Source organism: Astyanax mexicanus, chromosome 5 (assembly GCF_023375975.1).
Source record: "Astyanax mexicanus isolate ESR-SI-001 chromosome 5, AstMex3_surface, whole genome shotgun sequence".
Taxonomy (NCBI): domain Eukaryota; kingdom Metazoa; phylum Chordata; class Actinopteri; order Characiformes; family Acestrorhamphidae; genus Astyanax; species Astyanax mexicanus.
This window is the reverse complement of record NC_064412.1, coordinates 2,581,918-2,726,096: the sequence shown is the minus strand read 5'-3', so window position 1 is coordinate 2,726,096 and position 144,179 is coordinate 2,581,918. Positions and strand designations below refer to the sequence as shown.

Sequence of the window (144,179 nt, the reverse complement as noted above, 5' to 3'; positions counted from 1 at the left end):
AGAATAAGTAAACTGAACTTCAGTCAATCCTTTATTTTAAAAACTTTACTTCATTTATTTTTACTGAATCAATCCTTTCTTTTAGTAAACTTTACTTAATTTATTTTTACTGAATCAATCCTTTCTTTTAGTAAACTTTACTTCATTTATTTTTACTGAATCAATCCTTTCTTTTATTAAACTTTACTTCATTTATTTTTACTGAATCAATCCTTTCTTTTAGTAAACTTTACTTCATTTATTTTACTGAATCAATCCTTTCTTTTAGTAAACTTTACTTCATTTATTTTACTGAGTCAATCCTTTCTTTTATTAAACTTTACTTCATTTATTTTTACTGAATCAATCCTTTCTTTTAGTAAACTTTACTTCATTTATTTTACTGAATCAATCCTTTCTTTTAGTAAACTTTACTTCATTTATTTTACTGAATCAATCCTTTCTTTTAGTAAACTTTACTTCATTTATTTTTACTGAATCAATCCTTTCTTTTAGTAAACTTTACTTCATTTATTTTTACTGAATCAATCCTTTCTTTTAGTAAACTTTACTTCATTTATTTTTACTGAATCAATCCTTTCTTTTAGTAAACTTTACTTCATTTATTTTTACTGATTCAATCCTTTCTTTTAGTAAACTTTACTTCATTTATTTTTACTGAATCAATCCTTTCTTTTAGTAAACTTTACTTTTTTTTTTACAGACCAAGTCTCACTGTCTCGACACATGGACGACATGTAATATATTCTTTTTAGTATAGTAAATACTAGTATACTTTAGTATACTATAAAGAATGTATAACATGCCATCCATGTGTTGAGACAGTGTAATATGTGTGTTTTAACTAAAAATATTAAAATTTCAGAAATTATAATATATTATGCATCATAAATTATTTGAGTAATATTGTATAAATTAAGTAATTGTAATTAGGTAATACTGTATGCAGAAATGAAGTAAAGTTTACTAAAAGAAAGGATTGACTGAAGTTCAGTTCACTTATTTACTCTGTGTAACTCTATTTAAGTCTTGAAACCGAGTTGAAGTTACTTAAAATTATCTGAAATTAAATTTACTTAAAAAAAGCAAATGCAGAAAGTTGCAAAACTTTTTTAAAGTAAATTTTATGCATCATTTTTTTCAGTGAACCTTCCTCCTGAAGAGCTTCCATACACCTCCATCCCAAACCTGAAGACCTCCGCATACTTCCTGTTTAATAAAGTTTATTAATAAAGTCACATTCAATAGTATTGACATCCATTACTCTGTAGGTAGAATAGAGTATAGATACTAGAGTTTAAAATACTCAAGCTTTTTACTCTTTAAGTAAAAGTGTTTAAAAAGTACTGGTTTCAAAACTACTTAAAGTATAAAAGTAAAAGTAATGTAAGGGGTAAAAATAAAAACATTTAAACAAAAGCTTAGGCCACGCCCACAGAGTTCTATAGTGCACTATGCTCCCTACCCAAAACACATTTTTCTAAAATAGCTCTGGAAAAAAAAGAGAGTGCTTAAAAAACCTCTGGAATAAAATCAAGAGGAAGATGGATGATCACAAACCATCAAACCACCAAACTGAACTGCTTGAATTTTTTACACCAGGAGTAAAGCAGCATAAAGTTATCCAAAAGCAGTGTGTAAGACTGGTGGAGGAGAACATGATGCCAAGATGCATGAAAAAAAACTGTGATTAAAAACCAACCAGGATTATTCCACCAAATATTGATTTCTGAACTCTTAAAACTTTATGAATATGAACTTGTTTTCTTTGCATTATTTGAGGTCTGAAAGCTCTGCATCTTTTAAGAATGGAATAGACTAAAACAACAATGTTCATTTTACTCAAACATAAACCTATAAAGAGCTAAATCAGAGAAACTGATTCAGAAACTGAAGTGCTCTCTTAACCCTCCTGTTATGTTCATTTGTCAGGAACAGCAATGAAGTTCCAGGGTCATTTTGAACCGATGCATGTTTAATTATCCAAAAAATGCCTGAAACCCCAAAAAATCCTTACAAGCAGTGTAAATATTTTATTTCTAACTTAATTACTAAATATTATATCAGTATTTAGTGCAATAGTGTTCTTTTCTCTAACAGGTAATGCTTCAATTCGGATAATTCACTCGTTTTTCTATAAAAAAAAAAATACATGTTCAAACTTTTTTAATGTTTCACTACTTTTACTATTACTTTTGAAAGACCAACATATAAAACAATAGTTTTACATTAAACATTGAAACATAACATTACAATTCAGTTTTAGATTTAGTTTTTGCAGGGGGTGGCTGTTGCAAATATGTGAGATGAACCATTTTCATATTATATGTTGATTACATTAATTACGGCAAGCAGAAGAAGTTTCATAGTGAAAAAATACTTTTTAACTATTTTTCCTAGAGAGAGATTTATCCTGGAGAGATTTATCTGGATAGGGGTTTTATTGAATGATGAGAAGCCGGAATAAAAACGAGCTGAAATGAAAAGTTTACTAAAAGAAAGGATTGATTGAGTAAAAATAAATGAAGTAAAGTTTACTAAAAGAAAGGATTGATTCAGTAAAAATAAATGAAGTAAAGTTTACTAAAAGAAAGGATTGATTCAGTAAAAATAAATGAAGTAAAGTTTACTAAAAGAAAGGATTGATTCAGTAAAAATAAATGAAGTAAAGTTTACTAAAAGAAAGGATTGATTCAGTAAAATAAATGAGGTAAAGTTTACTAAAAGAAAGGATTGATTCAGTAAAAATAAATGAAGTAAAGTTTACTAAAAGAAAGGATTGAGTCAGTAAAAATAAATGAAGTAAAGTTTACTAAAAGAAAGGATTGATTCAGTAAAAATAAATGAAGTAAAGTTTACTGAAAGAAAGGATTAATTCAGTAAAAATAAATGAAGTAAAGTTTACTAAAAGAAAGGATTGATTCAGTAAAATAAATGAAGTAAAGTTTACTAAAAGAAAGGATTGATTCAGTAAAAATAAATGAAGTAAAGTTTACTAAAAGAAAGGATTGATTCAGTAAAATAAATGAAGTAAAGTTTACTAAAAGAAAGGATTGATTCAGTAAAATAAATGAAGTAAAGTTTACTAAAAGAAAGGATTGATTCAGTAAAAATAAATGAAGTAAAGTTTACTAAAAGAAAGGATTGATTCAGTAAAAATAAATGAAGTAAAGTTTACTAAAAGAAAGGATTGACTTAAGTTCAGTTCTCTTATTTACTCTGTGTAACATTTAAGTCTTGAAATCGAGTTGAAGTTACTTAAATTTATCTGAAATTAAATTTATTTTAAAAAAGCAAATGCAGAAAGTTGCAAAACTTTTTTAAGTAAATTTTATCAGATTCACTCTATCTGGATGGAGAGATTTATCTGGATAGGGGTTTTACTGAACGACGAGAAGCCAGAATTAAAACCAGCTGAAATGAAATAGGAGTAAAGAGACTTTTTTTTAATTTAAGGAACAAAAAGTTCAGATAATTGTGTGAAAATATAAAATAATTACTCTAGTAAAGTATAGATAACCTACATTTATTCTTAAGTAATGTAGGCTGTTTGCTTTTTTGCAATTACACCACGTTTTTCATTGAAACCCACAAGAAGCATGCTGAGGTCTTTATTTACCCGTTTCAACTGATTAAACACTCTTGTATTAGTAATTTAAGATAATTAGTATTTATTAGGTCTGTAAATTTTAACGCTAATCAGTTAAATTTAGTTTATATATAAGAAGGTGGATTACTTTTTATTTATGCTGCTGGTACGTCTCCTCTTTCCAGGTTGTAGAGTGTGGAATATGGAGCTAGACTCTATTGTTATTTGTTATTTCTTCCGTTAAAGCTTTCCATTAAACTCAGTAACTTGTTACATTAAAATATTCTCATTTACAAAGCTTTCATCAAAACTACACTGATATATTATAATATATGCGTGATATAAGAAGGTAGATTATTTTTTATCTATGCTGTAGTTCAGGCTCAGCTCAGCTGCTGTCACGTCTCCTCTTTTTCCAGGCTGTTGAGTGTGGAATATGGAGCTAGACTCTATTTTTTATTTCCTTCATTAAACTATTATTTCCTTTCTATTAAACTCAGTAACTTATTACATTAAAATATTCTCATTAACAAAGATATAATCAAAACTACACTGATATATTATAATACAGTAAAATAAAAACAGACTCTATACAAAACTATCTCCCTCCCAAAAAACTTGGGGAAATATCAGTATTTACATTTTTAAAAAGTGATTAAAATACAAAATATATTATTTTAAAAGCGACTGACACCCCTAAAACCTATAAATATAATTTAATTCCGCCTAACACTAATCTAACACTGATTCTTTTACATACACCTAAATACCATAGTTAAAAGCTTAGTTTAAGATTACTTTTAAGAAGAAGAAAAGTACAATTAATCAGGATTAATAATACATAGCAGAATTATGTTGTGATTAATCAGATTAATGCTTTTTTTATTTAGTAATTATTAATTGGATGGATTAGGTGGGATTGATTGATGGTCTGCTGGAAGGTAGTTCTTCAGGAGCAGGGTTAAAGACCCTGAAGGTATAGAAGGATTTTTTTAAGGATGCAGTAGAACTAAGAACAATTGATTTTTAGCTTTTAAAATTTGTATATGTTTTTGTTTTCTATGTAAATCTGTCATGTGCATCATTTTTAATTATACATACAGTGTTCTCATTGTTTAATTTTAGAATTTTACAGTACAAAACCACAAAGCAAGAAGAATGTCAGGCTCTACACACTTCTAAAAATAAAGGTTTTTAAAAGGATCTTGGCTTGAAATTACAATTCAGAGTTATGTGGTGGTCCATCATGTTTAAAAAAGCCATTTAAAAGTCAAACCATTTAAAAATGTCCCCATCTTTAAATGGGAAATTTTTCTTTGTGTTTAACTGAATTAGTAAATACATTAAATAATTTAGTCAAGTCAAGTCAAGTAGTTTTATTGTCAATGCTGCATATGTACAGGACATACATAGAATTGAAATTACGTTACTCTCCTTCCCAATTTTACAGCAAGTACAGATAATGTATAATAAAGAAAAATAAAGAAAAAGGGGAGACACTATGTGTACAATACAGCAGCAGGGACACAGACATACATGAGACAGAACAAGGTGCAGTAGTGGTGGGGGTGAAATAGATATATAAATAGAAATAAAAAGAAATAAATATATAATCTAAATCTAAATGAGTGGGAGACACTATATGTACAATACAACAAAAATACAATAGACATTTGTGAGACAGAAGATAATAGTGCAATATTAATGGTGATTAAGATCAAGTGACAATATAAATAGAACCCGTATAACAGTAGTGCAATGTTGTATCTAGCTTAAGGCTGGTAAAGTTCTTAAAGTTCCCAGTTCTTGGGGAATTAAAGTGTGTATGACAGTGCAGCGTAACAGTAGTGCAGGTATTGGGTGTGTAGTGCAGGTCCTTTTACAAAAGTTACAGTACTGTGTGTGTTCTAGTGCAGAGTTTCAGTACTGTGTTGGTGGGAGGATGTGGGGTCAGGATGATGAGAGTGTGTGTGCTGTGGGCAGGATTGGGATGGGGGGTAGTGCGGGAAGAGAGTTCAGCATCCTCACAGCCTGATGGATGGGGCTGTCTCGCAGTCTGCTGGTCCTAGACCCGAGACTCCGCAGTCTTCTCCCTGATGGCAGCAGGCTGAAGAAGCTGTGTAGTGGGTGGGAGGGATCTCCTGCCAGACGGAGGGCTTTCCGCGTGAGGCGGGAGCTGTACAGGTCCTGAAGGGAGGGGAGAGAGGTGCCAACGATCTTCTCAGCTGCTCTCACGATGCGCTGGAGGGTCCTGCGGCAGGATGCTGTGCAGGCCCCGTACCACACGGTGAAACAGCTGGTCAGGATGCTCTCGATGGCCCCTCTGTAGAAAGTGGTCATGATGGGGGTGGGGGTTCCAGCTCTTCTCAGCTTGCGGAGAAAGTAGAGACGCTGGTTTGCCTTCCTGGCCAGTGATGCTGAGTTGGTGCTCCAGGAGAGGTCCTCTGTGACGTGCACACCCAGGAACTTGGTGCTGCTCACCCTCTCCACAGCAGTTCCGTTGATGGACAGAGGAGTGTGCAGTGTGTGAGTTCTCCTGAGGTCCACAACAATCTCCTTAGTCTTCTCTGTGTTCAGAGAGAGATTGTTGTGTTTGCACCAGGAGGCCAGGCGGCTCACCTCGCTCCTGTAGTGTGACTCATCGTTGTTGCTGATGAGACCCATCACCGTCGTGTCATCCGCAAACTTGACGAAGAGGTTGGAGGTGTGTTCTGGTGTGCAGTCGTGGGTCAGCAGAGTGAACAGGAGGGGGCTCAGCACACATCCTTGGGGAGCCCCTGTGTTCAGTGTGGTGATGCTGGATGTGTTGCTGCCAACCCGCACTGCCTGTGGTCTACCAGTCAGGAAGTCCAACAGCCAGTTGCACAGGGAAGTGCTCAGCCCCAGACTGTCCAGTTTGTGTATGAGCTGTTGGGGGATGATTGTGTTGAATGCTGAACTGAAGTCAACAAACAGCATTCTGACGTAGGTGTCTTTCTTGTCCAGGTGTGTGAGGGCTGAGTGGAGAACAGTGGAGATGGCATCATCGGTCGAGCGATTTGACCGATATGCAAACTGGTAGGGGTCCAGGGAGGAGGGGAGTGAAGACTTGATATGGTGCATGACTAGTCGTTCGAAGCACTTCATGAGGATGGGGGTGAGTGCAACCGGACGATAGTCGTTGAGACAGGATGGCGATGCCTTCTTAGGGACAGGGATGATGGTGGTGGCTTTGAAGCATGTGGGAACCACCGCCTGACTCAGAGAGGTGTTGTAGATGTCCGTATAAACCTCTGCGAGTTCCCAGGCACAGTCCTTCAGCACACGACCAGGAATGTTGTCAGGTCCAGGAGATTTTCGAGCATTGATCCTGCTGAATGCTCTCCTCACACTGTCTTGGGAGAGCGTTAGCACCTGGTCACCAGGAGGAAGGATGGATTTCTGGGCGGGTGTGTTGTTGAGTGGCTCGAACCTTGCGAAGAATCCATTCAGGTCGTTCAGCAGAGATGTGTCGCTGTTGCAGGTCTGTGGATGGGGTTTGTAGCCTGTGATAGACTGAATCCCTTGCCACAGGTTCCGTGTGTCTCTGCTGTCGCTGAAGCGTTGGGATATCTTCTTGGAGTACTGCCTCTTAGCTTTCCTGATGCCGCGGGACAGGTTGGCCCTGGCTGTCCTCAGGCCTGCCTGGTCTCCAGCTGTGAAGGCTGCATTTCTAGCCTTCAGGAGCTTGTGGACCTCTCCTGTCAGCCATGGCTTCTGATTAGCCCGAACAGTGATGGTCTTGAGGTCGGTTACATCATCAATGCACTTGGTGATGTAGGCAGAGACAGTTTCTGTGTACTCCTGAATGTCCGTGGAGTTGTTGTGGGTGGCAGCCTCTCTAAACATGTTCCAGTCTGTTGTGCTGAAACAGTCCTGAAGTGCCTCTGAGGAACCCTCTGGCCACACTCGTACCTGCTTCAGAACTGGTTTGGAGACTTTAACCAGTGGTCTGTAAGCTGGCATTAGCATAATGGTGAGGTGGTCAGACGCTCCGAGGTGGGGGAGGGGGGAGGCTCTGTAAGCCCCTCTTTTTGTAGTAAAGACCTGGTCCAAAGTGTTGTTTCCCCTGGTTGGAAAGTCCAGAAAACACACTCTTTGGGTCTGCATGGTTGAAATCTCCAGCCAGAATGAGAAAAGCATCTGGGTGTGCTGTCTGCTGCTCACTGATGTACTGGTACAGTTCATTCAGTGCTTCACTCCTCACGCTGTTGTTGGAGGTCGGAGGGATGTAAACAGCAGCGATCAGCACGGCGGAGAAATCTCTCGGTAGATAGAACGGACGGCATTTGATAATCATCAGTTCCACTACCGGTGAGCAGTGTTTACAGACCACAACAACGTTCCGACACCAAGCATCGCTGATGTAAACACAGAGTCCGCCGCCGCGGCTCTTACCTCCGTCAGTTAGCGCGCGGTCCGCCCGATAGCATGTTAGCCTCTCCAGCTGAACGGCATGGTCCGGGACGCTGTTGTTGAGCCAAGTTTCCGTGAACATATAAACACAACAGTCTCTCACGGTCTTCTGAGTTGACTGAAGTAAGCGGATGTAGTCCAGTTTATTGTCCAACGATCTTACATTCGCCAAAAGCATGGTGGGGATAGCTGGCTTGTGTGGGCTAGCTGCTAGCCTCGCTCGGATACCTCCCCGCTTACCGCGCTTCTGCCGTCTCTCCCGCCGCCTGTGGCGCTTCCATTGTGGGCGAGCTGCAGCGGTGGGGGTCGGTGGGGGTGCGGGTGTCCGGAGCACGCCGCAGGCTCGCAGCTCTTCTCGGAGATCGCGGTTTAAATCCAAAAGTGAGTTTCTACCGGCTTCCAGCGGAAACTCACGGCTGTAGGTGCGTTTCAGGACGTGAACGCACGACAAAGACGTACAAAAACAGGACAAAAAAACACGAAAGCGCTGTATCCTCGGGAGAGCGAGAAGCCGCAGCGTGTGCACGCGCCGCCATCTTTCCTTTATACCAAACCATTAGACTCATCATGTTTTAAAAATGCCGTTTAAAACTCAAACCATTAAAAAATGTCCCCAAAAAATGGTCCAGTTTAGGTGAGAAGCATTTTATATATATATATATATATATATATATATATATATATATATATATATATATATATATATATATATATATATATACATATATATGTGTATATATGTATATATATATATATATATATATATATATATATATATATATATATATATATATATATATATATATATATATTCCTGTAGGGAGGTTTAAGTGAATTAGATTTTTTAACAAATAAAAAAATAAAAAAGACAAATAGCTCTTCGAAATTTCAAGCTTGTGTAATGAATAGGGATGTTACACTTTTTTTGATAAATAAAAATATCCAGCTAAAAATAGCCAATAAAAAAACTTTAATAATTTGTACTGAAACCATGAACAATTATTTTAACAATTTGTTTAAATCATATTACAGTGTTTCCTGTAGGATTTCTTTAAGCAGTGGTGGCACTTTACTGGATTCCAAGACATGAAATTAAGCAATAATACATCAAGAGTTAGCTTAAAGCTAAAAACAGGTAGAATCCGGTCTGTCATTAACTTAGTGAGTAATCCAGCTCAGAAAAACAGTTAGTTAGTAAGGCAGATAAACCTCTGGTAAGTTTGCATCCTTCTTTTTTTAAATTAAAAGCCTTCTGCAGATTGTAATGTTATGACATTTTATCAAAAATAAAAACATTTAGCTTTGCAGGGTCAGTTTTACAACATGTATACATAGTAGAAACAATTTACAATATATATATTTTGGCTGTTTAACTTATGCAATGGTGAAAATGGTGAAAAATTAACAAAAACTTGTGAAGAACTGCATTTGGAATTCCTTATTCGGTCTTCAACCGAATATTTTGTTTTTTTTGTTTTTATTTTCAGACAAAAAACATAATTTTAATGCATCCCTATTAACAAACTATTGCCTTTATTATTACCTTGAAGAAGGGGTATATAGTCCTGATTTTTACTCCCTTTTCTATTAATATCATGTCAAAAGACATCATAAACATACTCATAACACATTATAATGCATTATAGAACAATTATAGATATTACATTACATTACATAACATTTGGCAGACGCTTTTGTCCAAAGCGACTTACAATAGTCAAGTACAATGTAAAATAAGTTTAAAGGTAAAACATCTTTGGATAGGGATAAAAGGAGGTCAAAGGGGAATAATAGGATAGAGGAGTGAAGGAGGGGAAGAAGGAAATGAGGTTAGAAGTAGTTAGTGTGTTAGAGGTGTTAAGAGAGTAAGTTCTCTTTGAAGAGCTCTGTCTTCAGGAGTTTATTAAAGATAGTGAGAGATTCTCCTGATCTGGTAGTGGAAGGTAGTTTGTTCCACCATTGGGGAACTCTGTATGAGAACAGTCTGGATTGCTTTGTGTGAATGTTTGGCAAAGCGAGGCGACGTTCATTGGAGGAGCGCAGCGGCCGGGAGGTAGCGTAAGCCTTCAGGAGCGAGTGCAGGTAGGAAGGAGCCTGTTCTGTCATCACCTTGTAGGCGATTGTAAGAGCTTTGAATTTGATGCGAGCATCAACTGGTAGCCAATGGAGCTCAATGAGCAGCGGGGTGACATGTGCCCGTTTTGGCTGGTTGAAGACCAGACGTGCTGCTGCGTTCTGGATCATCTGGAGTGGTTTTACTACACAGGCCGGGAGGCCAGTTAGCAGGGCATTGCAGTAGTCGAGGCGTGAGATGACGACCGCTTGCACCAGGAGTTGGGTGGCCTGTTGCGTCAAGAACGGTCTAATTTTTCGGATGTTATAGAGCGCAAAGCGGCAGGACCGAGCAACTGAGGCCACATGGTGCGTGAAGGAGAGTTGGTCATCAACCAGAACACCCAGGTTCCTAGCAACCTTTGTCGGTGAGAGAGAGAGAGAGTCGATACTTATAGAGAAGTTGTGTTGAAAAGATGGTTTTGCTGGTATAACCAGAAGTTCAGTCTTTGAGAGATTTAATTGAAGGTGATGCTCCTTCATCCATGAGGATATGTCAGAGAGACACTGCGATATCCGTGCGGAGATTGAGTGATCTTCAGGTGAGAACGACAGGTATAGCTGGGTGTCATCCGCAAAGCAATGGTAGGAAAATCCGTGTGAGCGGACAACCTGACCAAGAGAGGTGGTGTATATGGAGAAGAGAAGGGGTCCCAGTACCGAACCTTGGGGAACCCCAGTGGATAAGGAGCGGGCTGAGGACAGCTGTCCTTGCCAAGACACCTTGAACGAGCGCCCAGTGAGGTATGATCTAAACCATGACAGCACATTGTCTGCGATCCCCATGTTTGAGAGTATAGTTAGGAGGAAGTCATGGTTGACTGTGTCAAATGCGGCCGAGAGGTCCAGCAGAATGAGCACTGAGGACTGACCTGCAGCTCTGGCAGTTTTCAACGCTTCAGTAACAGACAACAGAGCCGTCTCGGTAGAGTGTCCTTTTTTGAACCCAGATTGGTTCTGGTCCAGGAGGTCATTCTGGGAGAGGAAGCCAGAGACCTGATTTAGAACTGCTCTTTCTAGTGTTTTAGAGAGAAAGGGTAGCAGTGAGACCGGTCTGTAGTTGTCAACCTGGGCGGGGTTGAGAGAAGGCTTTTTAAGCAGTGGTGTCACATGTGCTTGTTTGAAAGCAGTCGGGAATACACCAGAAGTTAAAGAGGCATTGATCGTGTGAGTGATAGCCGGAATGATTGCAGGTGCGATAGTTTGCAGTAGGTTTGAAGGAATTGGGTCAAGCGGACACGTAGTAGGACGGCTACGTGTTAGGAGAGCCAGTGTCTCGTTCTCAGTGAGAGGAGTGAACGAGGAGAAAGCAACGCCTTCGGTGGAGGGACACCGGGCAGTAGAGGATGTAGTAGGACTGCTACATTGTGCATCAGTAAACTGGTTGCTGATGGCCGCCACTTTGCCAGTAAAGAATGAGGCAAGTGTTTCAGCAGTAAGGCATGTAGCCGGAGGAGGAGGAGGAGGGTTGAGTAGTGATTTAAAAGTAGCAAATAGTTTCCGGGAGTCTGTGAGAGAGCAGAATTTATTGTGATAAATATCAGCTTTAGCAGTAGTGAGGTTGGCTGAAAAAGAAGCCAGGAGCAATTGGTAATTTTTTAGATCTGCTTGTTTTTTGTTTTTTTGCCATTTTCTTTCGGCAGCTCGGAGTTTGGAGCGTAGTTCCCTGAGTGTGTCATTTTTAAGCCATGGCTGCGGGTTGTTTGAGCTAATGGCTCGAGATGTAAGAGGACAGAGGTTGTCCAAACAGGAGCTTAGTGTGGAGCAGAGTGTATCGGTGGCATCATTTACATTGAGTGATGAAAATGAGCCTGGTGGAGGCATATTGTCAGTCACCAGCGAGGAGTACTGGTCTGCTGAGAGATCTCGAAGATTTCGGCGGAACGAGACCATAGTAGGAGTAGCTGTGGGTTTATTTGAAATATGAACATTGAGTTTCATAAAGTAGTGATCTGAGACGTGCAAAGGAGTGACAGTTAGAGAGTCGGTGTCACGGTTACGAGTGAAGATCAGGTCTAGATGTTTGCCAGCTTTATGTGTTGGAGGGCTGGGGACCTGCTCCAGTTCGAAAGACTGCATGAGGGATAGGAAGTCTGTGAAGCTGGTACTGTCATGGTGGATGTTCATATCCCCTAGAATGAGCATGGGACAATCTTGCTCAGGGATAGAAGACAGTAGCATGTCAAGTTCATGCGTGAATTCGCCCATTTGTCCAGGAGGACGGTAGAGAACAATAATGGCAAGTTTTGCTGGAGTATTAACCAGTGTGGCATGATACTCAAATGTATTGAATGTGTTTGCAGGTAGTAGTGGAGTATGTTTTAAGCCATTAGCGATTCATAGGCCCGTTCCACCTCCTCGTCCAGAGAGACGAGAAGTGTGGGAGAAGGAATAATAATTGGAAAGAGCCGCCGGAGTAGCAGTATTTTCAGGTTTGATCCAAGTTTCAGTCAGTGCCAGCAGTTGTAAGGCCAGATGATTTGCATAAGAGGCGATAAAGTCTGCTTTATTAACAGCCGACTGGCAGTTCCATAGCCCAACAGAGAATGAGGTAGTAGTGGGCGTGATTTGTTTTAGTGGACGCAGGTTAGTATGATCCTGGCACCTGTTTGTGTTTTTACGCCTTCTGTGCGTGCCGGAAATGACTGAGATGTGTTGGGAGCACATTTTAGGAGGCAGTAGGACGGGCTGCCTTGTCGGTGGCCTTGCTCGGTGGACTCGCGCAGGTAGACTCGCAGGTCTTTACCTGCGTTGGTCTTCACACGAGAGGGTCTTCACACAACAGCTGACGCCTTCGGCTGACGCCTCGGCGAGTGTGAGTGACGAAATAGGACTCTAGATTGCGCACAGCTGCGGACGATATAGGAAATCAGCGCCACCAGACTGTCTTTTAAAGCCGTGAGAAACGCCCTCGAGGTCCGCAAACAGAGAAAGTGTGAAAGAGGGGGTTTGCCACGCCCCGCTCAAGTGAGAATCGCCCAACCTTGTCCGAAAAAAGCGCGCTGAAAAGCGCGTTTGCTGTTGCTGCTACAGCGTATCTGAAGTGAAAGTAAAGTAAAAAAGTAAAAGAGCAGTCTGGTGTAGCTTGAAGTTCCTGCTAGCCCTGCTAGTGTGCCCTTGTCTTATTTAGGAAATCAGCGCCACCAGACTGTCTTTTAAAGCCGTGAGTAACGCCCCCGAGGTCCGCAAACAGAGAAAGTGTGAAAGAGGGGGTTTATAAATATTATATAAGTTTATGACTTTATATCCATGTTTATTATGCATAATGAATTGGTCGTAAGATTTTATATGTCAATACAGAGAACCAAGAACAACAAAAAATATTTAAGAGTTCAGAAATCAATATTTGGTGGAATAACTCTGGTTGGTTTTTAGTCACAGTTTTTTTCATGCATCTTGGCATCATGTTCTCCTCCACCAGTCTTACACACTGCTTTTGGATAACTTTATGCTGCTTTACTCCTGGTGCAAAAATTCAAGCAGTTCAGTTTGGTGGTTTGATGGTTTGTGATCATCCATCTTCCTCTTGATTATATTCCAGACTCATAACTCATCACTCATCCTTAAATCAGCATTTAAGGAGGTGTTATTTTAATGGTAAAAGTATGTACTTTTTTAATATTAAGAATACTTTTCTTTTACAAGGGGTATGTATTATAATCACAATTTTATGCATAATGCATAATAAAAATGGCCGTACGCAGGTATACATTTGTTTGTATAAGTGTTTACATAATATGTATTAGCAAGTTTATTATGCTTTATAAAAGTATTATAACATGTTTTTTGAGTATGTTTATAGTGTCTAATAGACATACTATTTATAGAAAGTGTTACCAGAGGTGGTTAACACCATGTTATACTGTAAATTACACTGTATATTAATGCCATATGTGTTGAAATTAATATAATATAATCTTACATGACTTCTCTTTAAACAGAAAAGCACTTTAAACATCCGTCACACGTTACAGTAAAACCATTCATGCTTTAATCACTGTTGCTGCATCAACGCTGTTGTAACACGTCAAAGAAACAATGTCAGGGTTTTAAACCGCCTACAGAACCGCAGTGCCAAACCTCAGCAACCACCTGCCCCCCCCCCTGACGCCTCGAGACCTGTTCCAACACAGCAGCAGCTCCTGCAGATCAGCAGCTTTAAAATATAGATAATAATGTGATAATCAGATAATGTGCTTTTATATTAATAACCCTGGAAGAGTGATCTAAGCTGTAAGAAGTGAGTTTAACATGAGTTATCATCATCCGTCATGTCATTAGACATCATAAACACACTTATAACACCTTATAATGCATTAAAGAACTATTATATATATGGTTATACATATTTATATAATCCATTGCTTTTACTACAGAACCCCTGAATAACTCTACTTTGTTTAGAGGTATATTTTCTTTTTTATCACCTTTATTTTTACTCACTTTCTACTAATTTTAGGGCATTAGACGTTATAAACCGCTCATAACACATTATAATGCTAGAAAAGTGCATTTCCTTTGGTTGTGCAGCTAGAAAAGCTCCCACCGCTCACTATGGAGGTTGCTTTGGTGTTGCTAAGTGGTTGCTAGGCTAAGGTGTTGCCAGGTGGTTGCTGAGGTGATTGCTGATGTGCTGCCTGGTGGTTCTGGAAGCTTCTGGAACTAGAAGTGATTTTAACATGAGTGATCATCATCCGCTGTCATCAGAACCTGTATACATTTTATTTTATTACTGTAAAACAGATTAAAGTCATCTGAAACTTACATTAAAATGAACAAAAACATCTAAAGAACTGCATTTGAAATTCGCTATTTAGTCTTCAACCAAATATTTAGTTTGTTTGCTTTCATTTTCAGACAAAAACATAATTTAAATGCATCCCTATTAACAATCCATTGCCTTTATTAGAGAACCCTCAAAGAACTTGAAGAAAGGGGTATATAGTCCATATTATCACCCTGATTTTTACCCCCTTTTCTATTGATGTCATGTCATTAGACATCATAAACACACATATAACACCTTGTAATGCATTAAAGAACTATCATATATATGGTTATACATATTTATATAATCCATTGCTGTTACTACAGAACCCTTGAAGAACTCTACTTTGTTTAGAGGTATATTTTCTATTTTATCACCTTTACTTTTACTCACTTTCTATTAATTTCATGTCATTAGATGTTATAACCCGCTCATAACACATTATAATGCTTTTATACATATTTATATAAATATGTGACACTATATCTATGTTTATTATGCATTATGAATTGTTTATAACATTTTATAAGTCAATACAAAGACCCAAGAACAACAAAGTTGCTTTAAGAAGCATTTTAGAACTAGAAAAGTGCATTTCTTTTGGTTGTGTAGCTAAAAAAGCTCCCACCGCCCGCTATGGAGGTTGCTAAGGTGTTGCCAGGTAGTTGCTGAGGTAATTGCTGATGTGTTGCCTGGTGGTTGCTATGCTGTTGTTAAGTGGCTGCTAGTTGGTTGGTTTGGAGTTGCAATGGTGTCCATGGTGGTTGCTAAGCTGTGTGAGATCTGCAGCACAACAGCTTTAAAATACAGATAATGTGGTTTTATATTAATAATTATCACTGTAAAATAGATTAAAGACATTTGACACTTACATTATAGTCTAAACAGTACTAAATATTAACAATGTAGCAAAGAAAGGCTTTAAAAAACGCTTTAAAATAACAACACAGAGTCAAACTCACAAATTTATCTATCTTTAACTTGAATTAGTTTATATTTATATGTCTTCGATTTGTCAGAAGATGGATGATCACAAGCCCTAAAGCCAAACTGAACTGCTTGAATTTTTGCACCAGGAGTAAAGCAGCATAAAGTTATCCAAAAGCAGTGTGTAAGACTGGTGGAGGAGAACATGATGTCAAGATGCATGAAAAAAAAAACTGTGATTAAAAACCAACCAGGGTTATTCCACCAAATATTGATTTCTGAACTCTTAAAACTTTATGAATATGAACTTGTTTTTGTTATTTCAGCCATTTCTCATTTTCTGCAAATAAATGCTCTAAATGACTAAAATGAATATTTTTATTTGGAATTTGGGAGAAATGTTGTCTGTAGTTTATAGAATAAAACAACAATGTTCATTTTACTCAAACATAAACCTATAAATAGCAAAATCATATGAAAAAGAAAAGAAACTGATTTAGAAACTGAAGTGGTTTCTTCTTTTTTTTTCCAGAGCTGTATTGTATTTGTCTAATAACTTAAGTCGTCAGTATTTACTGTAAAATTTAATCACATATTTGACCCTCATTTATTATTTTACCCTCATTTTTGTATTGATTAGTTTATATGATGCGTGTAAAGTAGTACAAACACTGGATTGTTAATGTCTGATATGTAGAGACAGGATTTATTGTGTTTTCAAAATTAAATTATGTCTTTTTTTATCAAATTTGTCAGTATTTACTGCAAAATTTAATCACACATTCGATATATATATGTTATAATTGCTGAATCATGTAGGCAATGACTAACTAGAAATATTTTTCCTATTTACAGTGAATTTGTAAGTTATTTACAAGTTATTTTGCTGTTATTTTGACGATGATGCCAAAAAACTAATATTTTGTCCTACTGTACCCTGATTATAAGGGTCAAACTGACTAATTTACCCATCTTCAACTTTAACTTTATTTTTAAACTTAATTTTTATTATAATTTCACCCATTTTTTTATTAATTAGTTTATTTAGTGCATATAAAGTAGTAAAATTTATGATATTTAAACCCTGAATATATTGTCTTTTAAAAATTAAATTATGTATTTTTTTATTAAATTTATCAGTATTTACTGCAAAGTTTAATCAAACATTCGACATATATAAGTTATAATTGCTGAATCATATAGGCAATGACTAACTAACAATATTTACCCTTTTCTTCAGTATTTCATAAGTTATTTGTTTAAAAGATATCAATTTTTAGCTCAGAATTGACGATGACGCCAAAAAATGAAAGCTTTTTTTCCCCACTGTACCCCGGTTACGAGGTTTATTGTGTTGTCAAGCTACTGTAATGTCATAAATGTGCTGTGATGCTTGATAAGGACAAATGAATATAAATATATATATTTTTACTTAAATTATTGCAATTTCAATCATGTAGAATCATGTTCAGAATTCATACAGTCTTATTTTTTTGTGTAGAAACTGGGGTAAAACTAAGCTACCTGTAATTTCTTTTTGTTGTAGGATATTTTATTTTACAAGATCATATCTGTACTTAATTGTCTAAGTATTTCTGTAATATTATTATGAGTAAGATGACAGATATGAAACTGAAGTGCATTGTTATATTGTGTATTTTTGTTTATATAATGTTTTTAAAAAATGACAGTAAATTCACACACAAGCACATCTTAATTTTTTATTAAAATGTAGTTTAATAAAAATCTGCATGCTTAAAATGAATATGAGCAATATGTACGAAACAGAAAAATACAAAAACTGATATAGACAATAAACAGATCATTGTACACATGCTCATTTTTTAGCATAGGGTATAATTGGTAACACTTTCTATGAATGTTGTGTCTACTAGACTCTACACACATATTTATAACACGTTATAATGCATTCATAAAGCATTATAAACATGGTTATACATATTTATAAAAATGTATAACACATTATAGACATGTTTAGTATGCATTATGAATTGTGGCCATCATGAGCTTAGCTAAGCATGCAATGTTGCTATGGTGTTCACGGTGGTTGCTAAGGTGTTGCTAAGTGGTCGCTAGGTGTTTTCTAAGGTGTTGCTAGGATCTATGTGTTGGTTGCTATGTTGTTTCGAAGTGGTTGCTAGGTGGTTGCATTATATAATTAAAACTTTAACCACTCATAAATTATGAATTATTTATAATAAATACTATAATAGCTTATATTAATTTATAATGTATTATAATGTGTCGTTGTACACACTAAGTAAAGTGGCAGATGTTTATTAGGAGAATAACAGTGTAAATAGTGAAAGATACTGTATATATTTTACCCCAGATGTGTAACAATATATTTTAAGCACAGCTTAAAAACATAATTCATAATGCATAATAAACATAATGTTTAAACTATATTGTGTTATACATGTTTAAAAATATGTATGACCATGCTTATAATGTCTTATGAATGTATTACAATTAACAATGTAGCAAAAAAGGCCTTAAAAATGCTTTAAGAGAACAACACAGAGTTAAAATTGTTGATTTACCCTAATTGTTTTTTATGATTAGTTATATAGTGTGTATAAAGTAGTAAAAACACTGAATGATTAATTTCTGATTTGCATGCACTGTAATATATTGTCTTTTTTAACTAAATTAGGTCTTTTTTTAAATAATTCATCAGTATTTACATAACTTAATGCTGTAATGTGTTATACGTGTTTATAAATATGTATAACCATGTTTATAATGCTTTACGAATGTTTTATAATGTGTTATAAGTATGTTTGTAAAGTCTAATAGACAAGACATTCATAGAAAATATGAAACCGATATAGTATTTCAGTTTATTATTTTTTTGTTTATTTCAATTATTTTTTTATTAGAGGTCTCTGTTTAGTTTAGTCAAGAATAGTATATTTATACTGTATGTCTAGTAGTATTTACATTTCAAAAACATTTTTGTAAAAGTTTACAGCATTTAATACTTTGGATTACATTTTAGAATAAAAGTATTCTATATTGAAACCCATAACCTGTGCACATTGTTCTTGTTACTGTTTTTTTTTTTTCAGTATAAGAGACAAAAAATCATACAGTGTTAAAAACATAAAACAGCAAATAGTTCAAAATAATGTTTCACACTTTCAAAAAGAGTCTCTGACTATTTTTGACCAATTGAACACTGTAAGATCATTGATTGGCCTTTTTCAGGCTCTGCTGAATGTTTTCATTTTTACCCTGAATTATTTTATCCTCTATAGCTAATGTACCTCATCATTTGTAAGTTTCTTTAGATAAAAGCTTCTTCTAAATGTGATGTAATTTAATATGATGTACAGTGGTGTACAAAAGTGTTTGCCTGTGCAATGCGTCACAGGTATCTGTGTTACACAACAGCGAGCAAGTGGTGCTGCAGCATGGAAGCTAGTAAGCAGCTATTTCACATGATCACTCTAAAAACGCAGCTTTTATATAAAACTAACAACAAAAAACAATGCACTAGGCTTTTTCTTCCAAAGCCCTCCATTGTTATTTGTGCTACGTGTCAAAACTACTGTGAAATCTTTTTTTTTTCTCATGTAAACTGCATGAGCCACCGTGACACACGTCGCTGTGTTTCTCAAGCTTACAAGACATTTATGAGATTTATGATCTTATAAAGATCAAAAGAGAACTAAACTTTTACAGCACCTTTAAATGATGAGAACTTTTGCTGAGAGTAAAGTTAGATTCAGAGTTTGCGAGTTTGAGCAGCTACTCCTTCGACCCAGAGCTCAGCTCGTCACACCACTTCTCGTACGCGCTGTAGAGAGTGTTGTCACAGGTGTCGTTAAATATCTCTGAAAAACAAAAAGCGAACGAAAGGAGATTAATAAAGAAAAAATACGAAATCCAGTAGAACAGCCGTTCTCAAAATGTGAAACATTTTGTGCATGCATAAAAAAATTAAGAACTAAAAACTATTTACCTTTTATTCTTATTATTAATGTACTTTTCTCTAAGGTAGATTCTTCTACTTGCCAGGCTGTTATTGTACCGTATTTTTGGACTATAAGGTGCACCTGGTAACAGTTTCTATGAATATCATCTCTGTAAGACTTTATAAACATACCAATAACAGAGTATAATGCATTTATAAGGCAAAGTAAACAAGATTATACATATGTATAAAATGCAAAACATTCATAACACATTATAATGCATTAATACGGCATTATAAACAGGGCTATAAATATTTATATGCATAATGCATAACCCATTATAGCCATGTTTATAATGCATTATAAGCTGAAAATCTGTTACTTTACTTAGAGCACACAAAGATGCATAACCCATCATAGCCATGTTTATAATGCATTATAAGCTGAAAATCTGTTACTTTACTTAGAGCACACAAAGATGTATAACCCATCATAGCCATGTTTATTGTGCATCATGAATTGTGATCATAATGCATTAATAGCTGTGTTTATAAAGCCCCAGTTTTAGATTGAATTACGACTAAAAAAAACTGCCAACACATCCTCAATAATACTCAAAATAATTATTTTGAACCACTCATTTATTATTCTTGTCTTGATTATGATATAAGTAAAAGTTTCTTATAATGTATTATAACAGGTCTTTGTGTGCTCCAAGTAAAGTAACAGACTTTCAATGTGGGACTACATTATTAATGATAGATATAATGTATACTATTTTAACATAATGTACATGTTATAAGCACAGCTGATAATGCATTATGATCACAATTCATAATGCATAATAAACATGGCTATAATGGGCTATGCATTTTTACAAATATTTACAGCCATGCCTGTAATGTCTTAGGAATGCATTATAATATGTTATGCATGTGATTACAGAGACTAATAGAAATGACATTCATAGAAAGTGTTACTGCGCACTTAAAATTATTGGTAACACTTTCTTTGAATGTCATCTCTATAAGACTCTAAAAACATACTCAAAACACATTATAATGCATTTATAAGGCATTATAAACATGGCTATACATATTTATAAAAATGTATAATTCATTATAGCCATGTTTATTATGCATCATGAACTGTGATTATAATGCATTAATAGCTGTGTTTATAACATGTTATACATCAATACCAAGAAACTCAGTCCCAGCTTACAGACTGTATCATGACTAAAAAAGCTTCCAACTTATAAACACACCCTCAATAATCCTATAAATATATTTTAACCACTTATAAATTATACTTGTCTTGAATATAATATTAATTATAGTCAATTATAATGTTTTATAACAGGTCTTTGTGCACTCTAAGTAAAGTGCCAGACTTTCATTGTAGGACTAGATTATTAATGATAGAGGTATTCTATTTTAACATATATTTTATAAGCACAGCTTAGTATGTATTATGATCACAGGTCATAATGCTTAACAAACATGGCTATAAGGGGTTATGCATTTGTATAAACATTTAAAGCCATGTTTATAATGCCTTATGAATGCATTATAATATGTTATGAATGTGGTTATAGCGTCTAATAAAGAAGACATTCGTAGAAAGTGTTACCAAATTATTTTGCATAAACATTTCTCAGGTATGAATTCTACCAGTCAGGTATTAAGGAGCAGTAAAGCCACTCAGCTGAAGTACAGAGTTATGAGGGTAAGTTTTTAGTGAAGTTTCTCCAGCACTCAGGCTGGAGCAGCAGCATTAGCATTAGCCGCTAAGCGCAGTGCTAGCTCTTTCACCATTCAGAGGCGAGTATATTCGACTGTAGTCTGCGTGTTTACCATGTTAAAACAAGCTATGTGGGACAAACTGCTAGCTGATAGCACCCTAGGTTACCAGAACACTTAGGGTTCCTCAGTCTACCTACCTTCCGCTAGCGCTGTGGTTAGCGGCTAATGCTAATGCTGCTGCACCCAGCCTTAGTGCTGGAGAAACTTCTCTGAAAACTCACCCTTAGACGAAATATTAGAAATCTAGGTTTACTGTAAATAAACGGAAGAACTTTACTCACCAAAATAAACAGGAGTTTTCAGGAGTTTGACTTTAAAAAATATTTTTTTTTACTAAGAATTACTTTTTTTTTTACTTAGGTGCTTCCTCTTACCTTCCTACTGTTATTTCTCTTTGGCACATACTAACAGCTTTACTGAAAAAATGTAAATGATTACACTACTGAATCTTTTACACTATTATCACATCTCATTATAGTAGATAATCATGTTCTTAGCTGTAAATAATATGCATATTGTATATCACTGTAATCATGTGCATATTGCAAATTCCTGACCAATTTAATATTTAAATATTTAGTCAATTATTTTTTGTTTTATTGCATTTTTCAATTTTTTCTTTTCATGTTTTCTTACTGCACTAATAAATAAACTCTTTGAATATTGAATGTTTGAGCTGCTAATACGACACCAGGCTCTGTAAATTTGGTAATGTGATTAATTTGAGTTAATGCATTAAAATGTACAGCATTAATGTACCTGCTCTCCCGAGGCCGGTGGGTAAAGGCATGCGCACCAGGCCTCCAGAGTGCTGCAGCCGATCAGACAGAGCTTTCTGCAGCAGAGCGAAGGTGAAGTCCTGATGCCACACAGGCAGCTCTAATCTCAGCATGCAGTTTATAATCCTGAGCTTCTCCACCTCCGTCAGGAGACCCCGTTCACACGACACGTACACCATATAAGCCATGTCGATATTCACCGCCTCACCGTGCAGCAGGCAAGGCAGGACTTTCTGCAGATATGAGAGAAATACAGATAGAGTTACCATAATATTCAATATATATATATACAACAGAAGAACAAACAGCTCTGAAACCACTTAAAAATGTTGAGTTTCTTTGATTTTACCAAACTGAAAACCTCTGGAATATAATCAAGAGGAAGATGGATGATCACAAACCATCAAACCACCAAACTGAACTGCTTGAATTTTTGCACCAGGAGTAAAGCAGCATAAAGTTATCCAAAAGCAGTGTGTAAGACTGGTGGAGGAGGAGAACATGATGCCAAGATGCATGAAAAAAATGTGATTAAAAACCACCAGGGTTATTCCACCAAATATTGATTTCTGAATTGATTTTCTGCATTATTTGAGGTCTGAAAGCTCTGCATCTTTTTTTGTTTTTTTTTCAGCCATTTCTCATTTTCTGTAAATTTTTTTTATTTGTTTGTGACTCTTACTGTAAAGTTCTACACATTTTATGCATTTTATCTAAATATTTTGTCATATGTTTTATTCACTTTTTAGAGTTCATTTACTCTAATCACTATTTTTCATGTGATCAGGCAGTGATCAGAACGCCTCATTCATCAACTAGCATCTTCTTATCTATAAAATAGCTTATCTATCTTCCTGTCTGGTTGTTTGCTGGGCTTCAGAGGGGCATATATGGATATATATGTGTATTAGCTGCACATATATATCCATATATGTGTATATATCCATATATATATATATCCATATATATATTAGTGTATTATTTTATTCAAATAGCAACATTTTTATTTGGAATTTGTAATTTGGGAGAAATGTTGTCTGTAGTTTATAGAATAAAACAACAATGTTCATTTTACTCAAACATAAACCTATAAAAAGCAAAATAATGACATTCTAGTTGACAATTTTCTTTAAGTTGAACGTTTTCCGAACATTACCCTTAGAAGTTCAATCTGTCAAGTTGTTGCTTATTTTTTATTTATTTAATTGTTTTAAATGTTCTTTTAATGTTCTTAAAATGTCAACATTTTAATTTTTTAGGTTTAGGAATGTTACTTTTATTACATTATATTGTCATAACGTTAGTGTTAGTCTAACTGGAAGCATTATGTGGGAAACATTCAAATAACATTGCGTTGGAACATTATTTTTGTAACGTTACAGGCTAACTGTCATGGAACCTTTTTAAAATGTTGCAAAACATTCTTTAACATTGTTTTATATCATTTCTCACATTTATATTCATATTCCAATTTAATTTAATTTTAATTAGATTAAAATTAATGCTTTTTAATTTCTTATAACTTTCTTTAAAAAAAAATTATGCTCTTTATATTGCCTCTGTGTATGAAACATGCTATAAAAAATAAACTTGTCTAAACTTCAAAGTTTAGTAGACAAAAAGAGTTTGGCATTTATAACCTCTTTAAGACAGTTTGAGAACCATTCCAGGTTCTAACCCTTAAAGTTGGTATCAAAGCAAAAGTCACTACTTTGAAGGATCTAAAGTATAAACCATATTTTGGCTTGTTTAAAACTTTTTTACTTCATAATTGCATTTACTGTATATTCCTTTATAGTTCGGATGTCTTCAATATAAATATACAATGTAGAAAGCTCTAAGAATAAAGAAAAAATCAAAAACATGAAATGAGAAGGATTGAAGCCAAGCTTTTTGACTTTTTCTTACTGTAGAACAAGAAAAACTTCTTACAGGCACACAGCCAAAGCCTGAGGCAAATTAAACAAGACCTTGTACTCGATCCACAGCTACAATAATTCACATTCTCATGTGAAACAGGTTTCGTTCTCAAGAAAAAAAAAAAAAAATTGGCTTTGGTTTGGTTTAATTTTTTTATCTTATCACAATTTAAATGTTTAAGTTTAAAGTTTTACACTGTAATCATTTAAAGCATACTCACCTCCTCTATAATAGTGTGACATTGAAATTTAGACATTTGTTCATGCTAAAAAATGTTAAGGTATTACAGATAAATCATCAAAAATCACAGGGCACACCCTACCATCAATATATCTATCCATCCATCCATCCATCCATCCATCTATATATATATATATATATATATATATATATATATATATATATAGGTTTTCTTATTCTTTCTGGTTCTGTGCATGTATTAGTCTATTTATTGTTTGTGTTTTTGTTGTTTGCTCTGACACAATTCTAATTGTGTTTAATCTTATTCTTATTTATACTATTTTAGAAACATTTTATTTATGGGACCATTATTATTAGATTGTTAATATGATTTTCCACCATTATATTATATTAAATTCTAATATTTTATTTTTTACATTCATTTTATTTTATAATAACTCCAGGAACAGCTGCTACAATAAGATGCCATTTGTCTATCAAGGCGTTTTATCAGGATGTTTTAAAATGATGCATTATCCAGCGCAATACCATGTGTCCTGTATATTTCTCTCTCTTTCAAAAAGTAGCTTTCTGAATATACACTATACTGCAAAAAGTATTCCCATGAAGTTTTAAGAGTTCAGAAATTAAAATTTGGTGGAATAACTTTTCATGCATCTTGGCATCACGTTCTCCTCCACCAGTCTTACACACTGCTTTTGGATAACTTTATGCCTTTACTTCTAGTGCAACAATTCAAGTAGTTCACTTTGGTTTGATGGCTTGTGATCATCCATCTTCCTCTTGATTACATTCCAGAGGTTTTATAATTTGGAAAAAAAAACAAAGAATTTTGACTTTCGGGTCATTAAAGTAGGTTTGTGGCTGTATTAAGTAGTTTTTGCCACCTTTTGGGACAATTGTAGACAATTTGGTTTGGCACTCTTTGGTTAATCTTTAGTAAAACTCAAACCATTATAGGAAGCTCAAAAAAAAATTTGGCAGCTTATGGACTTATGGAGTAGTTACTGCACCTGAGTACGTAGAATTATTTGTTTGGTATCATCATGTACTTTGAAGATATGACGATTTGTGTGGGTTAAAACTAAAGGTGATTTTCAGGGCTTTTTTTATTCTCAAAGTATGTCATCAATATTATTTAATTATTTAATTTACCAAATAGTGAAATCCATTGGGTCCACTTTCACATAAGCCATTAACCACTAGGGTAGAGTGTGTTTTACATAAAAAATAAAAATATATTCTAAGCTGAACAGAGGAAACCTTAAAAATTGCATTTTATGGCAATGAAAAAATGACTGAATTGCATAAATCAGTGAATAAAATTTACCATTTCCAGCTCAGGACTGATCAAATGCCCAAAATCCACCAGTCTATCAAGATCATCTTCCCACAGGTTTGGGGCCAGCTCCTCCAGCATGGTTTCTATCGCGAGCCTTGTGGACACTGATGCTGGATCAGCCTTCCCACGCAGTCCAGTGGTCGACTGGAACTTGGAGTCCAGCAGAAACCTTCCCTTGGTCTCCAAAAGCTCAAACAAGCCTTTGTGCTTCATGAGTGCCATCTGGAGGAGGAGCAAAGCAAAGACTTAAAAAAAAACAGGATAAGAATGAGCATGATGTGAAAGAGGAACAGAACTGAACATTAGGCCTGTCATGATAACATTTTTTCTTGGAAACAATATGCTGTCCCAGAAATAATTGTGATAAACAATATTGTTATTTTGTTATATTGTCTTTTAAAGACACTATACTTTGCACATTTCCTTAATTTGGAATCCGCAAAAGTTCCCAGTTTGAACCGAAGTAGGTTATTGTCATAAATAATATATATATATATAAATATATACACATTGTGTATAGTGTGGAGGCAGGGGAAATGTGGGTCTGCCCCACACCATAACGTCCAGCCCCGGTCTGCCCCAGCTGGCCTGCATTGGACCAGCATAAACACTTTGCTTCCAGCCTTTAATCGAGAGATCGCCGCACTGGGCCGTTAATATGTTTAGATTTTTCCATTTTTCCCAATAAAGGAACATTTTAAGTTAATTTACTCCCTGTGTCTGTGTCTCTCTGTGCTTCTGCACTACCGGGTCAGGGTGGCCACGCCCACAGTCACAGTCACAGTAAGTAAGCGCATAGAAAAAGGTAGACTGAAGCGCTATTAGGAGTATTAAAATTGTGAATCTCTAAAACAGGTGCTCTTTTGAAGCCGGCCAAAAAATTAAAGTATAAAAAAACAGAGGTGGAAAAAGTACTGAAAAATTGTAATTAAGTAAAAGTACCTTTACTTTGCTAAAATTTTACTCAAGTAAAAGTAAAAGTACCCATCTAAAAATCTACTCGAGTAAAAGTAAAAAAAAGTACTCAATTTAAAATGTATTTTGAGTAAAAGTTACATAGTTACTTTTAATTATTTTATGTAAAAAAAGTAAAACAAATCATAAATTAAATTGTTTTTAATAACCTATTATTCCACATAATAATTTGGATCTTTCAGGCAGTATTTGTTCAGACCACCCCATAAAACAAGTGGTATAGGTTTCTATGATCCATTTTTTTTCTTTAATATTAAACATTTATGGTCATATATGTGACTATAAACTGTAATTTTATAGTTTTACAGTTCATTGTTATTTTTTAATTTGCCATTGCTGTGCTTTAACTGCTATTTACATGTTTTTTTTTTACATTTAAGCAGATTTTTTAATGATAAAAGTACTTACACCACATGGTTTTACAGGTTTGATGTGGAAGTTTTGAAAGCTGACAGCTCTGTCCGGGGGCGGGACACATTTTGCATTGCATGAGGACGTTATTGCCTCGTTATTCCACGCATTTTTTTTTTTATTCAGACAATTGTGTTTTTTTTTCCCAGCATTTAATTTTTTACTCAGTAATTAAATAAGAGTTTTCCAATGTAGAAAAGTAAATTACTTATGTCAAAATGTACTTGAGTAAAAGTAAAATTACCTGTTTAAAAACTGCCTTAAAAATTACAAATTAGTCGTAAAATCTACTTAATTACAGTAACTTGAGTAAATGTAATTAATTACTTTCCGTCAAAGGCACTCTTGTGAAAAATGATTAAAATGATTTCACACAGTGGACGATATCACGATTATTAAAATGATTGAGGTTATGTCCATTTATCGAGCAATAAATATAAGAACATGCAATAAGATAATGTAGTTATTGTGACAGGCCTACAGAACCTCCATCACCGTACCTTCAGCATTTCTGCGAGTCCGTTGGAGATGTGCCGGCGGGGAAGGCTTTGGATGAAAGCTCTGTCCAGGAACGCAGCAACAGGAGCGATGTAGGTCCCCAGCTTGTTCTTGCAATCTGCGAAGTTCACGCCGGTCTTGGCACCAACGCTGGCATCAATGTAGGACAGGAGGGTGGTGGGAACACGGATGTAGGGGGTTCGTCTCCTGTAGAGGGAAGCAGCCAATCCCACGATGTCCAAACACACGCCTCCACCGATGGCGATGACGGGTTCAGTGCGTCTGGCGATGCCGAACCTGTGGAGCTCTTCCAGGATCTTCAGCACCGTGTCCATGGACTTGTTCTCCTCCGTGGTGGGAAGGGGCAGGATCCTGTACAAGACGTTTCTTGCCTCCAGATAGTCAGTGACCTGAGAACCGTAGAGGTTGTAGACAGTCTCGTCCATGACCACGAATCGCTTTATAGGCTTGGTGTTGGAGCGGAAGGCCTCCAGCCGCTCGGGGTCTCGGATGTGGCCCATCAGGAGGGTGTCGTTGTTTGGGTTTAGGAGGTCATGTGTTTGGGTTACAGTGTAGGTGAAGGTGATGGGACTCACCACTGTCCAGGAAGTGCCATGAGAGGAGGTGCTTTCACAGCTGTAAGAAGAATGGAAGGTCAGGAAGGTGAATGAACAGTTGAAATAGTTTTAATTGCATGCAATTGTTGAGCTTGTTTAGCTTGTATGATCTCTAAAAAAAAGCATGGCCAATAAATGCTGATGGGATGCTTTGGACCAACTGGACATTGAGCCACCATGAGGTCACCCAACCAGTTGCAAGAGTTTGACAGCCTCCTACACTGAAAAATAAATATGCATAAAATGTACTTAAATTTTTTTTTACTGAATCAATCCTTTCTTTTAGTAAACTTTACTTCATTTATTTTTACTGAATCAATCCTTTCTTTTAGTAAACTTTACTTCATTTATTTTTACTGAATCAATCCTTTCTTTTAGTAAACTTTACTTCATTTATTTTTACTGAATCAATCCTTTCTTTTAGTAAACTTTACTTCATTTATTTTTACTGAATCAATCCTTTCTTTTAGTAAACTTTACTTCATTTATTTTTACTGAATCAATCCTTTCTTTTAGTAAACTTTACTTCATTTATTTTTACTGAATCAATCCTTTATTTTAGTAAACTTTACTTCATTTCTGCATACAATATTACCTAATTACAATTACTTAATATATATTACTCATTTTTAATTTTAATTTATGATACATAATATATTTTAATTCCTGAAATTGTAAAATTTTTAGTTAAAACACACATATTGTCTCAACACATGGACCGCATATAATACATTCTTTATACTAGTATACTAAAGTATACTAGTATTTAGTATACTAAAAAGAAAGAATGTATTAGATGCCATCCATGTGTTGAGACAGTGAGACTTGGTCTGTTTACAAAATAAATCTTTGACATATGTAAATGATCTATAATAATATTGTATAAATAAGGTAATTGTAATTAGGTAATATTGTATGCAGCAATTAAGTAAAGTTTACTAAAAGAAAGGATTGATTCAGTAAAAATAAATGAAGTAAAGTTTACTGAAAGAAAGGATTGATTCAGTAAAAATAAATGAAGTAAAGTTTACTAAAAGAAAGGACTGATTCAGTAAAAATAAATGAAGTAAAGTTTACTAAAAGAAAGGACTGATTCAGTAAAAATAAATGAAGTAAAGTTTAATAAAAGAAAGGATTGATTCAGTAAAAATAAATGAAGTAAAGTTTACTGAAAGAAAGGATTGATTCAGTAAAAATAAATGAAGTAAAGTTTACTAAAAGAAAGGACTGATTCAGTAAAAATAAATGAAGTAAAGTTTACTGAAAGAAAGGATTGATTCAGTAAAAATAAATGAAGTAAAGTTTACTAAAAGAAAGGATTGATTCAGTAAAAATAAATGAAGTAAAGTTTACTAAAAGAAAGGATTGACTGAAGTTCAGTTCACTTATTTACTCTATGTAACATTTAAGTCTTGAAACCAAGTTAAAGTTATTTAAATTTGCATGAAATTAAATGTACTTAGAAAAACCAAATGCAGAAAGTTGCGAAACTTTTTTAAAGTAAATTTTACACATCATTTTTTTTCAGTGTAACACTCTTGGCATTGGGTCTTAATTGACAGATCTACTATATAGTATCTAATGGCTTTCAGATGATTGGATGATTGGAATGGCATCAGTAACTGGCTAAATCCAATAAAAAATCATCTCAACATCTAGTGCAATTGATTCCAGCCCTGGAAGTCAGGACCTCCTGTTCTTTACATTATAGGCTTTACCTCAATCCCTACATACCCAATCAAGCTAATTATCCAATTAACCCATGTTAATTGAGATGAAGCAGTGTATTCATTAGAGGTGGAAACCAATGAACAAATGAGCATAGATAGAGTCAATGTTGTGAGAGTGTAGGTTGCTATTGAATGAAAGAGCTAAAAAAAAAGCTAATTTCCTTTATTTTAACCCTTATTTTGCTGGAAATGTTGAGTAAGCAGGTGGAAATTGACCCTTTAAACATCTTAAACATCTTAATTCTTTCTTTTAACATTGTGTTTGTGTTGGTGATTGGTTTTGTTGGTAAAAAGCAAAAAGTCTAACACATCTTAAGGTTCCCATTTGATCACTTCATTGCATTCCAGGTGCATTATAGATCTGCTGATTCTCCTAACCTCACCTGGTTCATGTCCTTAGCTGCCCCTACTTGTTGTACACCTCCTAACTGTGAAGACATGTACTTGTACAACAAAAAAAAAACTTTACAAGCTTTTCAGAATGGCTTCAGGCAGATTTACAGGATCTTACAGAATGTGCTTATTATTATCATTATGTTTTATGTGCATTAACATAATATAGGTATATGTTACAGGTATATGTTATATGTATGTTACAGGTGGGCCTCAAAGAAAGGAAGTCAAGGAGTTGAGTTGAGAATCAAAAACTCATTCAGGCAAATGATCTGAACTGCTATACTCACATTTTTGAAGCTGAGACACGTCCCTTAAGACCGTGGCGCGAGGCCTTTTGGCGTTTCCATGTCCCTTTGCACTGGAGAAGACTAAACTCCGTTCCTTTGTTGGTCTGCTGCTCCTCTTCCATGTTCAGCTGCACCTCCTCCATCCTCCTTCCATGTTTCCAGCAGCAATATATACAAAGGGCAATGCCGAGGGTGGAGCTTACATAAGAGGAGTCTACTTATGAAAACCTGCTTTCGTTTTTTTTTTTTCTCTCCTTCTCTACAGCGCGATTTCGTCTCACTAATCGTCACCTTACACAACCGAAAGAAAGACGTGTTTTTAGGAGGAGTTCACGTAAGTGAGCAGCGCCTCGGGGCTACGTTACAAAACCAGCTATGCATTGAGGTTATGTAGCCTGTGTTAGTTATGTATATCAGTGCATTAACCTGTGTGAAAAGTGCATTACGAAATATAAGACTTGCATTGTAAAAAAAAAAAGAAAAGAAAGAAAGACATGGGTACTAAAGAAGATATCTTGGCACTGAAGAAAAAAAAAAAACTAAAATAAACCGCTGTGGTCTACCAGCCTGATCTTACCCTTAAGAAATGTGAAAACTATCATCTTTAATCAGGTTATAATGCCAGCAAACAAAAAGAAAAGAAGAGCTGCTGCCTGGGTTGCCAGGTTCAGATCAAAGTCTGTCTAAAAAACTGAAGCTTAAACTGGATTTTGATACTTAAAACTCCTTTAATGTTACTTTTCTTGTTTGTTTATTTGTTTGTTATTCTAATTTATACCATTTTTAAAACATTTTGTTTATATGATGCATTATTATAATTAGACTGTTATTAGACTTAGTATAAGACTTATTAATATACTATATTACAACTATACTCTGTACTCTCTCTCTCTCTCTCTCTCTCTCTCTCAGACTCCGGCTGCTGATGGAGAAACAGCATGACCTACTGTACTCTCTCTCTCTCTCTCTCTCTCTCTCAGACTCCGGCTGCTGATGGAGAAACAGCATGACCTACTGTACTCTCTCTCTCTCTCTCTCAGACTCCGGCTGCTGATGGAGAAACAGCATGACCTACTGTACTCTCTCTCTCTCTCTCAGACTCCGGCTGCTGATGGAGAAACAGCATGACCTACTGTACTCTCTCTCTCTCTCTCTCTCAGACTCCGGCTGCTGATGGAGAAACAGCATGACCTACTGTACTCTCTCTCTCTCTCTCTCTCTCAGACTCTGGCTGCTGATGGAGAAACAGCATGATCTACTGTACTCTCTCTCTCTCTCAGACTCCGGCTGCTGATGGAGAAACAGCATGACCTGCTGTACTCTCTCTCTCTCTCTCTCAGACTCTGGCTGCTGATGGAGAAACAGCATGACCTACTGTACTCTCTCTCTCTCTCTCTCTCTCTCTCTCGGACTCCGGCTGCTGATGGAGAAACAGTATGACCTACTGTATTCTCTACTCTATAACCACATTTCAAACCACTTTCAAAGGTGATTTCTCGTTCTGACTATCACAAATCAATCTGGATGCATGTTTTATTCTTTTACAGTATCTTACTGAATCTTAGTCTATACATATAATACTATTGTTATTTTTTTAGTTTAGGTTATGTCACAAGCTTCTTGGTTCATGCTGCAAGTGTCTTTGTAATTAAAAAAATCTATGTATTAGATGTAATCAATATCTATTAGAAGTTATACATTACAGTATTCCTGAAATAAAGTATTGTTTTCGACCAAATATGCTGCAAATCAACAAACACCATGCAGCTAAAATGTAGAGCCAATCAGATACAAAAATTCACAGTCACATAGGAGTAAAACACAGGAAGAAGCACTAGGCTCAATGTCATAATTATGTAGAATCATATATGCAACCAACTGTATAATTAACTGCATAGCTGATCGTGGCCTTTTTCTGGTATATATGTGTGAGTGGGTTCAGAAGGGTGGAGTCGGACAGGAGTTCATACAGTTCAGAGCATGCTGTCTCATGTGCCTATAGAGAACACGCTGTTTCTTTATGGATTGGACAGGTATATACATTCTTGGGTTATATATGCAGCTCTGAAAAAAAATTAAAGAGAGCACTTAAAAATGATGAGTTTCTTTGATTTTACTAAATTAAAATACTCTGGAATATAATCAAGAGGAAGATGGATGATCACAAACCATCAAACCACCAAACTGAACTGCTTGCATTTTTGCACCAGGAGTAAAGCAGCATAAAGTTATCCAAAAGCAGTGTGTAAGACTGGTGGAGGAGAACATGATGCCAAGATGCATGAAAAAAATGTGATTAAAAACCACCAGGGTTATTCCACCAAATATTGATTTCTGAATTGATTTTCTGCATTATTTGAGGTCTGAAAGCTCTGCATCTTTTTTGTTATTTCAGCCATTTCTCATTTTCTGTAAATAAATGCTCTAAATGAGAATATTTTTATTTGTAATTTGGGAGAAATGTTGTCTGTATTTTATAGAATAAAACAACAATGTTCATTTTACTCAAACATAAACCTATAAATAGCAAAATCAGAGAAACTGATTCAGAAACTGAATTTCTGAACTTTCTGAACTGAACTTCTTTCTAAGCATGTCAACTAATTTTATTTTAATAAAATGTATTACATTTGCTTTTTTACTTTATGCACAAAAACACATCAATTGCCCAAATACATGATTTTAAATAATTTGTACAATATATACAGTACTAATCGAAAGACACACCTACTGATTTAATGCTGTTCTTATCTGGGGAGCTGTTTGTTTATCCTGTACAACAGAGGAAACTCTTGCTCTTCCTTTCCAGGGGTGGTCCTGATGAGTGCCAGTTTCACCATATCTATGTTTATGGTCTTTTAAAGTTCTTAAAATGTTTTAGATTGGTTTACCTTTATTTCCGTAAGTCATTTCTTTTAATTTTCTTTATTTAGTTGAGTAGTTGTTGCTTCTCATAATCTGGATTCGAACATTACTCAAATATTCACTATTCACTGTATACCTGTAACTCTACCTCTTCACTACTTTACTTTAACTGATGCTCTCAAACTTTACATTAAGAGACAAGAAATTCGAGTAATTAATTCTTGATGAGTTCAGCACAGCTGTTAACTAAAAGCCTGAATTCCAGGTGTGCAAAACTGATCAGCTAATATAAAATATAAAACATATTATGGTTGGTTTCACACTTTTTTGTTGACTAAATAATTCCATTTGTTTTTCATAGTTTGAATTACTTTAGTATTAATCTATAATGCATAACTGTTTTAAATAATAATAATAAAAAAAAAACGCATTTAAGGGAATTTAAGTGTATTTAACTTTTGACCTGTACAGTAGATATATGCAAATTTGGGACCCCTGGCAAAATGACATATTTGGTTGCTTTGAACTTAATTATGTTCTTAGGACTGGTTTGACAGGTGAAGATTCGCCAGTTGATGAGAATTCCTGAGATAATATTAGATCTGTTTGAGGACGAGTGATGGCCTGACTCTTCACTTTATTTCTGCAACAGTTTACCTTATATAGGTTCCTTTAAACAGCTCCTGAGATCTGAAATTAAAGTTCTTTTAAGTTTTCTATACTTTTGAGTCTACCACAAGCTAAAGGTTGAAAAATAGCCAAACTAATAATCCACTATACTCTGATTTGATGAACGAAAACCTGTTGGAATGTTTGGAATAGTTTAGGCTATCCAAACTTTGAAACTGTTACTTGAATTTGTATTATTTTATTATAAGAAGATCATACACTCTCATATTTGGTTGGACCATCTTTACGTTTGATTACAGCTCACATTATATGCATTATATATGTCATGCGGTCTAGAAGAGGCGTAGACATGCGCAGGTAATTTAACTAAAGTTTTTTAACAAAATGTTAATTTTGCAAGAGTAACGTGGGACAGGTATGGTGATGTAAAATAGGGCAGCAAGATAAAACGTTTAATAGAAAACTAGTTTAACAAAAAATAATACAAAAGGGCAAGGCAAAAGAGTAGTCAATATAACAAAACAAGGTCGGTCACAAAGCAGCAAACAAACAAAACACAAAAAAAAAATGCAGGATAGAAGAGCTAGGAATCTACAGCTCTGGAAAAAAGGAGGAGAGCATGTCAGTTTCTGAATCAGTTTCTCTGATTTTGCTATTTATAGGTTTATGTTTGAGTAAAATGAACATTGTTGTTTTATTCTATAAACTACAGACAACATTTCTCCCAAATTCCAAATAAAAATATTCTCATTTAGAGCATTTATTTACAGAAAAGAAGAGATGGTTGAAATATCAAAAAAGATGCAGAGCTTTCAGACCTTAAATAATGCAAAGAAAACAAGTTTATATTCATAAAGTTTTAAGAGTTCAGAAATAATCAATATTTGGTGGAATAACCCTGGTTGTTTTTTAATCACAGTTTATTTCATGCATCTTGGCATCATGTTCTCCTCCACCAGTCTTACACACTGCTTTTGGATAACTTTATGCTGCTTTACTCCTGGTGCAAAAAATCAAGCTGTTCATATATTCCAGAAATTTTCAATTTAGTAAAATCATCATTTTGAATTTGTCTCCTATTTTTTTCCAGAGCAACTCAGACTGTGGCTTCTAGCCGCTACTTCTTGGAGAAACAAGCAGCTTTGTGGAGAAAATTGAGGACCATGATGGACAACAGAGAACGGCTGCGCTAAATTTCAGTAGCCATTCCCCGAAAACGAGCAGAGTAATTTTGTTTTGGCTTCCTGCTATCAGCACTCGGCCTTGGCTCAGACGAGATATCTCTCCCTGTTTTACTGAGCTGCTGGATGTTGCTCTGACTGGTACTCAAGGTTGTCTGGGCAATCAGACGGTTGCCAGGAAATGGAAAATTCCCACTTTGTCTTATCTTCTCATTCCTGTCTTCCTGTCCTGTCTTTTCCCTCCCTTCCTAGCCTATGTACTTGTGTGTATGCAAGAAGATTGATAAAGTTCATTCATTCATTCATTCATTTATTCATTCATTCATTCATTCATTCATTCATTCATTCAAGAGACTGGTGCATTCTGGGAAATGCAGTATTTCAAGCAAGAACTAGAGTCATAGCCCCTTCCCCCCTTGAGCTGCTTCTTATCTTATCTTGATGCTTCCATTAGACCTTCACTTGACCTTCTTTTACCATTCATCCAGAGTTCAGTCTTTAAATTCTTTAGCAAACTGAAGCTGTTTTTGCTGGTTATACTCATTAATTAGTGTTTTTTTAAGGCGGCACAGCTGTTTAGTCCCTTTAATCCCTTGAGTCCCCTTCACTGCATTGTGCATGTGGAAATGCTCTTACTTTCACTATTAAACACATCTAGAATGAAAACGGTACTAGAGTAAAAGAGTTCTAGTGATGTTTTTCTACCTTTTGATTTTTAACTGACATTTAATTGGTCGTTGACTACCATTATTCGATTCACAATTAGATTTTTTTTTTCTCAACACATTCCACATTTAACAGTTTTTTCTCAATTGGTTTGGTACATTTTTCCGATCAGAATTGAAATTCTCAAAACAGTTCATTCAATCTCCACATCTCTGTGTCACTTGTGCACATTGTTTTTTGACCTTTTGCAAATGTGTTTGTCATTCATGCTAATGTTCGTGTACAATTTTCAGCTGTTTTTTGCATTATCAATTGCTTATTTCGTACTCATCAAAATGTGTTGAATATCTATGCAATTGTCTTCCCTCCAAAACATTAAGGCTTTAGGTCATTGCCTCGGTCATTACATGCAAAAGTGCTGAACAGGTTATCATAATCTCTCAGGCATAATTTATACATTTCTATAAAACTTTGTTGGTAAAGTTGGTAAAATCCTGGTATTACAACGGCTGAAGCTGCTCGTTGGGAAGAACAACTGTGTCTTCGATTGATTAAAAGCATTGCAGGGGAAGATATTCAGTGTAACGTGAATGAAAACATGTGTCCCAACAGAGAAGAGAGTCAGAATGCATAAAAAAATAAAGCACTATAATTCCTTTAGTTGTTTTCTCAGGTTGTTTTGAATGTTTACAGTAAGTTTCTAATTTTGTAGTTTTGTAGTTCTTTGTGTTTTGTCTTTCCTGAATTTCTCAATTTTTTTTCAACAAATCGCAGTGCAAACAATACATTAAAAGAATATTACTTAAAAAATGTTGATTACAGTCTAATTTCTTGCTGTCAGTCTCCCACATACAGTCATGATTAATTACGTTTTGTGTAAGTTTTTTGTGTATTTTGTGTGTAACACATACAATTTTAATTTATTTGATTTGAATCAAAAGTTTGTTTCCATCAGAATATAATCACACTGTTGCACTGTAGACAACATGACATGAGTGCCTTGTTCATAGGCAATAACACACAGACTGGGCATTCTGATGGCACTGACAAACTGATTTAAAAAAATGTTTTACCCATATTATCTTAATCCTAATCTCACCAACTTAACTTAGCATTGTGACAATATTTTAATGGTTATTTATCTGCTTCAGAGAGTCCTATTCTATTGAGTTATTATATTGCCGATACTTCTACTTCCATTTGCGGCCTGTTTCCTTTTTTGGAGCGGCCCGCGAGGTATTTTAGAAATAGAATGAAAGTTGGCCCGCTGTTAAGCAGGTTTTTATAATGTGAGATTCAAAGTTTGAACGCTAGGTGTCAGAAACGGGCCAAAGAGTCTAAAAGCGGAGAGAGTGCGCATTTCTAGTGCAGAAAAACGGGCCAAAGAGTCTAAAAGCGGAGAGGGTGCGCATTTCTAGCGCAGAAAAACGGGCCAAAGAGTGTAAAAGTGGAGAGGGCGCGCATTTCTAGAGCAGAAAAACGGGCCAAAGAGTCTAAAAGCGGAAAGAGTGCGCATTTCTAGCGCAAAAAAACGGCCCAAAGAGTCTAAAAGCGGAAAGAGTGCGCATTTCTAGCGCAAAAAAACGGCCCAAAGAGTCTAATAGCGGAGAGGGTGCGCATTTCTTTGGCAAAAAATAGGGCCAAAGAGTCTAAAAGTTGCCGTAATTAAGGAGTTTAATATTAAGAGACATCATGAAATTAAACATCAGTTTGAAAAATCACTGTAAAAGACAGATAAAGATAGTAAGTCAAGTAAAATGGTGTGTAAATGAAAGTAATCAGGAAAATGTATTATTTAAAGTGGTATATTTAATTATTTGTTTTATTATAGAGTCTGTGGCCCGTGACTTCAAATATATTTCTCCTTCTGGCCCCCAACAAAAAAAAAGTTTGGACACTCCTGCTCTATACTGTAGAATAGACAGCAGGCCACACCTCTTTCACACGAGACACCGAAAGGAATTTTTTAAAATCCCAGCAGCCTTGAGCTCCGTTGTGTAAGTGTGTAAGTGTGTGTGTGCATGTGTGTGTGTGTGTCAGTGTGTGTGTGTGTGTTGCATGCTTTGCATAACACACACACACCAGCAGCAGCAGCAGCAGCAGCAGCAGTAGACTTGTGTAACGCCGCAGATTTTAAAGTGAACTCGGGCCGGTGCGGTTGGGCGACAGCGCTGAGAGAAGATCCATGCAGGCAGCTAAAGGTAGGGCTCTAAACTCTTCCAGTTTATTGGGCGATGCTGATAGAGTGACCCTGAGTAACTTTAGAGTAAAATACATGATCCCTGTGCTGCACAGCTCCCAGCATTCCTCCTGCTGTGCTTTATTTAGAGACTGTGACGGAGCCTGTGCACAAACTCTCAGATAACACCAACCCAACAGCATGTACAGAGTTAGTCTTATACAAATATAGAAAACAGAAGCTGTTCAGTGTCTTTAGGCAAAGTTCGGATTATGCAAAGTTCAGATTTATATATAGCTTCAAATATAGACACATTATAACTGTCAGTTTTAAATAAATACCTTCAATTAAACATAAAAAATACATTAATGTGGTAATAAATATACAGTGTTATATAAATATACAGTAAATAAATATACAGTGTTATAATATATATATAAAGTGTTACCAAAAAGTTATTTTTTTAACTTAGGGATGTCCATAACTAGTACAATAAAGAACAGATTTAATATGTACAGTTTTTTTCTTATGTACTGTAAAGTCTGCAGTATATAAATGATAAATCCATTGTACCAGATAAGTTGCCCATACCAATATTCACTTTAATGCTATTAGTTACTACCATACACAATATAGTCCTGTACCCGATACTTTAAAGACTATATATATATATATATATATATATATATATATATATATATATATATATATATATATATATATATATATATATATAGTCCAAGAATAGTGGTATGAGAGTAAAGTACATGATGTACTTGAGTACAAGTCTCCAAGTATATATATATATATATATATATATATATATATATATATATATATATATATATATATATATATATATATATATAATTGGTTTGGCTAAATTCTTTCTTTCCACCTTAAAACCTACTTCCCTTCCACCTTAAAACATCGCATATGTTACACTAAGCCTGTAGTAGATGTTAAGCGCATTATGAGTCTTATAAATGCTGCTTATATTGTGCATACATCATAAACAGTCCATCTAAAACTAAACCTGGATACTTACTGTATATTAAATATAAATGTTCCACCTTAAAAGCTGAAGATGTAAATCCAAACTAAGTGCCTAAAACACATTTTCAGCCTAAAGTCTGTTTGTAGCTACAGCAGCATTTAAGATGGAAAGAAAAATTAGCAGCATTTAAGGTGGAATGGTAAATTGCCAGCATTTACGGTACAATGGTAAATTAGGAACATTTAAGGAGGAATGGTAAATTAGCAGCATTTAAGATGGAACGGTAAATTAGCAGCATTTATGGTAAATCAGCAGCATTTAAGATGGAATAGAAAATTAGCAGCATTTAAGGAGGAATGGTAAATTAGCAGCATTTACAGTGGAATGGTAAATTAGCAGCATTAAAGGTGGAATGGAAAATTAGCAGCATTTAAGATGGAATGGTAAATTAGCAGCATTTAAGGTGGAATGGTAAATTAGCAGCATATATGGTAAATTAGCAGCATTTAAGATGGAATGGCAAATTAGCAGCATTTATGGTAAATTAGCAGCATTTAAGATGGAATGGTAAATTAGCAGCATTTAAGATGGAATGGTAAATTAGCAGCATTTAAGATGGAACGGTAAATTAGCAGCATTTATGGTAAATTAGCAGCATTTAAGATGGAATAGAAAATTAGCAGCATGTAAGGAGGAATGGTAAATTAGCAGCATTTAAGGTGGAATGGTAAATTAGCAGCATTTATGGTAAATTAGCAGCATTTAAGATGGAATGGTAAATTAGCCGCATTTATGGTAAATTAGCAGCATTTAAGATGGAATGGTAAATTAGCAGCATTTAAGATGGAATGGTAAATTAGCAGCATTTAAGATGGAATGGTCAATTACCAGCATTTAAGATGGAATGGTAAATTAGCAGCATTTAAGGTGGAATTGTAAATTAGCAGCATTTAAGATGGAATGGTAGTTTAGCAGCATTTAAGGTACAATGGTAAATTAGAAACATTTAAGGTGGAATGGTAAATTAGCAGCATCTAAGGTGGAATGGTAAATTAGCAGCATTTAAGGTGGAAAGGTAAATGAGCAGCATTTAAGGTGGAATGGTAAATTAGCAGCATTTAAGGTGGAATGGTAAATTAGCAGCATTTAAGGTGGAATGGTAAATGCGAACATCTAACATCTTCATGTGAGTGATTTACTGAAGGCAATTCAGTCTGTTTAAAAAAGCTAGAAAGCAGCTATATGTAGTGCTGTGGTTTCAGCTTCTGTAATAAAGACACAAGCAATTGAACCAATAACATGAGGTGGGCAGGCAGGATTTTTACGATACACTTTAGGGGTGTTTGAATTCAGATTACCAGATTATTTCAGCTTACTGGATACTGTAAATTTAATGTAATATTTAACAGCATTGGTATGAAGAATTTATACATATTTTTTACCCTTAAATTTTTTTTCATACTTTTTAATGGGCTCAAGTCTTAATTGGTGGGTTCAGTCCCCTCGTAATTTGCAACATGGATGTCCCTTATCTGAGTCTCTTAATGATAAATATTTAAATTGTTCAATAACACTCTCATTTTTGTGTTAATATGGGTTAAAATAGCCAACAATTTAGATAGGATGTGCAGCTGATTTATGATAAAGTAAAATCACTTCAATTGACTTCAAGTTTATATTTTTATAAACATTTTATAATCCAGCTTGACTCCCCTCACAAAGCAAGCTACATTATAAAATGTTTATAAAAATATAAACTGGAAGGCAAGGCACAGCAAGACAAAACAAGACAAGACAGGACAAGAAAAGACAAGAAAAGACAAGACACAAGCCCAAAATACAAGACACGACACAACACAAAAAGACACAGTACAGCACAGCAATATAAGACATGACAAAACAAAACACGAGAGGAAAGGACAAGACATAACAAGACAAGACAAGACAAGACAAGGCAAAACCAGACAAGAAAAGAGATGACATGACATGACATGACACGGCATGGCAAGACAAGACATTACCCAACTTGGCAAGACACAGCACGAAAAGACACAACAAGACAAGACAAGACGAGAAAAGACATGACATGACACGGCATGGCAAGACAAGACATGACACAACTTGGCAAGACACAGCATGACAAGATACGACAAGACACAAGACAAGACACAAGTCAAGACAAGACACAGCACAGCGAGACAAGACAAGGTAGGACACAACAAGGCAAGACAACATAAAACACAACAAGACAAGACAAGACACAAGACAAGACAATACAAGACACAACACAACACAACACGGCACGACAAGACAAGACAAGACAAGACAAGACAAGACAAGACAAGACACAAGACCACAAGACACAACACAACAAGACATGGCACATCAAGACAAGACACAACATGAAATGAAAAGACATGACACGAAAAGACAAGACAAGACATAACAAGACAAGACAAGACACCCATATTTACCTGATGCTCTTTTTAACCTCTAGTGTCCGACACTCCTCTGGAGTACATTGTTGAATATCTGCTGAAGGCGAAACTAATAGCAGATCAGAATGTCAGCGTTCCTGAGGAGCTGCGGGAGAATCTTCAGAAAGCTCTGGACATCGCCAGCGGACTGGACCCGTATATAGAACAAATGAGCAGCCCGGAGAGTGACCCGCTAGCTGAGCTGTACAAGTGAGTAACTCTCTGGGTGGGTACAGTAGAGGGTGATGTGGATCAGCACAAGGCTGCGTCTGTGAGCTGATGTATCAGAACCGAGTCGCTGCGCTGCTTTCCTCCGAGAGTTAGCGCTGTGATGATACTCGGCAATGCTGCAGCATCAGCAGCAGTTCAAAAAGAGGCGGAGTCAAAAACATAAAAAAAAAGAATTGGAAAAGTATAGCCAACTCACAACATTGACATTGGCTTCATTTATATTGATTTACTTTATTGTATTTCATGCAGGAATTATTGTATATTAATAAATGAAATTAATTTTACCAGAAAAAAATATGAATTATCTTACATTCAATATAAAGAAAAAATGTAAGAAAAATTGCAGTTTCCATACTTTCCCATCTTTATTCTATTTCTTATCTCTAACAGGAAAACTATTTCTCATGACTGGAATAAAGCGCATGAAGACGGGAAAACCATGTTTAGGCTTCCCAAGGAGTGCATTACTGGACACGTTGAAGGTATCAATATACTTTTAAGATATAAATCACCAGTTAAAAAGTTAAAAATACACTAAAATATTACCAATGATTTCTTAGGTAAAAGTATAAAAAAATACGGCTGTAGAAGTTGTAGAAGTATCAACTCGAGCTTTTCACTCTTTAAGTAAAAGTGTTTTAAAAAAGTACTGGTTTAAAAAGTACTTAAAGTATAAAAGTAAAAGTAATGTAAAGAGAAAACATAAAGCTATTAAGAACAAAAGCTTAGGCCACGCCCACAGAGTCCTATATATACATACATATACATATTTCTAACAATTCATAACACACTACATTAAGCATTGTGAATAATTGTCACTATAATGAATGAAAAGCTGTGCTTATAATATATCTTAGCTTTAAGTGGTCCAGTGGACTAAGGCATTGCCACTATGACTAGTAGATTGTTGGTTCGAATCCCGGTCATGCAGCTTGCCATCAGCTGCTGGAGTCCGAGAGAATGTTGGTCAGCACAGGGCGTCTGTAAGCTGATATATCAAAGGAAATATCATATATCTGTCACTATTAATATATTGCTATGACAAACACCGGTCAGTTTACTTAGAGTGAACAACGAGACATTATAACACATTAATAAGTGGTTAAAAGTAATTATAGCATGTTTTGTTGAGGCAGCTTGGTTGGGGTTCTTAGAATTGACATACTGTGCAACATCTTATAAAAACAGCAGATGATGCATTACAATAACAGTCAATAATGCATAGTAAGTAAATTTTTATGAATACTAAGCCATGTATACAATGCCTTATGAATGCATTATAATGTGTTATGAGTATGTTTTTAAAGCCTTATAAACATGACATTCAAAGAAAATCTTCTATTAAAATGTTAATGTTGATAATATAATTTGGGATGCACTAGGCTGCTCCCTGTTTTTTATAACTGCATATATGAATGAATGTATTTTATATACAGTAGACCAGGGGTGTCCAAACTGTTTTTGTTGGGGGCCAGAAGGAGAAATATATTTGAAGTCACGGGGCCACAGACTCTGTAATAAAACAAATAATGAAATATACCACTTTAAATAATACATTTTCCTGATTACTTTCATTTACACACCATTTTACTTGACTAACTATCTTTATCTTTGACAGTGTTGTGTAAACTAAGATTTTTCAAATTGATGTTTAATTTCATGATGTCTCTTAATATTAAACTCCTTAATTACGACAACTTTTAGACTCTTTGGCCCGTTTTTCTGCGCTAGAAATGCGCACCCTCTCTGCTTCTAGTCTTTTTTGCCCCATTTTTTCTGCGCTAGAAATGCGCACTCTCTCCGCTTTTAGACTCTTTGGCCCATTTTTCTGTGCTAGAAATGCGCACTCTCTCCGCTTTTAGACTCTTTGGCCCATTTTTCTGCACTAGAAATCCGCACTCTCTCCGCTTTTAGACTTTTTTGCCCCGTTTTTCTGTGCTAGAAATGCGCACTCTCTCCGCTTTTAGACTCTTTGGCCCATTTTTCTGCACTAGAAATCCGCACTCTCTCCGCTTTTAGACTTTTTTGCCCCGTTTTTCTGCGCTAAATATGCGCACCCTCTCCGCGTTTAGACTCTTTGGCTCGATTTTCTGTGCTAGAAATGCGCACCCTCTCCTCTTTTAGACTCTTTGGCCCATTTCTGACACCTAGCGTTCAAACTTTGAATCTCACATTATAAAACCTGCTTAACAGCGGGCCAACTTTCATTCTATTTCTAAAATACCTCGGGGGCCGCTCCACAAAAGGAAGCCGTAGTTTGGACACCCCTGCAGTAGAATGTAAATATATTAAAGAAGTTTAGTTGGACTGCAGTTTGTCTGGAGTTCTCTTGAGTCTCTGCACGGATCATCTTCATACTAGACTACATATGCCTCTGTGTTCTTGCTGGAGTGTGGGGTGGGGGTGGAATCACAGTATAAACCAATATGGAGTGGGAATGGTATATGTTTATACTTCTCTACATCCAATCCCAATCAGATTCACTCTATCTGGATGGAGAGATTTATCTGGATAGGGGTTTTATTGATCGATGAGAAGCCGGAATGAAAACCAGCTGATATTAAATAGGATTTGATATGTTATAGTGTATAAATTAATGTATTTCTGTGTCGGTAGGACAGTTTTTGAAAATGTTGGTCCACATGAGTAAGGCCAGGAAGGTGCTGGAGATCGGGATGTTTACGGGGTATGGCGCTCTCTCCATGGCCGAGGCTTTACCGGAGGATGGGCGGCTCATCGCCTGTGAGATCGAGCCCTACCTCAGAGACTTCGTCCAGCCTGTATTCGACTCGTCGCCACACGGAAAGAAGATCACTGTGAAGGTCGGATCGGCTATGGAGTCGCTAAAGGTGAGTAAAGAAAGGCTGGATTTCAGAAAGATTCAACATGAAACACTGCAAGAAATGTAATTCTACAGGTTTAACAAGAGGATTCACAATAACTAAAATAAAAAGAGCCACTAAACCATAAACCATATTATTTTTGTTTCCATTAAAAGCTGAAATATGTTCCTTTTGAAGTAATAAAACATACAAGTCCTGCTTAAATTTTTATAAACATTTAAAGCTCTTTAATTGTGTTAATTTCCGCCTCTGCAGCTCTCAGGTTCAACTGTGCTATAGGCTATATACTTTGGTATGCAGACACATCACAATATGCAAATCAATCAATCAATCAATCAATCAATCAATCAATCAGTCAATTAATAATATCTCCCAGCTGACATCCAACCATCTGCATCTCACCACAATCAGATGCACACTGCTGCTGCTGCAGCTCAGCCAATCAGCTCTCCGTCTTGCCCCGCCCCTAAACCCATACATCATAAAGTGCCCCTCCCAAACTACCCCTCTTATTTTTTATTGCTTTTGTCTCTTTAATCTTCACAACTATAACATTTAATTAGGAAAAAATAATACACAGGGGATAAAGTATTCAAAAGTATTCAAAATAATGTTGGATATTTTTGATCATTTATTTTAATCAGTTAATGTCACAAATTGCAAACAAATCAGGAGCTTACGGATGTAAAAACTGATACTTTGACTGTAAACCAGCCAAAATATCCACATGGCTAAAGAAAATGGTCAAAAACGATAAAGGGTAAAAAAAAAATACCAAAATATAATCGTCAACAGAAAACCCAGGTGCATCACTGACTAAAAACATACATTGTACCAAAAACACATGCATGAGTAATTAAGATAGATAGATAGATAGATAGATAGATAGATAGATAGATAGATAGATAGATAGATAGATAGATAGATAGATAGATAGATAGATAGATAGATAGATAGATAGATAGATAGATATATACTTTATTTATCCCAAAGGAAATTTAGGCATTAGTACATCCCGTTTGAGTGTTTCGATCTTAGCAAAAAGTACTTTTCCCATCATTACGATAGCAAAGACACACCCTAAATCAAGCTGCACAGTGCACGGTTGATGATGGATGATGAAAGATTGCTAAAAATAGGGCCAAAAATTATGTAAAAAAAAAAACAAAACACTTGACTCCCCATTTCCCTCCCACCAACACACTATTTAAAAGATGTTGCAAGAAACACAGAATATTTCTTTAAAACTGGTTGAAAGTAAAAAGAGAAGAGGTTAAAAAGACGTCATATTTTCATTCACTTTAAAAAAGACATTTTATTTTACTTTTAACCAAAATATTATATCGTTCCATAGTTTTAATGAAATCTGGACCTATTTGTGTTAATTGATTTAACTTCCTCTGTTTTTAGGAGTTTGCCAGTGCAGGTGAGCAGTTTGACCTGGTTTTTATTGATGCAGATAAAAATAACTACCTCAGCTACTACACCTTCCTGCTGGAGCACAACCTGCTGCGGATGGATGGAGTGCTGTGTGTGGATAACGCCCTGTTTAAAGGAAAAGTTTACCTCAGCGACTCGACCGACCAGAACGGACTCAGTCTCAGAGAGTTTAACCAGTTGGTGGCCAGTGATCCACGAGTTCAGCAGGTCTGATTTTCAGCTTCTTACAGAGATAAATCTGAATTTTCTTGTGTTTTGTGTGTCTCTGGTCTGTTTTTGTGTCTTTTCTGCCTTCATGTTTGTTTATTTAGCGCTCTGCACCTGTCCTGTGTGTATCCAGTGTCTCCTCCCACTGTCTTCAGTGTGCTCGCCTGTTTGTTTGTAGCTCCGCCCCCTATTTACCCGGTCCCAGGTGTTTCCTGTTTCCTGTCCCCTTCTACAGTATGTATATAAATAGTCCTCCTTGTTCCTGTGTTCCTCGTCCATGGTCTTACGTCAGTAAGGTTTCATGTTTTTGTGCACTGAAAAAAATGATGCGTAAAATTTACTTTTAAAAAGTTTCACAACTTTCTGCATTTGCTTTTTTTTAAGTAAATTTAATTTCAGATAAATTTAAGTAACTTCAACTCGGTTTCAAGACTAAAATGTTACAGAGTAAATAAGTGAACTGAACTTCAGTCAATCCTTTCTTTTAGTAAACTTTACTTCATTTATTTTTACTGAATCAATCCTTTCTTTTAGTAAACTTTACTTCATTTATTTTTACTGAATCAATCCTTTCTTTTAGTAAACTTTACTTCATTTATTTTACTGAATCAATCCTTTCTTTTAGTAAACTTTACTTCATTTATTTTTACTGAATCAATCCTTTCTTTTAGTAAACTTTACTTCATTTATTTTTACTGAATCAATCCTTTCTTTTAGTAAACTTTACTTCATTTATTTTTACTGAATCAATCCTTTCTTTTAGTAAACTTTACTTCATTTATTTTTACTGAATCAATCCTTTCTTTTATTAAACTTTACTTCATTTATTTTTACTGAATCAATCCTTTCTTTTAGTAAACTTTACTTCATTTATTTTTACTGAATCAATCCTTTCTTTTAGTAAACTTTACTTCATTTATTTTTACTGAATCAATCCTTTCTTTTAGTAAACTTTACCTCATTTATTTTTACTGAATCAATCCTTTCTTTTAGTAAACTTTACTTCATTTATTTTTACTGAATCAATCCTTTCTTTTAGTAAACTTTACTTCATTTATTTTTGCTGAATCAATCCTTTCTTTTAGTAAACTTTACTTCATTTATTTTTACTGAATCAATCCTTTCTTTTAGTAAACTTTACTTCATTTATTTTTACTGAATCAATCCTTTCTTTTAGTAAACTTTACTTCATTTATTTTTACTGAATCAATCCTTTCTTTTAGTAAACTTTACCTCATTTATTTTTACTGAATCAATCCTTTCTTTTAGTAAACTTTACTTCATTTATTTTTACTGAATCAATCCTTTCTTTTAGTAAACTTTACTTCATTTATTTTTGCTGAATCAATCCTTTCTTTTAGTAAACTTTACCTCATTTATTTTTACTGAATCAATCCTTTCTTTTAGTAAACTTTTTTAATTTCTGCATGCAATATTACCTAATTACAATTACTTAATTTATACAGTATTATTATATATACTTTTACTTAAAACACACATTCAAATATTTACATAATCTCAATTATTTATTTTGTAAACAGACCAAATCTCACTGTCTCAACACGTGGACGGCATGTAATACATTATTTTTAGTAAACTAAATACAAGTATACTTTATTTTACTAAAAAGAATGTATTACATGCCGTCCATGTGTTGAGACAGTGTAATATGTGGGTTTTAAGTAAAAATATTTAAATTTAAGGAATTTTAATGTAATATGTGTCATAAATTATTTGAGTAATATTGTATAAATTAGGTAATTGTAATTAGGTAATACTGTATGCAGAAATGAAGTAAAGTTTACTAAAAGAAAGGATTGATTGAAGTTCAGTTCACTTATTTACTCTGTGTAACTCTATTAAAGTCTTGAAACCGAGTTGAAGTTACTTAAAATGATCTGAAATTCCATTTACTTAAAAAAAATAAATGCAGAAAGTTGCGAAAACATTTTTTAAATATGCATCATTTTTTATTTTACCCGTGTTTCTTTTTGCTTCAGTTTTTGGTTCTATGTTTTTTCTCTCTTTTTTTAATAAGTACTCACATTTGTGTCTGCTCTCCACGTCTCCTTCCTGCTCCCTACTTGACAAAATTTGATATCTGAAATTTAGAAGTTTTGATAATTAATGTGAATAAGTGTTCTAACATAAATAAAGCAAATATAACAATGAAATAACATTGTGAAAGTACATTTTTAGCCTCTTTCTGACTGACCTTTACTCTTAAATCCTGATAAAGGTGATGATTCCACTGAGGGACGGCATCACGCTCATCCAACGAGTTCCTTCCTGTCCACAGAATAACGCTCAGGTAAGATTAACACACAGATATTTTCCTTTATCAAATTTAAATTTCTAGTTTTAGTAGCATCAGTGATGAGCTGGTATGACATCACATTGATAAGGGTTAATTTTTCTTAGTCCATAAGCTTGAATCTGCACTCATGCCAAATCCCAGCCTTTCCTTCCTTTCATTCCTGTTAATAATGTTTTGTTTCTATCTGTCGAAGCCTCTGTACATTTGTTTGTGAAGTCTTCTGTGAACAGTAGATTGTGATACCTTCACTTCTGCCCTGTGAAGGTTCTTTACAGCACTCACAGCTTGTGTTCATGTTCTGTCATCAACTGCTGCGATTTTGCATGATCTGCTACTTAGTACACCAGTGACGACTCTCATCACTTTTCTAATACATTTGGAGAGGAGTGTATAGTACACTTTATATATATATATAATTTTTTTTTTTACAAACTAGTTGCTAAGGTGTTGCTATGGTATCCATGTTGGTTGCTATGGTGTTGTTAAGTGGTTGCTAGGTGGTTGCAATTACCTGTCCTGATGGAGTACTTACGTTTTGGTGGTTATCTGGACATCGCTAACATGGCTTTGTAATGCACAACCATAAACCAGAATGTTTCGCACTATAAACTGGACTGGATTATAAAGCCGGGTTATAAGGCTAGTCGTAGTTAGTGCTAGTAAATGCCGCCTGACAGCCCTGGAACCCTGAGTGTGAGCCAGGGTGATATTAGCTAGTGGTTCGTCCCACAAAGCTTGTTTTAACAAGATAAACATGAAGACTACAGTCTGATAATACTCAGCTCTGAATGGCGAAAGAGCTAGCGCTTAGCGCTGAGGTTAGCGGCTTATGCTAATGCTCCAGCAGTGCTAGCCGAGGATAGCAGCAGGCTACAGGCCGATAATACTCACCTCTGAACGGTAAAAGAGCTATCGCGGTTAGTGGGTAATGCTAGTACTGCTCCAGCATTGCTAGTCGGGGTTAACAGCAGGCTACAGGCTGATAATACTCACCTCTGAACAGTGAAAGAGATAGCGCTGTGGTTAGCAGCTAATGCTAATACTGCTCCAGTCTCGGTGCTGGAGAAACTTTACTGAAACTCCTGTATAACTCTGTACTTCAGTGGAGTGACTTTACTGCTCCTTAATACCTGACTGATAGAATTCATACATAAGGAGCACCAGATTATCAGGTGCACTGTGGCTTAGTGGTTAACATGTTGTCGAACATTTACAAAAACAGAGATTGACATGACAAAGAAAATAATAACTACACTTAATCATTTTAAAATAACACTAAATAAAATATTAAAATAGATTAAAAAATAAAAATAGAATTAGAATAAAAAATATATAAGTATTATTAGAATAGAACCTGATTTAATTAGAAATTAAGATCAAAAGAAAATAAGATTAATACAACAAAATTTAGTTAAAATTAAGCGAAAAAAATATTACATAATACAATAAAAATACAAATAAATAAATGAACTAAAAAAGAATAAAAGCAATAATAATAATAATAATAATAATAATAATAATAATAATAATAATAATAATAATAATAATAATAATAATAAAATTAGGAAAGAAATAAAAAGGAAATAAAGAACTAAAATAAAAAATAAAATTTAAGAATAAAATAAAAGTTAATATTAAATAAAACAGGTACAGGCTGTCTGAAGGTGGATCTCCAGGTGGACGGTTGTTTCCGGTTGAGAGTATGCTGTACTCTATTGGCTGCCGCTTCTGTGTGGATGAGCGCTAAGAATGAATGGTTGTGAGTAAAAAGTGTGTAAATTGTAAAGCGTTTTTGTGTTTATAGAAAGACGCTTTATAATATAACATTTATTATAAGACGCACTGTCAATTTTTTGGGAAAATTAATTTTAAAAACTTCTTATAGTCTAAAAAACAACGTAATCTTCTAACATCTTCCTCTTATCCTTCTCTGACAGAGCTCAGTGACGTATGACGAGGTGTTTCGGGGGGTGCAGGGGAAGTCGATCCTGTCTCGGCTGCGATTGGACGGGAAGGTGGCGTACGTGACGGGAGCAGGACAGGGCATCGGCAGGGCCTTCGCCCACGCTCTCGGAGAGGCTGGAGCCAAAGTGGCCATCGTAGATATAGATAAAACCAAGGCCGAGAGAGTGACCCACGAACTCACCCTGAAAGGTCTGTGCTGCTTTAACCCTTAACCCTTAAAACCCTTAAACTGGATTTCCCGTCCAAAATCTCACCTTGTGTTCTCAGCTTAATTACTCAGGAATCCCTTCACACATAAACATAATCTATATATGGTTAGAAAGGGCGGAGCTTACTCTTTCTAAAAATAGTGATCACATCCCAGTGCGGTAAAGCTAAATCTACAAGAAAGCCATTGAGAAAAACACCTAAAAAAGTGAAAAATCTCCTTCCCCAACCAATATTATTTACCTTTAGTGCTTCAAACACATTTATATGATGTTTCAAACCAAATAATAGTGGAGTTATGTGTCATAACTAAGTTTTGGGAGTGAGCCACGCCCTCACTCCTCCCACTTCCTTCCCTATTTAAACAGTCACTTCCTCTCTACCTACTCATTGAACAAACCTCGCATGTGGTGTTGCCGACCGCTCCTTACCTGGTACACGATGGTTCTGCACCTGTCTGTCTCCTGCGACCAGCTGCTCCCATCCACCCTGACTCCTCCACTGCCTCTGCTCCAGGCTGCCTTCCCTGGTAGTGGTTTTATCTTGTCTCGGCTGCTGTGGCTATCGTCTCCTCTACCTGGTCTGGCAGCTCCCGTATGGTCTCCTCGGCCCTTGAGCGGTCTCTCTTGCCGCAGCTGCTAAACCCTTCCTCCTGCCCCTGCGGGGCCTCCACGCGTTCTCCGCGTTCTCTCTCTTTCCGCCATCTCTCCAGCGACGCTGCCGCTGTTTATCCTCTCCTGCTGCCACTGCGGGGCCTCCACGCGATCTCCGCGTCCTCGGCGGTCTCTCTCCCTCTCTCTTCGCCGCTGCTGCTTCCTTCACGAGGCCTCCCCGCGACCCTGTCATCCGCGGCGGTCTCTCTCTCTCTCTCTCTCTCTCTCTCTCTCTCTCTCTCTCTCTCTCTCTCTCTCAGCGCTTCCGCTGAACCACTCCTGCTACACTCACAGGGCTTCCTCGCGTCTTCGCCGGAGTCCTCTTCAACCCTTTTCGGCGCTGCACGCGCCCCTCCGGCGGCTCGCTGCACTGCTTGGAGCCGTCTGTTTTACATTTCCTCCTACTACTGCCTCTCTGGGCGATAATCGAGCTTCGAGCGTGGACGCGCCTCCTCTCTCTCTCTCTCGCCCTTCTCTTTCTCTCACTTTCTCTCTCTGCCGCTACCGCGGCCCGCTCCGACCTGCGTTTCTTTTCCACCCAACCCGCTGGCCGGGTATGGCTCCGCCTTCCTGCAGCCTCACTGGGCCGTTCTTGAGCGTAGCCACGCCTCCTCTCTCTCTCTCTGTCGGCGTGCCTCCTTATCCGTGGATCAGCGGTTTTTCTGCAGATGTGTTCAGCGCCCCTCTCTCTCTCGCTCGCTCGCTCGCTCGCTCGCTACCGGCGCCCACGCCGGTGCCGCTACCGCGGCCCGCTCTTCCTTTTTTCCCTTCCAGCCCGTGTTTCTTTTCCGCCCGACCCGCTGGCTGGGTGTGGCTCCGCCTTCCTACAGCCTCACTGGGCCGTTCTAGAGCGTAGCCACGCCTCCTCTCTCTCTCTCTCTCTCTGTCTGCGTGCCTTCTCATCCATGGATCAGCGGTATTTCTGCATATGAGTTCAGCGCCCCTCTCTCTCTCTCTCTCTCTCTCTCTCTCTCTCCCTCCCTCTCTCTCTCTCAGCATCTTCTTTCTCTCTCTGCCTCTACCGGCGCCCACGCCGTTTCCACTGCCTCTGCCGGCGCCCGCGCCGCTCCCGTGGCCCGCCCTTTCCTGTTTCCCCTTCCAGCATGCTTTTTCCGCCTGACCCGCTGGCTTGGTGTGGCTCCGCCTCCCTGCAGCCTCACTGGGCGGTACTCGAGCATGGCCACTGTGATATTACTGCTGCTGATTTGGCGCCGCCTGCTGGTCACGTGCTGCTGATTTCAGTGTAGACGGCTGCATGTCGGGAGACCCCCAGCTGCCTGTGATATCCCTGCCGTGGGCCGGCTTGCTGGCGGCCCGGAACTGGCGTTCCTCCGAATGCTGACCTCGTTTCGGAATTTAAGACAATTATCCACCGTGGTGTCTATCCTTTGAGCTGGACAGAGTGCGTGGGTCGCATATGCTCCCTGCTTCATTCATAACCCTCCTCACCATGATCGCGATCATTTTCGCCATCATTATACTTATCTTACCATCGTATTCATCTTTGCCATCGGCATCTTCACCCTTGCAGTCTTTGCCTCCATATCTCTGCCACCATCGCTGCTCTGTCTATTGTCTTGTGCCATTGTCGTCACCACGATCCTTGGCACCCTCATCATACTCACCTCCATCATCACCATCGCATGGCCATCTTCACCATCGTCGTCATCACCACCATCTTTGCATCACCATCGTAGTCGTCATCTTCATGGCAGTCTTCGCCATCATCACCTCCATCTTTGCCCACATCACCATCATCGCCACAATCTTCTCGCCGGCATCTTCATCACTTTCACCTGCTTCGCCTGCATCATTGCTTTCGTCATCGCCATGGTCTTGAGCGTGATCTCGCTCTCGTCATTGCCCTCTTTATCGTCATCGTCATCACCACCATCTCCGCCTGCATCGCCTTCATCTCCGCCATAGTCTTCATCACCATTGCCATTGTCTCTGCCTACATCACCGCCTTCATCTCTGTTACCGCCATCTTCTGGCCTGCATATTCGTTGCTTTCACCTTCTTCGCTCTCATCAACGCCATGCTGAGCATCATCTCATCCTCATCGTGGCCATTTTCACCTTAATCGTCTCCGCCTCCTTTGTCTGCATCGCCTTCATCGTCGCTGCCATAGTTTTCGTCGTGGCTATCATTGTCATTGTAGTAGCCATCTTCATCCTCATCATTGCCGCACTCTCTGCCTACATCCCATCAGCGCGATCTTCTCACCTACGTCTTCATCTTCCTCGTCTTCATTGCCATCGTCTTGGGCATCACCTTGCCCTCGCTATGGCCATCTTCGCCACCATGGTCATCATCATCGCCCCCATCTCTTCCTGCATCGCCTTCATCTCTGCCACTGTTGTCATGGCCGTCCTCATTGTCTTTGTCTCTGTCATCGCCATCATCGCTGCGATCTTCTCGCCTTCATCTCCATCTTCCTCATCTTCATCGCCATCGTCTTGGGCGTCACCTTGCCCTCGCTTTGGCCACCATGGTCACCATCGCCACCATCTCTGCCTGCATCACCTTCATCATCTCTGCCACAGTTGTCATGGCCATCCTCATTGTCGTCGTCTCTGTCATCGACATCATCATCGCTGCGATCTTCTCGCCTTCGTCTTCTTCATCGCCATCGTCTTGGGCGTCACCTTGCCCTCGCTTTGGCCACCGTGATCACCATCGCCACCATCTCTGCCTGCATCACCTTCATCATCTCTGCCACAGTTGTCATGGCCATCCTCATCGTCGTCGTCTGTCTGTCATCGACATCATCATCACTGCGATCTTCTCGCCTTCGTCTTCATCTTCATCGCCATCGTCGTGGGCATCACCTTGCCCTCACTGTGGCCATCTTCACCACCATGGTCACCATCGCCACCGTCTCTGCCTGCATCACCTTAATCATCTCTGCCACAGTTGTCATGGCCATCCTCATTGTCGTCGTCTCTGTCTGTCATCAACATCATCATCGCTGCGATCTTCTCGCCTTCGTCTTCATCTTCATCGCCATCGTCTTGGGCATCACCTTGCCCTCACTTTGGCCATCTTCATCACCATGGTCACCATCGCCACCATCTCTGCCCGCATCACCTTCATCACCTCTGCCTCAGTTTTCAGGGCCAACCTCATTGTCTCCATCTCTGTCTGTCATCGCCATCATCATCGCTGCAATCTTCCCGCCTTCGTCTTCATTTTCTTTGCCTTCGCCACCATCGTCTTGGGCATCATCTTGCCCTCACTTTGGCCATCTTCACCACCATCGGCATCATTGCCACCATCTCTGCCTGTCATCGCCATCATCGCCGCAACTTCATAGCTTGCACCTTCACCGCCCGCATAATCGCCACCATCTGGGACGTAATCTCGCCCTCTTCATTCCAATCTTTCGTTGCCGTTGTAACAATCACCCTCACCGTACTAACCTTTGTCACCGCCACCCTCGTCTTCGCCTCCTTACCCATCTTCGCTACACCAGTCGGTCTGTCCTCCCTGCCCATCCTCAATCATCCCAACACCAGTCCATCTGTCCTCCCTGCCCATCCTCCATCATCCCAACACCAGTCGGTCTGTCCTCCCTGCCCATCCTCCATCATCCCAACGCCATTTCATCTGTCCTCCCTGCCCATCCTCCATCATCCCAACACCAGTCCATCTGTCCTCCCTTCCCATCCTCCATCTTCCCACCGCCATTCCAACTGTCCTCATTCTGTCTGTCCTCCCTACTCTCTTTTGTTTATCTCCTGTTGCTGCCATCTTCCCACCCCGTCTTCCCACCCTGTCTTCCCACTCCATCGCCCCGTCTTCCCGCTCCGTCTTCCCTCTCCATCTTCCCACTACCTTGCCCAGTCTTCCCACTCCATCGCCCCGTCTTCCCACACCGTCTTCCCACTCCATCGCCCCGTCTTCCCACTCAGTCTTCCCACTCCATCGCCCCGTCTTCCCACACCATCTTCCCACTCCATCGCCCCCCCCCCCCCCCCCCCTCACTTCTGTTGGACCGTCGGGAGCACCCCTTCTACCTTACCGGGTCGCTCCTGCTGCGCATGCGGGTCGGTGGCTGCTTTTGGGGCCTTTAAACTACATGTACAACACGTGCATCATTCCATTAAGTCGCTCAACACTACCTTTCCACTTCAACCGATTTCTGCCACCAAGGACCTCATTCATTCTTATACTCGAATAGGCTGGCAGCACCTTCAAATACCTTACTTAATTATTCCCTACCTTTCTTTCCTTTGACTTCCACACTGCCTTCCCCTTGCATCGGTTCATCCTCTGGCTTTCTCAAAGACTACAAGGTCGGACTTCCAACACTCAGTTGCTTCTTAAATCCTAGCAGTGGTCGAAAGTTCTGATTTAATTTTTGGGGCTTCGGCTTCACGCTTTACAGCGAAGCTGCCCCGAACTCCATCCCAAATACTCTGAGTTCGCTCCCCCTCTTTCTTCTTCTCTGCCCAATCAAGGGCGTGGGTCAATACTAGCAAAGTGGAGTTATGTGTCATAACTAAGTTTTGGGAGTGAGCCACGCCCTCACTCCTCCCACTTCCATCCCTATTTAAACAGTCACTTCCTCTCTACCTACTCATTGAACAAACCTCGCACCCACCTCCTCCCCATCTTCCTCCTTCTTTAATTTTATTCTCTTCTCATGTTTCTCTTCATGAGAGGGGGGGCTTCGGCTTCACGCTTTACAGCGAAGCTGCCCCGAACTCCATCCCAAATACTCTGAGTTCGCTCCCCCTCTTTCTTCTTCTCTGCCCAATCAAGGGCGTGGGTCAATACTAGCAAATCAGTAAATAAAGACTCAAAAGTGTCCACAGAAAAAGTGTGAAACTACCTGCTTTACTCAAACTAAAGCTAGGTATGGTGTGCGCACTACTTTGTATAGTTTTTATTTATTTTAATTGCACATTTTTACTAAGTAGTTATTTTGCACTAAACTAACATTTTTTTAGACTAAAACGTTTATATTTTTGTATATATATGTTTTCTTTGTGTGTCCTGATTAAAATACTGAAAGGTATAGGCTGCTCTGAGTGTCAGGTTTTTAGTATCTACATGTATCCTAGAGGTGTGATTATTGATTATCAAGATACATAAAATAAATCCGCCTGATGCTGTTTCTCCATGTATTTTATCAAATTAATAATTAATAATCCATGTAATGAAATATATATTATCAATATTCTTATGCTTTCAACTCATAAACACAATAGTCTAACCATTTTTGAAAAGATATCTGAGGTGTGAATATATTTACAGTCAAAATATATACATTGAAAAATAAGTAAAAAAAAAAAAAACAGGTACTTGGTAAAATTTTGACCAAAACATGATCAGTTCCAGGAAAATATAACAATTCTACCCATGCTGTCCAATGAAATATATTTCCAAAGCAGCTACTCTACAGGAGAGAGATAAAACATTCTTAACTCTCAATGGAAGTAAATGTAAAAAATAGTTTATTTCAGGTCATTCTGGATCATTTCTATTGGGCGATTCATCAAGAAATTTTGGCACAGTGTAAGGGACAGCTTCTTTGTTACAATTATGTATTCAACTAAAAATCGACAAAAATGAAGCTGTTTTTTATTGGACAGCGACGATATACAGAGTAAATGTGTCAGTATTAAATCACCACTTTAAGTGTTGAAGCTCACTCAGTGTTAATCAGTGCTGAAATTAACACTGGCACATTTAATGCAATAATAGTAGAAGTATATACAGTACCAATCAAAACTTTGGACGCTCATTAAATTCAGTGTATTTTCATTATTTTAAAATGTTCTGCACTGTAGATTAATATTCAACTCATCCAAACTATGAAGAAAAACATATAGAATTATTTAGTAAACACAAATAAGTCAAATAAACTAGAATATGTTTTATATTTTACATTCTTTAAAGTAGCTCCTCTTGTTTAGATGATCAGTTTTACACATCTCTAACTGGAATCACCTGGAATTCAGGGTTTCAGTTAACAGCTGTGCTGAACTCATCAAGAGTTAATTATTTGAAACTCTCACTAACTTTACTCAATTTTCCAGTGACCCGTTGCACCTATTTTTTTTTAGTTCTGTGAGATGCATATTTTAAGTTTCATTAACAACCCTAGAATTTTGGTACAGTTAAAGAAAATATGTATTTTATATTTTTGGATATAAATATTATCTGTGAACCAAATACAACTAAGTTGGTGCAGTTACATATTTTGCATTCTGTCAGCTACATGTGTTAGATAGATAGATGGATGGATGGATGGATGGGTGGATGGATGGATGGATGGATGGATGGATGGATGGATGGATGGATGGATGGATGGATAGTGTATTATGTAATGTAATTTCATGTAATAATAACTGCAAAAACTGTAAATTACATCATGTGTTTCACATTTTAGTGGGTTTAAATCTTTCAGACTGATTACAATCCACCCACCACTGTGAAAAAAATCAGACTGAGCTTAATTCTTTTAAACAGACATCTGAATTTTGCCAAAAATGTGATATATTGATCCTTCCTTTTGTTTTTAAATGTAGAATGAAAAATGAATAATTTGCTTCTCTTCCAAAACCTTCCAGTAGATGGAGCTCTTCTACCAGGATATAGAATAAAAACATGCTCTTGCTTTTCAGAGCTTGATTCAGTTTTATAATAAAAAATACAATAAACATACATAAAACACACATTAAAAAGTATATTTTATGTGTTTTATATATATATATATATATATATATATATATATGTTATATATATATTTACAGTGGTACATTTTTTTAAATGAATAAAATATTAAATATCGTTATTGCAAAAATGATATGCTGATATACATCCTAGGAATTTTTTTTATATATATATTTAAAAATATACTATATACTATACTATATACTATTATTACACTTTATTACAGCTTATTAAAGACCATTTCAGTTTATTATTGTTTATTACAGATTATTACATGTTATTACAGTTGATCATAGTTTATTACAGATTATTACAGTTTATTACAGTTTATTATTGTTTATTACGGTTTATTACAGTTTATCACAGATTATTACAGATTATTACACTTTATTACAGTTTATTAAAGATTATTTCAGTTTATCATAGTTTATTACAGTTTATTACACTTTATTACAGATTAGTACAGTTTATTTCAGTTTATCATGGTTTATTACGGTTTATAACGGTTCACTCAGCCGTGTCTCGTCTCCTGAGCGCAGGGATCTGCAGTATGGCGCTGGCTGCAGATATCAGCAGGGCGGAGGACGTTCAGCAGATGATTGACAGCATTATCAGTAAGTGGGGCGGGGTTCACATAGCCTGCAACAACGCAGGAATCAACATGAACTCGGCGAGTGAAGACACGGCTCTGGACGAGTGGGACCAAACCTTCAACGTTAACCTCAGAGGAACATTCATGTGTTGCCAGGTATTCTTCTTTATATATCCCCCATAATAAAGCTCCTCACTGCAGCTCCACTAATCCCACATCTCCCACACATCTCCCATTCAATCAGATTTTCCTTATTTCTTTATTTAATTTATTTTCTACATTTTAGATTAATATTAAAGACAGGAAAATGATTAAGGGACACTTAAATAAAGAATTAGGGGTACTACTTTAAAATAAGACTACCCTTATAAAGGGTTTATAAGTGGTTCATAAATAACTTTATTAAATATTATTGAACAGGTTGTAAATGCCTTAAAAAAAACATTGATTTTCAGTTGCAACAATCAATAAATCAATTAAAAGGGCAACAGTGATATGCTGTTTACTTATTCATTTACATATTTAACTTAATCATTTAATTTAATTAAACTAGTTCACTTAATAGTCAAACATACTTATAAATATATTAATATGACAGGTTTAATGCTGACTCATAGAAAATACAAAGTAAGATCCGTATATATATATAAATAGAGATTATAAGTATAAATGAGTGTGAGTTATTTATTTATGTATTTCTATTTGTTGTTATATATTTATTTACTGCTTATTATTGAGTTTGTAACAATTTTGCAACCTATTTAATGACCATTAATAAGCTCCTTTATAAAACATTTATAAACTCTTTATAAAGGTGGCTCCGGATTAAGTAGTAAACAGTACTACATAAAAAGGGTCTTCATGAGGGAGAGTCACCTGGAATAGTTTTCTCAGCATCTTGAAGGAAGGAGTTCCTGGAGGTGCTGAACAATAGTTGCTGCTTTTCCTTCAAGCTGTGAAGCTCCAGCTCCTCCCAATTAAATCACCTCAAATCACCATCTCAGTTTATCAGCTTTAGATCAGGAGATTAATGTGGAGGAAAAACACTTTTTTAAAACTATATGCTACGTAATTGCATATTTAAGTGTCAATTAATCGTTTTCATGTCTTTAATATAAATCTATAATGTTGAATATAAATTTAATAAAGAAATAATAAGAAAAACACTGAATGGGAATAAATGTGCAAAGACACTAATTTAGGTCAATCTGTAAAACCATCTATACGATTTGAGTATTTGAAATATATTTCAGGTAGATTAGATTTTCTGCTTTTTTTAGAGGCTTAAACTGAAAGATTAGAGAAAATAAACGTCCAGTCTACAAATAACAGCACAGACAGAAAAATTCAAAATTACATTTAATAAATCATTCAGAATTTGTGCTAAAATATGTAATATTGTCACTGCTGTGCTGATCTACTCTATACTCAGCCTTTGGCCTTGTGCCTATGTCCGCAGTAAAGCAGTGCCAATATTACACATTATAGCACTTTTGCTATTACATGTATTATTGCTTAATTATTATTTTAATATATGATTTTTCACAAGTGTTTGAACTGTAAATTGTAAGTAAAGTATGAATTTTGTTGGTAATCACTGCCGTATATCAGCAGGAAGTTTTGGACATGTTAGAAATGAAACGCATGTTTTTTGCTATGCCATTAGATAATCCACAGCAAGGTGCATTAGGCTTGAATTTGAGTTTTAATTGCACCAGAAGTAAAGGCATAAAGATATCAAAAGCAGTGTGTAAGACTGGTGGAGGAGAACATGATGCCGAGATGCATAAAAAAACTGTGATTAAAAACCAACCAGGGTTATTCCACCAAATATTGATTATTTCTGAACTCTTAAAACTTTATGAATATGAACTTGTTTTCTTTGCATTATTTAAGGTCTGAAAGCTCTGCATCTTTTTTGTTATTTCAGTCATTTCTCATTTTCTGTAAATAAATGCTCTAAATGAGAATATTTTTATTTGGAATTTGGGAGAAATGTTGTCTGTAGTTTATAGAATAAAACAACAATGTTCATTTTACTCAAATATAAACCTATAAATAGCAAAATCAGGGAAACTGATTCTCTTGTTTTTTCCAGAGATGTATATGACTTTTTTTTTTTACAAAGGTTAGGACTGTATAGTGTAAGTAAAGTATGAGTTTTGTTGGTAGAACTTTTGTTAGACGTATTTTAATCACTGCTGTACATCAGTAGGAACTTTTGGACATGTTAGAAATTAAATGCGTGTTTTTGAGCGAGGAATAAAGAAGTGTGGAAATTATTTGGTTTGCCATTAGATAATCCACAGCGAGGTGCATTAGGCTTGAATTTAAAATTTCAACTGCACCAGGAAGGAGTAAATGCAAAAAGTTATCCAAAAGCAGTGTGTAAGACTGGTGGAGGAGAACATGATGCCAAGATGCATGAAAAACAACTGTGATTAAAAAACCAACCAGGGTTATTCCACCAAATATTGATTTCTGATCTTTTTTTTGCATTATTTGAGGTCTGAACGCTCTGCATCTTTTTTGTTATTTCAGCCATTTCTCATTTTCTGCAAATAAATGCTCTAAATGACACAATTTTAATTGTAATTTGGGAGAAATGTTGTCTGTAGTTTATAGAATAAAACAACAATGTTCATTTTACTCAAACACAAACCTATAAATAACAAAATCAGAGAAACTACTTTAATTCTCTTAAGGTAGTGTAAGTAAAGTATGAGTTTTGTTGGTAGAACTTTTGTTGGACGTATTTTAATCACTGCTGTACATCAGCAGGAACTTTTGGACACGTTAGAAATGAAACGCGAGTGTTTTTGAGGGAGGAATAAAGAAGTGTGGATATTATTTGGCATGCATTAGATAATCCACAGCGAGGTGCATTAGGCGAAACCCAAAGCGGATGGAGATGTCTTACTGGCTTTTAAATGAGCGCTGACGTTTCTGACACTTCCTGCCTCTCCCTGGCTCGTGTCGAGGGTGTGCTCTGCCTTTTTTCCAGCCGGCGTTTGCTGTGCTCTGATTAGTAAAGGTGTCAATACTGTGGCGTTTCCTCTAAAAGCGCATTTGTCTCTTTTCTCCCTTAAATTACTGCCTCAGGCAGCCGGGCGTGTCATGCTGAAGCAAGGCTACGGCAAGATAATCAACACCGCCTCCATGGCCAGTTTAATAGGTGAGTGATGAAATTCTACTGCTGTTCCTTCAGATATTATTCGCTCTGAATTTAATACTGTTTTCCAATGTCTCAGGGTGAGATTTGGGGGGGAAATGCAAAGAGTTTTGCTAAGTAACACTGAGAGAGAATACTACTTTCTAAGAAAAGTAGAAGCAGAGGATTCCTAGAAGGTATTGTCACCGGCCAATGAAAAACAAGTATCTTAATTAGTAATTAGAAACTGTCCCCGACACTGTGTTTACATTTCTTGATGAACTGACCAATAGAAATGCTTCAAAATGACATGAATATGTCTTATTTCATGGTTTTAACCGATTAAAAATATGAATCAGATTAATCACCACAGTATCCTGTGATTATTTGCGATTAATGGCACTTGTTTTTCTATTTTATAAGACACATTTTTTTTATAGTGGATATTTAAATTTAAATAAATAAAAGAAAAAAGATAAGAAATGTAAAATGCAATTTTATTTATAATAAAATATTTATTTAAATTAAAATACTCTAATCTACTCTCTACTCTGATCTACTCTATTCTAGTGTACTCTATTCTACTCCATTCCATTTTATCTTAGTCTACTCTACTCTCGCTACTGTACTCCCTCTACTCTACTCTACTCTACTCTACTGTACTATCTACTCTCTACTCTATTCTACTCTACACTCTAGTCTCTACTCTAATCTACTCTACTCTACTCTACTTTACACTACTCTAATCTACTCTACTCTACTCTCTACTCTACTCTACTATCTACTCTCTACTGTACTCAAATATATATACGTATATATTCTCTACTCTCTCTACTCTACTCTCCTTACTGCACTCTAATCTACTCTACATTCTCTACTTTACTCAACTTTACACTCTACTCTAATGTACTCTACTCTACTCCACTCCATTTTATCTTAGGGTGTACTCACACTAGGCAATCCGAACCGTGCCCGGGCACGGTTACCTCCCAAAGCACGGTTCGTTTGGCTAGTGTGATCGCTCCGAACCGTGCCCGGGCCTGCTTGAAGAGGTGGGCCCGAGCACGGTTCACTTGGACCCGTGCCCGGGCACGGATCAAGATGACGTCAGTGATGCGACGCTACTGTAAACGGAGGACGTTTTATACACAATTCTGCATATAATATTTTTGAAAAGGGTTCTAAAGAGCACCATAATGGTTAGTGTTACCCATAATAAATTAGGACTACTATCTACAAGTCCTAAACAACAAACACATTTTATTATTACTTGAGTTTTATGTTTCGCTCCTTTGGTCACTATTTATGTATATAGCAAGTACGTCTCTTACCTTACTGATAAACGTGAATTGTAGTCCGCGAGTAAAGCTGCAAATTTCTCCCTGGACGTCTGCTGCTTGTGTAAAAACCTTCTTACACGTGCAGCACGATTAGCAGTAAATCGTTGTGTTGCACAATCAATGAATCTCTGGTTCAGTTGCGTATTTGCACGCCCAAAACGACTCCAGAGAAACAAAAACAACAGTACAATCCTGAACTCCATTGTTTTGCGCGCGCATACTGTTCTTCAAAACAAAAGTCACCTGTTGACGAAAGCGTGCTCGGGCACGGATCGTTTAGCGCAGTGTGAGTGCAGGCCTGCGGGGGAGTGGGGAGGGGGCCGAACCGTGCTCCGGCACGATTCAACCAAAACGGGCCTAGTGTGAGTACACCCTTAGTCTACTCTACTGTACTCTACTGTACTCTACTCTCTAATCTACTCTACTCTACTCTAATGTACTCTGCTTTACTCCACTCCGTTTTATCTTAGTGTACTCTACTCTCTCTACTATACTCTACTCTACTCTAGAATGAAATGACATAAAGCAATCAGTATCTCTTATCAAGCGTCGTATGAGTTCACTGCACATCCACATGTATGATTAGGATTCCACTGCTAAAGTCCCTCAATGAATTAAATAAATGATTGATTAAAATGGCAGTGCTGTAATAAATGTATTATACTTTGTTGGTTTGTTTTTTTTACCCAGTACAACATGTTAAACTCTGTATAATACATGCATTTCACCTGTTACTTGGTTGTATTTTGCAGCTTTAAGATTTGTGTTCTTTAGAAAAGCTTTAAAAGTGTTAAAGCTGGTTTAGTCTAAATAAGGATTTGAGGAACAGACTGAAGCTCTTTTGGCTCACAGGAGGTATAAAGACCTGAAAGCTTTGAGTAGAGATGACTGGGGATAAATGTAGGAGGTTTTAACATTATTCCCAGAGCAGCACTGTCACTATTATACACACTAATACAGACACAAAGAATGACTTTTTTCTAATATGTGATCATATTTGCATGGTATTTAGAATGCAAATTTGATCTTTTTCAATCTTTTGATCTTTTTTTTTAGTTTCAGATTGTTTTAGCTGTCTTTCCCTTCTTTTATAGTTTCCTTTTTTCATTTTCTTCTTAGTTTTATTTATTCATCTCTAGTTGCATTCTTGCTATTTTTTATTACCTTTGATTTTCTTATTTATGATTTTATGAGAATTTTCTTTTAAATTCTTTTTTTTATCTTTATTTTTTATTTGTTTTATATCTTTTTTTAACATATCAGATATATCTTATTAAAATGTTGTGTCTTTTTATTTTTTTTTATTTTTTATTTTTTTTGACAATCCCTTCCCTATGTATTAGCTCAGCTACATAAGTGCAATCAATGCACTCCGAGTTTAAATAAAGATTGATTGATTAATTGATTAATTTAAGTTATTTCTAACAGTTAACTTAGCAAAGAAAATCAGTTGTGAAGCTCAGCTCTGATGAAACGAGGATTTGAAGACTTTTGATGGGCCAAAGTGGGTCTTTATCCAGCTGAAGACGTTCACGGCGAGCGAGCATCAACCCTTAAATTTATACCACGGTTTATTCTGCTTTATTTTTAGCCATCAAGCTGTCCAGTTCTCTTTTACAGGGCCGTATACGAGTGCTACCCTAAATTCATTGACCCTTTTATTATTTGCACAGCGGCGGAGCCCGTCCTGCTTATTGCCCCTCGTAGGACCATTTTTGCATCATAATAAATATAAATGTAGATGCCGTTAGAGTGTAACAGGGCTGTAAACTGCAACCTGTGGTTTAGCGAGAGTGGAGGGACTTCCTGGCGAATCTCACTGGTCCGGCGCCAGAGGCTCCTCGGCCTTTAACGGCGGAAAGATGGATTCTTCTGGCGTATAAAAAAGAAAAACAGGGGGAGGAAAAAAGCGTAGGGTAGTTTGTGACACCGTGTAACAATTCCTCCAACAGGTCCCATGCGGTGCAACAGCGGCACTCCATCAACAGTGTAGTCAAGTAGCCAATAAACTTGTGTACCATATGGACGCTAGTCCCAACTGTGGGGCAATCTGTAGAACAGGAGCATGCTGTTACACGGAGAGACGGCGGCGGGAAAGAGAGCGAGAGGACAAAAGTGATCAATTACTCACATTACATGCAGTCCTTCAGGAATTTGCTTTATTGGCCTGGACATCTGTTATAATATTGTCATAATGTGTAATCAGATGGGGCCTGTTGTAGCCAAGTTAGGGAAGAAAATACGGCTATGAAAGTCCAATTAAAATGCACGGTGACAGCGGCTCTGTCCATCTGGTGAACCGAAACACTATTGTTTCTCTCCCCCTCTTTGTTTTCCCCCTCCTCTCCTCTCTCCCGTCTCTGGAGGACGGAAGTATGTGACCTGGTTGCACAGCGAGATGAGAAGTTCTCTCTCGGAAAAAAAGAAAATTCAAATAGCACATACCTTCGCGATTCCGTCCCCTTGAGGTTATGAACAAAATATCAAATATCAACTGTCCTAAACCCTCGAGAGAAGAAGAAGAAGCTGCAACATTTGCAGTTGCATTGCATTTATTGACTGACTATAAGGACTATAAGGCCAGATGTTATATATACCAAAATATTCCAAAACAGCGTCTCTATGTCCTTCAAAACAAACAGATAAAACTACTCCCCTCTCAAAGGAGAAACAGCCCTGACCTCCAGAATCTGTTGGATTCGCAGACGTTCAATGGAAACTAGCCTATGCTTCTCTACAGGGACTAAACAAGCTGTTTTTTGTGCTTTTGCACATCTGTGTGAGCAATGAGTGCAACTTAAATATATATAGTAATTACTGTATATTAAAATATAAAAAGAAGATAAGAAGATAAACTGACTGATCGAATAAATCTTATAATAAATAAAATAAAGTTATAATGCTTTCAGCACAGGCAGCAGCTGGCAATGGGAACAGGCAGGTTTATACGGCATGTTTAAGTTCATTTTTACACTCTATTCTACTCTACTCTTCTATACTCTACTATACTCTCTCTAGTCACTTTATATTCTACTATACTCTCTCTACTCTTCTCTACTCTTTTTATTTTGCTTTACTCCACTCTCTCTACTATACTCTAGTATACTTACTCTACTCTACTCTACTCTACATCACTCTACCCTCTCTATTTTTTCTACTCTATTCTCTCTTTTCTACTTTACTCTACTTTACCCCTCTATACTATACTCTACTCTTTCTAGTCTGAAATACTCTCTCTACTCTTCTCTATTCTCTTTATTTTGCTTTACTCTACTCTCTCTACTATACTCTAGTATACTCACTCTACTCCCCTCTACTTTACTTTACCCTCTCTATTTTTTTCTACTCTATTCTCTCTACTCTACCTTACTTTACTCATCTATACTCTACTCTACTCTCTTTACTCTATTCTAGTCTCTCTACTCTACTTTACTCTCTCTGATATATATTCTCTACTCTACTCTACTCTACTCTACTCTTCTTTTCTGTACTTTACTCCCTCTGCTCCAGTATACTCTCTCTACTCTACTCTAAATGAAATAAAATAATGAATAAACCATTTAAAATCATGGTAACATTTTCTTTGAATGTCATCTCTATAAGACTCTATAAACATACTCATAACACGTTATAATGCATTCATAAGGCATTATAAACATGGCTATACATAATTATAAAAATGCATAATTCATTATAGCAATGTTTATTATGCATCATGAACTGTGATTATAATGCATTTATAGCTGCGTTTATAACATGTTATACATCAATCAATAAACTCAGTACCAGCTTGCAGACTGTATTGTGATTAAAAAAGCTTCCAATTTATAAACACACCCTCAATAATCCTATAAATATATATTTTAAACATTTAAATTATTCTTGTCTTGAATATAATATTAGTTATAGTCAATTATAATGTATTATAACAGGTCTTTGTGCGCTCTAAGTAAAGTGCCAGACTTTCATTGTAGGACTAGATTATTAATGATAGAGATATACTATTTAAACATATATATTATAAGCACAGCTTATAATGTATTATGATCAAAGGTCATAATGCTTTACAAACATGGCTTTAATTGGTTATGCATTTTTATAAACATGTATAGCCATGTTTATAATGCCTTATGAATGCATTATAACATGTTGAGAATGTGGTTATAGCGTCTAATAAAGATGACATTCATAGAAAGTGTTACCAGAATCATTTATCAAGCTTAGTATTACTTTACTGTACATCCTCTTCAGAAACTGTCTGTTTTTCAGCTGTACAGGGATAACTGAGAACATTTTTTTAATTATGACAATATTATAACAGAAACTAGATAGCAAGTTTGTTTTTCTGAGCTTTAAAGTAAAGTAGAGTTAAATAGCTGGATCACAGTTAAAAAGGGTTTAATATGGTTTAATCACACGTTCTTTGCCTCCTCAGAACAGAAGGGTAGGTAGGTTTAGATCTCGCTCTTCAGGAGCGGGCTCAGTGTGGATTTATGTAAGGCATTAAAGGCCACACTTAAGAAAGGCAGACGGCTGCTATCGGTGAGGATTAGCACGCATTGGCTTTTCTCAGCGCTGATAAGATGGATTTGGAATGATCGACTGTTTTTAAGTAAAGCTAATGCTAACACACCGGACATCATCCATCCACCCAGCTGTAAGATCTAGAACATCTTTGTTATGCAGTCATTGTCATTTGAAGTTGTCTTATTTGTTGTCTTCAAAATTAAATGCAAAAAAGGGGCTTTAATTAGACAAACTTAGGAAATAACTGCATCTAAAACCATGTAGCTTCTTTAGGTTAATGAAATTCTTTAGATGGACCCATCACTGTTTTTGGGGCTGATTGTCTTTAAGTTCCATCTCTAATGTTTTATTTACTGTTTCTCAAAAGGAAATATAGTGTACTTTTTAGGATCAAACCATATAAAAATGTAGAACTCCACAATTCACTTTTAAATCTGTCTGCACAGTTTGCTGCTTTGTGTGGTTAGTGATGTTTGTTAGCTTTGCTGTGTTGCTGTGCTAATAACTACTCACTCTATGGGCTAAAAGGTGCACCCTTGAGAAGGGTACCTGGATAGAGCTGTTAAAAGACTTTATTCTCCTTTTTTTAATGAGATGTGTTAGTTTTACACATTCGATAGGATTTCAGCTCTTGCTCATGAATGTTTGCATATAATATACATGCAAACGTATCAACTCTGACTGGCTAACAGCACTGTGAGGCAGAGAGACGGACAACAGTTAGAAACATTTTAAAATAAAGACATTTAATACAATAATACAATAATAACAGTCTTTGCAATGTTATATGTTACTTTACAACATGTGTAATAATGCCCTGCTAAGTGCAGTTCAGCCACTGACCTAGTCTTAGAGTCTCTGTAAAACACCAAATCCACCGGAGATCCTATTTAAACCTATAGTTACTTACACACAGAGGTGGGTTGTCCAGCTCTAGTGGAAACAGAACTGTTCTAAACATCTAAACACCTACCTATCTCAATTGTACTTGGCTGGTGTTTTTCCTCCATAGACTAATTCTAGCCATTTGTTTCTTAGCTCTGAATTACTGGGTAAAGCATATAAACACTGATGTGTTATTCGCACAAATAACACAGGAATGAACAGCATGCTGTTTCTAGGGCTGTTAGTTATCTCCTATCTGACGTGACGGCGTCACCGCCCGGCTTCAGCTCTGTCTGCGGGCGGTCCCGAGCCGAGGTGGGCGGGGCCATGAATACTAATTGACGGGTTGATGTAGACACGGTGCTTTTCCTGATCGACTCTGATCGTTTTTTCTGAATATTTTATTTTACTAGCTGCTGCAGACAATGAGGAAGAGATTGAGGAAGTGTTTCATCAGGTGCAGCATCATAAACATCTCAGAGAGACCTACTGTATTTCACAAAGAACAAGAACAAGTGGATTTTAGCAGAAGGAGACTTTTAAAAAAGGATGTAAAGAATGTGTGGTGACTACTAGAAAGTAAAATAAAAAAATAAATATCCTCCATTTAGCACTTCAGCTGTCCTTTCCTCAGCTGAGAACCTTGAAACAAATGGGAAATTTGGTTTACAAAGTTTCCACTTGTGATTAAGGCGCTCGAGGGACTCGTGTGGAACTTTTAGGCCAGGAAGTTGTATTTGCAATAATTCGGAGAGCACGTGAAGGCAGCATAAAACAAACGAGGTCCGGAGAGCGTGAGTCCATCTCCACATGGCCTAGCCGCTGCCTGCGCACAGCTGTGCCATATTTATCATCCTGCTCCCAACCCCAGCAATTTGGCAGTGAGATCACCGGGTGACGGGGTTAACTACTAAAGTTGTATGTAACTTGGAGCCTCCCTCATGATGATTAATCGGGCGGCAGAGAGCGAGCCCCCTCTTCTCGCCGTTGCATGCGGCGTTGAGCATCTGCGACGGTCAAGGCAAACAAATGGCATGTTGCCTTTGTTCCTGAAGACGGTGCACAACCGAACGTCCAGAGTAATTATTTTTACATCGCCTCATCCGCGGGGTCCCGAAAGCTAATGAAAGTGTTTTCGAGTAGCACCGGAGTTCAGGCCCACGCGCTGAGTTATGAGCTGGAATAAAGTAATTGCGCCCAAAATGCATCATATGTTCGAGCCCTGAATCGATTTTAATGCGTTTCACGATTAAGAAATTAATAGCTTTTTTAAAGACGGTAGTTTAGAGGAGAAACCGTGTTGTTTTACATGCTTGGAAATAAAAAATAATAATACAAATAGTTTCTGTTAACCCCTTAACAGGCCTTAAATGTCTGTCTGACATTGCACCACTAAATCTTGAGGATTTAGGATTGATCTTAAGTAAACCTGCTAATGTCAAAATATAATTTATAATGAATAAATTGTAGAAGCAGGGAGGACGTGACTGCTGGTTGCAAATGCAGGTCATAAGGAATATTTATCTATAAAACAAAGAAACAAAACAACCAGAAACACTAAAACTAAACTTAAAACAAGAAATAAACATGGGAAGTAGCGCAGCGCAGGAGTAAAAGAGAAAACCAGACAGTAACAATAATGAACAACAAAGACAGACGAAGGAAACGAGGAAACACAGGGGTATAAATACACAAGGAGGGAAACGGAAATGGGAGACACCTGGGAAAACAGGTAACGAGGGGGCGGAGTTACAGATTAAAATCACGTGGAGGAACACAGGTGTAGGCACTAGACACAGACAAAGGGAAAACCCAGAACATGTGCAGGAACGCATGAGAAAAAAACAGACAAAAATAATAATAATAAAAATTGGATCTTTTCAGAACTTCACTTTAAAATCATATTTTCCAAACCTTTAGTTTCATTATGTTTGTCTAGTTTTTATGTGTTTGTCTAATTTGTGTTGATTCCTGTTACTGATCTGGAATAATTAAGTGGAGTAGAAAGAAGTGTCCTGTAGGAGATTTCAAATCCCTCATTTTTTTTAGAATGTAAATACATTTTTTAACTGCAGATAATAAGGGTTTTTACAGGTGTATCACTCACACCTGTAGCCTGTATGCCAATCAAGGCATTTTTAAGGGCTTAACCAACACGCAGTAGTGCTTAAAAGTTTGTAGAGAAAGCTGGAGTTCTTGTAAAAGAACATTTCTATGCATCTGCAGTTTACAGAAGAAGATAACAAGCTAAAGCCACAAGGCTACTGAAACAGTGTTTTATGGATGGATAGATGAGACTAGAATACAAAATCTTGGTTTAAAAATTAAAAAGTGTTATGTTTGGTAAAAGACTGCATTCCAGCATACAGTAAAAAAAACATTATCCTGTCCGTGAAACATGGTGGTGGTAGTATCAAAGTATCATAAATTAGGCCTGTTTTGCCTCATCTGGGAAAGGACAGATTGCTACCACTGACAGAACAATGGATTTTGGATTATTACAGAAAATTCTAAAGGACATGTCAGGATGAAAATCTATGTGAGCTGAATCTCAAGAGAATGTAGATCATGCACCAAGACAATGACCCTAAGAGTCAGGATGGCCAAGTCAAAATCCTGACCTTAATCCAATAGAAATTTTATGGAAGGACATAAAGAAACTCACCAACACGACAGAGCTGAAGTTGTTTTGTATGAAGGAAAGGGCTCAAATTTAAGCTTTAAGCTGATGTGCATGACTGATCAACAATAACCAAAACTCCATGTATCTGCAGTTATTGCTGCACAAGTGGGAACCCCACATAATGAACATAGATGTTCATATATTTTTGCCTCTTACAGATCTATAATAATGCATTTCAGTAAAATATTTTCGTTCTATTGGTTTAATTTGATTCTCCTTATCTTCCATTGCATTTCTACAAATTACCAGATTTTCACTGGTATTAATGTTTGAAAACTAGGTTTGGATTAATGTGATTCAGAAATGGTAGCGCACCTGACTGTTGCCTGTTGTCAGGGTTTTAATCAGTCAGTAGTGCACCTGTGTTTTCTGCCGCCAGAAATTTACCGGGACACACCTCACTTCCAGACCATCACACTCATCAGCGTTAATACTGTATATTCCTAACTCCAACGCTTTTTTAACGACAAGATCTGCAAAGTGTGAAAATAGACAGTAGGTGTGAAGCTTTAGAGTACAGTAAAATTTACTTTTTACTTTTTACTGTCTCTGTTTCTCCCAACAGTACCTCACCCTCAGAAGCAGCTGGCCTACAACACGTCTAAAGCTGGAGTGGTGAAGCTCACGCAGACGCTGGGCACGGAGTGGATAGACCGCGGGGTTCGCGTCAACTGCATCTCGCCGTAAGTGACAGAAACAACCACATAATCAAGCTGCGCTCCGTCCGTCACGCTGAATACGCTTCCATTGTTTGAGGAAGGAACGGGACCACCGGAGTATGTCGTCAACGTCTCGGAAATATAATTAGTTCAACAACTTTCCCTGAACATTCAGACAGCCTCGTATTTTCTGGCAGCGTTCTGCACTATATGTAAATGCATAGGAATTCGTGGATCGGCGCCAACTTCTCTCTCTCTTCTCTTTCTCGTACGTCTCGTACGTAACAAGAAAACGCTGTTTTTTGTAAGTCAGTGTAAAAAAAAATAGAAAAAATGAAAGCAGATTCGTTCTTCACGCCAAAACTTAATTTGTTGTGACACGGCCAACAAAAATAAATGTATTATTTTCCACAGAGGCGTGTGATTGAGAAAGGAGCGCTAATTTACGCGTGAAACCGCACAGTCCCGCCTAATTGGATGACGTCTAGAGGGATGAATCAACCAAACAGTTTCTTTAATTGTCATATTCAATTAGGGACTGGAATTAGCCTCCTCAGCACAAGTGTCAGCACAACAATGGCGGCGTTGTTTGTATCTATTTGTCAGCGCTGCTCTTCTGAGGAAAGAGAAGAAAAGGCTGAGAGGAAATGTGCGAGTGCCGCTCGAAGCAGAGCATCCCCGAGCCCCCGCGATTCCCACAGCAAATCCGCTACACACACACAAACACACACAAACACAGAGGCATACACACACTATCTCCTCATTTTTATTTATCGCAAGCTTGTTTGCTAATTTTAATTTGCAAGGAAGCAATCCCACCACCCTCCCCCCTCCGCATACACACGGGGGGTCTCTCAATGGGCCTCTGATTCCTGTGAAGTGACAGTGGGTAAATATGCATAAAAGGGACCGGGAGGGGGGACACAATTAGCACGAGTGAGGTTGACTGCCGCCTGATTTCATTGGCAACTTTAGCTGCCGCGGTGATAAGCCGCATTATCTCGAAAATTGGCTGAGGGAAAACAGCAAGCCCTCTGATTGCCAGGAAGGGTTCCCAGATAAAGCGCCGCCGAAGAGAAATATAATTGAGGTTGAAATGTGTTAACCAAAGTGTCACACGCCGCTTCGGAAGCAGTCATTTACCTCCACGGCTCGGTATCAAGGGAAGACGGAATGGATTTCAGCCGCTGCTAAATGGAAGCGATGACTGATGGCTTCTAGATGCTGTCGTGTCGATCGCGCAAACATCGCTTCCCATTAGAAAAGTCACGCAGGAATCCATTTGTTCCAGTTTAGAGTCAACAGCTTTTATTTATCTGAGGACAAGGTTTCACCAGTTTAATGGTTCACTCTGGTTTTACAATGCGCCAAAAACTGCACAGGTAATTTGAGGTGTTACACCTGAAACCGATCTGTAAACATGGCCATTGAAGAATTACACATTTTAAAGTATGAACCATTCAGTTGGTAAAGAATCGCTAAAGGCTAATTAGACGTTTTAAAAGATTTATCACAATAAATTCCAATTGCAATATTGGATAAATGGAATCTTTGTTCAACCAAAAGTTGGGTTCTTTAAAATATGTTAAATTTTATATACTATAGTTATTCTATGTAATAAATTGCTGCTCCTAAATGGAAGCAATGACTGATGGCTTCTAGACGCTGTCGTGTCGATCGTGCAAAAAACGTTTTCCATTAGAAGAATTACTCAGAAATCCATTTGTTCCAGTTTACAGTAAACAGCTTATATTTTTCTGAGGAAAGGAAAACTGACAAGGTTTTACCAAGTTAATTCAAATAATTTTACAATGCGCTAGAAACTGCAGAGGTAATTTGAGGTGTTACACCTGAAACAGGTCTGTAAACAATGCCATTGAAGAATTACACAATTTAAAGTATGAACGATTCAATTGGTAAAGAATCGCTAAAGGCTCTTTAGACGTTTTAAAAGATTTATCACAATAAATTCCAATTTCAATCTTGGAGAATTGCAATCTTCGTGCAACCCAAAGTGGTTGTTCTTAAAAAGATGTGAAATAATTAACAGTATACACTGTACTGTATATAAAGAATTCATAATCTACAGACTACAGTGCAAGAACAGCTATTCTCTGTATTAAAAGGAAGTGATGACTGATGACTTCTAGACGCTGTCGTGTCGATCACGCAAACATCGCTTTCCATTAGATGAATCACGCAGGAATCCATTTGTTCCAGTTTAGAGTCAACAGCTTTTGTTATCTATCTGAGGACAAGGTTTCACCAGTTTAATTTACTCTGGTTTTACACCTGAACAGATCTGTAAAAAAAAAGGCCATAGAAGAACTGCACAATTTAAACTATGAACGATTCAATTGGTAACAAATCCCTAGAACTTGAGATCAGTGGATCTTTAAACATCTTTAGATGGTTTAAAAGATTTATCACAATAAGTTCCAATTGCAAGTTGCCCCTATAAACACTCCAAGCATCAAAAATGCTTCTAAAAGCAATTTGGAAGCTTCCTTATTATAAGACGTCACAATAAGGAAGCTTTCAAATGGCTTATAGAAGCATTTTTTATGCTTAGAATGTTTACAGGGGCATTCAAGACAAAAAAGTTGAGATTTGCATAAGAATAATTACCCTTCAAACTCCCTGTTTAAATATTATAAACCTTATCGTGCACAACAATGGCCTCCCTAAGAGAAAACGAGAGTGTCAGGAAAGGATGCAGCATTAGAGCACTTTTAACACCTTTAACACTTTTAATACCAGACCCCCACCCACTAGATCAGTACACAGCATGATGAGGCAGCAGACTTTGTCTGAAGGAGGAATCTGTAACTACTGGTCATTGCAAATCAGTTTTTCAAGTAAACCCAACAACTGCAGAGACCCTAGTGCCTAAACACCACATTTACTATCTGACTCACTTCCATCCTATTGCTCCATTCTTTACCATTTGGCTCAATTCAGTCCTGTAAACGACGCTGAACCTGAAGTTCCTCGGGGAACCGAAGACGACGGCAATCAAAACTAGGACACCTGAAGTCAAATCACACTCGGGGGGCGAGAGCACCTCCCGTGCACAGACTTAACCACAGTATCTGGTCATTAAATGACAAAACGCCCCACTTAAAACAGGAGCCTCACAGCTCGGGATGGTCTGAAGGGTAATTGGTCTTGTTTTGTGTCTCGGTGACTGAGGCCAGCGACTCTGAGACAGCGCTGTCACTCCCTGCCTCTGATGTCTGATGTGTCTGGTTGTTTTTCTTCTCTCTCTCCATTCTCTCGCTCTCTCTTTCTCTCGCTCTTTCAGGGGGATAGTTGACACCCCTCTCATCCACTCGGAGAGTCTGGAGCCCCTGCTTCAGCGCTGGCTGTCAGACATCCCTGCCGGACGGCTGGCTCAAGTGACAGACCTGCAAGCGGCGGTAGTCTACTTGGCATCTGAAGCCTCCGACTACATGACAGGGCATAACTTAGTCATAGAGGGTGGGCAAAGTCTTTGGTAGAGAAACTTTGGCTGGTGCTGCTGGAGATCAGAAAAGGAAAAACAAAGCTTTGCTTTTCTCCTCAGGTCCTCGGAGCAATTCAGAGAGGGTTCCTTTGTATTTATTGTGAGAAAATGTATGAGAACCCTTTGGGATTATTTGTGTTTCTGCATAAATTGGTCATTAAATGTGTTCTGATCTTCATCTAAATTCACAACAATAGACAAACACAGTGTGCTTTTTCTTAAACCAGGTAAAAAATGATATTTTGCATGGTTTTATTGAACACAACATGTTAATATTTACAATGAGGGGAGAAAAAAATATGTGAACCTTTGCATTTAATAACTGGTTGATTCTCCTTTGGCAGCAAAAACCTCAACCAATCGTTTCCTGTAGCTGCAGATCAGACCTGCAGAACAGTCAGGAGGAATTCTGGATCATTCCTCTTCACTAAACTGTTTCAGTTCAGCTATAATATTTTTTTATTTATCTGGTGTGAATCTTACTCCTGAGGTCTTTCTTCTGTTGAAGCCGTTCGGTTGTTGATTTACTTCTATGTTTTGGGTCGTTGTCCTGTTGCATCATCCATCCTCTGTTGAGCTTCAGTTGGAGGACAGATGGTCTTAAGGTTTCCTGCAAAATGTAAACTTGGTAAACTTGGGAATTTATTTTTCAGTTGATGACGGCAATCCGTCCAGACCCTGAGGCAGCAAAGCAGCCCCAAACCATTATGCCCCCTCCACCATGTTTCACAGTTGGGATGAGGTTTTGATGATGGTGTGCTGTGCCTTTTTTTTCTCCACACATAGCGTTGTGTGTGTTCCTTCCAAACAACTCAATTTTGGTTTCGTCTGTCCACAGTATATTTAGCCAGTACTGCTGTGGAATATCCAGGTGCTCTTTTGCAAACTTTAAACATGCAGCAATGTTTTTTTGGACTCCATTCTTGTTTGATGTTTTCCTTATTGTAGATTTGTCAACAAAAATGTTAGCATGTGCCAGAGATTTCTGTAAGTCTTTTGCTGACACTCTAGGATTCTTCCTCACCTCATTGATCATTCTGTGCTGTGCTCTTGCAGTCATCTTTACAGGACTTTACCACGCCTAGGGAGAGTAGCAACAGTGCTGAACTTTCTCCATTTGTAAAGCATCTGTCTTACTGTGGACACATCACAATCACAACTCATCACATCCTGCCTCCAATTAGCTCTTAGAAAAGTCATTAGTCTAGGGGTTCACATACTACTTTTTTCCATCCTCACTGTGAATATTAATATGTTGTGTTCAATAAAATCATGCAAACATATATATTTTTGTGTGGTATTCCTTTAAGCAGACTGTGTTTGTCCATTGTTGTGACTTAGATGAAGATCAGAACACATTTAATGACCAATTTATGCAGAAATATGCAAGTATAATGCCAAACAGTTCACATACTTTTTCTTGCAACTGTAAAAGCAGATGGATCTATGAGGGATACCATAGATCTGGATGGGTGGATTAATTTCCACAAGGGGCCACATAATAATCTGGGACTGGTTTGGAAAGCTGGACCAACAGATCCACTGATCTCAAATTGGATCAATAGATCAATATTATCTTTGGGGGGTCGTTTCAGCCCCTTTCAGTGTTTAACGTCTCTGAAAAACTTTTGACGTTATTTTTGTGATTCACATGTAATGACCTTTCCTAATAAAACAAATTAAAACAAGTAAGTTGTAGTCGTTTATTTTAATTTACAGCTCTAGAAAAAATAGGAGAGCACTTAAAAATGATGAGTTTATTTGATTTTACCAAATTAAAAACCTCTGGAATATAATCAGGAGGAAGATGGATGATCACAAACCATCAAACCACCAAACTGAACTGCTTGAATTTTTACACCAGGAGTAAAGCAGCATAAGTTATCCAAAAGCAGTGTGTAAGACTGGTGGAGGAGAACATGATGCCAAGATGCATGAAAAAAACTGGGATTAAAAACCAGGATTATTTCAACTTGTTTCAGATTTTCTTTACATTATTTGAGGTCTGAAAGTTCTGCATCTTTTTTGTTATTTCAGTCATTTCTCATTTTCTGTAAATAAATGCTCTAAATGACAATATTTTTAATTGGAATTTGGGGGAAATGTTGTCTGTAGTTTATAGAGTAAAACAACAAGGTTAATTATATTTAAACATAAACCTATAAATAGCAAAATCAGAGAAACTGATATGTTCTTTTCATTTTTGTTTGCGTCCTGTACATTTTTATTCTCACTGATGTTCTACCAGGTCAGTTATAATGCAGAGTTTACCTGTACAAAACATAAGAAATATCTATAGGTTTTTAATGTACTGTATGTTTATAATGATAATATTTACATCACTGTGACATTTTAAAATATTAAAAAGGAAATTAGTTTAAATTGCTGGGGTCAAGTGGTTCACATTATTAGTAGTAAATGTGAGGGTTAAAATGCATTAATTATTTTTTTTATAATTTAGTAAGAGTAGATGGTACACCTGGGCTTTAAAATGTGAAGCAGGCGTAGTAAAAAAAAAAAATATATATTATTTTATAGTTTTATCAACATTCACATAAATAATTGGGAAGAAAATGTTAATGTATGTGCAGTTAACATGGTAAGTGGTGATCACCAGATACTAAATGTCACATATTATTAGGTGAGCACCACATACTAAGCATCATATACTTAGTAGTGAGCACCAGTTACTATATGATGAGCACCAGAAACTACCTGGTGAGCACCACATACTAAGTGTTTAGCACCAGATAAGTGGTGAGCATCAACTACAAAGCACAAGATACTAAGTGGTATGCACTAGACATTAGGCATTATATACTGTACTTAGTCGTGAGTACCAGATACTAAGCAACAGATAATAAGGTGTGAGCACTAAATACTAAGTGGTGAACCCCACTTACTAAGCACCAGGTGTTTAGTATCTGGATCTCACAACTTAGTATCTGTACAGTTGGGTCAGTGTCCTTTTTAAGCCCTGATGATATCCCTGATATGCTTAAAAATTCATACTGTTGATATGATAATACATTTAATCATGATACGTTAAAAAAATATATAAATTAATTAAGGGGTAATATAAGATCAAAATCTATGAATATGTTTATATGTAATAAGAACAGCGATCGCTCTTTTAATTTATCTAAAAAAATATATCTATACCTATATGCTCTAATCATAATCAGCTGATTGATGATCAGGTGTAATACTGCAGATGCTCCCTGATGTTCTGTGTTTTTAATCAGGACTTGCTGAAGCCGGCAGGTTTTTGCTGTTGGAATAAAAGGAGGATTTTAGAAACACTGGAGCCACTAAAACATGAATTATGTACATTTATCATTCGCTCTGTTAGAAAGCTGATGAGGTGGCAATGATGCAGCTTCAGCAATTCCTGATTACAGCTTTAATAAGTAAAAGGGGGCAGCGAAGCACTGTGTGTGTGTGTGTGTGTGTGTGTGTCCTTTATTTAATACAGTTTCCTTGTGTTTTACATTATATATATATATATATGCATTTTCAGAATAAATCATCCTGATCATCCTGTAACCTCAGCTCCACACGTTTCAGTGTTTTTACTGATCACATATAATAACAGACAAAACAGACAGAGAAGATTAAGAAACCGTATAACTCAAATCAGACATTTAGGATCAGTTTTAAAGACGTAAATCGGGATAACAATATTCAATAGTTATAATAAAGAGAAACTATTGTAATTAAAATGTAGTCAAAAGATATTGTGAGCTAGTTTGAACAAAAAATATTGATGCCCCCAGCCAGCGCCCGAGTGCAAGTGGTAAGCACCAGATACTATGTAGTGGGCACCATATGCTAAGTGGTGAGCACCGGTTACTATGTAGTGGGCACCAGATACTAAGTGGTAACCATCACATACTAAACACCAGATGTCAAGTAGTGAACATCACAAAGTAAGTGGTGAGCAACAAATACTATGAAGTGGGCACCAGATACTATGTATTTTCCATGCTCTCACACTTACCACTCTTTCACTCTTACCTCACATTCTCTCTCTTTCTCTTAGTCCCTCTCGGTCTTTCCCCAAAGCCTCTCTTTCTCTCACTCACACTCTTTTACCACATTCTCTCACTCTCTTTCTCTTCCTCTCTTTCTTTTGGTCACACTCTCTTTCTCTCTTACACAAACTCTCACTTATTCCATCCTTTCTCAATCGATCTCACTTTTTCCCACACTCTCTCTCTCTCAATCTCTTTCACTTTTACATGCTTTCTCTCACTCTCTCTCCTTCTTTCCACAAATTCTCTCCCCCTCTCTCACTATCTCACTCTTTCCTGCTTGGTCTCTCTATCTCATTCAATTCAATTTATTTTTCATTTTTTTCAATTTTTATCTCATTCTTTCCTGCTTTCTCACACACTCTGAATTTTTCCTTGTTCACACTATTTCACTATTTTTCACTTATCTCTACATCTCTCTCTCTCTCTCTTTCTCTCTCTCTCTTTCTCTCTCTGTCACTCTTTTCCCACATTCTCTTACTCTCTTTCGCTTCCTGTCTTTCTTTTGGTATCTTTTCCACACTTTTTCTCACACTCTCTATCTCTCTCACTCTCTCTCATTCTTGCCCACTTTCTCTCACTCTCTCTCACTCTTTCCCACATTCTCTGTCTCACTCTCTTTCAGTCTCTCTATCTCATTCTGCCCTGTTTTCTCACACACTCTGAATTTTTCCTCGTTCACACTATTTCACTATTTTCCACTCCTCTCTCTCTCTCTCTCTCTCACACTCACTCTTTTCCCCACATTATCTCACTCTCTCTCACTCTTTTCCCACATTCTCTCACTCTCTTTCGCTTCCTGTCTTTCTTTTGGTCCCTTTTCCACATTTTTTCTCACACTCTCTATCAGTCTCTCTATCTCATTCTTTCCTGTTTTCTCACACACTGAATTTTTCCTCGTTCACACTATTTCACTATTTTCCACTTCATCTCTCTCTCTCTGTCTCTCTCTCTGTCTCTCTCTCTCTGTCTCTCTCTCTCTCTGTCTCTCTCTCTCTCTCTCTCTCTCTCTCTCTCTCTCTCTCTCTCTCTCTGTACTCGTCTCTGTTTCAGTGTGAGCTCTTCTGATGGTGTGAGTGAGAGGCTCTCTGCTCTGTTTATATGCAGTAAAAACAATACTCTAAAGGAAAGGGCAGCGGAGAACTTGACCCCGGTCACTGCAATTATTCCAGAGGAGTGGCCAATTAGTGCCATTAGTAATGCAGGAGGACGGCGCCGATGTGTTCGGGCATCTCCAATTTCACACCATCAGCTCCGATACTCGCGCCGTATTTACATAATGAGGAGGGAAATTAGGAGGCCGGAGCTGAAGAGCTCCATTATTCTGTTACATCGATTAACAGCTCCACGCCGTCCAGCCTCAAACACAGATATCACATCTCAGAACTGTCTATCACATCTCAGAACTGTCTATCACATCTCAGAACTGTCTATCACAGCTCAGAACTGTCTATCACATCTCAGAACTGTCTATCACATCTCAGAACTGTCTATCACAGCTCAAAACTGTCTATCACATCTCAGAACTGCCTATCACATCTCAGAACTGCCTAGCACATCTCAGAACTGCCTATCACATCTCAGAACTGTCTATCACATCTCAGAACTGCCTATCACATCTCAGAACTGTCTATCACATCTCAGAACTGTCTATCACATCTCAGAACTGTCTATCACAGCTCAGAACTGTCTATCACATCTCAGAACTTTCTATCACATCTCAGAACTGTCTATCACATCTCAGAACTGTCTATCACATCTCAGAACTGTCTATCACAGCTCAGAACTGCCTATCACATCTCAGAACTGTCTATCACATCTCAGAACTGTCTATCACATCTCAGAACTGTCTATCACATCTCAGAACTGTCTATCACAGCTCAGAACTGCCTATCACATCTCAGAACTGTCTATCACATCTCAGAACTGTCTATCACATCTCAGAACTGTCTATCACAGCTCAGAGCTGCCTATCACATCTCAGAACTGTCTATCACATCTCAGAACTGTTTATCACATCTCAGAACTGTCTATCACATCTCAGAACTGTCTATCACATCTCAGAACTGTTTATCACATCTCAGAACTGTCTATCACATCTCAGAACTGTCTTTCACAGCTCAAAACTGTCTATCACATCTCAGAACTTTCTATCACATCTCATCAATGCAGGAACACAGATCACTCCTTACAGATCGATATTCTCGACTGTTCTTCAAGTTAAGCCAAGATGATGAGATTTTAATCAAATTAATGAGAAGGTACTGTTATCTTATCAGTAAAGATTACAGTTTTACACTTTTTTACAAAGAAGATTAAGAATTGTTTTTGTATGTGTGTATTTATGTGCAGTTGCTGTATTTAGAGTTTAGAAAAAAAAAGCTGGAAAAAGCTTCTTAGCTGTTCTAAAAACTGTAAAGTTGTGATGATGTGATGTTGGGATGTTGTGATGCTGGATTGATGTTGTGACGCCAGGTAGAGAGGAGTGACGCGAGCCGAGTTAAAAATACAGACAGGTTTATTAGCAGGAAGGCTAACAGGTTCTGCTAACAGAATAACCAGGTAAACAATGATCTCACCGATAACCAGAGACGTAGTCAAAAATACAGTCCGAGTTCGAAACCGAGAAACAGTCCAACCATACAACAAATCCAATAAGGGAAAAACAAAAGACATAAACCGATAATCCGAAAACAGGGTCGTAACGAGAAGGCAAAAACAGTAATCAGAAAAATGCTTAGTATGCAACATAAGTCGGCAATACCTCGCGGTGTTTGTTTACAAACGAATGCCTTAAATACAGGATCTAGATAAGAATGAACCGGAAGTAATTTAGTACACAGGTGAATCAGAGCGTCGGAGCGTAACGTGATTGGGTGAAGGTGAAGGGTTATTATTGATGTCATAATCAGGGGAATTCTGGGAAATAGAGTCCGGTAGTGTAGAAGGAGAACCAGGCTGCGTAACAGATGATGCTGGGATGTTGTGATGCTGGGGTGCTGTGATGCTGGGATGTTGTGATGATGAGATGCTGTAATGCTATGATGTTGTGATGCTATGATGTTGTGATGCTGGGATGTTGTGATGTTGTGATGCTGGGATGTTGTGATGTTGTGATGCTGTGATACTGTGATGCTATGATGTTGTGATGCTATGATGTTGTGATGCTGGGATGTTGTGATGTTGTGATGCTGTAATGCTATGATGTTTTGATGCTGGGATGTTGTGATGCTATGATGTTGTGATGCTATGATGTTTTGATGCTGGGATGTTGTGATGCTATGATGTTGTGATGCTATGATGTTTTGATGCTGGGATGTTGTGATGCTATGATGTTGTGATGCTATGATGTTTTGATGCTGGGATGTTGTGATGCTATGATGTTGTGATGCTGGGATGTTGTGATGTTGTGATGTTGTGATGATATGATGTTGTGATGTTGTGATGCTATGATGTTGTGATGTTGTGATGATATGATGTTGTGATGCTGTGATGCTGGGATGCTGCACTGCAGCCTGTGTCCACTAAAGGGCAGTCTGGAGCCAGGGTGCTGGACTACTACATGTTTTCCTCTCTTTAAAGGGAATGAAGTGGTATGGATCAGTGTGTGGTTATATCAATCATTTCATTTCCATCTACTGTAGGAACAATAAACTCTTTATCTGAGTGAGAGACAAAGGAAGATACAGGTTAGTTTTTAAACATCTAATATTAGAGGAATAGATCACTCCAGACACTTTACAATATACAAATATAAAGTACTAACATGTTTATTCAGTATTCTTGTTATTTTTTGATACATGATACACTTTTAACACTTTGTTTTATTTTTATTCATAATTCCACTGTTTTTTTTGGTCTGTAATGCATATTGCTTTACATATTTTCTATTTATCATCTATGTATATGGTATATGTGTATACCTTCTATATGTTCTTACACTCTTTGTATTCATTAAGTGAGATATTTTTATCTATAGTACATGGTATTATTTATAGTGATTCAGATAACAATGTACAATTGTTGTTAATGATTATATTATATAATAATACATAGTTTATTTGTGCCTCATTTATAATTGGCAGTACTCTATCTTTACTTTATAATTGTTATGTGCCAATCTATCTATCAAAACATTTACACTACTGACCTTTTACACACCCACATGTAGTATATATATATATATATATATATATATATATATATATATATATATATATATATATATATATATTTGAGCTATGGCCTTAAACTTTTACACATCTTATGAACATCCTATTTCAGTTAAAATGTAAATTGTTGTTTTGAATAAATTGGCTGCTCAAAATCTTTTGTCTCCTGCTCCCATTTCTCCTTTTTGCATCATGAAGCTCCACTTAGAACGTTCTTAAAATCCAAGAGTGCAAAATGCTAATTCTTGCAATTTTTTATAACTAGTTAATCTGGAGTATTTATATATTGTCACAGACGGAAAGCGCTGCCACTATCATAGGGAGATTCGAATCCCATTCATGCAGCTTGCCATCAGCTGCTGGGGCAATAGTCCTTGCTCTCTCTGGGTGGGTACAGTACAGTAGATGGCGCTCTTCTTTCCCCTCATCACTCCTAGGGTGATGTGGATCAGCACAAGGCTGCATCTGTGAGCTGATGTATCAGAACCAAATCGCTGCGCTTTCCTCAGAGCGTTAGTGATGTGATGCTACTCGGCAATGCTACAGCATCAGCAGCAGTTCAAAAAGAGGCGGAGTCTGACTTCACATGTATCGGAGGATAGATAAAAAAAAGAGCATGGGAAAGAAAACAAACAGAAGGTAAGAAAAAATACACACAAGGGCTAAAGTGTGACATTCTAATAAAGTATTTGGTGTAAATATTAATAATAAAGAATAAATAATGAATAATACTGACCACATATGATTTGACTTTAATAAATACATCATATATATATATATATATATATATATATATATATATATATATATATATATATATATATATATATATATATATATGAAAGGATGAGGAGACTGATGTGAATGCAGGTAAATGAATTTAACAAAATAAGGAAAACAAAAGCAAAAGCAGAAAGCAAACACATTAAAAATAATATATAAAAATAACAGAGAGAAAGAAAGATATAACTTAAAGAATAATTTTATGCAGCATGTATTGCATATGTGAGCATAGTGATATCAATATTTAAATGATATATCGTGCAGCTCATTGTTTCAGTGTTTCACAGTATTTATCATGCTCTTTTTCAGCCCTAATTTTACTCCAAACATCTCCTGCAACTGTTTAACCTAAAATCATCACAGTAAACACAAACAGTGGCCTGCCTCCCTGACGAGACGATCCGCAGCTAAACTCAGCGTCAAGAGGGTGAACAAACAGCGACGTGACATTTACCAGAGCTCCAGCAGCTCCACGGACTCAGGAACTGCTGTTTTCATGTTATTATGTTTTCTGTATTGCACTAAACTGATTCTGAGTCCTCTCTGAAGGCCTTGTTTTCCCTCAGAAGTGCAGCCCGGCGAGAGAATCCAGAGCTCAGCCTCGCTCTTCAAACCTATGGCTCGCTTCATGAGCTATAAGTGATCTTGAATACATTATTGATGACCTCCTTGTGCTGCAATTACCGCCCGAAGCGTGGGCCGCGCTCGCTGCCATGTTGTGCTAAACAGGTCTTCAGCGGAAATGGCACTTCTGCTCTCTCTCTTTCTCTCTCTCTCCTTCTCTCTTAGTTCAATTCAGTTAGATTTATTGTGCTTTGACAATAAACCATTTGTATTGTCAAAGCATTTAGTCAAACAGTAAAGAAATACTGTAAATTAATCAGAAAAAATCAACATATAATTATAAAATTGTGTGTGTATATATATATATATAAAGTTCTGGAAAAAAAAAGAGACCACCTACAAATGATGAGTTTCTTTGATTTTACCAAATTGAAAACCTCTGGAATATAATCAGAAGGAAGATGGATGATCACAAACCATCAAACCACCAAACTGAACTGCTTGAATTTTTGCACCAGGAGTAAAGCAGCATAAAGTTATATAAAAGCAGTGTGTAAGACTGGTGGAGGAGAACATGATGCCAAGATGCATGATTAAAACTGATTAAAAACCAACCAGTTGTTCAGACATTTCTCATTTTCTGTAAATAAATGCTCTAAATGAGAATATTTTTATTTGGAATTTGGGAGAAATGTTGTCTGTAGTTTATAGAATAAAACAACAATGTTCATTTTACTCAAACATAAACCTATAAATAGCAAAATCAGAGAAACTGATTCAGAAACTGAAGTGGTTTCAGATATATCATATATCTGTTGAAAAAAAAAAACATATATACAATAAAAAGAACTAATAAAAAACGAATCATAGTTCCTAAAATATGCATATGATTTATAATAACATTAAAAATTATACAGATAGAAGTGTACAATAATATTATATAAATTGCAAAAAGACAATATTAAAGTATGTGTGTGTATGTCTCTCTCTCTCTCTCTCTCTCTCTCTCTCTCTGTATCAGTCTCTCTCTCTCTCTCTCTCTCTCTCTCTCTGTATCTGTCTCTCTCTCGCTCTCTCAGATCAGTGCTGATTAATGTGGAGGCTGGTTCTGATAATAAAAAAATATGTTGATTTTTTAAGATTGTACTGGTGGTTTTACACTGAAATCATTGCAGTATGATACACCTCAGTCTAGCTTTTGTGGGAATTCCAGCTAACAGCATTATCTGATCCCCCTGCAGTTGTAGAGTAGTTGATGTTTACACCACTATCGTAAATACAAATCATGCTTTGAGCATTCTCTCCTGGACAGCTATACATATTGTGGCGCCTCTGGGTTGGGTGTGTGGCTGCCTGTAGGCATGTTTCTGTTCTTTTGTGTGTGGGGCATTATGTGTTTTGTTGTGCTGTGTTGCTCCAGCCTACGTAGCAGCCTACGTGAGCATGAGTCTCACGGGTCTTCCTTCCTCTTCCACGCCACATTTGGTGTCAGAAGTGACCCTGCTGGAAGATATTGAGCTGCTGGCAGGGGAAATCGAATGGCTGAGGAGGAAGACAGCGGACCAACGGACTAGAGGCAAGGCTCTCCAGCGGAGTGGACTCGGACCTGACGGCGCCAGCGGGCTGTTCGGAGGTCGTGGCCGGGGAGAGGACGACGCGAGCACGGCGGCGCTGGCTCCCAGAGCGGATGGCGCGAGGATGGCGGCGCCGACTCGCGGAACGGACGGCGCGATGATGGTGGCGCAAGCCTCCGGGATGGTGGGCTTGATGGCTCAACCCCGCCTTACCCCCTACGACGGCAGCGCTGACTGGACAGCCTTCGAAGCTCAGCTTGAGATCGTGGCGGGCGGTGCGGGCTGGACGGACGCAGAGACGGCAGCCAACCTCTGCCTGGCGCTGCGGGGCGACGCCCTGAGGGTACTGATCGAGCTCCCCGCCGAGTGCCGCTGCGAGCTGCCTGAATTGACGCGGGCGCTGAGAACACGGAGTCCGCGGTGGAGGTGGCGGAGCGGTCCGAACTCATCCTCTCCAGCCATCCTGGACCATGGGGGGCGTCGCCAGTTGCCCATGATTCGCAGAGGTGGGGTCGGAGCCGGTCTGATGCCCAACTGGAGTGCTGGCGCTGCGGGGGGCGTGGCCACAAGCGAGCGCACTGCAGCCGGCCGGGAAACGGAGCCGGGACCACCCAGTGAGGGTTACGGTGGCCCCAGGAACGCTATGCTTACCCTCGGGATCTGATTCCGGAACTGCCGGACTCAGCGGCTATTTCCTGAAATGCACATTGAATGGAGTGACGGTGAATGCGCTGGTGGACACGAGCTCGTCAGTCTCACTGATACGGCCCGAGCTAGCGACAGAGGTAGCGGCCGAGTTTGTGACTGACAACAGCCAGCGCATCGCTCTCTCTTCAGTCACCGGGGATCCTATAGGTCTCCTAGGATTAACGGAGTTGACGATTGATGTCGGCAAGGGGCCCTTTCAACAACAGTTCTGGGTAGGACGCATCAACGACCCGTGCATTCTGGGCAAGGACCTGCTCTCACGCGTTGGAGCTATCATTGACTGTGCACGGGGCTCGGTGCTGGTGACTGGACTCCCCGTAGAGATACGCGACGAGTTAGGGGTAAGTGAACTGGTAGGAGGGAATGTGTGTGATTCGGTGTGTGATGCGGTAGAGGGTCCGCTGGATGCGGGGTTGAGTGTAGATCCGATAGAGGAGATGCTGGAGCGCAGTTGTGTGGGTTTATCTGGCCCCCAACAACTCCGTTTGCGCGAACTGATCGGCCGATTTCGCACGAGTTTCACTGTGTCTGAGCGCGAGTGTACTAAAACTAACCTTGCGGTTCATTCGATAAACACAGGTGATGCCCAGCCCATCAGGCTGAGGCCGCACCGTCTGGCGTTAGCAAAGCGCGTAGCAGCGGAGCAGTTAGTCCGCGAGATGGCGATCACGGGCATTATTGAGCCTTCGAGCAGCCCGTGGTCGGCCCCGGTGGTCCTTGCGAAAAAGAAGGATGGAAATTGGCGCTTTTGCGTGGATTATCGGCGACTTAACGCTGTCACGAAGCTTGACTCCTACCCGCTCCCCAGGATCGACGATACGCTGGACCAGCTGTATGGCTCAGCCTGATTCAGCTCGTTAGACCTGAGGAGCGGATATTGGCAGGTGCCCCTCGCGGCGGGGGATAGGGAGAAAACCGCTTTCTCGCTCGGCTCAGCCCTATGGCATTTCACGGTGCTTCCGTTCGGATTGTGTAACTCGCCGGCTACTTTTGAGCATCTTAAAATACGAAATACCTCCAGTGAAATACGCTGGAGGGTCTTGCGGTCAGAGACAGTGCAGGTCCCAAACCAGGCAGTGATGCAGCTGCTCAGGATGCTCTCAATGGTCCCTCTATAGAAGAGTGTAAGGATGGGTGGAGGGAGACGGGCCTTTCTCAGCTTCCGGAGGAAGTAGAGACGCTGCTGGGCTTTCTTGGCTGTAGAGCTGGTGTTCAGGGTCCAGGTGAGGTTATCTGCTAAGTGGACACCAAGGAACTTGGTGCTCTTAACAATCTCCACAGAGGACCCGTCGATGTTGAGTGGAGAGTGGGTGTGTTGTGCTCTCCTGAAGTCAACAACCATTTCCTTTGTCTTGTCCACATTCAGGTGAAGGTTGTTGACTGTACACCAGTCTGTCAGCCGCTGCACCTCCTCTCTGTATGCTGACTCGTCGCCTTTGGTGATGAGACCCAGCACGGTTGTATCATCGGCGAACTTGATAAAGCTGTTAGAACTGTGTTTTGCAGCACAGTCATGAGTCAGCAGGGTGAACAGCAGAGGACTCAGGACACTGCCCTGGGGGGCCCCAGTGTTCAGTGTGATGGTGCTGGAGGTGCTGCCCCCGAACCGGACTGACTGGGGTCTCCCCGTCAGAAAGTCCAGGATCCAGTTGCAGAGCGGGGTGTTGAGGCCGAGCGAGCTTAGCTTCCTGATGAGGTTCTGTGGGATGATGGTGTTGAATGCTGAACTGAAGTCTATAAACAGCATTCTGACGTAAGTGTCCTTCTTCTCCAGGTGGGTGAGGGAGAGATGAAGGGTGGTGGTGATGGCATCGTCCGTGGAGTGATTGGGACGATACGCAAACTGCAGGGGGTCCAGTGAAGAGGGCAGTCGTGTCTTGATGTTCCTCATGACTAGCCTCTCGAAGCACTTCATGAGGATGGGTGTAAGTGCAACGGGACGGTAGTCATTGAGGCAGGACACTGTGGACTTCTTCGGCACGGGAACGATGGTGGTGGACTTCAGGCACATTGGGACAGAGGCGCTGCACAGGGAGATGTTGAAGATGTCCGTGAGAACATCTGTCAGCTGGTCTGCGCACTCCCTGAGCACTCTGCAGGGGATGTTGTCTGGTCCTGCAGCTTTTCGTGGGTTGACTCTGCACAGAGTGTTCCTCACATCCACTGCAGTCAGGCACAACACCTGCTCGTCCGGCTTGGGCATGGTCTTTCTCACCATCGTGTTGTTTTGTGCCTCAAACCGTGCATAAAAGTTGTTCAGGGCATCAGGGAGGGAGGCATCACGTTCACAGGATGGTGGCATTGTCCTGTAGTTGGTGATTGCCTGGATGCCCTGCCACATATGCCGCGCGTCACCCGTGTCCTTGAAGTGGCTGTGGATTCTCTGGGCGTGTGCGCGCTTTGCCTCTCTGATGGCTCTTGACAGGTCGGCTCTCACTTTCCTCAGGGCCACCTTGTCACCCACTCTGAAGGCGGAGTCGCGGGTCCTCAGCAGCGCACGTACCTCAGCAGTCATCCAAGGCTTCTGGTTTGGGCGTGTAGTGATGGTCTTGGAGACAGTGACATCATCAATACACTTGCTGATGTAGCCAGTGACTGATGCTGCATACTCCTCCAAATCAACAGAATCGCCTTCAGTAGCAGCCTCCCTAAACATGTCCCATGCAGTGCACTCAAAACAGTCCTGAAGGGCAGAGATGGAGCCTGCCGGCCAGGTTTTCACCTGCTTCTGAACTGGTCTGGAGCGTCTGATGAGTGGTGTGTATGTTGGAGTCAGCCAAACACACATGTGGTCCGAGAAAGCGAGGTGGGGCGGGGCTCCGCCCGGTACGCGCTGGGGATGTTTGTGTAAACAAGATCCAGCGCGCTCGCTCCTCTCGTTGCAAAGTCCACATGTTGATGGAATTTAGGGAGCACTGACTTGAGATTTGCGTGGTTGAAATCTCCGGCGATAATAAACAGTCCGTCTGGGTGTTTGTTCTGCAGATCGCTGATAGACCGATAGAGTTCACACAGAGCCTCTTTAGCATTAGCACCAATGCTAGCGCTGGGTGGGATGTAGACAGCAGCTATTAGCACGGCGGAGAACTCCCGTACTAAATAAAAAGGTCTGCACTTGACTATCAGGAACTCCACCAGCGGAGAGCAGTGTTTGGCGACAGTCACAGCGTTGTTACACCATTCCGTATTGATGTAAACACACACGCCTCCACCGCGGGTCTTCCCGGATAGAGCCGCGCTCCTATCCGCTCTGAACACGGTTAGCCCGGCTAGCTGAATGGTGCTGTCCGGAATGTTGACGTTCAGCCACGATTCCACAAAAACCAAAGCACAGCAGTCTCTGAACTCACGCTGGGTTGTTCGCTGGAGTCGGATGTAGTCCAGTTTATTGTCAAGGGAACAGACGTTTGCCAGAAAGAGCGATGGTATAGCCGGCCGGCTAGGACTAGCCTTTAGCCTCGCGCGGATCCCGGCTCTCTTTCCGCGCTTCCGCTTACGCTCGCACCGCTTGCGATGGCACTTCCGCTGGGCTCCGAAGCACCAAGAGTCACCAAGACTCTGAAGCACCTGAGGCAACGCTTCTATTGGCCTGGGTGTAGAACCGACGTGGAACTCTTCGTGCACTGCTGTGATGTGTGCGCTGCCAAGAAGGGCCCCTCGAGGGCGCCCCGCGCCCCACTTCACCCTTACCAGTGCGGCAGCCCAATGGAGCGGGTGGCCCTGGACGTGCTGGGCCCCTTTCCGGTGACGGACCCTGGAAATCACTTTGTTCTGGTGGCGATGGACTATTTCACGAAGTGGCGAGAGGCCTACGTGGTGCCGGACCAGGGGGCGGTCACTACTGTGGATATCCTGGTGCGGGAGTTCTTTTGCAGATTCCGGGTTCCGGAAGAACTGCACAGCGACCAGGGGAGAAATTTCGAGTCGGAGGTCATGGCGGAGGTCTGCTGCATCCTGGGAATCCATAAGACCAGGACGACGCCCCTTCATCCGCAGAGTGACGGACTGGTGGAACGTTTTAACCGCACGCTGGCGGCGCAGTTGGCCATGGTGTCGGACAAGAACCAGCATGACTGGGACAGGCACCTGCCGGTGGTGCTGCTGGCCTGTCGCTCCGCTGTGCAGGAGACGATGGGATTCACACCGGCTCTGCTTATGTTCGGGTGCGAACTGAGGACGCCAGTCTCCCTGGCTTTTGGGGTGCCTCCTGACGGGGGCAGGTACGCTTCAGACACGCCCACTTTCGTCTCGGACCTTATGTCTTCGCTGGAATTAGCTCACCGTCTGGCGCGCTCCAACCAGTCTGCTGCCGGGCAGAAGCAGAAGCGTGCGTACGACACGCGCTGCTTTGGGGACCCGTTGGCGGTGGGGGCGAGGGTTTGGCTATATAACCCTCAGCGGAAGAAGGGACTGTGCCCGAAGCTCCAGTCGGCCTGGGTGGGTCCGTGCTTGGTGCTGTCCAGGCTGGGGGAGGTGGTGTATAAGATCCGGTGGGGCAGACGCACTATGATTGTGCACCGTGAACTCTGGCTCTTCGGAGCCGCTGGCAGGCGGTGCCGTGCCCGGCCCCTGCAGGCTGCCGTGGGCACGGAGGCCGCCCGCTCGCCTTGATGACTTTGTTTGCGACTGATTGTGGAAAAAAAATATATATATGTTTTGTTGTACACGGGGTTTGTGTTGGGTTGGTGGGGTCGCCGGGACGGCTGACCCTTGGGAGGGGGGCTATGTGGCCGCTCTGGGTTGGGTGTGTGGCTGCCTGTAGGCATGTTTCTGTTCTTTTGTGTGTGGGGCCTTATGTGTTTTGTTGTGCTGTGTTGCTCCAGCCTACGTAGCTGGTACCTCCCCTGTAACCTAGGGTATGGGGAGGGGCCATGCAGATGGGTGCTGTTTAGGGCACTCACCGTAAAGTAAGTGAGTAGCGAGTTTAGTCACTGGGTTCTGTGGGTAGCTTATTTGATAGGTTGGTTTAGCTCTCCTAGTCTTGTTAAAGACTGTAAGTGAGTGGCAAGCCTGTTCAATAAAGGAGCTGTTGAGCATTCAGCATGAGTCTCACGGGTCTTCCTTCCTCTTCCACGCCACAATATGCATTTTATAGACGACTGGGAACTGCTATTCTGGGTGTAGGATGGTAGAAAGAGTTCCTAAAAATTAAAGTGGTGTCAATCAAATAATACAAATATACATTAATTATCACATATTTCTGTTATAATAGAAATATATAAAATATAATGATAATGAAATAAAATACTGACATTTTTCAACACAATGACTATATACAGTAAATACTTTTGCAATTAGCATCAAATTGATACAGTATGTACTAAAATAGAGTGATGCTCCTCAGCTAGCATGTGTTTATTATGTTCAGTTCCGTCAGCAGCTCACCTGATTTACCACATTTACCAATTTACCAAACCAGGTGTTGAATAATGTGATAAAAACTAGAAATAAATAACTCTATTAAACTCTATTTGTTGAGGAGGAGAGATTAGGAGATGTTGTTTTAAGGAAAACTTTTTTGGCTTTTTGTAAAATTGCTGTATGTATTTATTGTAATGCTGAGATAATGTGTTTTACTGAGATTATAAACACTTAGAAATCAGGGTGCTACTAGAGACAATTGCTACTAAGAAATCAGGGAGCTGGTTTCTTAGTAGTTCCTAAAATTCAGAGGAGCTCTGCAGGAGGAAGAGCTTTCTCTTATAAAGCTCCTCAACTCTGGAATAATCTCCCCGAATATGTTCGGGACTCAAACACAGTCTCAATCTTTAAGTCTAGACTGAAAACTTACTTGTTTAGTTTAGCTTTTGGTAATTAATGTTTTTCCTTTAGATAAGGCTGCAGATTCAGGGGTTCATGGACAGAGGGAATTGTGGTAAACTGAGATGCTGGTGCTGTTGTTCTCCCACTGCACACGGTCACTCAGGTTTGTGGACGGTGGAGTGGGTGGATGCCAGTGTTTCAGGGAGCCTCCATGTCTATGTTACCTTCTGGCTCTCTGCCTTTAGTTAGGCTGTTTTATTTAGATCTGCCGGAGTCATTAGCCACACTCTGATAATGTTTTAATATTCCCTGTTTTACATAAATCCAGTTAAAACTAATTCCATCTCTCTGCCTTCCTCCGAGTTACTGACTGCCCACCTGTCTGACCCGATACCGATGTTGGACCCTCAGGCTCTCGCGTCTCCTGTCCGGCCAGACTGATGGAAGTTTCTGAAGTCAGCTCTTCTCCACCACCCACCACAGATCAGTTGCTCATCGTCCATCTTACTTTCCGCTACAGATTACACCCAAGCCATTAGTGGCACTGCTATACTCCTGAATATATAAAACCTATATGGATGTATAAAGACTTTTTAAATTTTAATTTAAAAGCTGTTTGACCAGTGGTAGGATGGTCCCCCCTTAAATGTGAGTCTTGGTCCTCCCAAGGTTTTCTCCTCCTCCTGCAGCTCTGAGGGAGTTTTTCACTGGGGGTTCTGTATTTTCTATGTTTAATGTTTTGCCTGATTCTTTGTCCTGTAATCATGTTTCTGTAAAGCTGCTTTGTGCCAACACCTGTTGTAAAAAGCGCTATACAAATAAATTTGATTTGATTTGATTTGACTTACTGCACAGATAAGAAGCTTCTTCTTTACTGAAATTTCCACAGGTGCCCAAAACATTTATACAATACTGTACAGTAAAAACACATTATACTGCACAGTGTAATCAGATATACTCAGATTTCTACATCGTGTAACAGGGAGGAAGAGGGGCTAAAGTCTGGTTTATACACAGAAGGGTCTCCAAACAGAAACTATTACAGAGTGTGAAGCAATTGACATTTGAGGGACCTTGATTCGAACTTGGAGTAGCAGCAGGGTCTAATTATATGCATGTTTAAATGAGCAATTATTGATAAACCCAAGTTGCTTATGCCCGAGGGAGGATTCAGTGACTGTCTAGCCTGTTCCAATTGGTTTGTTAATTCCCACTCAAGTGCATTTAATTCAGTGCTGGTTTTAGTGACGGAACGCCGACGTGGAGTTTATGTATCCAGAAAACCTCAATACAGTCGTCTACCATTTACCGTATACAGATTTACCAACTCATAAGGAAAATTAACAAATGAAAGGAAAATTATAAAAATAGAAATTCACAGATACTTAAATAAGTAATTGTATTCTGTTTATTTAATTGGACATACTAATGTGTTAGATTTCTCATTACTAGAAAAATCTGATTAGAGTATTGTGTCACTAAGTATCACTGGACCTATAGCAAACAAAACATGTTATAGTGAGCAAAATAAGATTTATATAAGCTCAAAATATTTATGTCATAAATGTTGAATTGGCCATAATTACTTTTCTTTTAATTCTGGGGTGGTAAGGCTTTCTTTTAGGGTGGCAGCTGCCCCCCTATGCCACCCCTGTAGATCCGCCCATGGTAAAGAGTATCTCCATTCATTACTCTGTAGGTAGAAGTATAGAAACTACAGTTTAAGCCTTTCAGACCCTGCATCTATTACAATGAACACCATGGATTTTTTTATTTTATTTTAAATGTTTTGTTGCACATTACACTATTTAAAAGCTGTTTTTCATCGGAATAGACCATGAACAAGTTTATAAACCAATTAAACAGTAACCTGGCCCTGCCCACTGCAAACAACACTGGAAAAAATACTTCTGTAGATGTTAAAGAAGTATCAACTCAAGCTTTTTACTCTATAAGTAAAAGTACATAAAAAAGTTCTGGTTTTAAAACAACTTAAAAAGTATAAAAGTTAAAGTAATGTAAGGGAAAAAAAATAAAGCCATTAAGAACAAAAACTTAGGCCACGCCCACAGAGTCCTATAGTGCACTACCCCCTCCCCTCCCCAAAACACATTTTTCTAAAAGCCATACTGACTATAATGTTATATTAAAATATTAGGCCCTATTTTAGTGAGTTATAGCACATCGGTCAATTACGCATTGCACAGCTCAAAACATGCAAAAGTCATGTACTAATTATCTTAATTAACACACATGGTTAATTTTGGGCATAACGTGAAATAAACCAATCAGTGTTTCAGTCGTCATTCCCTTTAAGAGGCAGGTGAGCTCTGACTTTGGCACGTTCGCATCTTAACAGTGCAGCGCTTTTGTGCGTCTCAGCAGATATAGGATACTGACCTGCTCGTTCGCACTGTGAAGATACACCAGCAGCTCATTTAAGGGAACAGAAATGTTATTTTATTCTTTATTCTGTTTATTGTTGAGTTCAAAGTCAGAAAGTGTGCACCTATAGGAATTGACTCTGATGATTGACTGTTGGCTGTTGTCAGGGTTTTAATCAGTCAGTGGAGTGTTTGTGTTTTCCACCACATCAAAACACTCCTCAGTTTCAGACCACCATGCCCATCAGTGTAGATTCATTCCTATACAATGCTATTTTAACAGCGTGGGTGCAAAGCGTGAAATTAGACTGTTGACATGGTGTAAAATAGCAATGAACATCGAGACGCACCTGTACGATAGGGCCCATCATGTTGATAATATTATTTGGGGTTTTGCACTAGGCTGCTCCCTAGTGTTTCAGCTGCATATATGCCCCATTGTAAAATTAAGCAACAAAAAATCTTTTTTTGTAAGATTTATTAAAATGATAATATAATCACAAAGAAAAAATATAAGATTTAACTAGGCAAAATATCTTATTTTGTGACTTTAATTTGGACACAATAATCAGAATAACTTGACTGGTGACTTTTTGTGCAGCCAATCACAAACAGCATACTCTCAACCGGAAACCACCGCTCACCTGGAGGACTGCACTGGGCACTGAGGAGCTGAGCCAGCACAGAGTCCCAATACATATCTTGGTATAAAGAAGAAAGAAATATAAAAATAAAAAATAAAGTATTGTGTTTTTTTATTATATTATAATATCTCAGGGTAGTTTTGATGCTTTTTACATGAAAATATTTTAATGTGCAGCCAACATCACTAAATACATGTTAACTACCGACACATAACCAGGCTCTGTAAGAAGCATGAATAGTGGGATTAAAGTGTCTATACAATGCTATTTTAACAGAACAGCCACAAAGCGTGAAAATAGACTGTTGACAGGGTGTAAGATAGCAATGAACATTGAGACACAGCTTGTGCAAAGTGTACGATAGGGCCCATCATGTTGATAATATAATTTGGGATTTTGCACTAGGCTCTTCCCTAGTGTTTCAGCTGCATATATGCTGATTGTAAATGAATGTATTTTATATTTTAGTAGAATGTAAATATATTAAAGGAGGTTAGTTGGACTGGAGTTTGTCTGGAGTTCTCTTGAGTCTCTGCACGGATCATCTTCATATTAGACTACATACGTCGGTGGTGGTGCAGGTGTGATGGATCACAGTATAAACCAATAGGGTGTCAGAATGGTATATGTTTATTCGGTAACACTTTCTACGAATGTCATCTCTATTTGACCCTATAACCACATTCATAACATATTATAATGCATTCATAAGGCATTATAAACATGGCTATAAATATTTATAAAAATGCATAACCCATTATAGCCATGTTTATTAGGCATTATGACTTGTGATCATAATACATTATAAGCTGTGCTTATAATAAAAATGTTAAAATAGTATATATCTATAATATATATTATTGTTAATAAATCAGTTCCACAATGAAAGTCTGGCAATTTACTTAGAGTGCACAGAGAACTGTTATAATACATTATAATTGTCTATAATAGATATTATATTATAGAGTGGTTAAAATATATTTTATAGCATTATCGAGGGTGTGGTCAATAGTTGGAAGCTGTTAGCTTTTAGTCATAATACATAAAGTCTGCAAGCTGGGACTGAGTTTCTTGGTAATGATGTATAACCTGTTATGAACACTACAGCTATTATTGCATTATAATCACAGTTCATGATGCATAATAAGCTTGGCTATGATGAATTATAAATTTTTATAGGTATGTATAGCCATGTTTATAATGCCTTATGAAGGCATTATAATGTGCTATGAGTATGTTTATAAAATCTTATAGAGATGACATTCATAGAAAGTGTTACCATTTATTCTTCTCTACATCCAATCACAATCAGATTCACTCTATCTGGATGGAGAGATTTATCTGGATAGGGGTTTTATTCAATGACGAGAAGCCAAAATAAATACAAGATTAAATGAAATAGGAGTAACGAGGCTGTTTTTATCAAAATATAAAGAGTAAAAAGTTCAGATAATTGTGTGAGATTGTAAAAATAACCTACTTTTCTACTTAAGTAAGATAATATAGGGGCAGGTTTGTCCTCAGCTCTTCTAGCAGGTGCCTGGTCGTAGACGTGAGCGATTCTGATGCATAAGCTTTGTTTATGGGCTGTTTGTGATGTTTCATGGCTTATTGATGAGCGCAGTCTCATGCGGTTTGCTCAGATCAGGCTCACCTGCTGACAGACAGCACTTCAAACCACACCGGCACATGTAGAAACGGCACGTTTACCATAAATAATGAAAAGGGTGACATTTTGTCAACTTGCGCCGGGCTGCAGTATTATATTTAAATAGCAGCAGCAGTAAACGGGATGCTTTGGTGTGCATTATTGATGCGGATTCCTCTGTACTGAACCTATAAGGCGTTTTCTCCGCGATTATTTTGGCCAGTTTGGCGTTACTCCTCATGAATTACTGATATTTGACTTCATTATGAACTGTGGATCGCTGACATGTATGGGGGCTAATGTCCTTTTCTGCTGACCATCGTGCCACGGTTGCTTTGTCCAGTGATTTACAGATATTAATATTGATATATTTCTTATTGGTGGTAAGAAATTCATCATGGCTATGTTTCATTAAAGGTGCCAGAGAATGCATTTGTTATTGCTTTGTTATAAATGGTACAGTAAATACTGTATGTTTCCCTTTGGTCAAGGTGAAAAATGCTGATATTTGTTTTAGAGGCGTTATGAAAATAACTACATTTTAGGAGGGGAAATATGTCTAAATATTTTCAAGTTTTCATCCTGTTCTTGTTCTTTCCTGTCTCCTGTGTGTTCCTTTTCCACGTGCTCCCCTACATGTGGCCCTGTGTGTTCCTCCCATGGCTCTGCCTCAGGTAACTCTGTTTCCTATTTCCTATTCCTGTTTCCCATGTATATTTATACCACCTTTGTTTCAGTGTTCCTTGTCGGTTTTTGGACATATTACAAGTCTCTTAGTTTGCTCTGTTTGTTCGCTGTCCTTGTTTCTTGTTTCCGTGCTTAGTGTATGTAGCCCTGTCTGTGTAGATTATATTTATCTTGTTTTTGTGTTCTATTTTGGTTCCTTTTATTAAATTTACTTGCATTTGCATCTGCCTCATTGTCTCCCTGACTCTTATCACTTATCACAGAGTTGAGACTGTCCTCCGACGATAAATAGAAGCTGCCCGAACTACAACCTAAAGTACAATGCTATGTTTTCTCCATTTCCTGGATAAGGGCCTGTGATAAGAAATAAAAGATATATGGTCTCTGCTGTGATTGGCTGATTCAGGACAGCTCACAAAATCTACCTATATATTACTTGTCCAAAAAAGAAAAAATCTCCAGCTGTATTTAAGTAAGTAAATGATGTGGGGCTGGTTGATGCTGCAGTTGGTCTGCAGGTTTAGGTTCAGCAACAGTATGTGCTGAAAGAATGAGGTCAGCTGACTACCTGAATATACTAAATATAGACCAGATTATTGCATTAATGGATTTTTTCTTCATATTCCAAGATGACAAGAAATATCAGGATTCATGGTGCTGGAATAGTGAAAGAGAGCATGGAGGTTCAGGGAGCATGAGATCATCATTTTCACACATGGATTAAGAGAGTTCACCACAGAGTCCAGATCTTAACCTCATTGAGAATCTTTGGGATGTGCTGGATGGAGAAGAGCTGCTTTGTGCAGTGGTCAGACTCTAATCATCAATGCTGCTGCAAGATCTTGGTGAAAAATTAATATTTCATTGTTTAAATAATGCCACAGTGAATGTGCAGCAATCAATGTTAAAGGCAGTTCAACCAAAAATTCAAAGCAGAAATCTGTTAATATGAATAAAGTGTTTGTAGCTATTTGGTGTAAAAGTTTGATGTTGATAATGTTGTATGTAATTTTGGTTGCAGTGCTTTTTTATTTTTTTTAATATACACTGTTAGTCTGCCTGCTCTGGACTCTGAACTACACAACAAAGTCCCTAATTCTCAGCATGCACTTACACCGGATTACACTTTCCTGATTCTGCCGATCACATGGCGCTACAATGATCCCACTCCCCCAGTTACTGATTGTTTGCACCTGGACTGTCTAGTATATATACCCCTCTGTTTGCTCTGTCCTTCGCTGAGTATTGAATCTAGTTATCTAGCTCTTCGACAATGTGTTTCCTTTGTTTACTGTCTTTGTTTACGACAAACAATTCTTGCAGTGCCCCATTCTTTGCTGGATTTTCTGTTTTTCCTGACTACTTTCTGGTATGTTGTTTATTTTTGCTGCCATATTGTTAAGAACCTTGCCTGTCCCTTACTACACTTGTAAGCCTAACCTCTCCCTTCATTAATAAACTATGTGTTTGGTATCCACGTGTGTTTGTAGTTTTGTAGTTTTGTGAATTGTGTTACATATTTTATTAAAAACAGCCTAGTTTACAAAATTGCATTTTAGTAATTGGAAAAAAAAACTGTATAATCTGAAGCTAAAGCTAAAGTAAAATGTTTTAATTGCTTAAATTTTCTGACTGACATCCGTTCCAACATTACAATCCTACCCAAAACTTCCCTTTTCATGCTATATATGCTGTTCATATTCTCGTTTTCTTCAGGAATGCATTAGTTTGTTGTGCAGAAAAGTTTTGGTTATTACACAACTCATAACTCATGTTGATTAATGAGCCGTTCTGATTACCTAACGCTCTGTTGGTATACTTGTTTTTAACACTGACACGTTTGCTCCTCGGGGGGGGTATCCTGTTGGGAGTGGGATGTGTGCTGTGGTGATATGATAAATTAAAAAAGTCGAGTCGAGTGGCGTGGAAGTGTTTCCTCTCCTCAAAACAGAGAGCAGGCTAGCTGTTCGGGGTCCCTGAGGGTCTCCGCCGTACACGCCAGCGCTACGCAGCGAGGTAGCCTCCTAAAGAAGCAGCTCACCAGCAAAACAATGCAATTAATGAGGGAATAGCTGTATATTCCTATGTATCAGATGTAAAAATTGATTTATTATGAGACCGATTTGGCTTTTATTGCTTTTTGCAATTTTAAAGAAATATCAGAAAAATCATCAAAACACAAATTCAATTCAATTCAAATGTTGGTAACACTTTCTATGGATGTCATCTCTATAAGACTCTACACTAAACATACTCATAACACATCGGTTTTACTTAATCTGATTTATTTTTAACTTTTATTTCATAGTTTAGTTCTTCTCTTAGTTCAATTTCTTTTGTATTTCTTCCTTTATTTTATTTTTATAGTCTTGTATTATTACTTTTTAACTTATTTTAATTTTTTCTTCTTCGTCTTCTTCTTCTAGTGCAAAAGTAATATTTAGCTTAAACTGCTTTAATCTTTTAACTGTTTTTTTATTTATTGATCTCTTATTTTTCTTTGATCTTAATTTCTTATTAATTCAACCTCAAGTTTTATTATTATTACTTTTTTTTTCAATTTTTTTGTGAATTTTCTTTCATTTACTGTTATTTTGAATTTTCTTTTAATTTAAAATGATTTATGTCAATAAATGATCATGTCAATCCCTGTTTTTTGTAAATGCTCGGCTACATTTAAAAAAATGAGGTTTTCCCTATATAAACATGACTAATCTAAATGTACATTCGCATGTATAACACATTATAGTCGTGTTTATTATGCATTATAAATTTTGATCATAATGAATCATTAATAACTGTGTTTATAACGTTATTCATCAATACCAAGAAACTCAGTCCCAGCTTACAGAATTATACATTATGACTAAAAAAGCCTCCAATTCATAAAGAAACCCTGTATAATACTCTAAATATATTTTAACCACTTATTAATTATACTTTTTTATATTCACTTAAATGTATTATAACAGGTAAGAGACGTCTTAAAAATTATGAGTTACTTTGATTTTACCAAATTGAAAACCTCTGGAATATAATCAGGAGGAAGATGGATGATCACAAACCATCAAACCACCAAACTGAACTGCTTGAATTTTTACACCAGGAGTCAAGCAGCATAAAGTTATCCAAAAGCAGTGTGTAAGACTGGTGGAGGAGAACATGATGCCAAGATGCATGAAAAAAACTGTGATTAAAAATCAGGGTTATTCCACCAAATATTGATTTCTGAACTCTTAAATCTTTATGAATATGAACTTGTTTTTTTTTGCATTATTTGAGGTCTGAAAGCTCTGCATCTTTTTTTGTTATTTCAGCCATTTCTCATTTTCTGTAAATAAATGCTCTAAATGAGAATATTTTTATTTGGAATTTGGGAGAAATGTTGTCTGTAGTTTATAGAATAAAACAACAATGTTCATTTTACTCAAACATAAACCTATAAATAGCAAAATCAGAGAAACTGATTCAGAAACTGGAGTGGTCTCTTCATTTTTTCCAGCGCTGTATTTTATAAGGATTTCTGAAGCAGTTTTAGCAGCAGATCCACAGCAGCACTAAACCCCACAGTGCTTCAGAAGACCTGATCTGGACGTGTGTCATAAATAAAGCCTTGTTTGAAATTCTATCTATTAATAGTGGCTCCTCACAACCTCACATGATTGCCGGCACCTCGTGGTGTAATTTATGCACGGCCGAAGGAGCCCTCATTAGCATTCTGCAGTCATCCCGTGCGCTACTCATTCTTCTGGAGAGATCATTTCAAAGGCAGATTTATCCGGAGATGAAACATTTTTATTTGGGCTTCGGCTCAGGAGCGGGCCGGCTACTCGCAGCACTAATCAGATTAATCACGGGAAAAACGAATAACTTCAATTAAAAGAAGCGACAACGCTCGTGTTGCTTGTGTTTGGATTTACGAATTATAGGAAAATAGAATAAGCCAGACTCTCTGTTTTTAAAGCAACATAGAGATACATCTGATCCAAATTCAGATGAAATTTCAATGTAAATTATATTTGGATGAATTATGCTTGAGGTTACACAGATACAGCATAACCTTCTTGTTTCTACACAGGAAATTTGGCAGTGTTAAATCAACACTGTTAGTGTTAAATTAACACTGAGAATGTAAAGTTTAACACTAATAAGTGTTAATTTAACACTGCCAAATTTCCTGTGTAGAATCAGAATCAGAATATCTTAATTTCTCATTTCTCATCTTGTGTTTTTCTTTTTTTGGCCTTTTTTTTTGGTTCCTGTCCTCTATTCTTCTCCCTTGTTTTCCTCCTCACATGCTCTTTAGGCACATGGTCCTATTTTGTTGTATAAACCAGTATAGTTCTTTAGAATATAATAGAACATGTCTTTAATGCCATTTTTCTTAAATACAACATTTAAAGTGCCCTCTCAACTTTTTCTCTCAACTAAAAGTGCTTAACAACACACAAAAGTCAAAGTATAAAAATGTGTTTGAAGACTAGTTTTCAAAGAGACAGTAAGAAGGCCTGCCTAATGTGTAATGGTGAGTTGCTCCACACAAACAAATCAGATATAAGTGGTGAAATTGCCCCACAAAGGAGAACAGAAATACACGGACTATAAATGCTCAGAGACAAAAACAAGAAAATAGGAAACACCTGAGGACAGGTAACAAGGGGGTGGAACTACAAACAAACAGGTGAACAACAGGTGAACGAGAACATGACAAATCAGGTGCCCCTTATGTATGTATGTAGTATGATTATGTAGTGCGAAAAATACACTAATTAAAAATACAGGGGTTGGACAATGAAACTGAAACACATCATTTTAGTGTGGGATTTTAGGTTTCATGGCTAAACTGGAGCAGCCTGGTGTTCACATTGCACCAGTAAGAGCAGAGTGTGAAGGTTCAATTAGCAGGGTAAGAGCACAGTTCTGCTCTAAATATTACAATGCACACAACATTATGGGAGACATACCAGAGTTCAAAAGAGGACAAATTGTTGGTGCACGTCTTGCTGGAGCATCTGTGACCAAGACAGCAAGTCTTTGTGATGCATCAAGAGCCACGGTATCCAGGGTAATGTCAGCATACCACCAAGAAGGACCAACCACATCCAACAGGATTAACTGTGGACGCTGTAAGAGGAAGCTGTTTGAAAGGGATGTTCGTCTGATCAAATCACGCAGAATTCAATGTGCACCTCAACTCTCCTGTTTCCACCATAACTGTCCGTCACCACAATCAATTATTGTGCTCTAAAACCAGGTGTTTCAGTTTCATTGTCCAAACCCTGTGTGTGAAAACAAGTGTTCACAATTAAGAAACAGAAGCTTTCAAACAAGAGAAGAGGAGGAGGAGGAGATTTATCGGGGTCGAGATGCGGCGATGAGGAGTTATAGCAGCCTCATCAGCAGAGGCCACAGACTGTGGGATCGATACTGTCCTAATGCAGCGCTCATTATTACTCTGAGTCAATCCTCCCGACTCGGAGCGTCCCCGTGGCTCCGGGGCCCTTAGGGGCCGCTGGACGTGCGAGCCCCAGACGACGAGGAGCTCTCAGGACCTTTAGCACTGAGCGCTGAGTGCTGGTGGGACGCATTAACTCAGGGTTCTTCCTTCCAGCGCAGCATCCGGCGTTTTGATGCTCCTAACAAGAAGACAATAAATCGCTCCTCATTACGCAGTAATTAACTCCACCCCCCCTCCTCCCCATACACACCTCCCAAACCCAGTCTTAAATCAACCTCCCCTCCCACCTCCATCCTCGCCACCCCACCCCCCCTCCACCCTCCTGCTGCCGAGCCTCTTTAATTTCCTCTCCTCCGCAGGGGGTTCAGCTGTACAGATACAACAGATCCCGCACTCCATCATTCCCTGCCATATGTGCCCCCCCCCCCCCCCCTGCCACGTCAACCCCACCCTGTTACCCTGCCCCACCCTCAGGGAAAGGTTGGGGGGTTTGGGGGGAATGTAAGTGGTGGATCTGCACTTAAAAAATAATTATGAGTAAAATTTACTTAAAAAAAGTTTCACAACTTTCTGCATTTGCCTTTTTAAAGTAAATTTAATTTCAGATACATTTAAGTAACTTTTAAATTTAAGTAAATGTTACACAGAGTAAATAAGTGAACTGAACTTCAGTCAATCCTGACTTTCTTTTAGTAAACTTTACTTCATTTATTGCTTAATCCTTTGAGATTATGTATATATTTAATGTGTGTTTTAACTAAAAATATTATATATTCCGTAATACTGTATAAATTAAATAATCGTAATTAGATAATATTGTATGCAGAAATTAAGTACATGTTACTAAAATAAAATATTAATTCAACAAAAATAAATTAAGTAAAGTTTACTAAAAGACGCAATTTATTCAGCAAAAATAAAATAAGTAAAGTTTACTAAAAGAAAGGATTGATTCAGTAAAAATAAATGAAGTAAAGTTTACTAAAAGAAAGGATTGATTCAGTAAAAATAAATGAAGTAAAGTTTACTAAAAGAAAGGATGGATTCAGTAAAAATAAATGAAGTAAAGTTTACTAAAAGAAAGGATTGATTCAGTAAAAATAAATGAAGTAAAGTTTATTAAAAGAAAGGATTGATTCAGTAAAAATAAATGAAGTAAAGTTTACTAAAAGAAAGGATTGATTCAGTAAAAATAAATGAAGTAAAGTTTACTAAAAGAAAGGATTGATTCAGTAAAAATAAATGAAGTAAAGTTTACTAAAAGAAAGGATTGATTCAGTAAAAATAAATGAAGTAAAGTTTACTAAAAGAAAGGATTGATTCAGTAAAAATAAATGAAGTAAAGTTTACTAAAAGAAAGGATTGATTCAGTAAAAATAAATGAAGTAAAGTTTACTAAAAGAAAGGATTGACTGAAGTTCAGTTCACTTATTTGCTCTGTGTAACTCTATTTAAGTCTTGAAACTGAGTTGAAGTCACTTAAATTGATCTGAAATTAAATTTACTTAAAATAAAGCAAATGCATGAGTTGCGAAACTCATTTTTTTAAGTAACTTTTTTTACACATCATTTTTTTTTCAGTGAGGGTGAGGGCGGGGGTCTCTGGACCCGTGAGGATGGTAAAATGAAGTTTGGAGACGCTCTTTATCCAATAAAAACATGACAAAAGTCAAAACAGCGACGGCTCCTGGCGGCTCCTCCTGACGGTTGAGAAGTCATTGCCTCCGTTCCCAGAAGACCCAGCGAGGCCTACAGAGGTTTTCAAAGAACTTCCACTGTTAATTGTTAAAATGAGGTTATTAATTGTATTAATTGGACGCAAAGGAAAATCACCTGTCACTTCAGATGGGGATCAGTGGGTGATTGAAAGGTATCTCTAATGCAGGCCTACAGGCCAGATACCGAGCCTCACTGGGGATTGCCTATTGAGTATAGATCGCCCAAAGGCACGTATCCTACCCTACTTACTGAGAGAGACAGAGAGAGAGAGAGAGAGAGAGAGAAAGAGAGAGAGAGGCTTTCGGTGTTGATTGTGCACTGAACTGACACACACCCTCAACGATGGCCCAGATAGTGTACTGTACTGTACGCTGGAACAGGGTCTTCGAGAAAAATTATTATCTTCTTCTGATTTTGAGAAATTCACTATTTTTTTTATTTTAATTTCAATTCAAATTAAATTTAAAATGTATTTGTCACATACACACAGTGTGTCCCAATTCAGGGGCTGCATCCTTCAAAGGACGCGGCCTACGAAGGTGTGTCCTTTGATATAATTAATAAAAAAATATATATATATTTTTTTAAATGTATATTATTTAGTTTATGTAAATAAATATATAAGTATTTATAGATCTATAAACTACAACATATAACAACATAAACATAATCCTACATATATAAACTAAATAATACTTATATATTTATATATATATATATATAAACTAAATAATACTTATATATTTATATATTAACTAAATAATATACATCATATAATATATCAATAATATTGGTAACACTTTCTATGAATGTCATCTTTATTAGATGCTATAACCACATTCATAACATATTATAATGCATTCATAAGGGTTTATAAACATGGCTATACATGTTTATAAAAATGCATAACCCTTTATAGCCATGTTTGTTAAGCATTATGACCTGTGATCATAATACATTATAAGTTGTGCTTATAATATATATGTTAAAATAGTATATAGCTATCGTTAATAATCTAGTCCTACGATGAAAGCCTGGCACTTTACTTAGAGTTCATGATGCATAATAAACATTGCTATAATGAATAATACATTTTTATAAATATGTATAGGCATGGTAATAATGACTTATGAATGCATTAGAATGTGTTATGAGTATGTTTATAGAGTCTTATAGAGATGACATTCAAAGAAAGTGTTACCATAATATTTATAATATCTATAAGTATTTCTAAATCTATATACTACATAATACAGCCGACTCCTCTGCTGACTCCGCCCTTTTCGTGCTGAAATAAGCCGGCACGCAATGAATCTTGGGATACTGTAGGCTGTGAAGGATGCACCCGGTCGCATTCGTCGGCCGCATTTGAAGGATTCTCTGAAATGGGACAGTCTAGTCGCACCGCGGTGACGTAATCAGCCTTCAAATGAATCCTTGGAAGGATGCAGCCCCTGAATTGGGACACACTCATAGTAATAGTAACAGTATGACCTGCAAGGAAATGCTAACACAATATTACTAAGCTGAATTTGTAAACTTTTAAACCATGTCATGTCCTGGTCTTGTCTCATGTCTCTGTGTGTTATTCCCATGTGACCTGTGCTCCTCTGTGTCTCTTGTCTGTAGTTTTCCACCACGCGTCTCATTTGTAGCTCCGCCCCTTCCCCAGGTGTCTCCACTTCTAGTGTGTTTCATGTTAGTATATATAGCCCTCCTGTGCCACTTTGTCTCCGTCGGTCTTTGCACCTTCCCCTGTTGTTTTGTCTCTCTCAGCGTTCCATAGATTCTCTCAGTGTTTCCTTGTCTTCTATAGCCTTAGTCATTTGTTTCTCGTTTATTTTTTGTTTTCTCGTTTATAGTTTATTTCCTTGTTTATTTTCTAGATTATTCCCTTGTATATATTCCCTGTTTGTTTATCATTATTATTTTCTCTAGTTTGTTTATGTTCTCTAGTCTCACTCGTTTATTTTGGTTTATTATCTTTGTTACATGTTTACTTGTTTCTTTGTTTATCTTTGTTATTTATTTAATAAATTATTTATTTCGCCCTTACCTGCACTTGCGTCCGCCTCCTCGTCTCCCTGCCTGGGTCACCGTGACAAACCACAACAATTTAAAGTGCAAAAAATTCAAATGTGCAAAATGTCTAGGTAAAAAGAATAAAATACTACTAAGATTTACAATGTAGTAAAACCTGCAGCCAACAAAACATATAAACAAAGATAATCTAAATAAAAGATAAAAGGATATAAAAAAAATACTTTAAATATAATTTATAAATATCAAAAAAAAAAAATGTGCTTAAGAATGTTAATAAATATAGGACTGTGGTTCTATGTATACAAAGTTAGAGATGTACATAGAAAATATGTCCAGAATTATTATAATACATATATATATATATATATATATATATATATATATATATATATATATATATATATATATATATATATATATGTGTAGTCCATGACTCCATGACAGAGATGTATTTAACCAGGCAATTCATTAGGAACCCCTTCTTATTTACAATGGCAGCCTAGAAATAGGCAAAAAGACTTAAAATAAAATAAAATAAAATAAAAACGCACAAGTACAACAGACTATGACAACCATCAGACAGTATCAGACCTGTCACAACAACATTTCTTAAAAGCCGACTTAGAAATAAAATGATCCAGTTATAGGGCCCTATTTTAACGATCTATAGTGCACTTGGTAATTACGCTTTGCGCAGTTAGATTTAGGGGCGTGTCCTGTGTCTTTAGTATCTGAGGTCACGAAAAATACGCCTTGTGCAGCTCCAACGGCGCAAAGGGTGTGTTTTAATTCCCTTAATTATTCGTGGGTGTGTTTTGGGCGTAACGTGAAATAAGCCAATCAGTGTGTCTGTAGTCATTACCTTTAAGAGACAGGTGCGCTCTGACTTCTGTTCATTCCTATTTTAAGAGCGCACAGGAAACTGACTGCGCGTCACACTGTGAAGATAAACCAGCAGCTCATATAAACATAAATATAAACCCTTTTAACTGACAGAAATAAATATACTATATAACTAATAATATTTTATAGTTACTGTGCAGATTTTTAAGTATATTTTATTTGTATAGTTGATTGCTGAAGGCTCTGGGTGAGATGTATTTTTCTGTGGTAAGGAAGTGATGGTATGGGGTATTTTGGAGCGCAGGGCGCAGTGTGATCTGATTCAGTTCTGGGTGCGCGCCAGTGAGTGAATTTAGACATCCTTTCTTGCGATCAATTACGCAATCTGTTTTTCCGCCGCCAAGATAGAAACACAGCAGAAATTTATCTGAACACACCTCATTTCCAGACCACCATGCCCAATCAGTGTTAATATATTCCAAAAGTCCATTGCTATTTTAAGGACGCGTGCGCAAGGCGTAAAAATAGACTGTTGACGGGGTGTACGATGGCAACGCGCCACGCTACACGCCATGCACGGGGTGTGCGATAGGACCCTTAATGATTTACAGCAGAGTAAAGAGAGCAATCATGCATCCAACTGACCAACTGTACTCTCTCGGACTCTGGCTGCTGATGGAGAAGCATTGTGACCCGGAAATAGAACATTCATCTATTCATTCATCTAAACAACCATGACCTGATTTACCTTTAATCTACACCAGTTTTAAAGGTTCCTTACATTATATGATCCCAAATATTAAAAATTACTTTTGATGGAAATAAAAATGGATATTCTATGACATTGTTCATTGTTCAAGAACTATAAACACAATCAAACAAACAAACAAAGAAAACACAGAAGAATTTCTTGGCAATCACATACATACTTTCATTTATTGACACAAGCACATACAGTTTATACAGTTTACTGTGTTGGGTTTTAATCCTTTGGCAGTAACACATTTCAGGCATTGTTTTATTCTATATAATAATACAGGGTGGTCAAATATCACCATAAATGATCTTTTTATAGCTACAGTAGATACAGGGTGCACAATAAACTGATATATTTGAATCAGTGAATCAGTAAAGTGAAATTATTTAATAGAGCTCCAACTAATGATGACTTTGGTAGGCGACTAATCTGATCATTATTTTTATTTGTAATTATTATGTTTATTTCTGGCATGTCCTCCATCTTTAAAAACAATAGAAACAGCTGAACCTGAGATTTAAGTAACATTTGAATTGTCCAGATGTAGTTTAAACATGGAAATTACTGATATTTAGTGATTAAATATGTATGTATTGTATTTGGGCATTTTTGGGGACACCGATCTTGTGGCGTTAATTGCGTTTTTGTCCCCAGCACTTTGTGTAATGCGGTGCTGTTACAAATGAACGATTAGCCCATAAAGAAATAGAAATATAAATAATCAAAAATATTGACTAATCATTTCTGCCCTATTATTTCCAGCATTGGTGTAGGAACTAGGGAAGATGAATATATCAATATCAGAAATAGGTGGATTTGTCCCTCTCCAAAAATGATACAGCAGAAAAAGCAGAAATTGTTTTAAAATAAACTTGAAATTGCGCCGAAATCTGCACCCCCGCCATGAAAAGCACCTCCTCTCAGAAGAGCGTTTCTAATTAAAGTTAAAGCAACAATCTCTTTATCGCTTTTATCAAGAACACATGGGTGCGCGCTCCCAAGAGAGAGGGTGCTTTTCCTGGCGGGGGTGCTGAATTCGGCGCAACACCAGCTTTACCAGCGAGGTCAGTAATGAGAGCAATGAATATTGCAAAAATAACAATATACTGAAAAAAAAAAAAAAAAAAAAAAAAACGATTTCTGGGTAATGTCTTGTTCCGCTAACAGACTGGGAGGGTTTGAGTTATCTAACATTTAAATTAACTGCTGCCAAAAATCTCTATAAAATGTCAAATTATATACTTTTTAATGAAAGGAACCTGTCGTAAGAAGTGCTTTTAGTAGAAATCATTAAAAACACAGGAAGACATGTCCCACCCAATATTAGAAATAGGTGGATTTGTCTCCCCCAAAAATTATACTGCAGAAAAAGCAGAAAATGTTTAATGTAAACTTTTATTTTGAAATTGCACCGAAATCTGCACCCCCGCCAGGAAAAGCACCTCCTCTAAGAAGCGCATTTCTATTTAAAGTTTAAGCAACTATTTCTTTATCGAGAGAGAGGGAGCTTTTTCTAGCGGGGGTTCTGAATTCAGCGCAACACCGGCTTTACATACATTTACATTTACATTTACATTTATGGTATTTAGCAGACGCCCTTATCCAGAGCGACTTACAACAGTGCTTCAAAGTTACTTAAGATATCCAAAGCTAGTTTGTAGACTAGGATCAAGAGATACATAGAGCTTAATCATGTTTAGAACCCTAGGAACCTTTTTTTTTTTAATTTATTTTTTTTTATTATTAGTTTAGGAATTCTTTGAAAAGACGTGTCTTCAGTCGACGTTTGAAGACCGTGAGTGACTCTGCTGTTCTGACATCCAGTGGAAGTTCATTCCACCACCTTGGTGCAGCACAGAGAAGAGTCTGGATGTCTGTTTTCTGTGTGTTTTGAGTGATGGAGGTTCGAGCCGAGCCGTACTGGAAGCTCTAAGAGCTCTTGGTGCAGATCTGGCTTTCACCATCGCCATCAGGTATGAAGGTGCTGGTCCGTTTTTTGCCTTGTAGGCCAGCGTCAGGGTTTTGAATCGGATGCGGGCGGCAACAGGAAGCCAGTGGAGGGAACGCAGCAAAGGAGTCACATGACTGAACTTCGGAAGATTGAAGACGAGTCGTGCTGCCACGGTTTGGTGGCTCTCAGTGGGAGACCAGCCAGTAGAGAGTTGCAGTAGTCAAGTCTTGAGATGACAAGAGACTGCACAAGCACCTGAGTGGCTTCCTGAGACAGAAACGGTCGAACTCTTCGGATGTTGTACAGGAGAAATCTGCATGACCGAGTCAGATTTGCAATATGGCTCGAGAACGATAACTGGTCATCCATTACTACACCAAGGCTTCGTGCTTCTGCCGATGGAGTGACCAGTGAGTTGTCGAAAGAGATGGAGAGATTGTTGTGAGGGCTTGTAGTTCCTGGGATGAACAGAAGGTCAGTCTTGCTGGGGTTGAGTTTTAGGTGATGAGAACTCATCCACATCGAGACATCATTGAGACATGCTGAGATGCGGGATGAAACCTGGTAGGAACGGTCCTTACAAGGTCCTTTGGATAATGTCTTGTTCTGCTAACAGACTGGTGCATTTCTCAACACAGTTACTGCAAACAGCAAAACTCAATGCAATAGCTGCAAAAGCACAAATACCTTACTCAAAAAAAAAAGCAAATTTTTATATCAATCAACTTGTCAGTGCCATCAGAAAGCCTAGTCTGTGTGTCATTACCTCTGAACAAGGCAGTCAAAATTTATGCTGGAGACTGACAGCATAAAATTGGACTGTAATCAAAAATAATCTGAGTAATATTATTTTACGGTATTATTTGCACTGCAATTTGATGACAAAAATTCAGATTCTAAAAAAACATTTCAGAATGTATGTCAGTGTGCAGAATTACAATAGAGTGCACATTTCTGAATCACACACCTGTTTTCTCTGCGAAAAGTTTGAAAGATGTGTGACTGAGAGCTGTTTGACTATTGGTTGATCTAAACCTTCACCAATTTCCCTAATTAACTGAAAACCAATTTCAGTTTTCAATTTTATTAATTTCGGATAAATTACCAAAATGTGCCAAAAAAGTTTCAAAGAAATGTATAAATTATGATATTAAGAGATTATGATAACATGTTCAGCACTTTTGCATGTAATGACAGAGGCCATGACATACAGCCTAAATTAAACAGATAATACTTTAGCAACAGATAATCAGTACAACACATTTTAATAAGCACAACATAAGCAATGAATAATATCCTTAGCAAAAAACAGCTGAAAATTGTACACGAACATTAGCATAAATGACAAATGTATTTGCAATATGAGAAATACAATGAGAAATGAAATCATGATGTGCACAAGTGACAAGGAGATGTGGACATTGAATTAACGACCCTATCAACCCTAAAATCTAACCCCACACATAACCCTAACCTTAACCCTTAATCAACCCTAAAATCTAACCCTAATCCTAACCTTAACCCTTAATCAACCCTAAAATCTAACCCTACACCTAACCCTAACCTTAACCCTTGATCAACCATAAAATCTAACCCTACACCTAACCCTAACCTTAACCCTTAATCAACCCTAAAATCTAACCCTACACCTACACCTAACCCTAACCTTAACCCTTAATCAACCCTAAAATCTAACCCTACACCTAACCCTAACCTTAACCCTTAATTAACCCTAAAATCTAACCCTACACCTAACCCTAACCTTAACCCTTAATTAACCCTAAAATCTAACCCTACACCTAACCTTAATTCTTAATCAACCTTAAAATCTAACCCTACACCTAACCCTAACCTTAACCCTTAATCAACCCTAAAATCTAACTCTACACCTAACCCTAACCTTAACCCTTAATTAACCCTAAAATCTAACCCTACACCTAACCCTAACCTTAACCCTTAATCAACCCTAAAATCTAACCCTGCACCTAACCCTTACCTTAACCCTTAATCAACCCCCTTAAATCTAACCCTACACCTAACCCTAACCTTAACCCTTAATCAACCCCCTTAAATCTAACCCTACACCTACACCTAACCCTAACCTTAACCCTTAATCAACCATAAAATCTAACCCCACACATAACCCTAACCTTAACCCTTAATCAACCCTAAAATCTAACCCCACACATAACCCTAACCTTAACCCTTGATCAACCATAAAATCTAACCCTACACCTAACCCTAACCTTAACCCTTAATCAACCCTAAAATCTAACCCTACACCTAACCTTAACCCTTAATCAACCCTAAAATCTAACCCTACACCTACACCTAACCTTAACCCTTAATCAACCCTAAAATCTAACCCTACACCTAACCCTAACCTTAACCCTTAATCAACCCTAAAATCTAACCCTACACCTAACCCTTACCCTAACCTTAACCCTTAATCAACCCTAAAATCTAACCCTACACCTAACCCTAACCTTAACCCTTAATCAACCCTAAAATCTAACCCTACACCTAACCCTAACCTTAACCCTTAATCAACCCTAAAATCTAACCTTACACCTAACCCTTACCCTAACCTTAACCCTTAATCAACCCTAAAATCTAACCCTACACCTAACCCTTACCCTAACCTTAACCCTTAATCAACCCTAAAATCTAACCCTACACCTAACCCTAACCTTAACCCTTAATCAACCCTAAAATCTAACCCTACACCTAACCCTAACCTTAACCCTTAATTAACCCTAAAATCTAACCCTACACCTAACCCTTACCCTAACCTTAACCCTTAATCAACCCTAAAATCTAACCCTACACCTAACCCTTACCCTAACCTTAACCCTTAATCAACCCTAAAATCTAACCCTACACCTAACCCTAACCTTAACCCTTAATCAACCCTAAAATCTAACCCTACACCTAACCCTAACCTTAACCCTTAATCAACCCTAAAATCTAACCCTACACCTAACCCTTACCCTAACCTTAACCCTTAATCAACCCTAAAATCTAACCCTACACCTAACCCTTACCCTAACCTTAACCCTTAATCAACCCTAAAATCTAACCCTACACCTACACCTAACCTTAATTCTTAATCAACCTTAAAATCTAACCCTACACCTAACCCTAACCTTAACCCTTAATCAACCCTAAAATCTAACTCTACACCTAACCCTAACCTTAACCCTTAATTAACCCTAAAATCTAACCCTACACCTACACCTAACCTTAATTCTTAATCAACCTTAAAATCTAACCCTACACCTAATCCTAACCCTAACCTTAACCTAAGTTTAAAATCTACCCCTAAACCCAATCCTAAAATATTAAGATAAGTGTTTGGGTTAGAGTTGAATGTTGGGTTTTATTCAATAGAGAATCATTTACTTTCACCTTTTAGTTCATTTGCATTTAATAGACATGTAGTTGAATGTTAGTTGAATGTTAGTTGAGCATCAAAGAGGCCATCAAATGGACCATCCAAGTAAAGTGTTACCGAATTAACTGTTTTGAGAATTTCAATTCTGATCTGAGAAATGCACCAAATCGGCTAAGAAAAACTGTAACTATTGGTTGATCTAAACCTTCACAAATTAACTGAAAGCCAATTGTAGTTTTTAATTTTATTAATTTAGGATAAATTACCAAAATGTGCCTGACATAAACAGCTGAAAGTTGTACAGGACCATTTGTATGAATGACAAACGCATTTGCAAAATGTGAAACAAAATGAGAAATGAAGTTATGATGTGCACAAGTGACAAGGAGATGTGAATATTGTTTTGAGAATTTCAATTCTGATCTGAGAAATGCACCAAATCGACTAAGAAAAAATGCAACATCCAATTTTTCACAGTAAAGTTCACCACCTCACCCTCTCCTGTTAATTCCAACGTCACGAGCTGCTGGAGCTGCTCCAGCCCGAAATCACAGTGAAAATGCAGCAGATATTAACACAGAAAGCCCATTAGGACAACACGGATAAATAATTCCACAGATACAGAGCAACAGAAAGCTCTGGGACTGTGTTTCCACGCCGGGCCGAGGCTCAGGGAGCGCTCGGTGGGATGCTGACACCACTGCTGTTCTTTAAAAAAAGGCTTTAAACGCACTGTGTTAATATTTCATTGAGCTTTGCCCCACAGGAGGGCTGCTCGCGTCAGGATAAAAACAGCCGCTGATGGGAGATGGTATTAGTGTTGTGAGCTTCAGAGGAAAGCCCTGTCTTGTTTCTCATTAATGAGGGGAACAGAGAGAGACGCCAAACAAAGAAACGTCTAATTACCGAGCAAAGAGAGAGAGAGAAAAAACAACATGTAAACACGCCGGCCTCGTGAAAAGAGAGCGTGTTTGTCAGAGTTACAGAGATACGAATTAACCGCTATCTTCTTTCATTTGCACTGATATAGAGCAAGCCTGCATGCATAAATCAATATCTGCGGATGCAATCAATGATTCTGTTCTACAATGCAAATTGTAGTGGAATTCTATACGAGGCAGTGCAATTAGATCAAATTCAATAGAAATTTTCATTGAAAAGTTACTTTTTATTCAGTAATTCATATTATATTATTAAACACACAGAGTGATCTATTTTAAGTGTTTATTTCTTTTATTGGCAATGAATATTATGGCTTACAGCCAATAAAAAAACAGTGTGGGCAGTGTGCCAAGTCCTGCTGGAAAATAAAATCCGCATCTTCATAATGTGTAAATTAGAAGTAGCTTTAATAGTCAAAGCTAAACCAACAAGCTTGAACTGAGTACTAACAACAGTACAAACCACAAACAAGACTGAGCAAAAAATCAGAGCCAAAAGGGATGAGCAACAAACGAGAAATAAGGGTCAAAACCAGAACAAAACAGCCAAGAGAACTAACTAAAAACAATACAAAATCAGAGACTGAATAAAAAAATAGATCGTACACGGAAATAGATAAACAAAGAAGTAATGCTCGGTATACAGCTGAAAAAAACTGGACAAGCAGACTGGCATTTATACACAGAAAAACACCAGTAATTACTCAGAACTCAGGTGAAGCTGATGTAATAATCAGGTGCTGATTGGCTGGCTGAGACACATGACTGAGAGGTGCATTCTGGGAGTTGGAGTTTGTAAAGGTGGAAAAGTCAGTAGAGGCACTGGAAGGTGTGACATATAAAAGTTGACTTTTTACTTTATATTGGAGGTGGGCGATACCGGAAGTAAATGCAGGGCCAGTATTGCCGATATCGATATCGATACCGATAATTATAAATATTTAAGCTTTTATTTCACCAAACAATGTTTATATATATATATATATATATATATATATATATATATATATATATATATATTTACACCAAAAATACTTTATTATAGCAATCAACATTTTTGTTTAGAAACAATTAAACAGTAACAAAAAGTTTGCCTTTAACATTAGGAAAATAAATCTTTTTTGAGGTAGAAAAAAAGAAATCACATTACAAAAATAAAAATAAAATATCCCTCACTAGACATATTTTCTAGTTATTTTACTTTTCTTTAAGTAGAACTGTTCTCAGAAAAAAAAACAATAAAAAATAAGGAATTTTCCTCCTTTCAGTCTTTCAGTCAAATTCTGTTTTTTTTTTTTAAATAAACAGAGTGTAAAAAAATATCAAACAAAAAAAGGCTCAATACCAATACCAGTGTTGGTATTGATAGTATCGATATTTGGATCAATCTGCCCACCTCTACTTGATAAAACACAGTGGATCAACACTAGCAGATGACAGACATGTCTCTCCAAACCATCACTGATTGGTGGAAACTTCACACTAGACCTCGAGCAGTTTGGACTGTGTGTCTCTCCACTCTTCCTCCAGACTCTGCTCCCTTCATTTACTTTAAATGAAATGTTAAATTTACTGATGATCAGTGATGGTTTGGACAGACATGTTGGTCATCTGCTGGTGTTGATCCACTGTTATATTAGGTTATATCAAGTCCAAAGACTGTGCAGTCAACTTAAATGGAGATGCATTGGATGGAGATGCAGATTTCATTTTCCAGCAGGACTTGGCACACTGCCCACACTACTGCCAAAAGTACCAATTGGTTTTATATAATATGTTCATTTACTGAGACACTGATTTTTGGGTTTTCATTGGCTCTAAACCATAATGGGTACCACTTTAAAATAAGACTACCTTTATAAAGGGTTTACAAATGGTTTACAAGTAGTTTATTAATGGTTACTAATTATGTTGTAAATCCCTTACAAATCATTAATAATCAGTTATAACACATACGTAGAAAGGGCAACAATATAGACGGCTGTGGGTTCACTCTTCAGCAAACAACAGGTCATTGTTGCCCTTTCTATGTATGTGTTATAACTGATTATTAATCATTTTACAGGCATTTAAAGGCATTTACAACCTAATTAGGAACCATTAATAAACTAATTGTAAACAATTTATATTACTTATATATAATTTATTATAATTTATTATTTTATTATAATTTATTATATTATTTATATAAGTTATATAACCCTTTATAAAGGTAGTCTTATTTTAAAGTGGTACCCCATAATCTAAATAATGTGTATTAATACATCTATATAATATAATATGAGTTTCACATTTTAAGTAACTTTTCAATCAAATTTGATTTTTTTTTAGAATATATATTTATATAGATGGACATATTGAAGTAAAGTTAGTCTAGTGCAGTCGATGGGGCATTCGCGCCATATGCAGAACCATTAGAAAAGCTGAACGGCCCGTGCGACTCCCACGGCTATCAGGGAATTTGTCACAGATCCAAAAAGTTTAAGGCGTGCAGATGTTTTCACTTTAACCAAGCATCTGTTTGCGCAGACATGACTGGTGCCGAAAAACCACAATGGGCCTCTAATAGCTTTTTATGGCTGCATATTAACTGGGTTTTGTAATTACACTCAAGCAATAAGCAAATTGGACACAAACTGAGATCCCCGTCGTCGCGGCCAAATCCTGTAATGCTGAACGTGCAGCGGAGGACTACCTGCGCTCAGATCAGAGCTCATGCAGAGGCGCATACTATAAATACAGGCCAACAGTTCATCAGAGAACTGGAAAAAACTATTTTTTTTAAATATTTAAGTATTTTTTATTCTTGTTTCTCATTATTGAGGGGAAACAGAGAGACGCGAAACAAAAAAACCGTCTAATTACCGAGCGAAGAGAGAGAGAAAGTGCATGTCAACTTTTACGGAAATGTATTGGATGGAGATGAGGATTTCATTTTCTAGCAGGAATTGGCTCACTGCCCACACTACCAAAAGTACCAATTGGTCTTATACGTACATAATATTCAAATTTTCTGAGATATTGATTTTTGGGTTTTCATTGGCTGTAAAATAGATCACTCTGTGTGTAATACATCTATATATCACATTAAGAAGTGAATTACTGCAATAAACTAACTTTCCAAAGATGTTCTCATTTTTTTAAGATGCACTAGTATTAATATAAAAACAAAAAAATAAACCAGTCTGATCTTTCATGCAAGAACTGACGTAGATTTAGAATCGTCAGGTTACAGGACATTTAGAAAACTACTCGTAACATGTAAAGAGCCTGCAACTTTATTTTCATTGTGTTTCTTCTGCTATAGCTCATTTAATTTCCCAAAAAATATATATATATAAATTATAATCCGGTGCTCCTTATGTATGAATTCTACCAGTCAAGTATTAAAGTAGCAGTGAAGCCACTCAGCTGAAGTACAGAGTTATAAGGGTAAGTTAAGTTTCTCCAGCACTAAGGCTGAAGCAGCAGCATTAGCATTAGGAAAGGAAAACATGGCAACACTCCTGTTCCTTACAAGTGTAGCATAATATGCCTTATAATCCGGTGCACGTTATGTATGAAAATAGACCAGAAAATAGATGTTCTTCAATAGTGCGCCTTATAATAGAGATCACTTTATAACCTGAAAAATATTATATGGTAGAGTATATATCACAACAGTACTTAAAATGTACTTAAAAATGCATGTACTAAGACTTCTGTGGAATTCCTACTAAAACGTATCGTAAAATCAGAGCTGAAAAGTTCTGTAAACACAAAAACAATCCCTAAAAAAGTCAGTCAGTGAACTGGAGGAAACAGATTTTTAAATATTTAAATATTTTCTATAGAAAAGAAGTCATATCAGCAGAAACCAATGAAGAGTACTGCATTTCTTGGACTGCATTACAGTTATAAGGGTAGGTTTTCAGTGAAGTTTCTCCAGCACTAAGGCTGGAGCAGCAGCATTAGCATTATGTCACTACAGCCCCTTTTCTGTTTGGCCTTTTTAAAAAAACTCATGAACTAATGAATTTGATTTAAAAATAACTGGTGCATTTCTTTGGTAGATACACATATAATCAAACCTAATATAAAGTACAGTAAAACCTCTAACTGAATTTAACCAAATTACTCTATAATATACTCAGTTATTTAGTGATATAAACTCTAATTCAACCTCTCAAAGTAATGAAATGCAGTCTTTTATTCTTTTATTCGCGATGCAAGATTAAGCTACTGATTTCACTACAGTACAGGACTGTACAAGATAAATATTTATCAAGACAAGATAACACAACAGCACTTCATCGTGACGCACAGAAACGAACGAAACAAACCAAACGAGCGGAACGAGCGAAACAAGTCCTCAGAAACGCTCTCGCAATCGAACGAGTGCCGCTTTCCCTATTATGCGACAAGAGCCCATCTCTCACAGAAAAGATCTACTGCATCGCGGCGACGCACTCGAGTCCCGCGGTCTCCCGGAACGGAGAACAAAGGCCGAATAGTCCTCGAAGGACAAGTGTCCTACTAAACAGCGTCTCCAGCTCTTTGTGTTAACAGCGCTCTTCAGCTGAAACAGGCTACCTGCCCAAGGAGAACCTGAAGCCCATTGTTTTCCACACTTCACTCACCCCTGAGATAAACCTGCCATAAGCTGGCTCAAGGGCCTGTCATACAGCATATCTCATACCTGCACTGAAAAAAACACTGTACTTCTGCTGTATTCTGCTGAAAACATCTCAGGACCTTTTGTGCTTGGTGTGTTCGTTATTTTTCATCTGCGTTGATGCGATTCAATGCCAGTAGATATGTTTGAATGTTCATGGTGGAGAATGACAATGAGGAATGAGTGGAGAATCACATGCAATAGCGATGATATTAGAGTATCATGGTATCACGATGCGGTACACAATATACTGTTTATAAGACTTTATAATTCTCTACTATACTTCTTCTTTTAATATATGAAAACCAATTTTGAGTTGATTAGCGTAATGAGCAATGAAGCAGTAAAGTAATGATGCAGTACCTTAATATCAATAAATGTCTATTTTCTGGTCTATTTTCATACATAAGGGGCACCAGATTATAAAACGGATTAAGGGACACTAGTAAGTAGGGGTGGGTGATATGGCTCTAAAATAATATCATGATACTCAGACACACTCTCAATCTTTAAATCTAGACTCAAAACATTTCTATTTGCTCAAGCTTTTGAGTAATGTCTCATTACAATTTTCTTCCTCTTACAGCTTATCCAGCAAATATAAACCCTGTCCTAATCATCTGCTTTCTCTTTCTCTCCCCATGTCCTGAGCTGCTGCTACCAGTGCCCATCCCACTCCAGCAGAGTTTTATAAAACCATTCTAACCCCTTTCTCTTCCCTCCCCTCTCTGTTCTCTCTCTCTGTCTTTCTCACATGTGCTGAGACGCCTGGCCGGCCGGTCTTCCTGGATCTGTCCGTCTGTGGTTCCAGCTTTCAGGAATCAGCCCTGTCCTTCTACTCATCAGAATTATTACACAACCCTTCTAACTCCTGCTTTTTTTCTCTTCCTTTCCTTTCTGTTTTCTCTATCTATCTCTTTTACATGTATGGAGATGCTGTTCCTGATGTTCCCAGCCTGGCTCTCCACTGCCCGCTGTGTTGTTCTCCGGCTCTGCAACCCTGCACTGATTACCATTAACACACTCAGTATCTGTTTCTGTATTAGCCATAGCTCTATAGTTTGTGCCCATCACATTCTTATATTCATAAATTAGTACCTGTTATATGAGCCATAGTTCACATTAATTCTCTGTACTGTTTTTGTTCTGTTATTTGTTTGTTGTTTGTTGTTTGTTTGTACTGAGCGGGTCAACCCGAGTAGGATGGGTTCCTCGGACTGAGTCTTGGTTCCTTCCAAGGTTTCTTCCTCTTAAAGGGAGTTTTTGCCACTGTGTCACCATAAAATCGGCATCTCTGTGGTGCTGCTCATAAGAGGCGTGGACCTGTTTTACCTGTAAAGCGGCTTTGTGACAACCTTTGTTGTAAAAAGCGCAATATAAATAAAATTGAATTGAATTGAATATTTCAGGGTATTTTTGTGATAACGATATACTTGGCGATATAGGAAAACTAAAATAACTCATTCATTTCAGGAATATAGTATAATAGTACAACAGAATAATCATAATGTGGCAAAATAAATAATATAGCATAAAATAAAATATAATGCAGCAAATAATATTGCAGAATATTTAGTGCATGCATATAAACTGCAAACTAAAACAATTATACAATAAATACACCTAAAGCTTCACAGTAAATAATAGACTACTTTTAAGACAGAACAGCCCTATTATCACGATATGGATTTTTAATATCATGATATTTCTGTGTCATGATATATTGTATACGATATAATATTGCCCACCCCTACTAATAAGGATGCCTAAATCAAAGTGAGCAGGGGTGTCGCCATGTTTCCCTTCTAATGGGTAAGTTGAGGACTTCTATTAAAGTCAATCGATCGCTGGATGTTAATCTACACAGATTTCTCTCCTGAAAACTGTTTATTTTGGTGAGTAAAACACTTCCGTTTATTTACAGTAAGCTTAGATTTACAATATTCTGAGTTTTCAGTGGCGTTTCTCCCACACTAAGGCTGGGTGCAACAGCATTAGCATTAGCCGCTAACAGCAGTGCTAGCGGAATGTAAATGCCGCCCAGTAGTGCTAGACTGAGGAACTCTGAGTGATCTGGTAACCCCAGGGCGCTGGTAACACAACAAACACGCAGGATACAGTCGAATATACTCACCTCTGAACGGCAAAAGAGCTAGTGCTGTGGTTAGCAGCTAATACTGCTGCTCCAGCCTTAGTGCTGGAGAAACTTGACTGAAAACTCACCCTTATAATGCTGTACTTCAGCAGAGTGGCTTTACTGCTTCTTAATACCTGACTAGTGAAATTCATACATAAGGAGCACCGGATTATTAAAGGATTTTAAGTTGATGCCATGTAACAATAATGTATTGCAAACTAAAACAATACAATATATCGTAACATCTGTTCGTAAAAGTCAGATTGATGCTGATATTTTAAGGTAAAAATGTAAACCATTACTTCAGAGCATCTGTGTTACTAAAAAATGAATAAGAAAGTCTAAAGCCTAAATAATCAAATACCAGAAATTATGGAGAACTTAACAATCAATATTCTTCATTATAGTGCCACCATGTGGAGTAATGAAGCAGCAACTTAAGAAATAAGACTAATTGCAGGTCTTAGAGTTTAGAAAGTTAAGAGTTTTTAGTAAACTTTTAGTGAGTGTGCCGTGAATTTGTTGCCAAATATTGATAATATACTGCAAACGAAAACCATGCAATACAGCGGGGATCAGAAATTAGGTTTAGCTGCAGACCAGATATTTTTAAAGATTTTTTTTAAGATTGCGGTCCAATACACTACTGCTGCCTTGACTAGTGAATTGGGACACATCCGGGGGAAAAAAAACGCCCTTATAAGGAGACAGGGAGCGGAAAAACGAGAACGGTTGGAAAAACGAGAACGGGCGAAAACTAAAGTCATGTCAAGCCCAACAGAGAGAGAGACAGGGCAGGAATGTAAACAAAAGCTCACCAGAGAAGCATTTTATTTTATTTTATTTTATTATTATCGTTCATTATAGTTCAAGCAACCTTACAGGCCAGATGTTTCATGCTTGTCTATTGCCGACCCCTGCAATACAGTATATTGTAATATCGATATTTCATCCCAACCATATTAGAGACGATTGCGATCAGCAAAAAAGATCAGTCTGCATAGTTGTGTTTTTATGTAAAGTTCATGTTGGATGCTAAAGTTGGATGTTGACAATCTTTTTCTGGTTAGGAGTGAATTCATCAGTTGGTACCATCGTCCACTGTGTTGGCTCTGGACTGGACTGGACTCTGGAAGACCACGCTCACCGTACGGCTCACCGCCTCTTCAGTCTTCAGCTCTCGCTTCGCTTTTGGCTCGTTTTGACGTTAGCGCTAGCATTAGCGGTAACAGATCTCCGAGAGCTCCATGGCGAGCTCCAGACACTCGCTGGTTTCTTGGCAGGCGTCGAACAGGCCGCAGTCGAAGTCACAGTTGCAGTTCCAGTCGCTGCTCTGGACCGGCTCTAACGGCGCCACCAGATACTGGTAGGCGGGGCAGACGTGGCTGACGGCTCTCTCGCAGGTTTCCGGCAGCATGACGCACAGGTCGTAGAAGCGGCAGAAGAGGCAGTTGAGGACGATCCCCGCACAGGCATCTGATTGACAAAGAAGAGCAAGGTAATTATGGGATTTGTAAGCAATAAGTAAGGAACTTATTCCTTATTCATGGCTTTTGCGAGCGAGAATGGTGGGCTGTTTCGATGCGTCCTAATGGACGGTAATGAATGTTGACTTGCAGTTTGTCAGTTTAGTCAGCAGGAACTTTTATAGCGTGATCAGAATGATAAATGCACACAGAGTGAGCATACCAGCAGCCAGCTTTAAAAAAAAAAAAAGTGGTTTGGACGCACCATATACAGTATTGAGAGTTTTTTCATTGTTTTATAATGTTTGTTTCACACCTTTAGCCTTTGTATGTCTTGTGTGTTTCCTTTTCTGTTCCTTCTGTTTCTGACCTGTTTTTCAGTCTGTTTAGTTTTCTCCCCCATGTTCTGTTTTTTATGCACATGTCCTGTCATCTGTAACCCCTCCTGTCTCATTTGTAACCCCACCCCTTTGTTACTTCCACAGGTGTCTCTTGTCTGTGCCTGTGTATAAATACCCCATGTGCTCCTTTGTTCTCTGTCGTGCTTTTGTTTGACGCTGTGCTGTTTAACCCTGTCTGGATGTTAATCTGTGTTTTTGTCTACAGAGTTCCCGTTTGTTTTCTTTATACTGTTTGATTCTTTGTTTGTTAATTTCACTTCTTTGTTTGTTAAGACCTGGTTTAGTCGTTTGTTTTATAGTCTTTGTTTTTTTAGTCTTAGTGTTTATTTATTTGTCTTAGTTTTTGTTGTTTTTGAAATGTTAAGAAATAAAACAGACTTTCATTTGCATCCTGCCTGCTCTGCATTACAGTTTGTCATTGTAGATTAAAACTAAGTACACCCTACCTATAAAGGAAAAAAAAATAGAATATGTTTTATATTTAACATTTTTCAAAAAGTAGCTCCTCTTGCTTAGATTAGACAGTTTTACACATCTCTGCTGGTAGAGTCACCTGGATTTCAGGCTTTTAGTTAACAGCTGCGCTGAACTCATCAAGAGTTAATAAGATAGCAATAAGCATCGAGATGCACCTTTCGTAGGGTGTACAAAAGGGCACAGAGAGTAAAAGTAGAGACTTTACTGCAGCAAAAAGAGATAAACTCTACATGAATTCCCTTCTTTATACGTGTCATTAAATAGTTGAGACAGAACGTCTTCAGCGACTTTTAAACGGTGAGGAGAACTTCAGCTACTCCCTCACACGTGTAATAAACCCTAAAAGCTTCTCTGAAGAACTCCTACCCCGGGATTCTGTCTCACAGCGAGAGAGAGAGACACTCACAGGCCCTTAATGACCCGCTGTCTGTCTGCACCTCTTGTTTATAACATTTTAAAAGCCTCTGCTCTCTCCCATGGCATTTCTTTACACATGCATAATTTAAAGAATCACCTTTCCTTCCCTAAGAGAGAGGGAACTCAGGGAGCTGTTTGGAGGTCTAATCAATTACCATCCATCTTTATCGGAGATCTTTCGCTTTTTTACGCCTCATCAAAGGGTCACCAAGTAGTTACCATGAGGGAAAAGCTTTCACACTAAAAGACGAGATTAAATAAAATTAATAAATCTACAATTAATTTATAGTTTTGAGACAACTAACTTCCTTATAATCCTTATACATATCCTTATAAAACGCGATGTGGAGAAAGGACCATAAAGGCTAGAAACACCAAACACGGCTACAAGGTACAGTAGGTGTGAAAAAGCTTAACTACCAAAAATGACATTCATTGGCCTGATGGTGGCGCTATAGCAAAGCATTATACTTTTGAAGCCATAACTTCAGAACCATAAGGCATATTCTCAAAATTCCATTTACTTTTATTTTTTGGGTCGAGCCATATAACTTTGCAATTTGGATTATGAAGCTCAACCCATGTAGAATTTTTGCAAATTGGCATAAAGCAATTATGTTTGTTATATAAAAATTTGAATTAGAATTAGAATATATATATATTTTTGCCTCTACCTGCACTGCATATTATAATAATGTATACTGTTGGTTGTTTTGTGTTTTTATTTTTTAAACAGTGCAAAAGATAAAAATACAATTAAAAATATAAAAATGTGTGAAATGTACAGTGTGTTTATTAAATAGAATTTGTTAGAATATAGAGAATTTTAATTTTATTAAGGTATCAGATTTTTGTGAGTTTTTTTATAGTGATATATATTCTGTTAAATCCAGATAATGCCTGCCTTTGATAGATATGTAACGAAAAATTTAAATTGTACAATTATTTTGTTTACGTGTATATGTTTATTGTTCCATTTTATATATATCTATATATATATAATATATATATAGTTTCATTTGGTGTTTGTGACAGTTCACTATAAAATCAATTGTAATCAATTTTCAATAAAATCTGTGAGTTAAATATCATTTTTTTTGTTTGTGTTATTTTTAGGTAATTTGATATCCTTGTGTTGAGAATGTGTAATATTATTACAATAACAGGTTTTTGTGAGTTACATAATACATGAATAATATATCAAATATATTATAAATATAATATAAATATAAACTTAGTATAATTTTACCAGATTTTTTTTCCAGATGCATTTTTATGTATTATATTAAAGTAATATTAAATGCCTTGGTAGATATGTCATGAAAATTGAAAACGGTACTAATTTTAGTTTTGGATTAAACAGGCTGTTGCATTATTTGTACAGTATGGATTAATTTGGCTTGTGTGATTCTTGCCAGGGCACTATAAAATCAATTTTATTTTTCCCTAAAATGCATTCCATATTTACTTTATTTCCACTCACATTTTTATTAATTTATTTAGTTTATATTTTCTTATTTTGTCTTTAAGTTTTAAACATCACAGTACTTTATAAAACTGCATCCATACCCAGAATCTGAGTTGCAGAAGTTGCTGTATCATAATATAAACGCAGAGTGATGCTCAGCGCTCGGATCATTCATTATTCATGCATCTAAGTATGTCAGCTTAATCGAATATGCTGCTTAATTTACTTAATAGTTTTTCCACTGGTATGGCCAGTGTCCCTCATATTTCTTCATTCTGAACGATACACACATTTAAATAACCAGGAGCTTAAATACACACACATTCCACGCTGGTGACAATGATGGTGACAAGATAATAACCTCTTCTTCTGTCAATTTTTAAACTAAAAATACATATATAATTTATAAAAGTGAACGTTTGTTTTAAAATCACAGAATTATGATTAAAAAATGAGATAACGGCTAATTACAAAATACTAATATAATAATGTAGAAGTGAGTATATAAACTAAATAATCTAAATAAGCATAAATAAATCATATTCTGGTTTGTTTAAACCTTTTTTTCTTAAATAATTCAGCATGTGTGTTCTGTATAGATTTAATAGTAAATTTAAAGTATTTAATAATAAATTTACAATGTGAAAAAAATCCAAGTGTGTCCAAATAAAAAATTTGAACCTTAATTTTTAACATTAAAAGTACCTACCCTGCTGTAAAGCCCATCACTCACCGTCAGCATCCTGGGAGTCAGAGAGGGAGCTGGTGGAGGACGAGTCGATGCTGTATTTATCCACCGAGCACAAGGAGAAAGAGGGTCCAGCAGGTCCTGGATCTGCTTTATTATCTGAATCGTGTTCAGATATGGTACTGAGTCTGTGCAGAGTTCTCTCTGGAGCCGAGTCCATCACTTTCTGACCTGGAGAATCTGAGGAAACAGCGTTTCTGTCAGTAAAAAACACTAATTTATACTGAGGTTTTACTAAAACTCAACATACTGTACAGTGCATGCTGACTGCTAGTGCTGAGTCCGAGTCAAAACCAAGACCAATATCTCTAGAGCCGAGTCCGAGTCAAAACCAAGACCAATATCTCTAGAGTTGAGTCCGAGTCAAAACCAAGACCAATATCTCTAGAGCAGAGTCAGAGTCAAAACCAAGACCAAGACCGCTAGATCCGAGTCCGAGTCAAAACCAAGACCAAAACCAAGACCAAGACCGCTAGATCCGAGTCCGAGTCAAAACCAAGACCAATACCTCTAGAGCTGAATCAGAGTCAAAACCAAGGCACTAGAGTTGAGTCTGAGTCAAAACCAAGACCACTAGAGCTGAGTCAGAGTCAAAACCAAGACCAAGACCACTAGAGCTGAGTTCAAGTCAAAACCAAGACCAATGCCTCTAGATCCGAGTCTGAGTCAAAACCAAGACCACTAGAGCTGAGTCCAAGTCAAAACCTAGACCAAGACCTCTAGACTTGAGTCTGAGTCAAAACCAAGACCACTAGAGCTGAGTCCAAGTCAAAACCTATACCAAGACTTCTAGACTTGAGTCTGAGTCAAAACCAAGACCACTAGAGCTGAGTCTGAGTCAAAACCAAGACCACTAGAGCAGAGTCCAATCAAAGCCAAGACCAATACCTTAAGAGCTGAATCAGAGTCAAATACAAGAGCACTAGAGCTGAGTCCAAGTCAAAACCAAGACCACTAGAGCTGAGTCCAAGTCAAAACCTATACCAAGACCTCTAGACTTGAGTCTGAGTCAAAACCAAGACCAATACCTTTAGAGCCAAGTCCGAGTCAAAACCAAAACCAATACCTTCAGAGCTGAGTCAGAGTCAAAACCAAGACTAGTACCTCTAGAGCCAAGTCCAAATCAAAACCAAGACCGCTAGAGCTGAGTCCAAGTCAAAACCAAGACCAATACCTTTAGAGCCAAGTCCGAGTCAAAACCAAAACCAATACCTTTAGAGCTGAGTCTGAGTCAAAACCAAGACCAAGACCACTAGAGCTGAGTCAGAGTCAAAACCAAGACCAAGACCACTAGAGCTGAGTTCAGGTCAAAACCAAGACCAATGCCTCTAGATCCGAGTCTGAGTCAAAACCAAGACCACTAGAGCTGAGTCCAAGTCAAAACCTAGACCAAGACCTCTAGACTTGAGTCTGAGTCAAAACCAAGACCACTAGAGCTGAGTCCAAGTCAAAACCTAGACCAAGACTTCTAGACTTGAGTCTGAGTCAAAACCAAGACCACTAGAGCTGAGTCCAAGTCAAAACCTATACCAAGACTTCTAGACTTGAGTCTGAGTCAAAACCAAGACCACTAGAGCTGAGTCTGAGTCAAAACCAAGACCACTAGAGCAGAGTCCAATCAAAGCCAAGACCAATACCTTAAGAGCTGAATCAGAGTCAAATACAAGAGCACTAGAGCTGAGTCCAAGTCAAAACCAAGACCACTAGAGCTGAGTCCAAGTCAAAACCTATACCAAGACCTCTAGACTTGAGTCTGAGTCAAAACCAAGACCAATACCTTTAGAGCCAAGTCCGAGTCAAAACCAAAACCAATACCTTCAGAGCTGAGTCAGAGTCAAAACCAAGACCAAGACTGCTAGAGCTGAGTGCTGGGACTTTGCTACTTTTAGGAGGCTCGCTAAAGCTATGTAGCTGTGTGTGTCTAATCTTTCTGTAACTTATAAATGTGTATAACGGCATGGACATCTGCATATATATTTATATGTGTAATATTGAATATTGCATCAGCCCAGATTTCCCACATTGGTGCATCCCTGTTTGTTTGATTTTTAGTTTTGTTATACTTATTTTTTTTTTCATACTAATTTAATACTAAATAATCATACTAAATACAACTGTAATATTTATGTTGTTGCAGTGGTACAATCTTGAAATGAACAAATACGTTTTAGTACACCTTCAGTATTTTCTTATTTGAACTGTGTGGTGTGTCACACTAATCTGTGTGGGATTTAGCCTTTGAATCTGCTTAACGCCATTCATTCCCCCAGCCCCATTTCCACATCATGTGTTGCCAGGTATAGAACACAACACAGGTAGAACAAAGGTAATTGCTGAGCTTCAGTAAGGTTGCTAAATGGGAAATTTACCACCACCAGCACCACTAGTGTAGTAACGAATATTATAAGTCAAAAAATATCCTGAAATACTGTAAAACCTTAACTAAATTCAATTAAATGTAAATATCAGATCAGAGACAGTGATATTATTTACTCATAAAAACCCTCTTGACGTTAAATCTTATCAATAGCAGCCAGAACAAAGACGCTTCTCCACGATGCATCAACAAACACGTGCATATTTAACGTGAACGCAGGAGGAACAAAGCAGCGCTGCCTCATTCTGGCTTCAGATGCGTATTTGTCCCCGAGCAAATGTTTCTCAAAACATGGTGGCCAGATCCTCTCTGAAATAACCCTCCTGCTCACCCACCGGTCTCAAAGCCCAGAAATCACTCAATAATGAATCTGCCTCTCTCAGACAGATCGGAATAAAAACTATTAATGAATTATGGCCTTGGCTGAGCGGGCCTGTTTATTTTTCTCCCACCTATCCCAAAATGAATTATTCACCCTTCTTTTTCTCTCTTTTATTTAACATTTAATGTCTTATGATTAATTAACACACGGGACGCGTTTTTCCGTACAGGAATCTGCATTGTTAGTTCGGAATAAAAGAGAAAAGGAGAAAGACAAATGAAAATGGCTTTGGGCTGTATTGGCTGATTTTTTCTCCTCCCTCCCCCCTTCTGAACTGAATAATTCACAAAAGTGGGTAAAAAGTAATTTGCTCAGAAAGTTCTGAGGCATCTATTTGTGAACATGAACATATTGTACATTTTCAGACTTAGAGAAATATATCACTTTCCAGGAGGAAATAAAAACACGGCTCACGCGACAGCCGTGAGGTTCGGCGGAGCGCCAGGTATGAAAGATTTAATCTAATGAGATCCTAATGTATGTTGTATCTGGTGTGATTCAACATAAGCGCTAAATATATAAATATATAGATATAAAAAATAGTTTAAGCTCAAAAATATCTTCGCAGTTTCCATTCCAGACAAATCATGGTTTTCCCAATGCAGGGGACTATGAAAATTAAAGAAAAAAAAAAAACAGGGCTTCACTGTGATTGGGAAATCGCCGGTTCGAATCCCAGTCATGCAGCTTGCCATCAGCTGCCAGAGCCCCGAGAGAGCAAGGCTATATGGATATATGGAGATATTCATATGGAGGCATTATTATCATTATTAGTATCATGATATTCTTGATCATTGACATCTGTGTGCCATATCATATTGTATGCAATAATACGATTTAATTTTCATTTTGTTGCAGTAGTGTATTGTCATATCACCAAGATGTCAATCATTATTGCGAAAAAATACCATGAAATATCAGAATATTATTTTAGGGCCATATCGCCCACCCCCAGTTTGTATGATATTCTTATAGCCTCTACCTGTGTTGGTTCTATGGTAGGTTGTGACTAAATGAATAAATAGCAAAATTAGCAAAATCAAGGTTTTAAGGTTTTTTTCCCATTTTTAAGCTTAAAAGACAAAACACAGCCAAAACAGTAACGTTTATTCAACGTTTTTTTTGCTATTAGGCTTTAGCAATACTAAGATTCCCAACAGGGGAGCTTTGTAGACGTTTTAACAAAACGTCTACAAAGTCTTTCTCTATGAATGATATTTATGTTTATTCTAAATTAAGCGTTTTATATTGAGCAAATAAACACTTACAGTCCAGAATAAAGAGATTATAAAACATTATTTATGTATTTATGCAGAAACAGTTTATAAAACAGCTTAACTCACCACTGCCAACCAGAGAGACTCTCTCCTCAGTGCTGATTAATTCGAGCTTCTGCATCTCATCACGTCTTGCTTTTTTCCCAGCCATCTGCACAAGTACACACACACACACACACACACACACACACATTTTAGCAAATTGAAAATCTTTGGAATTTAATCAAGAGGAAGATGGATGATCAAAAGCCATCAAACCACCAAACTGAACTCTTTGAATTTTTGCACCAGGAGTAAAGCAGCATAAAGTTATCCAAAAGCAGTGTGTAAGACTGGTGGAGGAGGAGAACATGATGCCAAGATGCATGAAAAAAACTGTGATTAAAAACCAGGGTTATTCCACCAAATATTGATTTCTGAACTCTTAAAACTTTATGAATATGAACTTGTATTTTTTCTTTGCATTATTTGAGGTCTGAAAGCTCTGCATCTTTTTTGTTATTTCAGACATTTCTCATTTTTTCTGTAAATAAATGCTCTAAATGAGAATATTTTTATTCAGAATTTGGGAGAAATGTTGTTTGTAGTTGAAAGATTTGAATCAAGAGTTGAATCAACATGAAAAAAATAAATCAAATCTGACATTTGTGATGGAAAAATGAACGTTGATTCAATGTTTCAGTTGCATTACATCTTTTAATGTCCTCCCCACACAATAATATTAATATTAATAATAATTATTCTATAAATGTCCCTTTCTACACTACAAGACCAACACAGTACAGGCTATAAGAATAGAATACCAACAATACATACATATTTAATATAATGAAACATTAATACAATCCATACATATAAAAACGTAGTGTTGAATCAATGTAAAATTGAAGTACACAAATAAATACAATCTGACGTCTGAGATTAATGTTATTTAGTGCATTAGTTACTGAAAAAAGAATGTTGATTCAATGTCATTTTGCTATCTCAAAAGTCTTTATTTTAAATAACATTTAATAAATGTTAATGTTTTGGTTGCATTATATATTTTACATCTTAAAACAACCTTTATTTAACACTAATATAACTAACATAATGTGTTATTATCTAAAAAAGAAATCATGAGATAATGTGATATCCCTGAAAGCAATTAACATTTAATAAATGTTAATATTTTGCTTGCATTATAATTTTTTAACTTTAAAACTACCTTGGTTGTAAATGTTGAAATTCTGACATTGATTTAACGTTCATTTAAAGGTTTGAAATGGTTGAGATGGAACATTGATTCAAAGTCTCTTTCCTGTCTTGGAAGTCTCTATTTTGAGATAATAAGTCAATATTTCACTATATTTTTTCCCTTAAAAATGATGAATTACTTAGTATCTCAGAAAAAGAAAACATTGAATAAATGTTAAGATTTTGGTTGCATTACATCTTTTAAACCTTAAAATAAACCTTTATTTAATTTTGCCTTACAGGCATCAGTAGTTAATGTTAAAATTCTGACATTGAGTCAACGTTCATTTAAACGTTTTGAACGGTTGAGATGGAACATTGATTCAACGTTCTTTAGGTATCTTGGAAATCTTTATTATAAGTTAATAAGTCAATATTTTACAATATTTTCTCAATGGAAGCCTTTAAATAGCTTCTGTACAATCTACAATTACCTAAAATAATGACTTAAAATCTAAAAATAATACATTGAATAACATTGAATAAATATTTTGGTTGCATTAGATCTTTTAAAACTTAAAACAACCTTTATTTAACATTAACAGGCATCATTGGTTGTAAATGTTGAAATTCTGACATTGAGTCAACGTTCATTTAAAGGTTTTGAATGGTTGAGATGGAACGTTGATTTAATGTTTCTTTGCTATCTTAGAAATCTTTGAGATAATAAGTCAATATTTTACAATATTTTCTCCATTGAAGCCTTTAAATAGCTTCTGTTCAATCTCATATATGAGATATTATCTAAAAATACTTTCTTACTATCTCAAAATAACTAAATATCCCTGATAGCAAATAACATTGAATAAATGTTAAGATTTTAGTTGCATTACATCTTTTAAACCTTAAAATAAACCTTTATTAAATATTGCCTTACAGGCATCGTTGGTTAATGTTAAAATTCTGACATTGAGTCAACGTTCATTTAAACGTTTTGAACGGCTGAGATGGAACATTGATTCAACGTTCTTTAGGTATCTTGGAAATCTTTATTATAAGTTAATAAGTCAATATTTTACAATATTTTCTCAATGGAAGCCTTTACATTACAGCTCCTGTACAATCTGCTATTACCTCTAAGTAATGACTTAATATCTCATAATGAGATAACATCTAAAAATAATTAAATTGAATAACATTAAATAAATGTTAAAATTTTGGTTGAATTAGATCTTTTAAACCGTAAAACAACCTTTATTCAACACAAAAAGGGCGGCACTAGTTGTAAATGTTAAAAAAAAATCTGACATTGAGTCAACGTCCATTTAAAGGTTTTGAATGGTTGATATGGAACATTGATTCAACGTCCTTTTGGTATCTTGAAAATCTTTTTTTATGAGATAAAAAGTCAATATTTTACAATATTTTCTCCATTGAAGCCTTTAAATAGCTTCTGTTCAATCTCATATTTGAGATATTATCCAAAATTAATTACTTACTATCTTAAAATAATGAGATATCCCTGATAGCAAATAACATTTAATAAATGTTAATATTTTGGTAGCACTATATCTTTTAACCCCTAAAAAAACTTTATTTAACACTAACATTCATGATTATGATATGATTATGATAATGTTGAAATAATGACATTGAGTCAACGTTCATTTGAATGATTTAAATGGCTGAGCTGGAACATTGACTCAACATCCTTTTTCTGTGTTGGAAATCTTTATTTTGAGATAATAAGTCAACACTTTACGATATTTTTTCCATTGAAGCATTTACACAGCTTCTGTACAATCCACTATTACCAAATAACATTGAATAAATGTTAATATTGTGGTTGCATTATATATTTTAACCCTTAAAAAACCTTTATTTAACACTAATATGCATCTATTTAAAATGAGATTTTATCCAAAAATAATTACTTGCTGATAGCAAACAACATTGAATAAATGTTAATATTTTGGTTGCATTACATCTATAAAAACAACCTTTATTTAACATTGTCTAACATGCAACAATGGTTGCTAATGATGAAGTTCTGACATTGATTCAACGTTCATTTAAATGTTTTGACAATGGTTGAGGCTTGCCACAGATAATAACATCTTTTAAATGTTAATTTCTACACTACAAGACCAACACAGTACATGCATTAAGAATAAAATACAAAACGAAATGCATTTAAAATCTATTTAATGTAAGTAAAGTTTAATACAAAACCATATAAATAAAACCATAACGTTGAATCAATGCAATGCAACTGTTTCAATGCATTAGATACAGAAAAATAAACGTTGATTCAACGTTCTTTCGCTATTTGGGATAAAATAAGAGGATCAATCGTGCTGAATGCCATTAAATAAACTCTATAGAACTTACCATTCAGCTAATGTTGCTGGATGAGGATTAATGTGAAGCTTCACACACCAGCCATCACACACACACACACACACACACACACACACACACACACACACACACACACACACACGCACACACACAGTAACAGAGTATCTATCACGCGGCGCCTCTGATCTCTGTAAATAAGATACAGCCCTAAGATTACTCCACAGATCTATCTCTGAATCTATATATTAAAATAACATAATAACCCGGATTATGTCGAGATCTTTATCTTAGGAACTCATCCCTCCATCCCTCCATCCCTCCATCTCTCCATTCATCATCATCCCTCCATCCCTCCATCCCACACCCACAGGGAACTTCGCTCCTGCTTATCTGAAGCTCTGCAACTGAGTGAATCACATGAGTCGACTCACCACCCTGCCACTCTGCGGTGACGCTCTACTGAACTCGCGAGTGAATCATTTCTCTGAATCGGTTCTGTAAAAACAGCGAACCGATTCTTTTCGTTCATGGTTTAGCATGAAAAAAATATTAAAAATCCAAATTTTATTTAGTTAACCAACATAGATGTTAGAAGCTATTTTGTGTTCTTTGAAACGTTGAATCGACTCCTAATAACTTTATTTATTTATTTTTTCAGTTCGAATATGTATTGAATATACAGTATATAAAAAAAAAAAATCTAATGATAGTCTTAATTTTAGATATTTGGCTATAATTAGCTACCTGTACAGGTACAGGTGTCTTTTTCATCTATTTTTGTTAATTGAACAAATTCCAAATTAATCAAACTTTCCTTTAAAGATTCTTCGATTTTTTTTTTCAAGTTTAGTTTTGATTATTTTATCCTTTTAATAAAACACAAATAGTAGGCTTTGGGTTTAGACTATTCTATGCATTATATGTTGTTGTTATTATTATTATTATTATTATTATTATTATTATTATTATTATTATTATTATTATTATTATTATTATTATTTATTACATTTATTATATTATATTATTATAATTTTTATTGTGTTTTTTTAAATAGAATTTCTAAAAGCTAGAAATAAAGACACTCATATAAGAATGGACACAATGACATAATGTTTCCCATTTATTTAAACACTGAATATAAGATGAATATACTAATTATACATTTATACTAATAATAAAAACATTTAAACGATGAGAGAAGGGCGCATTTTTTCGTTTATGTATTATTAAGTGTTAGAAATAAATAAAAATAAATAAATACAATTATTTATTTATTTATTTATTTATTGTTTTTAAATATGCCTACTACTGAATAATAAATAAACCGAAAAAATGCACCCTGTCCCCAGCACTAAAGCTTCGTCTGATTGGTTGGGAACAAGGGCTTCAGTGATTGGTTCTGAATATCACCGCGTCACCTAATTGGACCAGGTAGTCTGCAGGTGATTTGAGCAGAAGGTAAATGTTGTGTAGACGTAGCGGGGTGTGCGCGTGTGAAGGTAAATGTGTTTGTTTGTTTGTTTAAAGTAACTTTACTCGTCTAAGTAAACTGCAGTACAAATAAAGACGTTAAAGCTATGTTTTAGACAGGGTTGGGAAGACGTTTCTCTTAGTGCGCGCGCGCGTGTGTGTGTGTGTTTGTGTGTGTGTGTGTGTGTGTGTGTGTGTGTGTGTGTGTGTGTGTGTGTGTGTGTGTGTGTGTGTGTGTGTGTGTGTGTGTGTGTTAATTAGGTTAATTCTTAGATAAGTAGGTAGTTAGTTAGTTTAGGTAACAGGGGTGCGTTTCCCGTACAACGACGGAGCCTAGCATTAAACTAACGTGGTACGATGCATCGTTAAACTAACTAACATCTGAAGTACGACAGTTTCCCGAAACCGTCGTACTTTGTTGGTACCACAGAAGTCTGAACTATGTTGGTTTGAACCACCGTGGTCTTAACTAAGGTGTTTCCAGATGTGTTCGGCCAGACTTTCCCAGCAGAAAACGTGCAAAACTCACAATCTTTAAAATATTATGCCAAAAATATGTTTCTAATGTATCATTTAGGCTATTTATATTATAATTATCACCAGAACATAACGTCCAACAATACTATTAATAAAATAACAATGAACTGCCAGTAAAATGTACACAATAATTGCTATATATTAATTATTTTTTGTAACAGACAGTGTTACTTAAAAAAAAAAACACATATTTGCTATAGCAATATTTTTTTTTTAATAAAATAATCACCATTCTGAATGAGTCTTATTAAAATGAGACCTGAGAAATGTGTGTTACTCAGTGGTTCAGCAGGGCGCCTACGACGGTGCAGCGCGCGGTGTTCTGTCTAATTGTGCAACCCATCGAGATGTGCTTCTTAACACCAGTGTGCATGCGTGGAAACATTTTTTTTATTTATTGTTTTTTTTTATGGTAATTCTGTTCTTTTGGGTGCATTAAACAACCAGAAACCCCTTGCCATTATTTCTGAGTATTACAAATGCGTAAATGACAGCTGATGATAATGAAAGTAATAATAAGTGAGCACTAATAAAAAAAATAAGGCTTATAATCACCCTAATGAACCTAAACTGTCTCTTGATATTTTGATTCAGGCTTTACAAATATTCTACCGAAAGCATTTTTAAATATGGGGCTTTTTCTAGCAATTTTATATTTAAAATTTAAATATGCACTAGGGTAGTATGGTTTGACAGGGTAGCAAAACTCGTCAGAACATGGAAGCCTTCGAATCCTAGTCGTGGTTTTATTCTCTTGATGTTTTTTTTTTCATAATGGCAATTAATGTTAGTATTTTTTTACATATATATTAATGTAGCCTACATATTTCTACTTATTTCCTGTAATATATTATTTAACAAATACTAATTGATAACATTTGTATAGGCCTAGAAACACACGTTGTATTGGCTAAATGATACATTTTCTTTATTCACACTCTGTCTGGCCCTGTTACCTTCAGAGGATGATTAGGTAATTCAAAACACCTGCTTATTGCATGCCTCTATTTATTTTAAAACACTTTTTACTTAGTTTTTTCTTGTTATGAATATATTATTAAAAGACACCTTCTTGCCTACTGTATGGATAAATTTGTTTCACTGGGTACAAACAATGCAAATATACCATCAAAGGTCCTTAGGGTACAGGTGTTTACGTTAAAGCCATTTTAGAGTATTGCCCCAGTGACAGTTTAATAGCCTTATTCAGAGAGTGCATATAGCACAGTGGGTTTAAAAATATGTATTAACTAATTCATAAATGTGCACAGCACAAGTTATCTTTACTCAAGAGATGCCTGCTTGAATAATTAACATACATCTTTCCAAGACTGTAAAATACATTTTAGCTAAAGAGCACTTCAGTGCACTTTTTTCACTACACTGAATTCATGTTTGCCAAATAAAGCTAAATGTTAAAGACATACATGAAAAAATGGGCAATTAACTTACATTTTCAAAATACATTTGAGTACTGAATTTTATTATTTTCCCTGGGCGCACATTGGTAAAAGTGGCTCAATTAATGTAATTAATGTAATTAACACAAACATCAAAAAATTAGGTACACTTGACATCTTAAATCCTCGTGCAGCAATATTAATGTAATTTATCAGCTTTCTGAATCCTACCGTCCATCGTCTGCACTAATAACCAGGAACTAAGCTCCTAACGACAGGTCTAGAGCTGTAGTTGGAACGACGCAGCTGAACCACGGTAGTTGCGAACATTCGCTGGAACTACGGTTCTGGGAAACACCTGAGTAGCTTAACTAAGGTTCGCACTATGTAAGTTACTAACGTGGTTACCTCCATAGTTCCAACTACGCTTTTGGGAAACACCTGCGTCGCAGCTGCATCGTCCAGACTATGTAAGTTGCTAACGTAGTTAGCAACTGAGCTTTTGGGAAACGTACCCCAGATTAGGCTAGCTCTTGTTTGCTTCTAATAATTATAGTTAGTTGGTGAAGATTTTAATGGTAAAACTTATGACAACACTATTACCAAAACATTACAACAACAATATTGTTATTGTATATATTATTTACAATAAATACTTTATTAATTCTATTTTTAATGAAAGAATAAATGCTATAAAGGTTTTATATACCTACTTATATCTATGCACATTGTATTTTACTGAAAACTTAAACTAAAGTAAGCTGGGGGAGGGGGCAGTGTTTGGTAATATGAGATTATTTATCTGTCTTCTTCTCTCTTAAGAGATAATTAGAATAATTATAAATATTTTGTATAAATAATAAAAATATATGCTGAAATTGCAGCCTTGGTTAGTTGATAATATTTAATATTGTGACTTATATTCCAGTGTTTTACTGTCTTTGTGTTAACTTTTGTTGTTTAGATACAGTGGGTTTATTTGCACTAATTGTGTTTAACTGCATTCCTTCTAAGAATATACAGTGTTGCAAGGTATGAACTATTTTTATATAACATAACATTGTTAAAACATTATCAGAGCGTCCAGAAAACTTGCATTTTATGATTGTTAAAACATTAAATCTGTACGTAATGTTAGAGCAATGTCACCAAAGCATTATAAAGGTTAAGTAAAACATTCAAACATTCAGAAAGGTTAACAGGTTGAACGTTCTAAGAATTAAAAGTTGTTAGCTTTTTGGACTTTTGTACATTTTTTATTTACATTACACTCTAAAAAACAGAGGTACGACTTTTTTGTACTCAAAGGTACACTCTTTATAATTGTACCCTCAAAAGGTACAATATTGGTCTTTACAGGATCAGATTTGTTCCCTCTGAAGTACAAAGTAATTTCTAACAGCAATAAGTACAAATTTGTACCATTTAACCTGCAGCCAAAAGCTACATTCAGTATTCTGTATCACTGTAATAATAAACTATATATATTTTAATTGCACATTTTTTTATTTGAAAGCCAGACAATTTTGGATCATCAAGTTTTTGAGCCATTTTTAGTTGATGATAATATTTATAATCTTTATAATCTTTACTGGCACAAAAACCATGGGTACAAAAAAGGACTTTCACTGAAAGGTACTTGTTTGTACTTCAATACAAGGTACAGCCCCAGCGACAAGCTTTATACTCTTTTAAGTACAAATCTGTACTTATATTTCTTAGTGTGTAATAAATAGATCTGCCTTTATCAGTGAATGGATTGTGATTTATAAATGAATATGATCTGTGTAAGAATGATTTGACTTTGGTGAAGAATTGATAAATCATTGAATTAGATTTAGATTCATTTGATTCATTGATCCGCATATTCGAACAGAACGATTTGTTTTGTTAGATCATCTTTTGGGAGTCTCTGGTGTTCTGTGATGGAAGGTGAAGATGTTGCTGTGAGGATGGCAGTCAGCCATGGGAGCAAGAGGTCTGATTCTGGAGGACTCTGGATCCCAAAACCCCAAAGAAGAACATCCTAAAGGTACTGAATTCACCATCAAATCTACCGTCCATTACTGTTCCCCATGTCCAGATCCAAAAGAAGTTTGGAGAAGATTAAGCTACACTACATTACTGTACATATTGCGCTACACAACTGTTTGTTTTTCACTGAAAACTGGGCATTATATACTAAACCACCAAACTCCTGACCACTCGCACCACCACTTGCACGTAACTCGCATCGCCTAGCAGATTCACATTCAGCCATTGCTGCAACCGTTGTTTGTGCTCCTATTCATGCAGAAGCAACAAAAAACCTGAAGTAAAAGATGTTGTGTGTTCTGCGTAAAGTGCTGCGTAAAGTGCTGCGTAAAGTGCTGCGTAAAGTGCTGCGTAAAGTGCTGCGTAAAGTGCTGCGTAAAGTGCTGGACTAACTGGGTAAAGGGCTGGGTTGGGACAAGTGCTGGTACTGTCTGGGCAAGGCTAAGTAAAGTACTGGGCTGGGAAGGGTAAAGTGCTGCATAAAGTGCTGGCCTGGGAAGCGTAAAATGCTGGACTGTCGTGGGTAAAGTGCTGGACTGGGCTGGGTAAAGTGCTGGGTTGGATGGGTAAAGTGCTGTGCTGGACTGGCCTTGGTAAAGTGCTGGGCTGAGTAAAGTGCTGTGCTGGACTGGGCTGGGTAAAGTGCTGGGGGCTGGGTAAAGTGCTGGGGACTGGGTAAAGTGCTGGGGACTGGGTAAAGTGCTGGGGACTGGGTAAAGTGCTGGACTGGCCTTGGTAAAGTGCTGGGGACTGGGTAAAGTGCTGGGGACTGGGTAAAGTGCTGGGGACTGGGTAAAGTGCTGGGGACTGGGTAAAGTGCTGGGGATTGGGTAAAGTGCTGAGTAAAGTGCTGGGGGCTGGCTGGATAAAGTGCTGGGTTGTTTGGGTAAAGTGCTGGGGACTGGGTAAAGTGCTGGGGACTGGGTAAAGTGCTGGGGACTGGGTAAAGTGCTGGGGATTGGGTAAAGTGCTGAGTAAAGTGCTGGGGGCTGGCTGGATAAAGTGCTGGGTTGTTTGGGTAAAGTGCTGGGGACTGGGTAAAGTGCTGGGGACTGGGTAAAGTGCTGGGGACTGGGTAAAATGCTCAGCTAGACTGGGTAAAGTGCTGGGGACTGGGTAAAGTGCTGGGGACTGGGTAAAGTGCTGGGGACTGGGTAAAGTGCTGGGGATTGGGTAAAGTGCTGGACTGGCCTTGGTAAAGTGCTGGGGACTGGGTAAAGTGCTGGGGACTGGGTAAAGTGCTGGGGACTGGGTAAAGTGCTGGGGATTGGGTAAAGTGCTGGACTGGCCTTGGTAAAGTGCTGGGGACTGGGTAAAGTGCTGGGGACTGGGTAAAGTGCTGGGGACTGGGTAAAGTGCTGGGGACTGGGTAAAGTGCTGGGGACTGGGTAAAGTGCCGGGGACTGGGTAAAGTGCTGGGGACTGGGTAAAGTGCTGGGGACTGGGCATTATATACTAAACCACCAAACTCCTGACCACTCGCACCACCACTTGCACGTAACTCGCATCGCCTAGCAGATTCACATTCAGCCATTGCTGCAACCGTTGTTTGTGCTCCTATTCATGCAGAAGCAACAAAAAACCTGAAGTAAAAGATGTTGTGTGTTCTGCGTAAAGTGCTGCGTAAAGTGCTGCGTAAAGTGCTGGACTAACTGGGTAAAGGGCTGGGTTGGGACAAGTGCTGGTACTGTCTGGGCAAGGCTAAGTAAAGTACTGGGCTGGGAAGGGTAAAGTGCTGCATAAAGTGCTGGCCTGGGAAGCGTAAAATGCTGGACTGTCGTGGGTAAAGTGCTGGACTGGGCTGGGTAAAGTGCTGGGTTGGATGGGTAAAGTGCTGTGCTGGACTGGCCTTGGTAAAGTGCTGGGCTGAGTAAAGTGCTGTGCTGGACTGGGCTGGGTAAAGTGCTGGGGGCTGGGTAAAGTGCTGGGGACTGGGTAAAGTGCTGGGGACTGGGTAAAGTGCTGGACTGGCCTTGGTAAAGTGCTGGGGACTGGGTAAAGTGCTGGGGACTGGGTAAAGTGCTGGGGACTGGGTAAAGTGCTGGGGACTGGGTAAAGTGCTGAGTAAAGTGCTGGGGGCTGGCTGGATAAAGTGCTGGGTTGTTTGGGTAAAGTGCTGGGGACTGGGTAAAGTGCTGGGGACTGGGTAAAGTGCTGGGGACTGGGTAAAGTGCTGGGGATTGGGTAAAGTGCTGAGTAAAGTGCTGGGGGCTGGCTGGATAAAGTGCTGGGTTGTTTGGGTAAAGTGCTGGGGACTGGGTAAAGTGCTGGGGACTGGGTAAAATGCTCAGCTAGACTGGGTAAAGTGCTGGGGACTGGGTAAAGTGCTGGGGACTGGGTAAAGTGCTGGGGACTGGGTAAAGTGCTGGGGATTGGGTAAAGTGCTGGACTGGCCTTGGTAAAGTGCTGGGGACTGGGTAAAGTGCTGGGGACTGGGTAAAGTGCTGGGGATTGGGTAAAGTGCTGGACTGGCCTTGGTAAAGTGCTGGGGACTGGGTAAAGTGCTGGGGATTGGGTAAAGTGCTGGGGACTGGGTAAAGTGCTGGGGACTGGGTAAAGTGCCGGGGACTGGGTAAAGTGCCGGGGACTGGGTAAAGTGCTGGGGACTGGGTAAAGTGCTGGGGATTGGGTAAAGTGCTGAGTAAAGTGCTGGGGGCTGGCTGGATATAGTGCTGGGTTGTTTGGGTAAAGTGCTGGGCTGGGTAAAGTTTCACTAATGATTATTTTGGTACTGTTTTTTTAATTTATTGATTTTATTTTTTGATTAATCGATTAGTCCTCCTGTTTCTAGCTTTCTGTATCACTTATAGAAACAGACTGCTGATAGAAACAGCAGTATGTTTGATTTAAATGCCGTTGAAATGTGCAGAATGTTGCATGTAATCTGTTGTGTTTTGGCACCTTTGGAGATGCAGGCTGAGGAGAGTGTAAACTGTTAGAGTGTCCCCAGCACTTTTTTTTAGTGCGACAAATATTTATCAAATAAATCGACTAATCGTTGCAGCTCTACCTGTTGAATTATTATTATTATTTTTTTTATATAAACGATGCTGGCGTGTTTCCACAAACCTAGAATGAATTAAATCCAACCTGAAAATTAACCTGACCTTAATCATCGTCATTATAACAATAAAACTAAGTGTTTTTTTTTGTTTTGATAGTTATTTTTATCACTCTACAAAAGCCTAAGTGAACTGTAATGACATGCGGCGAATATCAAAAGCCAGAGCTGGGAGGGACGGACTGATACTGAGTTGTATTCAAATTTCTCTCAGTTTACAAGCCTGCCAATTTACTCTAATTAGCCTGCACATTAGTGTTGCATTTTAAAGGATGCCCTGCTGTGTTTGCATACGCTTAGAGCACGAGAGGCTGGTTAATTGAAAAATTAAGATGTTGAGGGTGTTTGTGTGTGTGTGTGTGTGTGTGTGTGTGTGCAGGACGCAGATGCCTCGTTGAAAGGGAAGTGCTCTGTAAATAGAGATGCCGAGCAGCGCTGTATAAGAGCATTACAGGGTTTTTATTCAATAGGAAATCTATCGGATTAGAGCTGTTAGGTCAAACCAAGTGTGTCTGGAATCGCATTAGTGGGAAGGGTTTGAGAGCATTTCTCAGTGTTGGAGCTGCACAGAGGAGCAGCAGAGCAAACCTTTCTGCAAATATTGTGCTGACTTTACTGAGATTTACGTGTTTTGAGGTTGGTCTGAGTGCAGT

General features: G+C 37.7%; 3 protein-coding genes across 3 annotated transcripts; 1 reads left to right on the top strand and 2 right to left on the bottom strand.

The window, feature by feature from the left end:
- Positions 1-17,543: 17,543 nt before the first annotated feature.
- On the bottom strand, positions 17,544-30,911 carry eevs (2-epi-5-epi-valiolone synthase). The gene is made up of 5 exons (XM_007241725.4): positions 30,733-30,911; positions 27,705-28,338; positions 25,807-26,040; positions 22,336-22,588; positions 17,544-19,690 (listed from the first exon to the last, which is right to left on the bottom strand). The coding sequence occupies exons 1-5, from the start codon at positions 30,873-30,875 to the stop codon at positions 19,605-19,607; spliced, it is 1,350 nt and encodes a 449-aa protein (XP_007241787.4). The 5' UTR covers positions 30,876-30,911; the 3' UTR covers positions 17,544-19,604.
- Positions 30,912-38,083: 7,172 nt separating this feature from the next.
- zgc:113054 (uncharacterized protein LOC541322 homolog) lies at positions 38,084-77,308 on the top strand. The gene is made up of 11 exons (XM_022667719.2): positions 38,084-38,275; positions 41,748-41,937; positions 42,349-42,440; positions 44,575-44,807; positions 46,212-46,448; positions 48,688-48,759; positions 50,703-50,919; positions 58,814-59,022; positions 61,969-62,041; positions 72,018-72,135; positions 75,416-77,308. Exons 1-11 carry the CDS (start codon positions 38,260-38,262, stop codon positions 75,609-75,611), a joined length of 1,653 nt encoding a protein of 550 aa, XP_022523440.2. The 5' UTR covers positions 38,084-38,259; the 3' UTR covers positions 75,612-77,308.
- A 46,028-nt stretch (positions 77,309-123,336) lies between these two features.
- On the bottom strand, positions 123,337-135,341 carry mdfic2 (MyoD family inhibitor domain containing 2). The gene is made up of 4 exons (XM_022667726.2): positions 135,055-135,341; positions 131,554-131,638; positions 127,437-127,631; positions 123,337-123,950 (listed from the first exon to the last, which is right to left on the bottom strand). The coding sequence occupies exons 1-4, from the start codon at positions 135,055-135,057 to the stop codon at positions 123,694-123,696; spliced, it is 540 nt and encodes a 179-aa protein (XP_022523447.1). The 5' UTR covers positions 135,058-135,341; the 3' UTR covers positions 123,337-123,693.
- Between the last annotated feature and the right edge of the window lie 8,838 nt (positions 135,342-144,179).

Coding starts and splice junctions, on each gene's coding strand:
- eevs (XM_007241725.4), bottom strand. CDS start 30,875: ATGGAGGAGGTGCAGCTGAACATGGAAGAGGAGCAGCAGACCAACAAA. Junction 28,339..30,732: donor CGTGTCTCAGCTTCAAAAAT/GTGAGTATAGCA, acceptor TTCTTCTTACAG/CTGTGAAAGCACCTCCTCTC. Junction 22,589..25,806: donor TCAGTCCTGAGCTGGAAATG/GTAAATTTTATT, acceptor TCATATCTGCAG/AAAGTCCTGCCTTGCCTGCT.
- zgc:113054 (XM_022667719.2), top strand. Junction 42,441..44,574: donor CATTACTGGACACGTTGAAG/GTATCAATATAC, acceptor CTGTGTCGGTAG/GACAGTTTTTGAAAATGTTG. Junction 59,023..61,968: donor GAACATTCATGTGTTGCCAG/GTATTCTTCTTT, acceptor TTACTGCCTCAG/GCAGCCGGGCGTGTCATGCT.
- mdfic2 (XM_022667726.2), bottom strand. Junction 127,632..131,553: donor AGTCTCTCTGGTTGGCAGTG/GTGAGTTAAGCT, acceptor CTGTTTCCTCAG/ATTCTCCAGGTCAGAAAGTG. Junction 123,951..127,436: donor TGACTCCCAGGATGCTGACG/GTGAGTGATGGG, acceptor TTTGTCAATCAG/ATGCCTGTGCGGGGATCGTC.